The sequence below is a fragment of the Panthera pardus genome, unplaced genomic scaffold (genome assembly GCF_024362965.1).
Source record: "Panthera pardus isolate Hobbes unplaced genomic scaffold, ASM2436296v1 HiC_scaffold_8, whole genome shotgun sequence".
Lineage (NCBI taxonomy): Eukaryota > Metazoa > Chordata > Mammalia > Carnivora > Felidae > Panthera > Panthera pardus.
Window position 1 is genome coordinate 133,904,024 of NW_026527013.1, and position 144,179 is coordinate 134,048,202.

General features: G+C 37.0%; 1 protein-coding gene across 2 annotated transcripts; it reads left to right on the forward strand.

The window, feature by feature from the left end:
• The first annotated feature begins 18,606 nt into the window (after positions 1-18,606).
• Positions 18,607-64,802, forward strand: TES (testin LIM domain protein). 2 transcript variants are annotated; one of them, XM_053897152.1, is made up of 7 exons: positions 18,607-18,721; positions 43,241-43,326; positions 54,514-54,766; positions 55,654-55,989; positions 57,252-57,467; positions 57,886-58,044; positions 63,504-64,802. In XM_053897152.1, exons 1-7 carry the CDS (start codon positions 18,695-18,697, stop codon positions 63,690-63,692), a joined length of 1,266 nt encoding a protein of 421 aa, XP_053753127.1. In that variant the 5' UTR covers positions 18,607-18,694; the 3' UTR covers positions 63,693-64,802. The 2 variants fall into 2 exon arrangements, with proteins under 2 accessions (XP_053753127.1, XP_019273605.1); XM_019418060.2 differs by lacking the exon at positions 18,607-18,721 and adding an exon at positions 19,098-19,209.
• The last annotated feature ends 79,377 nt before the right edge of the window (positions 64,803-144,179 follow it).

Sequence of the window (144,179 nt, forward strand, 5' to 3'; positions counted from 1 at the left end):
ATGCTTATCTAGTGGACAACTGGTAATTGTCATCATGAAATAATAGTAATTAACATGGAAAGCAGGATTAAATGAAGCCCTAAGAGTTGTACACCAATGATTAACTTTGATTTGTGGGAGCTAACTACAAAATGAGATCTCATTTAATGTTACTTCCTTTAATTCCATAATATCTTCACCCCAATTTCCACTATGCAATTTGACACACAAGTTCTTCTCATAAACTGGCCTCTTCCTGTCTCTCTAGCCTCATTCCTCAAAATTCCCCATGTCTCTTCTCCACTGAATTCCCAGTAATCTGGTCATACTGAACTACTTACAGTTTCCCAAATAAGTTATGATCTTTCATCGTTAGTTGTTTTACATATTCTCTTGTCTCTACTTAGAAAGATCTGAGCTTTATCCTGAAAAAGAAATCAGAATATGTGTTTGCAAGGACTGCCATAACAAAGTACTACAGATTGGGTAGATTAAATAAACAACACCAGTTTATGGCTTCACTGTTCTAGAGGCTAGAAATCCAAGATCAAGGTATTGACAGGGTTGATGGATTGTAGAGGGCTGTCTTCTCCCTATATCTTCACATCATCTTCCCTGTGTATCCTTTGGTGTCCAAATTCCCATTTCTTACAAGAACACAAGTCATATTGGATTAGGGCTCACCCAAATGACCACATTTTAACTTAAGTATGTCTTTAAAAAAGATCTCTACAATACGGTCACATTCTGAAGAACTGGTAGGACTTCAACTTTTGAGTGTTAATGGGGACACAATTCAGCTCATAACACAGACAAATTCTTGGTGTGTATAATACCTAGCTAGATAGTAATTTCTTCTATAAATCCTTCATCTTGAATCGTTCCTGCTCAGGCTGGGTTAAGTCTCCCTGCTCAAAATTCCCAAAGCAGAATATACATTCCTCTGTCACAATAAAGGGTCTGTTTTCCTCACTCTGCTTACTCTAAGATGTGTCTATTTTCCTTATCCCAGCACCTATCCCTGTTCTTGGTACATGCTAAATGTGAAAGACTCTTTGTACCTCTATGCTTTATTGAAATATAAGTCCTCTGGCTTGGCTGTCTTGCGACACCAATTACTAACATAAGAAATATAGGATTAGCAAATTTTGGCAATAACTCTTTTCGCATGTTGAGTTTAAGTGCAATCTAAATGGAAATATCTAGTAGGGAATTGGAAATACGAACATAGGATCAACAGGGAACACCATGCTAAAGGTATGATTTGGTGAATGGATGTGGTCATTTAGGGAGAACATGTAAATGAAAATGTAGCATGGAAAAACCTTTAAGGAATGACAGAGTTATTAAAGACCAGGAGAAAGAAAAATTAAATGAAAATGTCAAGGAAGTAAAGGAGTCTCAGAGATGATAGCTTTAGTTTCTTTTATGTTTTTGTTAAATTTTTATTTTAATTTCTGTTAGTTAACATACAATGTTATATTAGTTTCAGGTATACAATATAATGATTCACCACTTCATTACATCACCCTGTGCTCATCACAAGTGCACTCCTTAACCCCATCACTCATTTTACCCATTTCCCCCCAAACCATCAGTTTGTTCTCTATAGTTAAGAGTCTGTTTCTTAGTCTCTCTTTTTCCCTTTGCTTGTTTTTTTTTTTTAATTCTACATATGAGTGAAATCATACGGTAGTTGTCTTTCTCTGATTGACTTATTTCACTTAGCATTATACTCTCTAGCTCCATCCATGTGATTGCAAATGGCAAGATTTCATTCTTTTTTATGACTGTTTCCTTTAAACTCTGTTTTACATACCAGAAAGACTGGAATTTTGTGGTGAGCTGCTTTTCCTTTATGCACCACCAGGGGTCTCCCATAACTTCTGCAATGTCTGTCAGGTAGTGCCCTCAACAAGTTCTTTTTTTTTTTTTTTTTTTTAATGTTTCTTTATTTTGAAAGAAAGAGGTTATGTGAGGGGGAGAGGGGCACAGAGAGAGGGAGGGAGATAATTCCAAGCAGGCTCCACATTGTCAGTGCAGAGTCCGACATGGGGCGCGATCTCAGGACCTGTGAGATTGTAACCTGAGCCAAAATCAAGAGTTGGACATCTAACTGACTGGGCCACCCAGGCGCCCCAACAAATGTAGTTGAGCTGCCATTTCAAGAGTTCTTGTAGCAGTGACATCCCTTGAGCCAAACGACCAGGTGCCTCATGACAGCGGAGGTTTGTTGGATGCCTGACACTCTTGATTGACCTGAAGTTCAGACCAGTCCTTCAAGTAACTCATGGTCTGTGGTTTACTGACCTCCATGTAGTCTCTTGTATTGGCAACATTGTCCCATGATACACAAATGACACATATTCCCTTTTTCAAGAATTGGGACTGGGTATCTGCCTAGGACACTAGAGCCCAGTATATAGATTGTATAAGGTTTAGTAAGCCCCTCCAGAAGACTGAAAAGAACTGAATATTCTTTTTAAACATTCCATCATGTTAGTGACTCTAAAAATGATCTTTCTTCTAAAAAAAGATGAAAAGAAAAATAAGTCTGTCTCCTAAAATGAGAAAAGATAAAACTAAATGAAGCTGAAAAAAATGTTTATTTCTTAAACTTTTGCCTTTTTCTAATTATTTCTGCAGACATGCCTTCTGTAATGACTTCATTATCTCTAATAGGCTACACTGCAATTAAGTTAAGCATATATATAATTTTATATTTGATTTAAAAATTTTTAATAACATTATTGAAAATGTTCAATAATATAGAAAAGTAGAGATAGCACAATATCACCCAGAGACCCCCCCTAGATAATTAACATTTTGCCATATTTGTTTATTTAATGTATGTTTTTCCTGAGCCATTATAAAATAAATAATAAACATTATTTGCTTCAACCCACCTACTTTAGCTTGCATTTCCAGAAAATAAGAGCATTTCCCACCTGTTGACAGCTTGTCAACACATCCAACAAAGTTAGAAAACTTCCTAATGCCATCTGTTTCCCAGAGATCTAAGCAATGAGCATGTGTTGTTCTTGGTTGTCATGTCTCCCTGAATCCAAAGCAATTCCCACTCCCTCTTCCTTTTTCCTCTATGATGTAGATGTTGTCAAAGAGACGACTTCAATGGAATGAAATTACAAAATGATAAGAGAAGGAAATTTGGGAAATTCATAAATATGTAGAAATTAAACAACACCCTCCTAAGTAATCAACGAATATACCTAGCTGGGCAGCTGGAATGTGCAGTGTTCATGCTGTAGATGATATTTAGTGACGAGCCTCAAGACTAAAGCAGATGTCAGACAGGGCCTACAAAAGTGTTGCTGTGTTCAACTCTCAAATACCTTGGATCTCCTTTATAAACAAACAGACACACATTTGATGGCTTCTTGGATAAGCTCCCAATCCCACTACAATCAAACTTTACTAATCTATTAGTCTATTACTCATTATAGCCCAATCCAACTGCCCAGCCAGGTTGATCCCTCAAAGCCTTGTAACACAAAATGTGCCTTCTCACTCTCTATGCCTTGGCTATGGTATTTTCCTCATTTTGAATGCCTGCTCTCATCTCTCCCTGCCTATCCAGACTCAATATCACATCACGTAGACCCCACATTCTGTAAGCTATAAAACAATACATAAATGTGAACTTCATTTACTGGAATTCACACCCTTCCAGAATCACTTTAAGCCCTGCTCCTTCCAGGAAGGCTTACTGAATTCCTATAGCCTTTATTGATATCTGTTTTCTTTTTCTTTTCTGTATTTCTGCCTACCTGCCTCCATCCCTCCCTCCCTTCCTTCTAAAGTTGTGTCTTCCTTGCTCTATACTTCCATTCCCCACTCCCAATACCTGGTAATCACTGGTCTGAATTTTGTATTATTCATTTCCTACTTTATTTCACAGTATTTACCATCCATGTATATAACCTAAAATAATAAACTATTATATTTTGTCTTTTTCTAAACCTCACATAAAAGCAACCACACTGTATTTATTCTTCTGTACCTTGTTCCTTCTATTATCATGGGTCTGTTAGTTGATGTGAGTAGGTATTATGTACATGGTTCCAAAATCAAAACAATACAATGATATGATACAACATACTGAAAAGTCTCACTTCTTCCCCTGTTGTAACCACCCTATGTCCCCCTCTACTTTTTCCCCCATGGGTAATCATTCATTAGTTTCTTTTGTATCTTTCCAATATAAGCAAACACAACTATATTATGTATTCTTATTCTCTTCCCCACTTTTCATTAAAAAAAAAACCTAACATCACATATAGATTTTTCCATGTCTATACACACAAAGTACCTTCTCATTCTTTTTGAAAATTGCATAACATTCCAAGGTGTGCATCTACCATAGTTTCTACAACCAGTCCTCTATTAGTGGACAATTGGCTTTCTCTCATCTTCTATTAATATAATGTTGCAGAAAATAGCATATGTCATTTTTCTGTGTGCGTGTGTTTCTGCAGGATAAATTCTTATGAGTGGGACTTCTGGGTTAAAGGGGAAATATGACTGTAATTTTGATGGTGTTACCAAATTGCCCTTCAGAAAGGATACACTATTTGATATTCATGATGATATAAGTACCTGTTTCCCCCTGCCTCATTAAACTTAGATTTTTGCTAATCTAATAGATGGAAAATGCATCTCGTTGTACTATCATTATAAGTGAGGTTGTGTATGTTTTTGTGTTTAAGGTCATTTGCCTTTTCTGTGAGCTAGTTTTTCATGTCCTTTGAATTTTTCCACTCAGATTATTGATATTAAAAAAACAATTCCTAGCATATTAATTATTCTAATTACATGAGTAGGAATTTTTCTCTATTTGTAATTTGTCTTTTGACTTTGAGTCTGGTAATTTGGCCACAAAGAAGTTTTTCTTTTCAATATGATTAGTTTTATATGTTTTAAAATCACTCTGGATTTTCAAAATTAGAAAGTACTTTCCTAATCTAATTTTATAAAGAAATTTTTCTAAGTTTTCTTCCAGTACCTAAATGATTTCATTTAAATCTTTGAGTTCATATCAGTGTATAGTATGACTGGACCTAACTTTATCTTTTTTTAAATGCAGCTACCTAATTGTTCCAACCCAACGTTATATAAAAGATCCATCAATGTTGATACATATACCTACAGTTCATTCCTCTTAAAGGTTGCATTTTACTGAGTGAATATAAACAACTTCTTTATCTTCTCTAATGAAAATGAGCATTTTGGTTATTTCCAGTGTTTTTGCAATTATGAAGAGAGCTATTGTAAACATGTTTATACACATCTTATTTTTAAAGTCTCTAGCACTTACTGCCTATCAGTTTTAACTTGGATTACTTGAATAAATAAGTGGCTATTTAACTATTTTCCACTACTTACTCTTTTCACAGTAGGACTCGATAGAAAATAATGTTACATCTTTGGGTTATATACAATATTGAGTAGGAGGGAAATCAGCTCTTAGATGAAATAAATTGAGTTGAGCTAAATTGAATGGAGTTAGTAGTCGGCTGCCGGCAGTGAAATGTAACATGAAATAAACAGTTTATTTCCCATTACTTTACCAAATGCAGAAGCAACAGCATAAAATTAACCGTATACATATTTTGGATATGTATAGGTCTTTACTTTTTAAGGTTACAGAGAAATTAAATCTTAAAAAGTGGTACAGTCAATTAATTCATTGCCTTTGATACTCTTAGAATTTTTCATATGCATATGAATACTGATACAACTTGTGTGACCTATTGAAAACAGATAAAATATGATAGAAATTCTATTGCACAATTTACTTTTCGCATATCCAAAAAGAACATGTTGGCCTTATTCGGAGTATCTCTCACATCATTATTTTGACTAATCCATTTGTTTAAATGATAGGTGCCTGGAGTTACTACATCCTCTTATGGTAGAAGCAAGTGCCTTTCAGACAAATTCCAGACTAGGTTTTAATCCAAGGATTAAAAGGCTGTGTTTTAAGTGAACAAAATCTACATCTCTTTCAGAGTTATAATTGATTTTCCTCTTCACCCAGCTCTTATACTAAGCACTACACTAAAATAGTCACCAAAAGGCTGGTACCATCCCTTTTTAGGACTGATTCAACTTATGAAAAATAAATTAGTACCTTTTGTCCACACTGAGACTTACCAGAGACTCATATTTACATTACAGTTAAGAGGAAATCTTCAAGGTGCAACATTTCTATTAGCTGTAACATACCAAGCTCTCAGGAAATGGTATACCTGAGAAAAAGCAGTTTAAAAAATGAGATCTTGTTTAAATTTTTTAAGGTAAATTTAATTAAATGATAAGATAATGGATAGAAGAATGTTTTACTATAAAGTAAAATTACAGTTTTACTATTAAGTAGTAATTAAAGTAAGGCGTTATGTTATAATTAATGTGAAATTAAAATGTCTATGAACTTTGGGGCACCTGGGGGGCTCAGTGGGTTAAGCGTCCTACTCTTGATTTCTGCTCAGGTCATGATCTCATGTCTGTGAGGTCAAGCCCCGTGTTGTACTCTGCCTTGACAGAGCAAGAACAGAGCTGCCTTGACAGAGCTCTTTCTCTGTCTTCTCTCAAAATAAATAAATAAACTTTTAAAAAATGTCTATGAATTTGGAGTCTGTAGGAATGGTACATAGCACTGTGTCTCGCATTCAAGTCAGTTTCTTTTTCTTTTTTTAAAAATGCTTATTTATCTATTTTGAGAGAAAGAGTGAGCATGAATGAGGGAGGGAAAGAGAAAGAGGGAGAGAGAGAATCCCAAGTAGGCTCCATGTAGTCAGCACAGAACCCAACGTGGGGTTTGATCTCAGAAACAGCGAGATCATGACCTGAGTGGAAATTAAAAGTCAAGCACTTAACCAACTGAGCCACCCAGGTGTCCCAGTTTCTCTTTATCTTTACTACAACACTGCACCAGCTACTTACTAGAAAAAAAACATTAATTACATTGTTTAGAAAACAAATTGCTACAATAGCTAAAAGAATTTAAGAGAGTGATATTTGCTTAATTTTTTCCTGGTGCTTATCTTAGTTGTTTCTGGCTGCTGTGACCAAAATACCATACACTGGGTGGCTTAAACAACAATTTATTTCTCACAGTTCTGGATAATGGGAAGCCTAAGATCAAGGCACTGGCAGATTAGGTGTCTGGTGAGAGCCTGCTTTCTGTTTCGTAGTTAATAGTTTTTCCTCTGTGTCCTCACATGGTGGAAGCAGCAAAGGAGCTCTTTGGGCTCTCTTTTTTAAGGACATTAATCCCATTCATGAGAGCTCCGCCCTCATGACCTAATCACCTCCCAAAGGCCCACCCTCTAATACCATCACACTGAGATTAGGTATCCACATATGAATTTTAGGGGGACACAAACATTCAATCTGTGGCAGTGCTCATGATTCTTTGTTCACAGAATGTTTCTATAGCTGTTTTGATTAATGAGCAAAACCAAAAAAGTCCTAATTGCTTATTCCTAAAAGGTATCATTCTACCCAGGGAGCAGGCTGCAATGACAATCATTCCAAAAATATCACTCAGCACTCCCTGCATTTGCCCACAAGGAAATATTTGTTTTAAAAATGATGTGAAATTCTCCATCCCAAGACACACAAAGATTCCTAGCCAATTACCTCAATAAACTGCAATGCTATAAAGTCTCATACTTTTATTTTACAATGCTATTTTTTACATCACATTTTCCTTGTTTGCCTAGGAAAGTAGTTAGAGCATACTTACCATTATTGTTAACATTTCACAGTGACTTGTGGGAAAAACAGACTGTATCTTTCCTTTCTACTATTTACGTCATTTCTAAATTCATCCAGCAATTCAAAAAGGATTATTCAGTGATCTAGATTTAGGTTTAAAATAAATCTTACTATATTTCTTGCATTATTATGGAGTTTTCTCAATGAAAATAACAACAAAATTTTGTTCCTAGACTATGAAGATGAGTGTTTTTGTGTCAGTATTCAGTTTATATTATAAAGAACAGAAATAATGATACCTATGACTCCTCATTTTAATAAAAAGAGAAAACTCGATTGATCACAGATCACTCCAGGGTTTCCCAAACTTGAATTTGTAAAGAAGAACCTGCTTTTATTTGGTTATGAAAGATGTGACCTGGAACTGTCTGTAGCCATGTCCTCCATGACATGGAGAAAGTGGTCCGAGAGAATGAATCTGAAGTCTTGAGAAAGAAAGAGAGAGAAGAGAAAGAGAGAGTGGAGAGAATGTGGAAGGGAAGAGACAGAGAGAAACAGGGAGAGAGGAGAGAAAGAGAGAGAGAGAGAGAGAGAGAGGAGAATTCTAATAAAGTCAATAAACCCAATTGGCTTAAACTAGTCAGATTGTGTTTCTGTCATATGCAACCAGAAAATGACAAGACACTGGGAAGCTACTATCCAAAAGTGTGGTATTGCAAAGGAAAACCTTAAAATGTGATTCTGCTGGACAAGGGATGCTATGATGAGATAGCAATCCTTTGAAAATGATATTAAGAGACTTAGTTAGGGGCGTCTGGGTGGCTCAGTCTGCTAAGCATTCAACTCTTGATTTCAGCTCATGTCATGATCCCTGGCTTTGTGCTCTGCCCTGACAGTGAGGAGACTGCTTGGGATTCTCTCTCCCTCTCTCTCTGCCCTTTCCCTGCTTTCTCTCTCTCTCTCTCTCTCTCTCTCTCTCTCTCTCTCTCTCTCTCTCTCTCAAACTTTAAATAAACTTTTAAAAAAGAGAGATTTGGTTAAATTCTTCTTTCCAGTTTTCTGTTAGGACACAGGCCATGTACACCAAAGCTGTTACTTAGGAGGATTACATAGCAAATGTCAGGGTATTGGAGGGTGTTGGTGACTTCTTACAGCCTCCAATAAGTTACAAGACAGAAACAAGCTAAGATTCAAGCTGGCTCATCTAACAGGAAAAGGTCCACTGGGATCAAGCAACAGTTTTGTTAAGAGAAGCCCTTTCCACCAGTGGCCAGAAATCTAATGTACTTGAAGGTCAAAAAATCATGTTTTGCGGTTAATGAAGACCGAACATTTTGTCTTTTACTAAATAGTTTGTTGGCTTGGAGTGGTGCTTTTAGAGGAGTCAGAGAAAAGGGGGAGGTTTAATCTCCCATGATTCACCAAATGATCTGCTGTGTACTCCCTGCCTAACTGTCTCTTCAAAGTGCTCATTTCTTTTTCTTTTTTTAATGTTTTTAAGTTTATGTATTTATTTTGAGAGAGAGGGAGAGAGAGAGGGAGAAAGAGAGGGAACAAATGGGGGAGGGGCAGAGAGAAGGAGAGACAGAATCCCAAGTAGGTTCCACACCATCAGTGCAGAGCCCAATGCAGGCCTCGAAGCCACAAACCGTGAGATCATGACCTGAGCCAAGATCAAGTGTTGGATGTTTAACCAACTACGCCACCCAGGTGCCCCCAAAAATGTTCATTTCAAAATACAGTAACGTGGAATCAGCCCAGCGACAGGGTGAAGATTTTACTATCTCTGGCTATTCTAAGACAGTGGCCCAGAAAGGGCAATTAAATTGAGGATAGAGCAGGTAAAGATTCAAACTGGTTGCTAAGGATTAAAATCTGTGCCTATAGGCTAGAGATACAAAAATTTTACATGACAAATATAGCAGATTGTATTTTCCAAAGATGGCCACAAAAATATCTTCCATGCTACATTCTTACTGTGTGATATTGACATTCTTCCTATTGCATAGTGAGGTCTATGTCCCCTTGAACCTGAGTGGACCTTTGTGACTACCTTAACCAACAGAATTTAACCATAGTTATGCCATGAGACTTATGAGGCTAGTCCAGAAAATGCTATTCACTTCCACCCTGTTCTCTTGGGATATTTATTCTTGGAACCCAGATTCCATATGTGAAGCCTTTCAAACTAACCTATGCTGAAAGAATACATGGAGAAGCCATTTGTAGATGCTCCTGCTGATAGTCCTTGTCAATGGGCATCACCAACCAGACAGATGAAGGTAACTTCAGATGATTGTAGCTCCCAACCATTGAGTCACCCCGAGGTTTTCAGGTCTTCCAGCAGAAGCTCCAGACATAATGGAACAGAAGATTTATGAACCATAATCTTAAGATCCTTAGGGGGCCTTCTTCTGTAAAAGGTTATATATGAATCACTCTGTCAGGTCTTAACAAAGGTTCCTACACACCATTGTGGATTTGATCTTTTTTCTAGAAGTCTTCTCTTAATTCTCAATTTAAAAATCATTTGCCATATGGAAATTCTGGATACAAGAAACAGTTTTACTTTTTAACCTAGGAAGTACCAGTCCTTTTTAAAGCAACAATGTCTCTTTAGTTCATCTCCCCTCTCATATTTTACTGTAGGCAGTAAAAAGAAGCCAGGTGGCACTTTCAGTATTCTGCAGTCACCAAGTTCTAGGTATTTTCTATTTTATGCATTACTTCAGACAACAGTTTTGGCAAATTGTCTATTTCTACTTAACAATTTCTCCCTCTTCCCCAGCTTCTAGTAAGATTTGCAAACTTTTCTTTAAGCCCTTGCTGATGGCCTTCTTAAAGTCCTTTAATTTCTACTGTCTCCTGGAAGCCCATTAGATTTTCAAGTAGTATCCTCAAGTCCCTTTGAATTTCTTCTCACTTCTGCCCAAAGCCAACGCCACATAGTTTGGGTTTTTATTGTTTGTTGTTGTTATTGATTTTTTAGCAGCACCCTACTCAAAAGCAGATGTAGTATTTGTTGTTTAATAACACACCACCCCGCAGCTATTGGCATAAAACTGTCATTTTAGTAGGTTTAGAAATTGTGTGGGCCAGGAATTTGGAAAGATAATAATGGGAGACTCTTGTTCCATGATACCTGGGGCTTTAGCTGGAAGCATTGAAGGTTGGGAGTTACAAAATGGCTTGGGGTCAAAACCCTCTGGAAATGCTTCAGTGTGTTTGGTTGATGATAGCTTTGAGCAGAACTATTATTAAAAATATCTACGTATGTGCTGTCCATGTGTTTTTTCTTCAGGGCCAGTTTGAACTTCCTCACAGCATGATAACTGAATTCTAAGATGGCAAAGAACAAAGTGGAAATGCATGACATCTCTCTGAACTAGCCTTGTGCTGAGTAGAGGGATAATCCAGCAGACCTGAGTTGTTCAAACCCTGCACATTCCAAAAATAAGACTGACTCTAACTGGATGCTAGGAGAGAATCCCTAAACCCTTGGTTTCCAAGTTATAAAAGCCTGGGCTCAAAGGGACAGTGTGAGTACAAAATGCAAAAAGGGCTTTGGACTTCCAACTTTTGCATGTAGGGAGTAGGTTGTGAAAATGACACAGAAGCAAACATGAATTAGTTTTAATGGAAAAGGAAGAATGATTCAGCGAGCAGGACCAAGATCTCAGAAGTTGGAGCCAAGATCTGCGAAGAATAACAAGTAGAAATGAGTCCTAATCAAGAAAGTAACAACACATGACTAGCTGACTTTCAGAATTGCTATGGAACAGGGTCTGTTTATGTGCTTTCTGTTTTAACCATTTTTTAAAAGAATTGTCTATAGCAGATATTCTAGGACTGCCCAACTATATATTGCGTATGTGTGAGAGACAGATAACTTGTTTCGTTAGTCCAGAGTCTTTCAGAACAAGAATAGTATTCAAAGAGCTATAATCATTTAACCACACCTGCGGAGCATCATCCACACCTGGACTTAGTTTAGACTAAACCAGATACTAGACTTCGAACTGAGGAGTCTTGAAGATCTTAGATGGTGAAATAATTATATTTGGCATGTGGAAGGGATGTGAATTTTTGTGACAATAGGGCAGGTGGTAGAAGATTATATTTTCCAAAGATTGCAACAAGATTTCCCATCCCACGTACTCTTCTTAAATTGTGATTTTGACACTCCTCTTATCAAGGTGGGGTCTATGTCTCCTGCTATTAAACTAAAGGCAGATCTTTGCAACTATCTCAAACAATAGAACATGATGGAAATGATACTGTATGACTTTCCAAGCCAGATCATTAAAAAGCTGTAAATTCCACTTCACTCTCCTAGAACACTTGCTTTTGTTGTTGGTGGTGCTTTTGTTGCTGTTGATTTATTTTTAATTTCTTAATTTGAGTATGGTTGACACGTAGCATTACATTCATTTCAGATATACAACAAAGTGGTTCAACTTTTTCATATACTATGCTGTGCTAACCACAAGTGTAGGTACCATCTGTCATCATACACCACTATTGCAATAGCACTGACTACATTCCCTATGCTGTACATTTATCTCCATGACTTATTCACTCCATAACTGGAAGCCTGTATCTCCTACTCAATTCACCCATTTTACCCACCCTCCATCCTCCTTCCCTCTGTATTTATTGTTCTGATTCTCCCTTTTGCTTCTTTATTCATTTATTTGTTTTTTAGATTCCACACATGAGTTTTTGAAACCCAGCCAATATATTGTAAAGAAATCCAAGCAGCTGAGAGAGGCCTAGCTAGAGAGGAACTGGGGCCTCCCACCAACAAATGTCTTTGAGGTCCCAGCTGACAGCCAGCACCAACATGCCAGTCGTGTGAAGCCATCTTGCAGTGCCCCAGTTCAGCCATCTCAGCTGACGTCATATGAAGCAGAGACAAAGGACCCTTGCCTTTCCTGCTCAAACTGTAGATTTGTAAACAAAATAAATGTTTTTTATTGTTTGACGCCAGTAAGTTTTGGGGTGGCTTGTTGTACAACAGTAAATAATAGATTTCTGGAATCACTGAAAGAAATGGTTCTCAACTGAGAATGATTTAGCTCCACATAAGACATTTGGCAATATCTGGAGACATTTTTGGTTGTCACAATTGGGGCAGGGTGGTACTAGCATCTAGTAGGTCAAGACCTGGAATAGTGTTAAACATTCTGCAATACACAGGACAGCCCCCTTCAACAAAGAATTATCTGGCCCCAAATGTCATTGGTATCATGATTGAGAAATACTGATTTAAAGTTCCCCTGAAATAAGTCTGACAAAAGGGCCCTATCACTCCTTCCCTTATGTTGTCCTAAATACTCCAATCCTCCACAAAGGTGCTCTTATGGTAGGACAGCTCTCCAGAAAGAATATCTTAAACAATGCCTTTTAAGAATTTCACCTTAGGGGACAATGGATAAGGAAGAGCCTCCCAGAAGCAATAATCCACTGTATCTGAAATGCAAGTAAACTTAAAGTTGCTAACAGTAAAATCATTGTATTCCCACTTCTGCAGGAATAGTGTTTGCTGTGGAACAATGGCCCCAGATAGGTTTTGTTTGTTTGTTTTCCAAGTAGGAGTTTTATTGTGGCCTGTTGCTTTTGTTCCCTACCTTAGTAGGTAAAATAGTGTGCCTCCAAAATTCATATCCACCTGAAACCTCAGAATGTGATCTTATTTGGAAATAAGATTTTTGCAACTGTAGTTAGTCAACATGAAGTCATATTTGATCAGGGTGGGCCCTAAATCCAATGACTTCACAAAAGAAAGAAGAGTGAGGTGCACACGCACACACACACACACACACACACACACACACACACACACGCGCGCGCGTGCACACACACACAGAAAATAGCCATGTGAAGATTCCTCCGGAAGGGTTCATGAGAACTACATTTCCTAGGTTCTATGTTAATAAGTTTGTGACCTTTAAACTTTAAAGTCACTTCATATAAAATCCTTGGCTCACACAATCTTTCTGGAATATCTTTAATATGTTACTGTTTCTTCTGATCTAGATTTCTATAGAAGAATTCTGATGATAATATAATTTTCTTCTCCTTGTAAGTCCTGTGCTTTTTAAATCTACATATCCCAAGGAATTTTTTCTCACTATTCTTCAAAGTCTAGTAATTTTACAAAAATATGTCTTAGTGTCAGTTATTTTGAGTTAATTCAGGGGTACAGTATGATCTGTCAGTATCCAGTTCCAAATATATATTTCTTAATTTAGGAAAGTTTTCTCAATTACAGTTTGTTACTGTCTCTAGAATATTTTCTTTTTTTCTTCATTTCCTTTTGATTTTTTAGAAATAAAAATTCTTCTTTTTTACCTATTTTTCTTAGGTATCATCAGTTTTGCCTTTGCATTCTTTTCTGCTTAGTCTTTATGTAACATTATTTTCTTCATTTCTAACTCCTTTCTGAGTTCTAATCACCTCTCTTCTGAGTTTTTCTAATTCTCCTTTGTGTGTCTCTTTCCCGACATGTGTTAACTTTTTAATGTCTTTTAGCCTGTTTTAAAATAATAGCTTACAGTTGTGTTCTGTTTCATGGACACATCTTTCTGATGTTCCCTCATTATTGGTAGGGAAGTTATTCTGCTTCATTTTCTCTTTTTTCTTATGATAACATTGTATTGAATTCGACCTTGATAATTTACTGTTGCTCGTTTTTTTGTGATATTAATTTTCCTAAACTTCTACAATGAGGCAGGGTTCAGAAAATTATGTCCCAATTCAGAGAGCTCCATCTTTCCTCATTTTTATGAAGTGTTAAAAAATACAGCAGTGCTTTTGGGATTTCTTGATTCTGTTCCCCTCTCTGGATGTTGGGCATTTAACATATGGTTAGTGTGACCAAGAAGCTGAATTTTAAATTTTAATTAATGTTAATTAAATTAATTAAACCACATGTGGTTACTGGCTACCATATTAGAGAGTGCTCCTCTAGCCTTTCACTTTCCTATATCTGTTCTGCCCTGTTCCACTCAATTTTGATTTCCCTCAATGCAGTGTCTTATCGTGAGTCTTTCTATAAGGGAATCTTGGAGGGTCAGTTTTGAAATCTTACAAGGGTGAGACTGCATCAGCCCCTCTAATCACTCTTACTGTGTCAGTTGCTGTTATAATAGGCCTGCCATGTTTTAAAATGAATAACTGGGGGAGAACATCTTGAATTCTTCTGTCTATAAGACACTACCCTCTTGCTTCCCTCCCTCCACCCCACAGAACTGTTTATACATACATGTCTTCTGGCTCTTAGTGGTTTGTCCTGACGGCTTTATTTTGCTGATACCTTATCACCTAGTTTTATTGTAAAGGTTGTCTGTAGGCTTTTGGTTTTGCTAACTAGTTGGGTTTTTTGTTTTGTTTTTTAATGTGGGTTTTCAGAGAGATTGAAAATTATGCTTCCACTGTTCCATCTTCCTAAAATGCTTTTAATAACGTATTTTTAAATAAGGTTTTTTCCATTAAGAAATATGTCATGCTCATCATGGAATTTTTTTTTAAGGAAGAAAGGAATCCCCATGGACTCACCAATCAAAGACAAACACTACTGACATTTTAGTGGATTTTCCTCATGTTCCTTTTCTGTTCAAGGTATTTTTGCATAGTTGTGAGTATAGTGTATATATAACCCTATTTTTTGGTTCTCATAATAATTGTTCATTATTACAAAAATTCTTAAGTATTATCATGTAGAACCTATAATAAATCTATCATATGGGTCATCCATTACTAACTTAGCCAATGCCCAATGTTTGGTCAATGTAAAAAAAATTCTACAGGGAATAGTTTGTTCTGAGAGATGTTGGTATATCCCTACAGAACAATGTGTAATCCTGTACAAGCTGCTAATGAGCAATAATAGGTATCTCAGGAGCACAGGAGTTCCTCTAACACATGTTAATAGACGATTAACATTTCTAAAGAGGACTTCTGGGACAACATTAATAAATGAGGAGATAGGTATAATCAACTGTATCTAGAAATTTTACCTCACTTATGTAGAAAACTTTCCTTTCCCTAGTGTTTCTAGAATGTTTACTGTGTGTGCTTATTTATAGGCATATATGTATATGTGTATATGTATGTGCATGTACCTGTGTATTTATGATCAGCCATCTGGATCTGTAGCCCACATCTTTCTTTGGACCACCAGACTCAATCCAACTGCCCTCAAAAAATCAACACATTCAAAACTAAATCCATTATCTTTCTCAATCTTCCTTCTCTTCTGTTTCTTACCTTATGGAGTGAGTTATATCTACCATACCATTCACCTAAAATACATTCCTAAGAGTCATTCTGGAATTCTTATCTTCCCTATTTTCAAACCAATCAATTCCAATATTTTCAACCTCCTTAGTATCATTGATTATTCCTTCCAATTCTCCATAACCATTGCTACTGCCTTATTTTGGCCCTCATCCTATTTCAAGTGGGATATAGCTAGCATTTCCCAAGTTTACCAATGATTTCCTTTTTGTTAAATCCAATGGGGATTCAACACTTCTCTACAATTTGACATTGTTGACTAATTCCTTCTTGAATTTCCCATCTTGGTTGCTGGAACTCTACTTGAAAATCTTCTTACACTCTAACTGGCTCTCATCTCCTTTCTATGATTCTCTTGCTCAGCTTTGCTCAATTGTATTCGTTGATACTGTCTTTTATTTTGCAATCTCCTATGCTGATCTTACTCTATCCATGGCTTTCAGATCATTTAACTGCGTAGGATGCTGAGTTCTAAATCACCATTTCAGTCCAGCTCTTATCTCCAAGATTTCTCTTTGGATACTTCACTTCAATATCCCAACCTCAAACCCAACATATTCAGAATGGAACTTATCTCCACCATCCCCAAAGGAAAGTACAACTAAACAAAATCCTGCCCTTCATCCTATATTTTATCTTTTCCTGAAACATCTACATAGGTGATCAAACCAGAAACATGTGTGCTGTCCTCTACTGATTTCTCTGTCATCAATTATGTCTAGTAAACAGTGCCAGTTCTAACTCCTTCTCTAGCTTAACACTTGAATTGCTAAATAAGGACTCACAATATAATCCTCCTAAATTAATGCCTATCCACTTCAATTTTATCTTCTATAATATTGGCACAGTAGATTCCAGATGGAAATCAACTTCCATCCTTGCTAATAATACAAACACAAAATGACCTTGGAGGGTTGGGAAGAAAGACAGAGAGAAGGCAGAATTCGATGGTTAGAAGAAAAAAAAAAAAAAAGTCTTCAGATCTTTCCTTAGTGTCATCTCCGAAATCTCACCAAATAGGACCCAAATGGGCTTATGTCATGACATTTGTTTGATGTCTTATTTAAACTGTTTTATTGGACATTTTCCATCTGGTAAGCTCCCAGAAAGAGACCAAATTGCCTTGTCATATAGCTAAGCTTCATGTTCAGGGAGCTTATACCAAGTAAACTTTGTAAAGGCCCAAATATTTTAGGATGGTTTGGGAAGCGGGATGGAAAAGTTTTACTTGAACTGAGTTAGAATGAAATATTCACAAATCATTTTGGTCATTCCATTTTAGTTTATTAATAGGGTAAGGAAAACATACACATTATACATCAATGCTCTGTTGAACAATGTTAACAAATAGCCAAGTAAGTAAAGGTTTCAGAGTGTTGGCTAAAATGAGTTTTGGGTGTTTTCCATACCAAATTTTCAGAGCAAAGGAAGAGACATCTGTACCCAGATACCTACATTTGGGGGAATTTTTCTTTTTAAAAATAGATGCTCGGTTAGGTCACCTTTTGTCTGCACATTATAATTTTTTGTCATTACCACAAACTGAAAAAGAAATGGGCTCTTGTCTTTTACTTAGCATACTGCGTTTATGCTGCCAAACATGCTGGAGGCATTGCTTAGACTCATGAGCACTAGCTCTGCCTCCAAGACACTAAGAACTTGGGCAGATCCTTAGGCCTCTGTGGTCCTCAGTTCCCAGAAAAATTAGAAAGTTATACTCAGTAATCCCTAGGCTCCTTTCCAGACCCACCAATCCGATGGTATTCATTGTGATCACTCTGGCATGAGGCCAAGAAATAGCTCTGCTGCTCTAGTGCTGCTTGCTATGCCTATGAAACTTCATCAAGGCCTGAGAACATGAGCAGCCTCACACTATTTCAGGTAGCAGGGACAAAGGGCAAACCTCTACTTCCAAAGGAATGGCACAACCTGTCTCTGAAGCGATTCACATCATCCCTGTTTTTGAACAATTGAATGCTAGGAAAACATACATACAATTCTGTTTATAGATCAGGGCTGTGAGATGAAGTTTGCCAGTGCTTGGGGTTATGGACAAAAGCATTTGAGACATGGTCACCTCTACAACTCAATAGCGAAATTAGGGTGCAACGCCCATCACAGAAATCCCTAAAAGTCTCCACTATCTCTTGTCTTTCTCTTTGCTCCCAAAAATAAACCAAGAAGCTAACACTGAGATAAGTACTCCCCAGGACACATATCTAAGCTCTCAGGCAAACACAGGTACAAGCTGCCAGAATGGAAAGGGGTCTTCCTCATCTTCAGCTAGGGGCTGGGTGGACCCCAATTCCTTTGCGAGAGAATCTGCAGAAGCTCAGTGCACCCACAGAGACCAGGTCTGAGTTTCCCGAACTCGGCCCCGCCCCTCACCTTGCCAGCGACCAGCTTGGCTGCGAAGGTGCGTGCGGCGCTCGGTGATTGGCGGCCGCCCGGCAGTGCCCGGCTGCCATTGGCTGCCTGGGCCTCTTTGTTCCCGGGTCCCGCAGCAGGAAGGCTGCGGAGGACTGGGCAGCGGAAGTTTGACGGAGCCGGTGGAGCGGCTCCGGTAACTGGAGTCCCTGCAGATCCTCCCCCAGTACCCGCAGAGGAGCCAGAGGCCAGGCGATCCTGGGAGTGAGATCGCGGACAGGAGGAGGACCTCCTTTGACACACAAACATGGATCTGGAGGCCAAAGTGAAGAAGGTAGGGGGGCGCGGACGGCGGGCAGCAGCCGCTTCACCTGCGCAGGGTGCCGCCCCCTGGCTGCGGGCAGCGGGTGGGGTGCACGGGCTGCCCCGCGCGAGCTGGCTCCGGGTCCCCTGTGGGCTGGCCCAGGTGCCGGTCTCTCCCGCAGGCAGCGGGGGTGCCTGGCAGCCCCACTAACTCCTGAAATCCGGGAGCGACAGAGAGTCCGGCGCGAGAGCTAGACCGGGCGCGGGACATTTCTTCCAGTCTAACCAAGTCCAACGGTTGAAGGTGTTTGAAACTTTCCTTTAGTCTGTTTCAGCTGCGCCTGTGCCTACCTAAAAAAAAAAAGGATGAGGGCAGGGCAAGTTCGGGCGAGATCATGACACTTCTTCCTGTCTCAGGAAGTTCAACTTTATTAAGCCTTTGTGGTTTAGGAGCACTGATGTGACTTTGACAGTTCAGACCTCCTTCCCTCCCATCTTGGCGGAGCGTGTCTCTCAAAAGTGAGTGCTGATTTCATGCGTTTCCTTCCTACTCGAGGCTAGTGATAACGTGACAAGTGATTTTTTTTTTCTTTTTTTGTTCATTATTGACTTCTAAAGCACTGCCTCCCTCTTAGTGCTTTATCTCTCAAAGAAAATGTTCTTCCATTTTGGCAGCTAGCCCCTAAGGAGAGATTGTCACTACTGGTTTAGAATAAGGAGACGTTTCCGCAAGGCTGTCCACCGCGCCCCTTCTGCCGCCCCTGGGACTTCATGATCCACAGCCCTACCTGAGCTGCTCCCTGGTATGGGAGCTTCACGTCTCCCGGGAGAAAAGGGTGGGCACCAAACTGTGACTCAGAAGGAATGCTGATGTCACATTCCAGTGTAACATTCTTTGTGAAAGGTCTGGTTCCAGAGAATTGGTCCTGTTTACTTTGCGGTAAATTTAAGCTAGCTGCCCTTTATCAAATAGGGAAGGAAGTTCTGCAGAGTGAGAGGAAGGGGGGAAAAAGAACTGAATTTGCTTCTCTTGCCCACTGTGGTTGTCAATATTGCATTATTTTATCTTCTAAAAACAAGTTCCTGACTTGAGCATTAATTCTGTTTCATTCCCAGAAATGGATTTTTGAAAATGTAGGCAAATGCAAAATATTAGGTTAGGAAGATGTTGCAAAATGAAAACTTGCAGTAGAAAAACAGTTCATCACTTAGGACTAGAACCAGTCCTCAAAAAGGAATATAAGGACAGGAAAACATAATGTAAATTATTAATGTGACTGCATTCTATTCTCTTCCTGTTTGGTGTCTTATTCTTCACTTTTAAATAACACTAATATTTTTTGTTAATCTTGCTTGCCACTAGAAAAGCATTTTGTTTGCTGCTTAGTTAGCGTTCTGTTGATGAACACTGCTTATTTTTTCAAGTGGGTAAGAACTACTCATGTCTAAAATTTGACGTGGGGTCTTGACTGTGCTTATAAACATTGGTACAAAACTACTTTTTTAAAATTTGGCATCCTTTTGGGAGGGAGGGCTGAATAGGTGAAGCACAGAGGATTCTTTTTAGGGTAATGAGACTATTCTGTACACCACCTCCATGGTTGATACATGTCATTATATATTTGTAAAAATGCATAGAATGAACAACACCAAGCGTGAACCCTAATATAAACTCTGAACTTTGGGGGATAATGATGTGTCAATGTAGGTTCATTGGTTTGTAACAAAGGTACCACTTTGGTGTGGGATATTGGTACAGCAGGAGGATTTGGGGGTGTAGGTATAGGGAGGTATATGGGAACTCCATACCTTGTGCTCTGGAAAAGGATATGTACTTAAAACGGAGAGGAGGAGTCAACATTTAAAAGTGATTTTGAAATTAATTGGGACAAAGAGGAAGTAATTCTGAGGGAGAAAGTCCAAAGTTAAGAATTAGTGTCCTTACAAGGAAAACATCCAGACATTATTTAGAAACAGTTTCCTTAGTTTCAAAATGTGGATTATGATAAAAAATGCCCTTTGATATGTGGTGTAACCTTTTCAACCAAGAACCTTATCCTTTTCTCTAATCCTACTCTTCTCCTTCCTCCACCCCAAAGCAAAAAAGATTCTATAAATTTAAAGCTCTTACAATGCCATGATGGTAACAAATCCTTGTTTCACTACCTTGTCATCACTGCTGATTCTCAGGGAAGAGTCCTCAACCCATAAATTGGAAACTATTAAAAGACCCCAAAATGTCCAATTTGACCACCAGCCCTACCCTCTCTGTGCCTTTGTAGGACCCTTGACAGACTTGATATCCTGTGGATTCGACAAAAGTTTCCCAGTACAGAGTTTGGCGATCCTAGCAATACAATTCATAGCTGTAGCCATAATCTCAAAAAGAGACTTGCATTGCCTTTAGAAATTGTTCTCTAACATTCTGGAAGGAAACATTACAAGATTATCTCTGATCTACTAGCAGAGCCTTCTCACCCTGTTTTGCCACCTGGTTTTCAAGTCTCCCTTCTTTTTGGCTTGGGTGTACAAAATAAAGTAATAGTTTGAACAGACTTTTAAAAAAGTCAGGTTGGAAGTTGAAACAAAGACACAACCACTTAAATAAAACTAAACTTGACATCTGTTTTAAGATACGTGGTATTTTTTTCTCTCTAAAACCCTTATACTGTTGATTTCATAAGGAATTTTCCCCAGGCATATGAAAAATGTTACCTTTTTTTCCCCATTAACATTTTGTATAAAAAGAATTAAAAAGGGTTGTCTTGATTCCACAAAAACTTAGGCAGATGATACTATTACAGGATTCTTGGTTTATAAAAGAAGAACTTGGTGTCCACATCATTTGCCCAGATTTGGATTAATTACCAGTCCCACCATCCCAAAGACAAAGGATTTTTATAATTAGATTTTGCTATATTTTGCTTTGTTTGAAGCAGGCGAGCTGTTGCTAGGATGTAGAGCTAGTTTGGTTGTACAGAGCTTTTGTTTTAATAATATTTTGGAGTAGAATTTGACTTCCTTATGTCTGTGCCCTGCTTCTAAGTTATTTGTCTAGCTAGATCTCTTCCTTATGTCTTATGTCTCTTCATTATAATTGACTTCGTGTAAGTAGAGCCCGTGTCTGCTTGGAAAAAACAATGGCCTTTGAGAAGCAGAAACAGAGTCTCATTTTGTGGTGAATGGTAAATCATGGCCCAGAGCCAGCTGTTTTCCTCTTTCTTTGCTATGTTACTCTCCCATGAGAATCACTTTTTTCCCTTTAAAAACATACCAGAGAGAAAGAGAACTCCAATAATTTCCCTTATGCTGCCTGGAATTGCTGCAGGGCTTTTAATTTTACATCTTAGTTTTCACCTCCTTTTCTAACCTTTGTCTTTTGATCCTTCCTAACACCACACCTGGTTTTCTTAGGACTCTCTTCTTTGTTTCTTTAATTTTATTTTAAAAAAAAGATGAGATGCACTTTAACAATTACAGGTCACTAAAAATCCCCTTTCTCAGCACCCAAACTTGTTTTAAAAGCTTCTGTCATTAGCCAAAGAAAAATAGTAAAACCACGCGATGGCAGTTAGCAAGACTACTGAACCACAAAGATTATTTCCATTAGGAATTAGAATGAGACTTTTCTCATAGGTGGCCCTTGATTGAAGTAGAAAAGGTAAGTAAACGGTGACCTGGATGTTCAAATCTACAGTTGGATTCTCGGCTTGAAGCCATCCTTGCTGTGAGAATCATTGGCAAAGCTGGGGGTAATGGGAGGGCAAGGTACTGCCAGGGCTTTGCCTTAGAGGCAGTTACTCTGTCCCTCAGAACGAGTATAGAAGAAAGTGAAGTGGTCCTCAGCTGGGCTTTTATCTCTTCTAACCCATGGTGTGATTCATTACATTAATTGGATATGAAAAGTCACTTTCTCTAACTTGCCCTGAATATTGGTTTGAATAGAACTGTAGTAGGCTTTCTATTGATTTTGTTCCTTTGTGCTATCCTATGAAGTAGAATTGGGGATTTATATCTCTGCTGGCTGTTACCAGTCCCATCACCTTACTCCTTGACTTCGCTTTCTCATCTACAATACTAAATATTACTCATCCTTCAAGACACTCCCCTTCTCCCCCCACCCCACATGCTATCCTCCAGAAAATCTTTCTTCTTGTTCTAGCTAGATGCAAAATCTTTCTTCTGAATTCCCAAAGCTTGTTCTCTGTAACTCTTAGTACCCTCATTCGTTTCTTCTCCCAGATTATGATTTTCTTCTTTCCTAAATTTCAAGCTTGGGCAATGAATTCTTATTCTATTTACGCTTGTATAGTTTTGTTTGTTGTTTAAAGCAATCTTGTGAAGTAGACCTTAGCCTCATTTTAAGGATAAAGAAACAGGTGTAGATAGGTTCTGGCAGTTTCAGATGAACCTAAGTATGATCTTGAACTATAGTCTTCAGAACCCATGCTCCTGCATCATGCCCTCTAGCCCTTGAGTCCTCTTATATACTTGCCTTGTTTGCTAAATATATGCTGAATGAATTACCCTTATATAAAAAGAGGAATAACCTAAAACGCATTTCAACATTTTTGTTTAAAGGAATTATTTGGAAGAAGTGGTTTCTATTCCAATAAAATTACCACCCTACTGGTTTTCTATATTTTATTTATACTTTGTGATATATGTTTGCCCTTTCGTGTAATTTGTCATAGACCTTCTTTGGACAAAGACAAAGCCCAAATAAAGTAAAAGTATTGTAAAAAGGGACTTCTTGGAGACTTTTACAAAGAAATTTTACAAGTGCCAATCATATTCTGGACTGTATCCTCTAGGATTCTTCCAACTTCTCCTAGTAGCTTAATATGGTCCTTGAACAACAGTAACCCTGCGTTTGGCTCTCTGCTTTGGGATTTCAGTGACATCTGGAACTGTATAGAAGCACTCATGGGATGGGCTGTAGAAGAGTCCGTTCTCCCTGCTGAATATCTGAGGTGATAGAAAGCCTTACTTATAGTATGGTAGGCTAAGCCTTTCTATCCCCCAGTAGCAAAGTGCTCAGAGGGCCACTGGCACAGCAGACCAGAGAGCTAAGAATGTTGTTGTTGTTGTTGTTGTCATTGTTTTAAATTTCCCATTCTTGATTCAAGAAGATCTTTTAAGAAGCAATGGGAAACACCAAAATGATCAGTGATTTCATGAGGCTCTCCCTGAGCTATAGGATTGATTATACCAGCATTGTGAGCATGGCATTGACTTCATGGACCATCAGAGAACAACAAGGGTTACTGTGAGGGCCCTACTTAGTAGAAAGAGAATGATAAATTGGCAAAAGAGGACTCCTTCCTATGTTCTTTTTTTCTGAGAATTATAAGTAGGAATACAGTTTGGCCCCATGCTAATTTGAATATAAATTTTTTTCAAACCATATTACCACAGTGTATTCAGAAAATAGAAAAGGTCAATAAGTCCCAGTAAATGTAAAGGCCTATAGGGTATAGAAAGAAATATAGTATATCAGCTTTCTCACTTCTGCTTATCAGTGTGATGTTGATAAAATCACTCTGAGCTGAGTTAGTAGATCTTGGTCCACTCTAGGTTTTGTGATGTTGGCCACTTTGGATCTCAGTTTCCATATCTATAAAAATTAATAGGGGAACTGTGATTCTTTTTAACTGTGATAAATATTAGCAGTAGCCTACCAAGTAGACAAAGTTCCATGGTGCCTAAAAATCACACAAGCCAAGAATATATAAATATGTGTGATTTTAATAAAATAGTACAGTGTATAATGTTTAGGTAGTTCTGTGAATTCCATGAGGAAACCTATACATTAAACATTTTTTTTTTAAATCTTAGCTATTTTTCAACTTGTTTTTACTTAAGTTGCCTTTTTAATATTTGTGAGATATTTGAATACATTAAGTTTGATTAATTTAAATGTGTAATAGGAAGCTTCAAATGCATAATAAACTGCTCCTTTACCATAGATCAAATAATTCTAGATGTGATATATCACTTTCCTTGGTATTTAATTACAGGTAAGTGAAAAATAATGGATTTTTTATTGTCTTTAAAAGTTCTCTCTCCTAAAATAAGATGATTTATTCCAAAATTATTAGTATTTTATGTGTCAAGCACTGCTCTAGACTCTGTGGGTGTAGCATGAACAGAAAAGATATGGTATCTTGTATCACAGAATTTACACTGCTAAAAGGAATTAGAGAGCAAAGTAAATGACAAAATAAACGATAAAAAGCACAACTGGGATTATACCCCTTAGTGAACTCCTTACAGGTCAGCAGTACACTAGATTTCTGACATAGAGAATGTGCAGTTTTAGTGGTAATTCTTAGTATCGGTTCCTGGTCTTGTAAACTTTGTAATTAGGAATTCTTCTTTATTTATCTTATTGGCAAATGGAAAATAAATGAGAAAGCAGCTCTTATGTGTTAGAATGTGAAAAAGCTCATGAATGGACAATGCTATAATTAGTTACAATTTTATGCCTATGAAGTTACACAAACTAAGTTCTTCCTGGTTACAAATGCCCTACAAGAGTCATTCCTGGGTTCTGTTTTCTGGTTGTGCCTTTGTTTGGTAACTACTGCCATGAAACTATGATTTTTTTAAAACTCTCTCGTTAGATCATTAATATATGGTAGGAAATTATTTTGCTCTTTACAGGGTGGTGACATTCAGAGAACATTATATAAATCGTGAATTATGAAATCAACTTTTTCAAGGAGACGAAAACAGAAAAAACTAACCAATTGAAAACAGGTTTCAAAACCTCATACATTTTCAAGATTTAAGGTGAACTGATAAGTTCACCTCTGCTCTTTGTATTAAAATTGTCCTTGAGCATTGTTATTAGGGGATTAAATGTAAAGGTTATGCTTTTCAGTTATCCAGCTCTAGTCTTTGACTTTCCTGTAAAAGAGCTGTAGTCATATTTAGAGTTATTTCACCTGTTTTTTCTTAAGTGCCCAATCTACTCAACTTCCTACTTAAATAATAGGGAATTGGGGAGATAAGAGTATGCATGATTATAATTTTCTAATGCAAGTTCATGCTGTGACCCAAAAATGACTTAATTGCTTTTCTCTTTCTTCCTTCTCATCAACCACTATAATCACTACTCATTGCCTCTGACAAAAATATTAGGAAAGAACAGAAGGTGATTGAAAAAAGAACCACAAGAAACCCATGCAGTATATTTGGGGAACATGCTATGGAAGGTTCTTTGTTCCTATCACACTGAGTACATAGGTATAAAAATTGGTTGGTTCCAGGTATTGTGACTTTCATTCTGGTCATATTTTAAAAAGGAGAAGAGCATAGTTTAAGATTTCCAATTTGTCTGGTCCTTAGGTATTCTGCAAGAATGCAGGACTGCTTGGGTTTGGGCCAGGCTTGAAGGGGGAGCTGTATGAAAAGCCAGGCAGCGAGGACCGCTGAGATCTCATCTGCCAAATGACAGCAAGACTACTGCTATACGAATATGTTAAATCTCTGAAATGCTGGATCGTCCTCAGATTACAAGTGATTCAGCTGTGCTTATTATTGTGACATTCTGACCACCATGCAAAACTGTAAAAGAGGTTTCAGGTTGTCGTTTGCATAGTTTCTTATCTAAACAGTGAGCCTTGCAAAAAAAGAGGCTGAAAGCTCAGCACACATGCCTTGGCGCTGACTCCATTAGTAAGTGTGTAGCTACAGTGAATTTGCCCTTCCCTTGATTGAAGATAAAGTGATATCATGTTTCATTGCAAAATGATCATGCATATGTTAGGTGGATTTTTGTTTCTCTGAGTGTAATATCTCAAAGTGTTGATAGAATGAGTCACAAAGTAAAGGTAAAGAATATTTCTTCCTTCATGGGGTAGTGGCCTACAATAAAAATAATTGGGAGTTAAACAAAACAAAGTTACCCTTTGTTTTTCATAGAGAATATTAAAAGGACAATTTAAATGTAAGATTACAAAAAGTAAATTCCATTTCTATCAATATCACCTGTTGAGTTTTATATTCCACAAAACACTGTGATAGCAGCTTTGGTAGATAAAACAAGGCAGGCAGGCAAACTAAACTGATCTGTAAGACAGATATGTAAGTTAACTACAACACTGGATAGAAGCAAAGAAGTGCTATAACACAGTGTTGCTCAAAATAGCTGTCACTGTAGAATCTGTCATGGGCCAATATTATTTAAATGTTTATTTATTTTGAGAGAGAGAGAGAGAGAGAATGCAAGTATGAGCTAGAGAGGGGCAGAGAGAGAGAGGGAGAGAATCCCAAGTAGGCTCTGCTGTCAGTGCTGAGCCCGACACAGGGATCCATCTCACAAACCCATGAAATCAAGAGTCGAACGCTTAACCAGCTGAGCCACCTATGCGCCCCATGGACCAATACTTTTAAGAAAACACCATAAAAATGAATTACTAAAAGAAAAAAAAAAGGCAAATACAAGGCCAATTAAGAAATTATTAAGGGGAGGGGCACCTGGGTGGCTCAGTTGGTTAAGCATCTGACTTTGGCTCAGGTCATGATCTCATGGTTTGTGGGTTCGAGCCTCATGTCGGGCTCTCTGCTGAAAGCTCCTAGCTTGGAGCCTACTTTGGATTCTGTGTCTCCCTCTCTTTCCGCCCCTCCCCTGCTTGCACTCTTTCTCTCTCAAAAATAAATAAGCATTTAAAAATTTTTTTTTACATTATTAGGGGCATCTGACATAAAATTTCTGTCAAATTGCTAATAATTCCTCATAGCTTACTTTCAGTTTCTTTATATGTCTCTTTACAGACTGATATCCAAGACTTTGCAGATTGCCACATTTTTGAGTAGCACTGCAATAATAGGAATACAGATGACTAGTAAGAAGTCTCAGAAGCAGAAGTAATTAACTTGAATTGGGTGGATTTGGGAGCATTTTATGGAGGAAACAACATCCAAACTAACTCCTATAGGATAAATAAGGTTCCATTAGGCAAAGAAGGCCCTGCAGGAAGAATAAATAGCATGAACCAAAGGAACACAGCTGTGAAAAGTCAGTAAGCCTTTGATAGTCATACCATTAACATTTTCAGTTTGACTCTTCTAAAATAAAGCCAAGGTACATGATCTACAGTGGTTTCTAATTCTACTAGGTTACAGGTTTGAATCGGGGAATTGTGTCACTGAGCTAGTACAGACGCCTACTGCTAAGGATCTATTTCTCTATCCTAACCCTGATTCTTATTTATTACACTATGTCATCTCTTGAAGTCCAGGAGGAAATTTCACACCGGAGTCTATTTTGTGTAGTCTGGATTTGGCTCCAAGTTGTGGGTTGGGACTACATTGACTCCACAGACCTTTCATCCTCCTTAGATCACTGAATATCTTAAGCAAAAGGCTGGAACAGTAGCGGGCATGCCCAACTGTAGGAACCCATTTTAAGCATCTGCTTGTGCCACAGCAGTCATATCTGACATCAAGAAGAGAAGTCCAGTCTAGTGACTATGAGGCTGTGGCAGGGGTGTGAATGTTTAATACCTGGAAATGAAGAATTGGGATTATTACTTCAGTCCGCCACACATACCACAGTGGCATTGTTGAATATTGCAGGCTGAAGTACACTTTTCTGAAGATACCTCAGGTATCAGCAGTCTACACAGTATCACAGTCTACTGATTTTTCAGAGGCTCTTCTGAAAAATTATAAAGGAAAATTAACCTTGAAGTATCCCTTATTTTATTTTTAGAGCATTTTTTTTAACGTTCATTTATTTTTGAGAGAGAGAGACAGAGCATGAGCAGAGGAGGGGCAGAGTGAGAGGGAGACACAGAACCTGAAGCAGGCTCCAGGCTCTGAGCTGTAACCACAGAATCCAATGTGGGGCACCAACTCACAAACTGTGAGATCATGACCTGAGCTGAAGTCAAACACTTAACCTACTGAGTTACCCAGGCACCCTGAGCATCCTTGTTTTTATCCTTGTCATTCTTCTGTTAGCTTTTAGACTCAGAGCTCTCCAAATTCACTCCAGCTAAGTTATACGGTCTCCATGTGAAGAAATATAGAACTAATTTTTTCTAGAAAATGGCAAGTTGCCAACGGTTTTTAAGGGGGGGGGGGCTACAAATCCTGACCTTTTAAATACTGTGACAAATTGAAAATAGATTTCACAAATGTTCAAATGTTGCTATGTGTTAGACTGTGCCAGGGGTGGCAGAATAGAAAATTAACTGAAGAGAAATTGGCAGAAATTAAAGAAAGGTGAGGGAGGTAAGACAGATTTTGATGGCTTAATATCCATATTGCTTTTAAGATGTCCCAGGGAAAAACAATAGAGATGTTGTTTGTTAGTACTTTTCTCCTGGATCAAGATGAAGTCAAGGCAGAGGATGGGATCATCCTGTGGGCCACTGTTGCTCACTGCACTGAACACAGGGACTTTAGAGGGAGCAGAAGAGACTTTGATGTCTCCAGACATAAGTTTGAATCCCTAGAAATTTGGACAAGTTTCTTAGTTTTCTTGGCTTCAGGAGAGCTTATCTATAAAACATGGATATTACTTCCTTTTTGGGTTATTGTATAACTAAATAAAGCATATCTTGTAAATACTTAGAATGGTGTTAGCAATTGCTTTATCAGTGTTAATTAAAAAAACATTTTTTTTTTTTAGTGTTTATTTGTTCTTGAGAGAGGGTGAGCGAGAGAGGGGCAGAGAGAGAGGGAGACACAGAAACCAAAGCAGACTCCAAGCTCTGAGCTGTTAGCACAGACCTGCATGTGGGGCTCAAAATGTTAAATCATGACCTGAGCCGAAGTTGGATGCTTAACCAACTGAGCCACCCAGTGCCCCAATCAGTGTTAATTATTAATGTTGTTAATGTTCCCTGATCAGTTTTTTGTTTGTTTGTTTGTTTTAGTTAAGTAGACTTTGGCATCAATGAGTAAATGTTGGGAGAACCGAAATGCAGTGGTTATCAGCTTTACAATCCTGGATTCAGTTCTTTGCCCTGGCACTTACAAGCTGTGTGCATTTGGCAAAGTTACTTAACATTCTAAACCTCGGGATCTTGATCAGAAAATGGGTTACAACTATCTGTCTCACAGGGGTGTAAGGATGATTGAAATGAACATTTTAAAGCACAAAGTATGGTGCCTGAACAATAAATAGATGTATCGTGATCATTATCAATAAATACAATCTAGAAGGAAGAAAATCCTGCATAGATCTTCAAACCATTTAATAAGCACCTGAATATATCATCAAGAATTTTATGACAGCACGCTCTCAGGATAAAATTGATACTTGGTGCTTTGTTGGACACAAAAAATATCTAAAGTTCAATAATTGGGATGTATTATATTATTGCATTTAGTTTGTTTCCTTTTTGTAATTTTTAAATTTTGATTTTAATTTTTATAATAAAAGTAAATTTTTTTAACTTTTTTTTTTTTTTTTTTTGACACAGAGAGAGACAGCATGAATGGGGGAGGGTCAGAGAGAGAGGGAGACACAGAATCCAAAACAGGCTCCAGGCTCTGAGCTGTCAGCACAGAGCCTGACGCGGGGCTGGAACTCATGGACCGTGAGATCATGACCTGAGCCGAAGTCGGACGCCTAACCAACTGAGCCACCCAGGCGCCCCTAAAAGTAAATTTTTTTTTTAAATTTATTCATGTTTATTTATTTTTGAGAGAGAGAATGACAGAATACGAGTGGGGGAGGGGCAGAGAGGGAGATACAGAATCTGAAGCAGGCTCCAGGCTCAGAGCTGTCAGCATAGAGCCTGATACGGCTCGAACCCACAAATGGTGAGATCATGACCTGAGCTGAAGTTGGGCACTTAACTGGCTGAGCCACCTAGGCACCCCAAAAGTAAAGATTTTTTAAGTAATCGTTCCTAGTACTTGTTTGAGCAGGCACCATGTGCTAGTCACTATAGGAAAGATTCAAAGCTATATCAATGAGGCTCTCAGGAGGGGGCATTTGATTTAACATGACTAGGTATTATGTTTTCCTAAACAGAATCTTCCTCAGAGATTTTGTGATAAATTGCAAAAATAGCCACAATACTTTGCAACGCTTCCCATTAAAAAGTGGAATCTATTTTCCTACCTTTGACTCTGGGCCGCCAAAAAAGTATGGTAGCAGTGATGTTGTGTGTGCTCCAAGCTTGGACGTCAACAGGCCTTGTCTCCTTCTACTTTCATGGAACCTTGCTGCTACTATGGAGCTAGCCTACCCCAGCCTGCTGGGGGATCAAAGACCACATGTAACAGATGAAATATCTCAGCTGAGGCTCCTCTAGGCCAGCTGTCCCTAGTTGACCTGAAAAGTGACGGCAGATGCGGTGAACCTCGCTGAGACTAGAAAAACCATCCAGCTAAACCCAGTCCAAAGTGCCAAACTGGAAAAGCCATGAGCAGAATATTATGATCATAAACTTCAGAACAAATGGTTATTTTAAGCCAGTATATTTAAGTACTGCTAGGCAGTCAATCATAATTTACACACCCTCTATTGTTAGAATGTAAGTCTTCTCAGCCTCCCACACTGAAAGCTACAGGAAGGGTCTTAGAAAAGGCTTTCTCACTCTGAGTTCTCTTCATAGCCCTCTGTATGTATGGAAAAAAAAAAAAAAGAATCAGGACACTGTAGCTTCCCTGACATCACTGGTCACTTCAGAATAGGCTGTTTCTAATATAGTCAGATCTACATTTTATTTCTTTACTAATTGTTCTGTTTATCAAGATAAAGGAAACTTAAATTCATCTGCAACTGACATTTGATCCTAATTGTAAAAAGGTGGTATGGTATATGCATGTTTTGAAAGTGGTCTTTTTCCCCTGAACCCTAGACAAATTTAAAATGATGTCTGTGTACCTTTTGTAGTGCAGAAATCTTTGGACTGTGGTCTAACTATAAAATAAAAAGCATGTGAATCCATACCATTTCTCTAATGGATCAAACATCAAAAACCAGTCAGGGGCGCCTGGGTGGGTCAGTCAGTTAAGCAACTGATTCTCAATTTCTGCTCAGGTCATAATCTCATGGTTTGTGGGATTGAGCCCCTCTGTGCTGACAGTGAGGAGCCTGCTTGGGATTCTCTCTCCCCGTCTCCACCACTCCCCTGCACATGCTCGCTCACTCTCACTCTCTCTTTCAAAATACATAAACATTTTTAAAAAAGAAAAGAAAAAAATGGGTCAAAAATTAGTTAAGGCTCTTATGTTTACACAGAACACCACATGAACATAATTCTCTTGTTTTTCCAGAGTAAGGGATGGTGTGAAAAGACTATAGACAATAAGTAAATATGCATGCAGCATCTGGAGTTAGGGTTTCCTACATCTCTCCCTGCCTTTCCCAGGTTCCGAGGCCCCCAGTCTGTGCTGTTAGACTTTGTTTTTGTTCTAAACGCCCCTGACGCCAATCCTGGGCAAAAGTAGAAAATGCGAATCCTGTCATTTTGTACTTTTTATCCTCCCCCACTCCTCGTTGCCATTCCTATGCCTTCTCTCCATTGGCCTTTACTTTCTGTGTTCCCTTGGATCCTCTGGCTTTCCTGGGCAGCCTCCTGGAATGGCGCTCTCAGCCAGTGCCACAAGCCTCCCCTTCTCTGCTCTGTGAGGACACACCTGCACTGCTCTCTCCCTGCCTGTGCTCTGATTAGATAAGCAGCTAGTGGCAATAAATAACACAAGTGCATAGTCATCTTCCCCACGCCCTCACTCATCTGTTATGACAGGTTACTCCTAAAGAAATGATACTCTAGCCTTTAGGCCTGGCAAAAATGATGCCAATATTCAAGTTTTAGGATATACAGAGTCTTAATAAAGGCCTCTCAATATACAGCTATGTGTGGGATACACTCTTTACAGTCAGCTGTTGAGGTAGTGACACTAGACCAAATTAGGATTGTTTGTTTGATCTAAATTCTTTCAAGGGACTACTACAGACGCCTTTTGGACTCAGATTTTTAAAATGCCTTTTATAGCTAATAATTGGGAAGCTTTGAGGGCTGTGTATAAAAGCACATGCCATTGCAGAGTCCTTCCAGGGAGCCGGAGCTCAGCCAATCCTGTTAAAAAACTATTTCAGCCTCAATCATAACCTATTAATTGTGACATTTTTATAGCCTGCATTGTCTTTCTCAAAGTAACGGATTGAGAGAAGGCCTTTTATGAGTAGAGTCTACAAAGGAGGTATTCTATTGGTGAATATTTCAAGCAACTTCCTTTAAGCAATAGAATAGAAATAATTTCTATTTCTCGAAACATGTTTATAAGGAACCAGCATAAACTGAACAGACAATGCATTTTTAAATCATTTGCTTACCTAAAATGAGTGTAGATTTTTTTAAAAACCTAAATTATTTTTTCCATAGTAAAACTGTGAGGATACATTGGGTTTCAATAGGTAAGCAGTACTAGAAAAATAGTTAGGAATTGCTAACTATAAATATTACCTAATTGGAATTAAGTAATTTGCATCCTGACATCACAAAGAAGGGCTATATATTTTTTTCTTTTACTTAATTCCATCACCAGATAGATTTATGTAATAGAACAAAGTTTATATAAATCTTTTTCCATTTTTAATGTGGAGGAGGACTATGGCATATTATAAAAATAGTGAATTTTTTGTCTTAAACATATTTTTGAAAATTTCTTGCTAATCAAACCTGATATTCTGTATTCTATTTTATGATTGTGTTCTAAAACACAAGAAATATGTGTGTATATATGTACTACGCAAGTGTGTACATGTGCTGAGATTGATGGAAAATAAGACTGAGAGACTAAAAATCATATTCTACTCTGTCTTCCGGAAGACTGTTCCCTGGGCCTGACTGAGTAAATAGCTAACAGACTGAGAGGAATAAGAATATTTATATGTAAGGAGCAAAGCTCTGTGTTACTATGCCCATTTGATTGAAGAGACATTTAAATATTTGAAATGGAAAAAAATAAAGACAAGAGCAGTAGATAAGCACACCCTATACCCCTTCACTTTGTAATATGTCTGTCTCATCACAGATCACTTAGTCTTTGGATTTAAAATCAAAACAGAAAAGAGGTTGTGGAAGGAAGCTTCTAAGATGGCCACCATTGATTCCCAACTCCTAGAATTCATACTTTTGTCTATTCCCCTCCCCTTGAGTGGGCCGGACCTGGTCAGTTGCTGCCAAAGAGTGTGACATGGCAGAAGTGATGGTATGTCCCTTCTGAGATTAAAGGCCACAGCTTCCATCTTGGGTGCTCTCACTCTCTCTGGGATCATTTGCCCTGGGAAAAACCAGCTGCCATGTCATGAGGCACCCCTGTGAGACAGCTTAAAAGTGTGTCTTGGCCCCAGTCAAGCTTTGCGATGCCTGCATCCCTGGCTGACCCTTGATTGCAATGTAGGAAGAGGCCCTGAGCCAGTCCACCTCATTAAGCCACTCCCAGCTGGCTGACTGTGAGATCATAAATGTTTATTTTCAGCCCCTAACTTTTGGGGGTAATTTGTAACCAATACAGAGATTTTCCATTATAAATGTAGAAATTTCATGATTTGAAAAACATGACAAGTATTACTTCAGTTTTTGCCTCATTATATCACCCCTGGGCATTATATGGAATCTTTTATATGATGTATAAATACATAACATAGCAAATAATTTTTAGTATTGATGATAAGTCTACATATTTTGAATAAAGATCTTTCAAGTTTGAGATTTAACTTTTTCATTTGTATTTCACTGTTTCTTTTTGTTTTTATTTTTCACTTTTATTTTTTCCAGGGGGTGATATAAAAATACTTTGGATTCATTGTTTCTTTTAAAACATTTTCTCTCTTGTTATACCATTGGAAGAATCCTATTTTGCATCAGGATCCTGGAGATTTTCCTTGACCCACACCCTATTCTTTTGAGGGTCCTCTTGCATGTGTGAATAATCACCTCAGGGCCTTTAGCGTTAGTGCAGCTGGTGTCCAGACATTCAGGTTCCTTGTCATCAGTCTCACATTTGTCTAAGAAGGAGGAGCTCCGGCTAGTGACGAATAGGCAGTCTTTGAGATCAAAACCTATTGTTCCAGAGGAGTTACAGATGAGGAATATTACTCATTTAAATTATTATTTGTCTTCAAACTCTCATTTTGGAGAAGAAAAAATGATGACTTTGTAGTTAAGAGCTCAGGATTTGGAGTTATAATTGCTAAGATTCAAATCTCACTTCTGCCACTTGCTAGCGGGGCAGTCTTAGACAAATTATTCAATCTGTCCAAGTCCCAGTTTCCTCGTGTGTGAAATTGGGAAGATTAACCTTTCCCATAGGTTGTCTTGTGAATTAAATGAAATGGTGTCTGTATTGTGCCTGGCAGTAGTAACATCTTAACAATTGGTGGTGGTGGAGGTATAAATACCACTGTCATTAAGTATAAAAAAATATATAATTAGAAATGTTTCAAGATATCATACCAGAACTAAAATTCATTATTGATTTATAGAAGAAAGCAGCAGGATCTACTTCTGATCTTGTCAAAAATTTACCATAATTACTGAAGTTGTACAGATGTCTTAGGCAATCTGCTGCATCTCAGACTGAAAATAGACAAATTGCTTTGGTGACAGTCCCTGTGTCACTTACTTGATACTGGTACTGCCTTAAGAAATGTAGGGACAGATTGAGTGGGAGTTATCTATTTAATTTATTAAAGTTCCAGGAAGACTGACACAGTACCTCCAGAATAGAATTTATTATAAACTATTTAGGCTGAAAGATCACTTGTTTCCTTTTCTCCTAATACAATAATCTGTGTGATGGTTTACTACTGTGTGCGAACAAAAAGATGTCACTCCATTTGGCTCACAGTGGATTTTATGATATAGATTCATGTAGGGCTCTGGCTTTGAAAGTTATGGCACTGAAAAACTGAAGGAATGTGGAAATGAATTGTGGAATCTACAGTGAAGAGTTTTATTCCCATTTGTAAGTGCTATTGACAGCTGAAGACTGTTAATTGATTATTCTATTCTTGAGCTATAATCCTTGGTGTCAAGTTAAAAATTATATTGATTTCTATTTTCAAAAAACTAATTTACTCTTTATCTAATCCAAGATCTTTCCATGTTCATGACCTACATTTAGGCATTAGTGGTTAAGAATGGGCCTTCTGCAATACAGCTGACCTGAGGCAGTTAACAATTCTCTGCTCCAGCTTTTCATCTGTATGAAAACGCACATAATAATTAATAGTACTTCAGACTTTCATAGGTTTGCTGTGAGGATAAAATGAGATGATCCGTGTAAAAATCTTAGAACCATGCCTGGCAAAAACCACCCCTACCACAGCTTTCTTCTTCTTCTTTTTTAAAAAAATTTTATTATTTTAATTTTTATTTTTTTGAAAAGCAATGGGAGTTCCTGGAGTAAAAGTATCATGTTAAAAGGTCATTAGATAATTAAGACCAGTATTAAATAAATAAATAAATAAATAAATAAATAAATAAATAAATAAAACTTTCTGGCATTTCTGTCAAGCTCAGCCTCTATGACAAGCATCAGGAGTTCAAATATGAGCAAGAAACTTGTAGTCTAATGGGGTAAACTGATGTGTAAATAGTCATAGCATAGTGGAAAGGGACTAAATAATAGACTGATAGGAATTTAGAACTTGGCTGAGAATAGTCCAACAAGGGGATCACGCAGTAACTGATGTTTGGATTAGGTCTATAGAAAGTAGGATTTTGCCAGATGGAGGGGAAAGGGAATGAGATCCAGCAAAGGGAAAAGCTTTTCTGGAAGCAGAGGTTTGCAAGGGAGGTGTGGGTTGAAAACCAACTTCTCTGCAATGCTAAGGCATGTCGAATTCATTGAACTCATTGAATTCATTGAACTCATCTAACAAGTGGAATGTGGTGATCATCTTTAGGTTTTATTAAAATAATTTTGAGAGTGGCAATAGGATGCTTTCAAATGGAGTGGTCAGCTAGGAAAGTGTGGTCCCAGGCTGACCTGATAGAAGTTTGAACATTGAGCAGTGGAGTGGAGGTGAGGAAACAAAGCATGTAGTTCTTAGAGGACAGACCAGCGAGACTTGGAGCATAGTAAACATGGCTAGACAGAGATAAGGAGGACTCTGGGCCCCAGTTTGTGTGACTAGGTGAGTGGTGATGTCTCTTTCTTCATTCTTCCTCTTATGTATTTCAAACTTTAGTGAGAGATGCACAGTTTTTGTTCTTATAAGCAAAGAAAAAGATAGAGCAATTTTATTAGAAATGGTTAATAGTAGCTCTTAATCATAATAAATTATCTCTTTGTATTCTCATCTAAGAAATTTGCCAAACTATAAAAGCTGAAGGATACCTCTATTTTTATATTTAAGTCTGGGTTTCTGTGTAACCTAGCCTTTTTCTGGGGGTGGAGGTGGGTATTGCCATTGTTGACAGAGCTTGGAAAGCAGCCAAAGAACAAAAAATGGAAAACATTTTAAGTTTTTGTGTCACAAATTAATCAAAATGAATTGATTCAGGTGGGGAGAACTTCACAGATCACAGATCAGTTTTCTAAAAGAGCTATGTGCTGAGAGAGATCATTTTTTGGAAATGTAGTTCCTTTGTTCAGAATATTCATTTATATAAACAAGATCTAAAATGCTCTTTAAGAATATAATATGAATATATGTATATATATCATATGTGATAAGTAGGTAAATAGGCATGTACATGTACAGAGAGAGAGAATTTATGTATATTTTATATAATCTACCTTGGTCTGCTTCATTCCAAAATGATTAAAGAAGTCTTAGTAACACTTGCTTGTTTAGTAACCACATATGATTCTTTGCTCCGGAGGGAAATTTGGTTATGAAAACAGCATGAGTCAGATGATCTCACCCTGAATGCTGCATAATATCTTCCAGATTCAAATTATCTCCAAATCAACTCAGACCATGTTTGAAATACCAGATGTTCCGTAACCTTCTTTCCTTTTTCTTTAAAGTATCTGACATGCAATAGCCTTTCCTGGGTCAGAAGGGTCACTTGAAATGTTGCCAACCTATCTGGTTACCTGAAATTATGAATACAGAGAAATTGATCTCATTTCTTATCCTAGAATACTAAGCAGGGGACAAGGGGTGTTTGGAGGCACAGATCATGGTAATGTAAGTTCTGGAGCCTATAGTTAAGGATATTTTAAAAATCTTACTTGTCTAGGACTAGCATTTCAGGATAAATACTATAGTCATTTTTATTTTTTCAGTTGACTTTGGTAGGTATTCCTAAAGCCTGACCATAGCTTTTCCAAATATAGTCAATCCAAAGGATCTGTTTTTTTGGACACTGAAGAAGAAAAATTAATCTGTCATATCCTTGTATTGACGCTGGCCAGAATGTGTTACTAAAATTATATGAAGTAAGTAGAGAGCTCTGGGACCTGTGTGCTTATGAAAAACATGTGTTTTTAGGCACCAAGTGTTGATTCTGCAGGGAATACCATATCACATTTGCTACTAAAATGATTACATGTAACAGAACTGTATCTCAGCTCTCAGAACTTAATTTTGTTTCCTATATAAACAACTCCTCCACACTGAATTCCAAAGGATTCTGACCAATAAGAGGCAATGATCTATTAGCTTTCTCAAATGACTACTGTCTATTTAGTGTTTAGATGTTGAGCAGATGACTATGCCGAATAACCAACTCAGGTAAAGTTAATCTGAAACATGATTTACAGTCATAATTTTAGAATTAAAAAGTTTGTTAGAGTTAATCTAACTCAATCCCTTCATTTCATTATCCACATGAGGAAATCCAGAGAAGAAAATGACTTCTGAAATCCCTAGGCCTAGTAGTAACACCTGGGGACCAGACCACAGTTTTCCAACTCCCTTGAGTGCTCTTTCTACATTTTCACAGTTCTCTGTTTAGCCAAGTCGTTCTTGATCATTTCCTTAATACCTGGGATGACTAATTCTCACAACATACTACCTATGAGCACACATATCTTGGTGTTTATATTAGTCCAGGGATCTGGACTTCACTTTCTCAACAGCCAGGTTGCCAGCACTTTCTGGGCCCTCACTCCCCTGCACACACTCTGGGTGTCATCAAGTAACACCTTGTCTGTTCTTACCCCTCACCAAGAATTCTCAAGCGCGGACACCTGGGCAGAGAACAACCTATAAGATCTGGATGCCTGAGAGTAACCACCAAGGCTCTTGAGGAAAGAAGGATGCTAACCAGAGGGTTCAGCCTGTGCTAAGAATAAAGGGGAGGGAAGAAGTCTAGGCAGAAGAGTCCTGGGTCCTGCACTTCAGGGAATCCTCAATACAGAAGTGAAGGAGGGAGAGAAATTGGCTGAGCCCTTAGGGTAAATAGAGTTCCATACTCTTGCACTGGAAGAGCCAGGGAATCTCAGCTTCTGTGACCTCTGACCAAAAAGGTCTGGAATAGGAGAGAAACTGCTCGAGGCAGCTCTGGCTCTGAAACTCATTTTACTATAGAGTGGAATTTGTACACTTGCCTTCACGTGATATGTTTGACTTGGGAAGGGAAGGATAACAGATGCCTAGATGCCTAAGTTGTGGCAGAAACAGAAACGGAAGAAATTTGCCTCATACCAGTAGAAATATGTCTGCTCTGGTACAATTTTATCATATAAATTGGATTTAACAGGATTAGAGAACACATTGCATTCTAGATGTGGAACTAGGCACACACTAGAGTGTGAACCACATTTCTTTGTTATTAGTGGCACTATGCTTTTTTCTCCTAACAGAGGTTTATAAAGAGGGTAAGAATGTGGAAGAAGTTCTCACCCAGTAAGTGGCATGGGTTAGAGATCTTCATTGCTGGGAATCAAGCAGGTTTTTTTATACCTATATATTTATAGCTATAAAAATAATTTCTTTTAATGAAATTCCTCTAGGAAAACAAGTTCATTCCCAGTGTGAAACTTACTAATCATGATAGCTGCGGACAATGGTTTTAAAAACTAGGTGTCTTTTTTATTGTGGGTTTATTTTTAAGTAGAACTGCTTTCATTGAATTGTGGCAGGAGAGTGTATCATACTGCCATGATCTCATTCCACTCTCCTTCATGCTCCTGTTCCCTCTCTATGATACTTTCAGAGTCCCCTCACAACTTGCGTCTGAGTGTTTGGGGAAGATGAAAGTGTGTGTGTGTGTGGAGAGGTGGGAGGGAAACTTTCTTCAGGTGGTCATAAACCGTGGTAGGAGGAACCTGTATGGAGACTTAGCTGGCCTTCCAGGCAAGCCAGAGTGGGTGGAAGAACACGGGAGCAGTGCTTTCTGAGTTCTCCCGGCAGGCTGCAGAGCCATTTTCTCAGATTACTTCTTCTTTCAGAGTCAGGTGTTCTAATCTCCCTGAGGGGTCCCCTCTGTGGCTTGGCCAGCAGAGCTTGAGGGGTGGGTGCTCTTGCTCCCCAACTCCCCACCCAGTGCCTTTCTCTAGTGCTTCTTCCTTACCAGTCTCATCCTTGGAAGATTATTTTTTCCTTGGGAAAAGGAAAAGATGAGGTGAAAACAAAACCCCACTCTGCCTGTGGCAAGTCTGGTCCTATCACCTTTTGAGTGCTCTGAGGTGTCCCTGCTCTAACAATTCCCGCTTCTGCCACAGACCTTCGCATAACTGTCCCCTCACCTTGAATGTGCTTCCTCCCCCTCCCCCTCCCCCTCCCCACTGAGTTAGGAGCCGCTCATCCTTTCAGCGCAGTTCAAGCAATATTTGTTCAAAACAGCCTTCCTAACCTTCCTGACAGATTCATATCTTCCCGATCTAGAGCGCTCAGGCACCTGCATTTGTAGCCCTTTCCCTTTAAACAGAGATGGGCCAGGAAATCTTTGGAAGCCGCAGGGAAGTTCCACCAAGGCACTGAGTGGAGGGCCTGCCACACATGGGGTGTGAGATCAGCGTGCTGTTGACTAGCTGCACAGCCAGGGCAGAACTGCTCTCTTGATTTTCCTTTCCCGGCCTCTTACACCAGGGGGGATGTCCAGGCCTGTCCAGCAGTAAGAGCATGTGGGCCACTTTAAAAGACATGTTCATGAAACATCACCAGTTCTAATAATCCTAATAGATAAACTGATAACTATTTTAAGAGGAATAAAAAGCAGGTAGGAAGGAAACAATTTGGCCCTTTCCAATGCTGACTTTATGGCAATGAACTACGCTGGGCCTTACTGTCATATCTCTGCTGACCAAGTAGGGTTCTGGTTATATTAGCTAAGCTTTCAAAATTCATTCAGAATTCGAGAACGAGATGGTATTTTTCCACTGTGCTTGCTGTATTTTATTAAGGCCAGTGTTGCTCAGACCAGGTGATTCAGATTTGAAGGCAGGTAAGAATTTGTTCATTATTAATTTAATTCCATATGTGTGTGCATATATCTGTCATGAGATAAATGTATTTCTTACTGTGAATGATGCACAGGAGAGTTTAGAAGCAGCTGATTTGAGCTAAGCTATGTGATTAAGTCTTAATAACGTCATCTTAATTTTCATGTGGGAGCAGAGTTTGGCAGGAGATGAATGGAACACCGTATGAAGGAAATCCATACACCAGGTGGATTCAGGATTCTTAACTCTCCTGTAATGGAAAACTTGAAAGAGCTTGAAAAAGAATACACTTTTTTAGATTTGCTGTTCATTTTAGTCTGGATATCGTAATGGAGAAAATTCTTTAATTACATTCCTTACAAAAGACCAGAAAATTCAAATAATCCGTTCCTCTCTCTCTTTTGCTTAACCCATTTTACTTCCATAGTATGAGCTGTGATCACTAGCGACAAGGAAACAATTTAATTCCTTAAAATAATAATAATAATAAAGTGCCATCTAGTATTAAAGTATATAATTCCAACATCTTTTGAAAATTGGTAATGGGGCATGGCAAAGGTGATGAAATTTAGTTAATACTGGACAGTTTGAGATGGTCTGACTTAAAAGTAATGTGGGTTCCCCTGAGCAGCTGGGTAGATCTTCGTTACGGTAAGAGGATGTGGTCATTTTCTTCAGAGAAAAAAAGGAAGGGCTTCATCTAAACTTCAGGGCATGGTCAGACTGAGCTTTCAAGGAACAAATTACAGTGTGGTTTAGATTACGTAGCAAAAACACAACTTGGCAAAGTTACAAAAGGGTGCCATGGTAGAAAATCTATTGTTTGTCCAGCTTGAACTCTTACCCCAGGCACTAGCTGCTAAGGAATTTGTCGGGAGTCACTGATGTGATAATTTAAAACAGAGTAGCCTGGTCGCTGGTGATTTGCCGATGGGATGATATAAAGTGGGCTGATCTTTAATATCAATAGTTGGGTAAAAGAGCTTACATTGCCTTCTTGGGTCCTTCCCTCATCTGCACTCTTTCCTCTTTTGTTTATTAAGTCATGTCTCAGTAAGTTCCCAAGGATTGTTGTTTATTGTGATTAAAAAATAGATTGTTATAATTAGGGCAGTAGTACACCCCCTCTATTCCCACCCCAGGCATAAAAGCACAGGCTTTGGTGTCAGAAAGACCTGGACTCAGATCACTTCTCTACCATTTATTTACATGTTGGTCTTAAGCAAGTTCTGTAACCTTCCTGAATTTCAGTTGTCATCTCTAAAATAGAGAATAATATTGCTTATGAGATTTTATAAGGTTTTGATAAGTGCTTACCTCTATTCCTTGCATTCAACATATGTTATTGCTATTATACTTATAAATAATAACATTTTGAATATACTAAATATAGAAATAATGAACAAAATTGACCATATGTTAATAAAATAAATGAATAATAAATAATAAATGAAATAAAATTATTTGAATCATAATTCCTAAAGTCTTTTTTATATTCCTTGTTTGCTAAAAAAAATATGTCATTTGGGGACAGGCTTGCTTCCCAAGCTCTGGCTCTTCAACTCCCTGTTCCTATTGCATACAGGGCATTTAGTGACCAAAGAAATAAATTCATGACTTTTTGCAACTTGCAGTATTTGTAGTCCTCTAAACAGTTGTATTCTGATGCTTTTCCTTTCATGAAAAAATCAGTAAGAATACAAGGTATGTTGGGTAGGTATTTGGAGTCCCCATATCCATACCTAAGTGTCCTCATTGACCAAACAATGTGATACTCATAAAAGATTTGTTTGAAACTTCTATCAACAGGACTGGTCATATGTGGAATTTAAGAATCAAAACAGATAAACGTAGGGGAAGAGAAGCAAAATTAAGATAAATACACAGAGGGAGACAAACCATAAGAGACTCTTAAATGCAGAGAACAAACTGAGGGTTGCTGGAGCAGTATTGGGTGGGGGAAATGGGCTAAATGGGTAATGGGCATTAAGGAGGACACTTGTTGGGGTGAGCACCGGGTGTTATATGTAAGTGATGAATCAGTAAATTCTATTCCTGAAGTCATTATTACGCTATGTGTTAGCTAACTTGGATTTAAATTTTAAGAAATCTTAAAAATTTTTAATTAAAAAAAAACAGGAGTGGTTAGTAGAATTAGAAGGACAGTTTATTGAATTTTTCAGATTTTTAAAAAATGTTATAACACACATTGTTTTCTACTTAACAGATGGGCTTAGGTCATGAGCAAGGATTTGGAGCTCCCTGTTTAAAATGCAAAGAAAAATGTGAAGGATTCGAACTACACTTCTGGAGGTAATGTTTTGAAAATGACAGCCACATTAGTAATTTCTGCTCTTTGGCACTGCTTCCTCAGACAGTGGAGATCTCTTATAAATTCTCTAGCATGGTTGTTAAGTTGTAGATCTGTCATATTCTTTTCTAAAAAATAAAGGCTAAAGCTATTCTGTTTTCCTACCATTAAGTGTGACTGAGCTAATTGGACCATTGTAACTATATTTGAAATTGTTTATTTGCTGTCCTTCAGATTTCCTATGAGTCTAGAATACTGAATTTATGTCTCTTTCCTGAGTGGCAGATAAGTTTATGGTAATCTTCTAGGACTGTTTATTAATTATAATTCTTTTCTTAAAAATTGATAACTTTGCACATTTTACCTATATATTTGCAATAAACAATAAATATGATTAAGCACTCATGTGCTGGTTGTCAGGACATAGACTGGTATCTAAGGACTCTTCGAAATTTTTAGCTTTAACACTTGAATTAAAAAAATAATTCATTGCCATCATTGGCTTGTATCAAGTTCAAATATATGGAGGACAAATGTTGGTGGATCAAAATGTGAATTTTGTGTAGATCTTATTTACATATTTTAAAGTAATAGTGTATGTTATATAAACCTAAAAATTGGTATTTTAAACCTGTTCTTATGAAGAATGTAAATTTTGTTAATCAATGGCTGTCAAGACTATAATGGTAGTTGATCTAAGTCTGTTCAAATTAGAATCAGCACATCATTGTTAGAAGAAAAACGTTAAAGTGATCAACTATACATTATTAGGATGTCAGATGCCTGGTTAGAATAAATCTTACTCGAGAACAATTTCTGTGCTGCATATTTCCATGGAAAACTCCCTAGAATAAAAAATTTCATCAGCTATTGGGATTGTGTACAATGTAAGTTATAGGAGAATATAAACAATTAAAATTTGAGATATTAGGTTCTTTTAAAAGCTACTTTATTTAGCAAGTTTTAGGAAACAACGGCAGTTGTTTCAAATAATGAAGGTAGTGGAAACCTCAGCCCGTGCAGAAATGATGGTACAGTTCTTTATTTGTAGGGAGCTCAAATTTTTCAGGGAGTTTTTTAATTACAAGACTTTCATGGCTCTTCCCTGTGCCACCTTTTTAAGGGACATAGAAGTTAGGCAACATGTCTGTTGTGGTTTTGAAACGTTAAGTCACTAGACACAAAATAGTTTTCATGGACTAGAATATTTCAGCTCCTGATGTGCACACCATTCAGTGGTGCTCACAGTGGGCTGTGGAGAGAGTTGCAGTGCCCTCTGCTGGGCATGGTTCTAACTGTACAATCTTTAAAAATCTTAAAAAATCTTTAAAAACCTTTTTAGTTTGACCATACAGTTGCCAAAAACTGCTAATGAGATTTTTAAAGCTCATTCCTAAGTGATAGCATCTTTTCTCTAAAGCAGAAGGTTGGTTTAGAGTAATTATTGTTTGTGCTATATTATTTTTTTATTACAGATCACTATAATCTGAGATTTTCAGATTTAAAAAAATGTCAGAGAAGAGCAGATTTCTGTGGCATGAAAATCACTTTTTAATTTTAATTTTTTTCATTTACTTACCTTGATAGACTCTGAGAATCTGTTAAGAGCCATAAAAGACTATGGTTTTGCCACAGCCTCCAACCTAGCTTGAGTTTATATGCTTCATCCAGGTGATATTACTTAGTAAATCCGTCTTCTTCCTGGCATGAATCTGGACACATCTCTCCCTCAGAATTCTTGGTAATTCTCTGAATTTTTCACCACAGCTGGAAGGCTGGAGGGCAGGTGCTTTTGACCTCCAGATAGCCATTTTCAGTATAGTCTTTGAAGTAAAAGTCTGGTTGTCTTGAGTGTAATGAAGATCCCAGGTCTGGTCCAAGGCCACAGACTGCTGTGACTGCAGTGGACATGGAGTCCCAGGATCCTGTCCACTTAGCTTCCTCCTCTATCTTCATGGTAACCCTTGACTTCTAGGACTCTAAGGGCTTCATGGGGCACATTGTGAAAATCAGAGCTAAATTATTCTCCACATTTTACCAGCCTGACTTCTATTCAGCCACAAGAATGGTCTTGAAAATGGATACTGTTGTGTACTTCCCAATAGCTTAAGAACCCTCACTGCTTTCTACTCCTGCTTGCTTGTCCAGTCTCCTCTCCCACTTCTCTTCCAAGTAGCCTCTGTTTTAACTGCTGAGATATATGCTGCTCCCTGGAATTTGTGTGTTTTTTGGTATGTTTCCGTCAGCTAGAAAAACCCTACATTTCACTATGATGAAACAAAAGTCCTTCCTATTCTTCAAGTCTCTGTCAAGCATTACCTCTGAGAACTCTTCCTTGATCCCTGTATTAGCTCAGGTTTCCATAGCAAAATACCATAGACTGGGTGGCTTAAACAACAGATATTTATTGTCTTCTAGTTCTGGAGACCAGAAGTTCAAGAAGTTCAGTATCGGCATGGTTGGGTTCTGGTAAGAAACCTCTTCCTGGTTTGCAGATGGCCAGCTTCTCTCTGTGTCCTCACATGTCCTTTTCTCTGTGCATGCATATGGAGAGAGAAAGATATCTTCTCTCTTCTTCTTGAAGGCCGCCAGTCCTATCAGATTAGGACCCGACTCTTATGACCTCATTTAACTTTATCTTCTAAAAGCTCTATCTACAAATACAGTCACATGGAGGGTTAGAGCTACAACATATGAATTTGGGGGGACACAATTCAGTCCTTACCACCCTCTTCCTACTTCTGCATACCCCCAAGTAAAGGGTCATTTTTGGCCTTGGCACCTTATATATTTGTAGGAGCCAGCAAATAAACAAGACCTTACTGTCTTCATCATTCAGATTTCCTGTTGGCATCTTCCATTGCTGGGGACAAGGTAGCCCACTGCTGCAGTCCTTAGGGGTCAGCCTCCTATAGCATGGCCCAGGGTACCATGCAGAAGGGTGCGGAATGAATGTAGAGAGTGAATGGAAGAGATTCAGTAGGCATGGCTGCCTGTCAAGGTGTGTCACAACAGTTATAAAAAACTAAAAATAAATTTTTAAACTTATGGAAGTTTAGAGTAAAACTTGGAACTCAGTTAGCCAAACCTCATTTTATAGATCAATGACCTAAAACCCAAGGAAGTTAAAATGACTTATTTGAGCCTATTAATTATTAATAAGAAATATAATTTATAAAAATTTCCTATGTGTCACATGCTAATAAGCACTTGTAATGATTTTCTATGCTGCACAACAAATTACTCCAAATTAGCAGGTTAAAACAACACCTGTTAATTGACTAAACATCCATTTATGCGTTAGGTCAGAAGTCAAGGCAGGCTTAACTGGATGCTCTGCTTAGGATTTCAAAAGGGTGAAATCAAGGTTTTGGCCAGATTGAGGTCTAATCTGGAAATTGGGAGAAGAATCTGCTTCCAGACTCATTTGTAATGTTGGTAGAATTCATTTCCTTCATTTCCTGTGGTTGTAGGCATGAAGTCCCTGTTTATTTGCTGGCTGTCAGTCAGGGGCTGTTCCCAGCTTCTAGAAGCCACTCACATTCCTTGGCACATGGCCATCTCTGTCTTCAAAGTCAATAACGTCCTTGGAATCCTTTCTGTGCCTTAAATCTCTCCGACTTCCTCTTCTGCTCCCAGCCAGAGAAAACTTACGTTTTTTAAGGGCTCATGTGATGAGATTTGGCACACCTAGATAATTTCTCTTTGCCATACCATAGTAACATAATCATGAGATTAACACCAGAGAATGCAGGTCATAGGGGCTGTCTTAAACTTCTGCTTATCATAGCACTTTACGTACTTGGTTGTTACTAATCTTCATACTATCCTTTGGGATAAGTGATAGTATTCCCATTTTATATATGAGAAATCAAACACTTAGGGAAGTTAAATGACTTACCAAAGGCAAGGCTTATAGGTGGCAGAGCTAGAATTTGGACTCAAAGCTTGCCAAAACCTTCCTCCTCACCATCTCTCTAGACAGCAGAACAGAAACTAGAACCCATGTTTACACGCTCATGACCAGTGAACTTTGGACTGCAGCAGGCTCTCTTCTCTACAGTGTGGTGCTTTTGTGACATATATGTCTTTTTTGGACAATGATGCTTTATCTGTGAGCACTCTCTTTCTTCACTCCATCAATAATTACAAAACTAGGGGAAAATAAAAGGTTGAGGATGCCTGATACTTACCAAATAAGAGCTATACTATCTTCTGGACACACTGTCAAGTAAAAGTAATATTTAGAGCTAACAAATATTTATGAAATGTTAAGATGCAAACCCAAGATTTCAAGTTTATAATCAATTATTTCATATGAAAGTATAGTAATATTATTTGGAATAATAGATCATTTATTACATAAGCAATAAAATTATTCTTTTGTCTTATCTTCCATAAATCCATCTAATAAAACAGTAGCATCTTAAAAGAAAAATGTTACTTGAATATAGCATACATCTGTTCAGAGAATTTCCGATTGGCTTAGGGCTGGCTGAAAACTAAAAATTCCACACCATAAATGGATTAATCCTTGTGTTGAATTCTGTAACAAGAGGCCCATGCTTAAGTCCATATAAGTATATCCCTCTTATAAACGGGCAGCTTCCAGCCCTTTTAAAATATGGTTTGTAGTAGTGCCATGACCATACCTGTAAATCATTGTGAGTGCTGGCAGCATGTCAGAGCACTCCAGTTGCTACTACTTGCCTTGTAAAAACAAAAAAATATATATATATTTTACAAATAGTGATACAAAAATAATTTCTCCTTGGGGTTGGGGATGGAGGATAGTTTCTTGCCTGCTTTCAGCGTGAAACTGTAAATCTATGTATTTTTCTGAGGCAGTACCTTTGGTACAGTTTGGCATTCCCTCTCCTGGATTTAGCTCAAGAAATCTGAAGTTGTAATGTAAAAATTTGAGTTTACAGTCCTGATTTGTCATTCATATTAACCTTTGCGTGTGTATGTCTTAACACGCTCAACTTTTTTTTTACAAAGAACTTTTTCATACAAATAATCCTCCTCCCCTTCTCACTCTCTCAGACTACATTTGCATCTTTTTAAAAAGTCATAAAAAATATCATTTTAAATAATCTTGATTCTGAATTCACCTCCCTTCTTTCTTCCCCCACATAACTTTTATTAACATCCTATGGAGAATTTGGGGACAAGTGCTTTAGGACAGTTTAGAAGATTTAGAGATTTGGCAACTGTGCTAAGTATGGTAACTGACTTACAACTCCCCCCAAAACTGCTATCAAATAAATGTAGTAAACAGGCTATCTGTCTGCATATATCATCAAAAATTACTGGTGGAGCATCTGAGGAAAGGTACTAAACAAACCATACATGTTTGTAAATACCCCAGCAACGTGAGTACTGTGCTCACCCATGCCATTGTTGTCTTGTTATAAGTTGGCATAAAACCAGTTTTTTAAAGTTCTTCATTTTCTTAAGGATGGAATCTGTGTTATTTCAGGTTGAAATTAATTATGTGATAAATATCCTACTCATTCTTATGCTTTTTCTTGGATACCAAGAAAATCCCCCAATTCCTCAACAGAATTTTCCTCTCAATTAACTTACAGGATGTCTTCCTAATGAGTTTAAAAGTTCCTAAAAGATATTTGTAAAAATAAAGTTTTCCAATTTAAATATGGGTGATTCAAATGTAAAACACTGTAGACTAAAAACCCCCAAAATTAATTATTAAAAAAAAAATTTAAACTAGTAAATAGCATAGATTTAAGTATTAAATAGCATACGTTTCTGTAATGGATAGTTCCTGGCACCTGGCCCAGATTTTATAGGTTTCTTTCTTGAATTGTGGTTTGTGGCTATCCCTTTTTGTTGTAAAAATGGAGCTCCAGGGTAAGGGGTCTGGAAGAGTTGTGGTCACTCCAGCTGTTGTCATGATGACAACTCTAACTGAAAAACCATCCCACCCCTGCTGAGTCACATTCCTGCCAAGTGCTCTTTACCACAGACCACCATGTTGCGGCAAGGATGCAGATGGGGTTTATAATGTACTTGTGATTTTAAAAGCTATCATGAATCAATCAGGTTTTCCCCACTTTGAAAGCTGAAAACTTCTTTTTCCTGCTGCTATTGGTATATTGCTTTAACCGATTTTACTTGCTTAATAAGGTATGTTGGGTTGGTGAGGGGTGGATGGGGAAAATATATAGAGTCTCAGAATGTAAATCTCCCAAAAATAGCTGATATAAGTAATAAGAAAAAGTATAGAGATGGCTCTTATATCATTGGTTAATATACCTTTTTATGTATAACATTTTCGTAGTAAATATAATTTATTTACTCATGTTACAGTTTGTCATAGCTTGTGAATTAAAAACCAGAAGGCTTTTTTTTTTCAGGTGCTTTTTTGTCTTTCAAATTCTAAAATCTAGTTCCCCTTATTTTCTGGTGTACATGTTGTTCTGGAGTAGAACTGGATAATAAACATTTCCAGAGGAAATCCATACCTTTCATCACATATCCTTGTAACATTATTACTTCCTCCGATAGTCAGTCACTTTACTAATTATTAGGATGCATGCTATAGTTCACAGCCATATAAGGATCTATTTATCTATATTAGGAACTAAATTCCCACCCTGCCATTTTCCCCTCAGTAAAGTATGATTTTAAACTTGATCCAAAAGTAATGTGATGGTTTTATAAATAATTATATCATTTTTGTTAACTGACGAACAAGAATGAAGAACATACTGTAATAGAACAATATACTCCTTTCCACTGGGTGGGAGTATGAGATAACCAGATATAAGAGTCTTTTATAGCTGAACTAGAATCTGCAGACTCTTCAGATGCTTACCAAAAAAAGATTTCTGACCAATTTGTGCACAAGGAAATTAGTTTGCCCCCCTAGCTTTCATATCTCTGACTCTGTCCCTCTCTGTCTCAATCTCTTTCTGGGACTGCACAGGTCAGATCTGATATTTTTGGTTTGGACACCTCACCTTAAGAAAACAGGACACAAAAATCTGTAATTATTTAATAATTTGTTATCTAGTAAAGAGATCAATCTAGTAAATATTAGTTGTTTTTCCTAGTTTTTTTGGTGTAGAGAAATCCAATTTTATTCATTTTAAATCCAGAATGCTTCTTAAACTCTTACTGATGTTAATACATTTGTTTGATCAATCATTGCATCTGTGATTAACAACGGTTTAACTTTTCCTTTCTGATGAATCCTTATAACTTCTATTTGATTTTTCTTACTTCTCTGATTAGTACCCACAGGACTGTGAATGAAATGATGGCAAGGTTGCTTCCTTGCTTCACATCCTAAAATGAATGCACTCATGATGTGTGCTGAGTTTGAGCTTTTTTCCAGAAACCCTTTCTAAAATCCTGTCTAGTTTCCTTCTATAGCTAAAATGAATAAACAAAATATAATCAGAAGGGATGTTGAAATGTACTGAATGTTTTTTTTCCTGCATCTTACAAGAAGCAAACATTTGCTTTATTAGTTTCTGCTATTATCTTTATTTTCCTTCCATGTACTTCAGGCTTATTTTTTCTAATTTTTTTTAACTTCCTGAGTTAATTAATTTTATTCTCTCTTCTTTCTAACTTGAGCATGTTAGCTGTCCCTTTTCTCCTAAGCACCCCTTTAGTTGTGTTCTGCATTTCAAGAAGTAATAGTTTTGTTTTCTTTTTTACCAAAAATGCTATTTCTTTTCATTTCTATTGTGATTGTTTCAATATTAAATTTTTTAGGAGTCTTTTAAAAGTATTTTCTTTTTTTTAAGTTTATTTATTTTGAGAGAGAGACAAAAAGAGAAAGAGAGAGAGATCAGGGGAGGGGCAGAGAGGGAGGGAGACAGAGAATCCCAAGCAGGCCCCATGCTGTCAGCACAGAGCCTAATGTGGGGGTCAAACCCACGAACCGTAAGATCGTGTCCTGAGCTGAAGTCAGATGCTTAACTGAGCCACCCAGGCACCCCAAAATTACTTTCTAGTTACTTTTTTGCTGTTGATGTCTAGCATAATTATATTCTGTTCAGATAATATGGTTGATGGTGATTCCTTGGGCATTTATTTTTTTATTTATTTTTTAAATGTTTATTTATTTTTGAGAGAGAAACAGAGCGTGAGTGGGGGAGGGGCAGAGAGAGAGGGAGACGCATAATCCGAAGCAGGCTTCAGGCTCTGAGCTGTCAGCACAGAGTCTGATATGGGGCTTGAACTCATGAACCATGACATCATGACCTGAGCTGACGTCAGAAACTCAACTGACTGAGCCATGCAGGCGCCCCCTCCTGGGCATTTGAGACTTTGTCTATGGTACAGTATGTGTTCAGTTTTCTGAAGTGTTTCAAATGTTCCCCAAAAGAGTGTGTTCCCCAGTCACTGGATAAGATATTTTTTATGTGTCTGCTTGATCAGGCTTATTGTGTTTCTCAAATCTTTATTTCTAATTTTTTAGCATTACTATAATAAGTTTGTCTATTTCTTAAAGTTTTGGTGTCTTGCTTATATAATTTGAATTTAGGTTATTAGACTATATTAATTTTAGAATCGTTACATCATAGAGGTGGTTTTAAACTTCTGTCACTATGTAGGCACACTCTTTACTACAGATTAAATGAAAGCATTAAAGTCCAAAGTGCATGATTTTAATATAGGTGCCTAACTTACTTTTTGTTGGTATTTGCCTGATGTATCTTTTTACATCTTTACACTTTCATCCTTTCTGTGTCCTTAAATTTTAAGTGTTTCTTCCGAGTTGTGTATAGTTTGATTTTGTTGTATTATCCAGCCTGAAATCCTTTGTCTTTTAACTGGAGAATTGAGTCTGTTTATTGTGACTTTTGGTATATTTGGATTATATCAACCATCTTAATTTGTGCTTTCTAAATGTCCTAATGTCCTAAGTTTCTTTTTTCCTCCTCTCTTACTGCCTTCTGTTTAATTAATTGAGTTTTATATTGTCATTCCATTTTCTCTATATGTTTGAAATTATATGTAGTATTTCCTTCTTTAGTTTTCTAGATAGTTTAAAACACATGCTTTAACAACATCTAATGTTAATCTACATCTTCAATATCTTCCCGAACAATGTAAGAATATTCGAATGGCTTTTAAAACTCTCACCTCCTCCCTCTGATTTATATATTCTTTTTGCCCTATATTTACTTCCAGCTTAGGTTTTTAACACCACAAAGTCTCTCTACTTCACTGTTTTCCTCTGTCACCTTCTCCAGCTTCTGCTTCTTTGCCAGACTCCTTCCTTCCTCCAGTCCTCTACCTTTTCCCTCTATTCTTGCCCAGGAGATGAAAGTGATCTATTCAACTTATATGCAAATGTGTCATACCCTGACTCCCAAATTTATATTTTCTACCAGGCTACAGTTTTTAACACTAGATCTCTATATCCTACAATCTACTTGATACCTTTATACTGTTTCATAGGCATTTCAAACTTTTCAGTAGTTGAATTTTGGAGGACTTTCATCAACCTTCCCCTAATACCTAAGATCTATTCTTCTTTTACATTTATTGTCTTAATAAGTTACATTTCTTCTACCAGCTTACTCATCTTGGAAACCTGGGTTCGTTTTTTGACAGACTGGGCCTTCCCTTTACCATCACTACATCCAAATGAACCACAAAGTTTAGTCAGTTTTACATTCAAGGAGATCTTAAATCTGTTACTTTTTTTTTTAATCTGCACTGTTAAATACTCTAGTCCAAGCTATAACACATCTTATGTAGACTACAACAATAACCATCCAAGATATAAATTCCACTTGTGAAGTAGTCCCTGTTACTTAGAACCATGCCATTGCAAACCGGATGCACCACTGACATGTTAATTGGTCTCCCTACTTCCAATTATGTCTACGCCTAATCCATTCTCCATATTATAAGTATTACAGTTTTTGAAAATGATAGATCTAATTGTGTTATCCATTACCTAAAAGCCTTCAGTGCCTCCTGCTTATTCTTATAGTGAAAGCCAAATTCTTTAATGTATCCTACAAGTCCCTGCGTGATCTCATGCCTGCCTACCTCTCCAACCTTGTCACTCCCCATTTATTTACCTCACTGCAATCATACCAGCCCTCTCAGACCATGGGACCTAAGGGCACAAGCTCTTTCCTAATTCAGGACCACCACAAATACTCTTTCTACTCAATATTTGGAGGCTTTTCTTCTTCTTTCTTTACCCCATCTCAAACACACACACACACACACACACACACACACACACACACACACATATTTCATGCTTGTTTTATACATCCTTCAGACCTCAACCTAAATATTTTACTTTCTTATGGAATATTGTTTTTATGGAGCCCTTTTCTCACCAGTTCCAAGTCAAAATTATACCCTATCAAAGTGCCTTGTACTTTTCTTTCCTATCACAAATGCAGTAATAGGGCATATCAATAAAGTACATTGTTTAGCACATGGACACTCATATATGTTGCATTAAAGAATGATTACCTGCTAGACCAGATTGGGGAGGGGGAGCGGTGTCTTTCATTTAGTGGTATCTTTCATTTCATTTCTTGAAAAGTCCAGAGACTTTCATTTATCTTTTTTTTTATACATAAGAAAGCACATAGTAAGTGGTCACTGAGTGTTTGAAGAAGTAAAAGAAAGGAAAGGAAAGAAAGAGAAAGGAAAAAGGAAACAGGAAATGAAAAAGGAGAGGAAAGGAAATAGAAAGGGGACAGGAAAGGAAATGAGGAAAGCTAAAGCTAAATCTAGGATAATAGTCCTTAATCAGAAAAGTTATATCAGCCTCCCTCTCACTTAAAAAAAAAACAAAAAAACAAAAAACTTGGGTAATGACTATGAAATAAATGTTACCATGCAATAAAATATGAAACCTCTTTCTATGATAATGTTTTGGTGATTTTATTTACTTATCTATTTAAGAAAATGAGGAATGTTCAGACATGCCCCCTTGAGCATACACTTAATCAAAACCTAACTTTTTAAGGTTTTATAAAGTGAAGGTACATTTTTATGTTTCCTTGCTTAAATTTATGGATAGGTACTTAGAATCCCCACCCAGTGGCTTGCCTTTCTGTACCATTATATGGAATGCATATAAAAGTATTTTATAAACTATAAATATTTGAGTATATTTACTTATTGATTAGGTATAATTAGTTATTGCTTACTTATCTCCAAACTTATAGAAAAATATGTCGTAACTGCAAGTGTGGCCAAGAAGAGCATGACGTCCTCTTGAGCAATGAAGAGGATCGAAAAGTGGGAAAACTTTTTGAAGACACCAAATATACCACCCTGATTGCCAAGCTAAAAACAGATGGAATTCCCATGTATAAACGCAATGTTATGATACTGACCAATCCAGTTGCTGCCAAGAAGAACGTCTCCATCAATACAGTTACCTATGAGTGGGCTCCTCCTGTCCAGAATCAGGCATTGGTAAATAATAAGGGGAAGGGCCATCTCTTTGTTAAATTCTGAGGCTACTTATTTAGGGCAATCCTTTAGTGAGCTAATCAACCCCAAGTCCATTATTTTTCTGCGGTTCTCATTACTTTAACTTCCAGCTGCTATTGGTTTTTTAAAACTAAGATTAGATACTTCATAGAATTTCTTGACTACTTAGATATGTTAATCTTTTTGAGAGAATGGTCTGACATTCTTAATAATTAGATGAAAACAGATGTTTTGTATAAATCTAGTAACTTCTAGCTTACTCTTGAGAAGATTTCTCTTAAGATAGCGAAGAATATGTAAAGAATAGAATTTTCTGTCATTTTTTTTAGAATGAAACAATGTTAAGCAGTATATTTTACTATGTAAGGCCAAAAAAGGGCAATTTTGTGTCAAACTCCCTTTACTGTTAATAACAACTAAATATGACATTTGGAAGTCTTTTAAGAAGATTAGTTAAAATCATTCAAGTGAACCTTGTGATAATATTTTTTATAATGGTGAAAACACTGTTGATCTATACAGGCCATTCTAAACATCTAAACGTGCCTTCTAAAAATTGATGTTCTCTTGCAAATATACATTTGTATATTTAGCTCAAGTAGACATTAGTAAGCAAAATCTTTTATAAGCTGAAAAAAAGCTTTCATATCATGGAGAAAAAAATGTGTTTATTTTTACTGAACTAAATCTATTTGCTGTACCTTTTTTGAATGTGTTTTCATCTCAACATATTTATACTACGAAGACTGTTACAAATGGATAAAACACTTTTCTTTCTTAAATAACTCGCTTCTGATGTGTATTATAAAATATTGCTTGTCTAATGGCCAGACCATCTCCCAGTTAACACTGGTCTCCTTGTGGCTCAGGCCAGGCAATACATGCAGATGCTGCCGAAGGAGAAGCAGCCCGTGGCAGGCTCAGAGGGGGCACAGTACCGAAAGAAGCAGCTGGCAAAGCAGCTCCCTGCACACGATCAAGACCCTTCAAAGTGCCATGAGTTGTCTCCCAAAGAGGTGAAGGAGATGGAACAGTTTGTGAAGAAATATAAGAGTGAGGCTCTGGGAGTAGGAGATGTCAAACTTCCCCGTGAGATGGACACGGAAGGCCCCAACAGAATGCTCCTCCCTGGAGGGGACAGAAGCACCACGGCAGCAGTGGGGGCCATGGAGGGCAAATCGGCCGAACACAAAAGAACTCAGTATGTAAGTAGAGACGTCACACCATTGGCTCAATTGGTGTATTTACTGGTTATTTCCCTTTCTTTGAACATTTTTTTGAGGAGCCATTCCTCTGTTTTCCAAAAGGGTAGGTGAAGGAAATAAATTAAAATTCAGTTTAGGTTTATTTTAGCAAATCATCATGTTGGAAACCTCTGTCTAAAGCGAGGTTTTCTGATTATCTGTTGCCAAGGATAATTGGGAGTTGTATGTGTACATGGTAGTTAGCATTGGTGTCATGCTGGAATATGACATACTAATATAGAATCTATTTCTAAACATAATTTTGGTGTTAATTGTTTATCTCTTCCCACAAACAAGAATAATACATGCTTTGGTTAACTCAGTCTTGCTTGTGAGAACATGCCTAAAATTCAAATTTAAATTTATGTGAGTATACAGTTGACCCTGAAAAATGGGTTTGAACTGTGCATGTCCACTTATCACAGATTTTTTTAATTAATACAATATACTACTATAAATGTATTTTCTCTTCCATAGGATTTTCTTAATAATTTCTTTTTTCTAGTTTAGTTTATTGTAAGAATACATTATATAATACATATAACATACAAAATATGTGTTAATGGGCCATTTATGTTATTGGTAAGGCTTCCAGTCAACAGTAGACTATTAGTAGTTAAGTTTTGAGGAAGTCAAAATTTATATGTGGAAAAGAAAGTTATTCATGGATTTTTTTACTGCATTGGGGAGTCAGCACCCCTAACCCCTGTGTTGTCCAAGGGTCAACTATATAGTCAATCATATTTTTAAAAAATCTCTTAGAGAAATTGAAGTCTTTTTTTTTATGCCTTGAAAGTAGAAGAGAATTATGATACAGATGAACAAAAAGTAAGAGCCAAACTTACTGTAATATATTTCCCATAGATCCAACCAATAAGGCTTAGCAAGAAAAGATAATAATAAGCTCTAAGGTAATCATTTTGAGAGAACCCCTTAAAAATTGTGGTGAAAATTACTGTTAGCCCTTTTCTGTAAGTGACTTTAATTCAGGAAACAGTGCTCTGTTACCAGCAGGGCACAAAAATTAGGTTTGAAGAGACTGGAGGAAGCCAAGGGAGCCCACTTCCTGGAAGTAAGAACACCTGGTTGTCTCCATGGACAAATTACTAATGTTAGTAGAAATCATCTCTCTTGTAAATTTTTTCTCCGAATTCCTGGTAAACTGATGATGAGAAATGCCCAGGTTACGATGACCAGATTGTTTTGGATGGCTTCCCTTTCAGTCCTGCTACTGCTGCAAACTGAGTATGAAGGAGGGTGACCCAGCCATCTACGCTGAAAGAGCCGGCTACGATAAACTGTGGCACCCGGCTTGTTTCGTCTGCAGTGCCTGCCAGGAACTCCTGGTCGACATGATTTATTTCTGGAAGAATGGGAAGCTATACTGTGGCAGACATTACTGTGACAGTGAGAAACCACGATGTGCTGGCTGTGATGAGGTATGTTCTCTGCGGCCACCGCAGGCAGGCTACTTCTTGTACCTCCATAGAGTCCCCTTACCATCTAACAAGGCCATCCTTAGCAGAAAGGTAACATGAATTAACCAAGCATCAGTTGCTTTATTTACATGCAGAGGAGATGAGTGGAAAAGAAAATCTTTTAACTTCAGTCATTCTGAGTGACCGTGTTAATTGTGTTGACTAATGAAAGACCGTCTAGAAACATAAAAGATTGATTTGTGCCAAACTAAATAATAAGCCGAGTGTAAGCTTTAGGTTATTTTTAGACTTTGAGCCCAGGAAAGTAGGTTGATATTATCTGTGGATCTAAAACCTTTATTGATCTAAAGAACCTGGCTTTGTCGTTTGTACCAAAAAGGAAAATATATGATTCATCTTATTTTTGCCCTCTTTTCAGTTAATATTCAGCAATGAGTACACCCAGGCAGAAAACCAAAATTGGCATTTGAAACACTTCTGCTGCTTTGACTGTGACAACATCCTAGCTGGGGAAATATACGTGATGGTCAATGACAAGCCCGTGTGTAAGCCCTGCTATGTGAAGAATCATGCTGTGGTAAGGAGCATTCTAGGCATATGGTCGCCTTGACCTGCTTTAGGACTTTACATTATGCCTTTATTTGACCCTCTCACAAATGAGAAACAGATGGTAATACCCTTAAGTAGGAGACATGTAATCCCTACCACAGGGTGTTAAATTTCAGGTAATTCAAAAACAATACATACATTCACTGTGAGCTACCTCAAGATTTCTATCTGTACAGTATATTCTGTAGGTTATAAGCACTACTTAGTAATCAAATCCCCACTAAAAAATAGTTCTTTAATGGGAATGAGATTGATTGATTCTCATCATATAGATCAGAGTCATTTACATTAATATTTTTAGGGGCTGTTCATATTCCTTAGCTGTATTTGAGTGTTTATGATTTCTGTTCATGTTCCTAAGGCCCCCCACTAAGGCTTCATTTTTTATTTTTAACCTAGAGATTGTACAATGCCTAGTTCTTAAACCCTCATTGCGAATTGATTTAGTATAACAAAATTTGACCTGTGTGTTTAGATTTATTTGCATCAGCCAAACATTCAAATATTTAATGATAAATACACTTAAAATATAAATATATTTATAAAATATAATATAAAAATACATAAAAAATAAATACATATTTTTTCTTAGCTCTACCCTGCTTACACAGAGCTGCTATTGCATGATGGCCAAGAGATAAGTAATTTAGATAAAGAGTATATAAAGAAAATTGACCATATATGGTAAACCCTTTAATCCAGCAGTATTAAAATGATAGGCATTTACTTCTTTATAAGCAGGAAAATATGCACTAGCTAAATACTCCCATGAGCTATCAAGTAAAGCATAAAAGAATAAAATGAAATATTTATATCATTCCAGGAGTGTGATACTACGGAAAATAAAGTAACTAGTTTCGATGCCAGTGCCAAAATTTTCAACCTTTATACATTCCCGAGTATAGTCCATCATTTTCTGTCAATTCTGCCTTATCAGTAAATCTCAGATCCTCACAGTTACAACTACTCAACATCAGACCTTTATTTTTTGTCATTCGGATTATTGTAGTGTCCTCAAATTTGGTCTCCCCACTTCGATTCTTCACCTTGTGCAAAGCCACCTTCTGTTATGATGGAAGATAATCTTTCTGAAATGCAAACGTAATCATCAAGCCTTTTCTTAACCGATCTAGCCCTTTCTTGCCTGCCCAGCCTCTTCTACTAGTTATCTAACTCCAATTTACTCCTTTTCTAGTTTATACACTGTTCTTGGTCTTCTATTCACACTAATTCCTTTGTCTGATCCGCCCTCCTTCCTATTCCCTATTTTACCTGACATGCTTGTATATTCCCCCAGAATTGATGTAGGCTTAACTTTTTTTAGAACACCTTTCTTGATTTTTTGCCCCAAGCTCCACCCCTTTTCTCTGGCCACAATGCCTCTCTTGTGTTCCCATGAGTCACATCTGTATGTAATTAATGCCACCCATCTGTCTCCTCCCCTAGACTATAAGTAGCTGGTGGATAGAGCTTGCCTTTTTATTTCCATGTCCTTAATGTCTGCCCTTAGGAAATGTTTGAGTGACTGATTTGTGTTCTAATATTTCTCATTATCTTTGGGATCAACAGGGACCCTCATTGTACTTGGGGAAAAGATAATGAATCACCATGTGGCCTGGTACATAATTTAGCTAAAAGCTGCTTCTCTGAATTTTGTTCCTACAGTTTCTCTAAAGGAAAAGAAAGGGTTACCATAATATGTATTTTATTGTAGGGGTGTGTGACCTTGGTCTCAAGAACTAGGATGCAGACCCCATGGGGGCAGAAATTTTGTTTGCTTTGTTTTGTACTTCCAAAACAGCATAGTAGATACTCAATAAATATTTACTGAATAAACCTTTAAATAGATGAAGCTGCTTTATTTAACTGTTAGAAGTTTCTCTTCATTATATTGTAACTAACCAATAGAGAGGAATAACCACAGATATTATTAAAAGAGAGAGAGTCTAAATTATTTAGCTTTACAATATTGTGTGATTTCTTTTAGAAAGTTTACTTTCTCAGTAAGATGCACTGGTGCCGTTTGTCTAAAAGTAAAATGAACATTTCTCTCCATTGCCTGAACAAGCCAGCACATGGCAAAAAGAGCTACCCATGCCACACACTAAATGGTGTACAATTTTGAAGATTATCTAGTCCAGAGCATCAGTCTGCTAAGATCTTTTAATCTTCAAACAAACAAACAAATTATGTATAGACCTGAAGGCAAGAACTGAACTCAAAACAGGGCATTTCTGAGATAAAAATTAACTTGGAAAGAGGGTAATGGGAAATACACCTAGTTTGTCACTGCATGGTCTCTGGAATTCTGGTCTCAAATGGCCACCCCCTGAATTCACATCTCTGAGATCTCACAGGAACCTCCCGCCAGAGAGCTCATTACAACCAGTGTCCTTAGCTTTTTCACATTGTGTATAAATAAACTAAAAGAAGTAGGAGAAATTTAAGGATATAAGAACTAATTGAAATATCAGAGGTTTAAGAACCCAGAAAAATCAAATGCCAAGCAGAAAGTGAAAAACACATTATCCCCTGATTGTTTCCATAATCCCCAGACCCTCAATGAGGCCTAGACAACTTTCAGATTTATGAAAAATTAGGAGCAGTAGACCTTAGCTGGGACTAAATGTCAGACTTTGGGATGAATGACAAATTATTAGCAAAACTAAATTATACGAAACCACTAACCCTACATTCCTATACCATTCAGTGTGTTCATTAGTTCATTTTTTTTAATCTAAACAATTCCGTCAATTTTATATATAATTGAATAGTAGTTATCTCTTTTTGAAAATCATAAATGAAAGGGGCGTCTGGGTGGCTCAGTTGGGTTCAGCGTCCAACTCTCGGTTTCAGCTCAGGTCATGATCTCACAGTTCATGGGATCGAGCCCCGCATCAAGTTCTGCTCTGATGATGCTAAGCCTTCTTGGGATTCTCTCTCTCCCTCTCTCTCTGTCCCTTCCCGACTCACGCTCTCTCTCTCTCTCTCTTTCAAAATAAATAAATATAAAAAAATTCTAAAATCAACATGAGTTTTAAAAGATTATAAAAAGATCCACAAATATTATTAGAGGAATGAAATAAAGGTATGTCTTGGTCTAAAAGCAAGGGATTAAAAAAAATTGAGTGTGACATGCTTCTGTTTTATACAAGCGTGTTTAAAATATTGAAAAATTAATATGAAACATAAAAACTACATAGAACTACATTCTAAATAGAAAGCTACAAGATAGGGATATTTGCAAAAGCAACTGCTTGCCTGGTATAGCTACAAATTAAGAGTGTATTTGTAATTAAAACACTCATTTTTGTTGTATTCAGGAAGAGTGTATTGACCATGGAAAGAGAATCTCTCCCTTGCTTCTCAGGAAACACTAGGTTGACATAACCTGTGAATTAAGCAGCTATAGTCTCTGTAATTAGAAGCCGTGTAGCTCTATAAAGTATGGAAAGTATATTGCATGTTTGAAGTGGATATTTGTAACAAGGCCTCACATCATACCCTAAACCAGTTTCCCTACTGAACAGTAGCCACATTTTAAGGTCTTCCTAAGTAAGGAGGGTCAGGTTAAATGACCTACTGTCAGCTCTCAGTGATTCCTGACAGACATTAAGAAACCAAAGGTGCGGAAGATTAGACATTTTTATGTAATGCAGGACAATTCGTTCCTTTCTTCACTTGTTATAAAAATACTTAAAACAAAACCTTTAGATGGTCACATTCATTCAGAACATGCATAAACAAGAAGGCCTATGGTCTGTCTAGTGTTTTGGAGGTCTTAATAGGGTAGTTTTGTTTTCTCCTATAATACTGAGGGTTGTTCATGTATTTTCTTCATATACATGCTCAGCTAAAGGAGAAAATTATGTATGTGTCTGGGTGTGAATGTGTATGTATGCCATATATTTATTTGTACATAACGTACACTGAATGGTACAAAGAATGTAAGTATTAATGTTTTACAATATTAGATTATACATAAATTATGACTTAGAACAGAAACCAGTTAACTACAAGTTATATTTTTAGTGCAAACTAATTATTCTCAAACACTGTCAGTATTTTTAATTGAGTCCTTAATTACCTTGAACATGATTTTCATTTCATACTGTCTAGAAATTAGTGGTGTTAATAATCTCATGTGTCAGAGGTAAAGCTAGTAAAATTACTACTTCAAAGCTTTAAAGAGTGACGAAAAATCTTTTTTTAAGACTATTTTTTAAGAGCAGTTTTAGTTTTAAAACATAAGTGAGAGGAAGACCCAGCAACTTCCTGTGTAACCCCTGTGCTCAAACATATATAACATCAGTCATTATCAACATCACTCACCTGAATGCTACATTTTTTACCAAGGATGAATCTACATTGACATATCATAATCACCCAAAGTCCGTAGTTTACCTCAGGGTTCATTCCTGGTGTTGTATATTCTGTGGGTTTGGACAAATGTGTAGAACAGGCGAATGACACACATCCATCATTATAATATCATCGAGAATGTTTTCACTGACCTAAAAGTCCTCTGTGCTCTACCTGTTCCTGTCTCCCACCTCCACCTCCCTATCCCACCCCTGGCAACCACAATCTTCTTATTTTCTCCATAGTTTTGCCTTTGCCAAATGTCATACAGGTGGAATCATACAGTATGTTGCTTTTTTAGATTGGCTTCTTTCACTCAGCAATATGCATTTATTCCTCCATGGTTTTTTTTCATGGTTTGATACCTCTTATCTTTTTAGCACTGGTTAATAGTCCATTGTCTGGATGTACCACAGTGTATTTATCCCTTCCCCTACCAAAGGAAATCTTGGTTGCTTCAAATTTTGGCAATTATGAACAAAGATCCTATAAACATCCATGTGCAGGTTTTTGTGGGTCTAAGTTTTCAACTCCTTTAGGTAAATACCAAGGAGCACAATTTTAGATTTTATGATAAAAGTAGGTTTAGTCTTCTAAGAAACTGTTAAATATCTCCCAGAGTAGCTATACATTTCGCATTTCCACCAGTAATGAATGAGAGTTCCTGTTGTTCCACATCTTCACCAGCATTTGGTATTATAAGAAAAATCGTAAGACTTCTTTTTATAATTACTAAGATGCAGTCTAGTAGAATACGCTGAAAGGAAACTGCTTTGAAACTTGCCATCAAGACTTTCTGCTTCAACATCATGGGATATCTTACAAGCATCAAATCACCTTTTGGCCTTCACCTGTTATTCCTCACAGTGCTCTACATTTAGACCCCAATTAAGTTGGCTAAAAAGGTTAACCAGAAGGTCACTCTCAGCTGTATATTCTTGAGGTGGCCATTCTCAGTTAAATTTACCATCTGAAAGAAATGTGTTGTTTGTTCCTACATGACAGTGTTACCATCACAGTTTGATCTCTCATCCTCTTCTCTTATTTGTGTAATTGACTTAACAGGTTTGTCAAGGATGCCACAATGCCATTGATCCTGAAGTGCAGCGGGTGACCTATAACAACTTCAGCTGGCATGCGTCCACAGAGTGCTTTTTGTGTTCCTGCTGCAGCAAGTGTCTCATTGGGCAGAAGTTCATGCCAGTAGAAGGGATGGTTTTCTGTTCAGTGGAGTGTAAGAAGATGATGTCTTAAGAGGAAAACACCAAGCAATATTGAGCCATAGCTATCCTAAGTGGTCTGCATTTCTGCTGTAAAACGCAATTTGGAAAAAATAAACGGGAAAAAAAGAAACTGTAAAGGAAACCAGGAGATTTTGTTCAGTATCTTTCTTTGCTGTTTTTCCTTATCAATATTTTTCATCTCAATTTTTAAAACCTGCTTAAGCATTTGATTTTTAAAACAGTAAAGAACTGTTATCTTTGCTTAGCTTTCCATATGTAAAATCTTGGAGGTGGAAGCTTGAGGTTTAATTAATCTTCATGTGCCTATCCCTCTTGTGCCAAACACAGTATATATGAACATTTAAAAATTAGTGTTGTTGAATGGAAAGATGCGCATTTTCTAGTTCTGTATTCTTTTCCCCCCTCCTGTGTAAAATGAAAGGAAATTAAACTTGCCCTAATGCCAAGGCTTTACATTTGTTGCCTTATCTTATTCACTGAACTTTGTAGTGATTCACAGTGAATTGTTTTGACAGAAAATAGAAATGCAGCATAGTATGGAGAGCTGTTATCATTTTAATGCCTTTGCTATTTTCTAAAATAGGCAGAGGTGGTTTTATTGCATTTCTTTTTCTTTTTCTTTTTCTTTCTTTCTTTTCTTTTTTTTTTTTCTTCTTTTTTTACTTGCCCTACCTCTCAGCATTCTCTTTGTCAGCTGGTGACCTCTATCTGTGGCCTTAAGCACATTATTGTCACATGTGACATCCACACATCTTACTTCTATAGATGATTTTTGGCTTAGACATAAAAGCCAAGCCATTCATTTATATTATGTTTTCAATCCAAAGAACATGTATACTTTTTGTACCCAAAAAACTATAACTTGTACTGATTGCACTTGCCTACCATTGTTTGGATAGATATGTTGCATGAACCCATTCTTTTCTAATGGATGCTGTCCTACAATGCTACTAAGCCTGTTCAAGGATATGTATTGAATGTCTTCTTTGTATACTTCCATGCCTAGATATTTGTTTATTTTTCCCTATATACTTCCATACAAGGCTATGCAATATAAAAATGAAACTGAATGAATGATATGTATATTCAAAATAAAGTCATTTTCACTTCAACAATTGTACCTTTAGTCTTAATAGCCTTTCTGAGAGCAAAAAAAAAAAAAAAAAAAGGAAAATACTTTTGCAATTAAGCACTTGTCACAGCAGGGGGCGTTGTCTCCATGGATAAAACCTCATACAAAAATAAAGGCTGTTTCTGACAAGACAGAAACTAGGCTTTTCATGATGGAGAAGGGAAAGTTTTAAATAAATCAAGGCATTTAAGTTGGTTTTCAATTCATGCAAGAGTTTTCTGTTTCAGAAAAGGAAAGTCATTTTCACTGAAGTTTCACTGAAGTTAAGTTATCTTCTTTGAAGATGAATCCCATAAATATTAGTGTTATACTTGAATTGTTTTTTGGTTTTCTAACAATTCTTTATGGCAACCTAATGTGAAAAAGGAAGCAAGTGTGGAATAGTGGGAGATTAATTCTTTCTGGTATTAGTGGATCATGAGATTTTTTTTTTCCAGTCTAAAGTATTTCTATCATAGTGGGAGTAGTGGTTTTCTCTGGCACATACTCAAAATAGTTCGCTTTGGATTTTTTTTTTTCCCATCTCATGATTGTCTGGCTGATGGCGCTTTTCTTAAATTCCATACCCCGTCCCACCACTCACACACTATCACTAACATACAGATATATACATTTATACATTATTCTGCACTATGCCTTCCCCAGTCATGAAAAAGTATCTTTTGGGGCTTGAACACATTTCACCTTATCTAAAGGAGTAATCTAATCCTACATACAATTTTAAATGCTTGTATCACAAATGTCCATCATTGTCTATAAATATCACTTTATGCTTGCTCTTTTTACCTTTATCTCAAATGAAAAAAATACATTTTCCATACCATTTTTTTTGTCGCAAAGTTGAATAAGTTAACTTTCCCAGGCATGGCTATATGGGAATAAATTGAAGCAACTCCCCTGCATATTAACATGGCTACACTTTACATGTCTGCCCATAGCCTAAAAGAAATTTCCATACAAGAAATTTGACCAAATCCATCATTCACTAATCATGTATGGTTAGTGCATGTATATTAGGCATTACCTAAAAGAATAAACTACTTTACCTGAGAAATACAGAGCCACTGGTTTTTACTCTTTACCCTGACTTAATTTTTAGTTTGGTCTTGTAATACAAGAGAATGAACTATAATGAAATGTAATACAACAGAATGAGTGCCATTTTTAATTGTTAATCAGTTTTGGTTTTGCTTTTTTTTTGGAAAAACAAAGTCTCTTCAATACCTTGTGGTATAAACACTTAACAAAAGACTAAGATTGTTACTAGATTTTCTAAGATTTATTTTTCTTCTAGTATTTCCTTTAGCATTTAAAGTGAGATCCCTCCCTCACCACCATCATTTTATATTTTGCATTTTCTTCAATTCTAAACAATGGTTTACTTGGTATAGGGACCAAAGTTAAATCCTCCCCTTGCAATAGAAAAAAGATAGGGAAGTAATAAATGTTTTTATCTGGATCCCTGCATTGTTTTTCTTAAAAAGTAGACATTGAAGAATAAGCTTTGGATCTACTAATTTCTCATGGGTCAATAAATGGAAATCTTTATCGTCCAAATTCCATTTACGTTCTAATAGAGATCTATCTTATCATTTTGTACTCAGTATAGCAGGCATTTAACAACTATGTCTACACAGTTAGCAGCAGACAGACACTCACCCTGGAAGGACTAGACTGGGAAAGAGAAGGTACCAGAATATGAACCATGATGAAGGCACCACAGAGAGTAAGAGAAATGTTTTTTTCCCATCTGCTGAAGCCACCATCTTAGATATTAAAAGGTAAAATGGTGACTTCTGATTCTCTTATTCCCTACTCAGCAGTGAGTACTTGAGAACAGAAGAGTTTCTTTCCTGACCCAGAAAGTTCAGAAGAAGATTACGATACATCAGTTGCTGAAGAAAACTGAGACAATACATTTATCATCCTTATTGGAAGAATATGACTCTTTAGAATGATTAATCATGAACTCATTCACAGAATCTGCGCATATCCTGTTCATCTCTAAGCAGAAATTTGCTTATAACACATGGATTCAGTGATAATTTTGAGAAATCAGTGGATTTCAGTTATTTGATCCCATTAAGAAATACAAGTTGCTCAAGAGACACACTAGCCTGTTGTAGAATATCTTTTTTTTTTTTTTATAAGGGCCTGTGAGGTTTGTCCTTTAACCAACTCTAGCTGATATTTCTGAAGTCTTCGAGCATAGATTTCCAAATCTGACTTTGAAATATTTCAGCCCAATTTTACCCGCAAGAGATTCACTATTGACTCATTCTCAAGGAATTTCCAACACACAGTATTTAAGCTCATCCAGCTTCACCATGGTTACCAAAGAGACACCATAACCCAAGATCGGTATTAAGCCTTTGTCTCAAGATGCCCTGGCATATCTGAACTTGTCTCTTGGGTATTCACTTAATTCCTCTGAAAACTTACGACTCCCTCAATGTCTCCATAAAATAGCATTTTACCACAGATTCTTACTCTGCCCTTTCCTGACCTCTCCTGATTTAAATGTTCAATGACAACTTTTTCATATATTTATCAGGATATTTAAATAGCTTTAGCTAATTACTTTGTCTTTTCATGGGGAAAAACATGACATTGTAGCTTCTATTTAATCGGATCATGTATTTTGAAACACTCAAAATAAGATATCATTAACCTTTTATACAAGTTTTGAATGGCATTTTATTCTGACATTTATGAAGGCTGCTATTGATTTTTCTTCAATGATACTTCCCCCCAGAATATCTTGACCTTCAGACAATAACAAAACAACTTGCACCCAGTTATCTTTCTTGGAGTTAGCCATTACTGAATGCAGAGATGTCAGAGTTTATGCCCCCATAAATACTGACTGACTGTGAAGGCATCATGATATAGTTCAAAGGAGGGCTGGGTTTAGGAGTCTAGAGAACTTCTGGCCATGTCCCATTGATTGTCCTTCTCCTCCTCATAGTTATAGCTGAGTAGGATAGAGGACAAATCATTGAATTCGAGGAGTCTAGGAAATAATAGGCCCACATATATCAATATGCTGAGGTTACCAAAAATAACAATAGGGAAAATGGTTGAGAGAAGAATGAGCCAGAGGCCACAGTTATCAAAAAATATTAGAGGTATCCTGGAATTTGATAGAAGATGACAACTGAGGGTAGAAATAGGTGGTAAAGTCCAAAGCCATCTACTACATATACTTTAAAGAGCTGTGATTTTTTTAGGGAAACAAAAGGAATTAGTGGCAATGCCAATGGAGAATGAGGAAGACATGGACACTGGAAGCACTGTGGAATGCCCATATGAGAGCAAAAATAATTGGCCTCTACCAGAGAATACTACGGAAGAAACAGAGACCTTAGGGATAATTGGCTATCTATTGGAATAAGGAGATGAAGCAGTTGAGGGTGCAGAGAGTCTGCAGTTCACAGAAGCTGCATGCGGAGGAAACAGAGGTAAAGTTAGAGAGTGTGGGAAGGGATAGGGCCAGATTAAAATTTAAAAGGCAGAATGGATATCAGATTTCCAAATGAGGCCAAAAAATCTAGATGTCTGGGGTAAACAGAGCTGAGAGGCATACCGAGGTTAGTTCCGGTAGTTTGCTAGTGAAGAATGAGTCATCAATTAGGAATGCATTTGGCTGTAAGTAGCTAAAAACACAGCTAAGAGTGGCTTAAAGACAAAACATAGGCTAGTCCAAATTTGGCTCAGAACAAGCTCTCTCTAATCTCTCTGCTCTGCCATCCCGTATGTGTTGCCTTCCACTCTCGTTTGTCCTTTCATTCAAGCACCTCTCCCTCACACAACAGTACCCAAAGTACAAAGCAGGGGAGGGGCAAAGGGTATTTTACTGTCTTAACAGGGAGTAAAGTCTTTCCCAGGAGCCCCCAGCAGACTTAGCTACCCTCCCATTTCATTGGCTAGAACAAGGTCACCTCAGAGAAAAAGGAAAGCCATCGTTATGGTTGACTTGTCAATTATAATTCATACCCTAAGGGCTGGGCATATGACCACCCAGAACAATATTAATTTGCTGATATAGGAAGAAGGGTAATGGCTATTGTGTTGGCAAGCAACTCAACATTGTGGCAAATTATTATTTAGGGTTCAGATTCTTTAGCTGTAGGGTATGGGGTTGCTGGGAAGCTGTTTAGTTCTGAGGCTTGGAGTTTCTGTTGGCTTGTGAGATGAGACAAGGGCATCATTTGGGGATATCTTTCTTAGGCAGGATGCCACTTAGATGGACAGAGGTGATGTGGAGTCACAAGAGACACTGTGCAGTCATTGCAGTTACTGGTTACTAGATCTTGCTTGACTTGTTCCCCTCTCCATCTCATTCTATCTTTCTGATCCATTTCAAGTCACAGGTCATTGTTACTTCCTCCATTAAAGTCTGTCTCTCAACCTATATCTTATTCCTTGGTCTCCCTACAATGCTGACTTATCTGACCATCTGAAACATGTGTTTGAATCTGTCTACGCCTGCCTCTCCAATACCATACCCAACACTATAGTTGATGACCTCACTGTTCCTCACCAGGGATATTCTAAGTTCCTATTAGGCCTTTCTGCCTATAGTCTCTCACCCTCTCAACCTCATGCTCACTGAGTGATTCTCAAACTTTAGTATGCAGCAAAATAACCTGAAGGACTTGTTCAATACAGACTACCAGACACCACTCCCCAGAGTTTCTGATTCAGTAGGTCTTGAGTGGGGTCTGATTTCTGCATTCCTAAAAAATTCCCAAGTGATGCTGATGCTGATATCTGGGTCCACAATTTGAGAAACACTGTCCTGATCTGTTCTCTATTACTCTGCCCCAGTGCAATACAAAGATGGAATTTCTATTCTCCTACTTAAAAATCTAACAGTGATCCAGCCTCTTTTTCCAACTGTTCATACATATTCATTGTTATCTAGTCATACCCAGATGCTTACAGCTTTTTGAAGTTAGCAACTTCTTTCATACATCCAAGACTGCAAAGGCAGCTACCTCTAAGAAGCTGATCCATGACACTTTCACATCCTACTAAGTTTGAGACCCATCCCCTGCTGCCAAGGTTTTGATCTATACTACTAGATTACTTATATCATTGCCCTAATTGAGTGTAGGAATATATTATTTATGTTGTTTCTCTGGAATCCAGTAGAACACTCAACACATGATATATGCCTCCAAAATGGTGAATAACAAAATGAATTAAGTGACATCTGAATAAGCCAGGAAAACCAGGTAAGAGTTTTACTAGTTGAAATGGAATTCATCTGATCAATTTTTTTATTAAAAAAAATTTTTTTTAAGCTTATTCATTTCGATAGAGACTGAGAGAGTGAGTGGGGAAGGGGCAGAGAGAGGGGGAGAGAGAGAACAGTCCCAAGGAGGTTCTGCACTGTCAGTCCAGAGCCCAATGCACAGTTTGAATTGACAAAATGCAAGATCATGATCTGAGCTGAAACCAAGAGTCAGACACTTAACTGACTGAGCTACCCAGGTGCTCCAGTCAAATTTTTGTTTTTAAATAGATCAGTAGAAGAAGTATATCTCAGTAAGTTAAAAAAAATTTTTACTTTAGTTTTCATTTATTTTTTATGTATATGCATGCTCATATGAGCTCAACTTTATTTATTTATTTTTTAAATATAATTTATTGTCAAGTTGGATAAAAAACAATGTATACATGTACACAGTGTGCTCTTGGTTTTGGGAGTCAATTCCCATGATTCATTGCTTACATACAACACTCAGGGCTCATCCCAACAAGTGCCCTCGTCAATGCCCATCACCCTTTTTCTCTTCCCCCTTCACCCCCCCCCCAACTCTTTTGCAGCAACATGGATGGAATTGGAGTCTATTATGCTAAGTGAAATAAGATAGTCAGAGAAAGACAGATATCATATGGTTTCATATGTAGAACTTGAGAAGACCATGGGGGAAGGGAAGTGGAAAAAATAGTTACTTTAGCTTTTAAAAAATAATGATACAAGGATCAAAACACATTACCTTCAGCAATACTTATTAAAATTCCCTCTTCTCTCCAAACTGTTTTCATCACACCTCTAGCTGTTCTCTTCATAAGGCCCCCAAACTTCAGTCTTACCCAACTTCTCTTCTCTTGCACTCTTCCATCTCCACTTGTCTCCATTGAATCATTCATTCATTCACTCACTACTCACACAGTCAATAAATATTTATTGAACATCTGTTATAGGCCTGGAATGCCTGCAGGCACTGGGAATAAAGTAGTGAACAAGACAAGGTCCCTGTTCTCATGGTGCTTTATGTTCTAGAGAGAATAGAAGTAAAGAATTCTAATACATAAAATTAAATGTGGCCAAATGGGGGAAAATAGATTCAAGATCAGAGAATATACAAATAGGTCAAAGCCATTAAAAATATTAGACAATAAGGGCATGCATAGTAGCTATAATGAAGTTATAATTGTTCTAAGATTCCAAGTATTGGCCTTTATCTTAACATCTGAGAACGGGGATCCTCTTTGATAGTCTCAGTGGATTGAGAGAAGGCTGTGGACTCTCCCACATGAATCATTTATACCCCACTGCCTAAGAAATTACTATTAGAGCTTAGTGCTGAAGGGCTTCAGAATGAGTTTGCCAATTTGGCATGTGGATTATTTTGAGCTGAAGTTAATCAAGGTCCAAAGACTTGGGAAAAGCTTTCCCTTTCCCTTATCTGCCTAAAAGAATTTAGACAGAGTGCCTGGTCCAGGGAAAGACCTATCACCAGAGATAACTACAAAGAATATGGGCTAGGTGTGGTTAAGCTAGGGGAAGCTCAGCCTGGTCTGGAGATCAAATTCCTCTCTGTGTCCCATTGTCTTTGTATGGTATGGCAAACATTTGTTTACCAAATACTTGTTTTTCCCATCTTCCTGTAAATTGTCTTCCTCCTCTTGGAAGTCTCAGACTCCCTACCCCCTTCTCCTTAGCTCTGGATGGTATATGAGCCTCAATTGCCTTGCTGCCTGTGGGGTCTCATATTCTTATGGGGCTCCCACACATTTGTAATTAAATATGTTTTTCTCCTGTTAATCTGTCTTAATTCAATTTATCAGCCAAAGAACACAATAAAGTAGAGGAAATTTTTTTCCTCCCTAACAGTGCTACCAGAGCGTTACTATCCAAAGACAGGTATGCGTTTCCTCATTTCTGAAATTGACAGTGACATAAATAACTATCTCTTCTATTTATTTTGACTTCCAGGAGATTTTGAGCAAAATATGACCCTACACAGAGACTTAAATACCTCTGTGATTTTTCCAGAGAACTTAATTATATGAGTTCTCCTTTTGACCTGCTTCAAATTCTTTGCAGGAAGTGTCTTTCTGATTAGCATATTTTTTTTTGGCTTTTCCAAATTTTTCCAAAGGATTATTCATTATAAGGGTACAGGCAGGAAGTTGTCAGCTTAAGGAAAGAATAGAAACGGGGATGGGCAACCACCAGTTCTCTTCCCCCATCTTGCTTTCATCCAAGTTCCTCCATGCATATCTGTTCCATTTTTCTTTTTCTGTGGACATGCTCTGGTCCTCAGTTCACATGATTAGTGAATGATGGATATCCTGACATTCCTGGGTTCACAGGTTACAAATCTCATCACACTGAGAAACTGGTGGGCCACCTCTAAGTTCTGAGTCCAAATCCCCCCCAAAAGATGATCTAACCCCAATTGTGTCACACTTGGCAAACAAGTTTATGCCAAAAACAGATAAACTCTCCCCAAATGAGGTTGGGGGGGGGGGCGGGGAGATAGAATGGAAATAAAGGGGGAGGGGGAGGGCCAGCAGATCTACAAGATGACTATTATAATTAAAGATAAGTATATCATTGAAAGGATTGTGTGATATTGGCTAGATGATAACTAAACTTATCTCCAGTGGGACTCTATTTCCCAGAATTTACTGCAAGAGCACTCTAGGTTTGGCTGTTAAAATTTAAGATTCCCTAGAAGATAGTGGAGCCAAGAGATAAAGGAGCCCTTTATCACACCGTTGCCCACTGGAACATGATGTGAGCAAGAAGTAAGCATTTATTGTTTTAAGCCACTGAATTTAGGGTTTTTGTCATGGGAGTTAATAGTCTTTCCTAACTAGTACAGATAAAGTAGATCACTTACTAATTCTACAAACATATCTTGACTACATCATGTATTACACTGGGATACTAGGAAACTGGAGGTGAATAAGGTAAGACTCCTGCTCTCAGTTCTTCATAGCCTCCTGGAGGAGACAAACAAGTAAACAGAACATTAAAGTAATGATATCCTGTTCCTGAAAGGAGACAACAGAAATGATCTTAAAGTGACTGAGATATTGAAATGTCTTCTCCAATAACAGGTTATTTTCCCATTTTCCTAGATTAGTGGATAGATAAATAAAAGCATTACAAAACCAGAGTCTAAAATACCTAGTCACAGTGGGATTGAAGGACAGGGAGGAGTCAAGGACAACCCCAAAACCCTATTCCTGCCAATAAGAAGAACGGCAGTGACATCAACAGAAATGGAAAATCTCCTTATGGAGGAGCTTCCTTAAACTTATGGAGGTTGAGAGAAAAATGAGTTTGCTTTGGAAAACGTTGAACTTGAGGCAGGTGTAGGAGTATACTTTGGAACCTGAAATCTGAATCTGAAGAAAACCTAGCTAGAGATGTAGATAAAGAAGTCAGTGAATAAAAGTTATGTTGGCATCTCAGATTAACTTACAAAAAAGGATACTAGTGTCCTTATGAAATGTGACTGTATGTTAATGATATTTTTGAAATTATTTTCATGTTACTCTCTATTTTTCCAGGGTAAAATTAAGGCACTATGTTCTCTTTACTGGTGAATTAAAAATCAGCAGTTTGGGAACTTCTACAATAGACATTGAAAGTTCTGAGCAACCACGTAAACTTTTTGTGTCTCAATTTCTCCTCCATAAAATGGGAATATCATTCCCTATGTGGCAGACTGCATTTTCAAAAATAGCCATAGTAATACTTATGGTTTCACATGCTCTTCCAGAACCTTGCCACTTACCACCTGAAATCTATCTTCCCTCCCCTTGAGCCTGAGGGGAACTTTGTGACTATCAAAATGAACAGAATGTGGCAGGCATGGCTTCATATGCTAGATCACAACAAGTATGACCTCTCTAGGCTATTTCAAGGGACGGGGCCCAGTCATCAGAGTGTGAGGAGTCCCAAAGTAGCCCATATGGAGATTCCATGTGGGAAGGTCCATATGGAAATGAACTGAGGCCCAGCTCAATGCCAGCATCAACTTCCAGACACGAGTGAATGATTCTTCAAACTATTCCATTCCCAGCCTCAAGTCTTCTAGCTAAAGCCCTGATGTCAGCAGACAAGCTGAACCCACTGTGGCCTGTCCATATTCCCAACCATAGATTCCATGAACATAATGAATGGGTGTTTCAACAAATTTGGGGGTAATTTGTTATACAGCCATAGTATCTGTAAGACTTATGTAACAGATTCAGTTGATACATAAAGAAGAATTCTTGTAAAATACATAAATTTACTCCATATACTACAAAATGTTATTTATACAAATACACTACTTAAGGTATTAACTCATCCTTTTGTCTGCCTTTCCTCTCCCTTTGCTTAAAGATTTATACAAATGTGCAGTCTTGATAAACATAAGTCCATAAACTGTATCTGTAGAGTTTATAAACATAAGGACATTCATAATAATCCAGATTCAGAAAACCTGGTGAGTACTGTTTTCAGGACAGTACATTCTGGAGGTTAGGATCACTGTCCTGGAGCAAATGGAAGGCCTATATTCCTAGTGGGAATCTTCAGTTCTTGAATTCCTATGCTGAACAAATGGAATCCTCAGCACTCCAGTTGCCAAGATGAGAAACACCTTTAGTGCTATTAAAGATTCAGTGGGAAAGTATTTAGAACACAGGTCCTTGTTTATTCTCCAAGTTCTATGAAATAAAAGTCATTTATTTAAGGAAGATTGAGGGGGGACCAATTAGTCACCCACAAGCTCCCAAGTACTATGGGTGTGAAACTGTGTACATTATAGGCCTTGCCTTCAAGAAGTTGACATCTTATATATTAAAAGGGAGATAGGTGTTTAATCCATTGTGATAAGTAGAATAGTAGAGACAAAATCTGGAGATTAGCCTGGAAGTTTGTCAATACTTACAGTTTATCAAAGAGTATGTAATACTATTCATAATCAGTGATTTACCCAATTTCTTACCATTTTTTCTCGCATTTAAAAATGAGTTGATTCCTTTGAATTGCAATTTTTAAAACTGTTTTAACATTTATTTATTTTTGAGAGACAGAATGAGGCAGAGTACAAGTCGGGGAAGGACACAGAGAGAAGGAGACACAGAATCTGAAGCAGGCTCCAGGCTCTGAGCTGTCAGCACAGAGCCTGACATGGGGCTTGAACCCACAAACCATATCATGGCCTGAGCTGACTGGACAATTAACCTACTGAGCTACCCAGGCACCTCTTGAATTGCAATTTATACAATTTATGCAATTTATATAATTTATACAGTTACCTTCAATGTAATTAAGCATATATAAGAGTGAATTATAAGGGATTATGTGAGAGATGAGAGTTTTGGCAGTCCTGCTTAACAAAGGCATATAGTACCCCCACCCCAACACACACACATTTTCTCTTTCTTTCTTTGTTGAAAAAGAAGTTCTGCTAATGGACTTAAAATGGGGCCTGGGAAGAAAAGCTGGAAGACCATAAAGGACCACAGCAACTGAAAGTACTTTCATTCTGAATTGATTTTCCATTATTTTCTACTAAATGGCACTACACTCGTATTTTACAGTATCAGGAAATACCCTATACAGTTTTGCAAAATCTAGGAGGTAACTGTAAGGCACTATTGTGAAATCATCATCACCATTTAATATTTATTAAGGATTCCCCTCTGCCCTATGGTGACATAAGACAGAGTAGGAACACAGGCTAAGCCCGGCTGTAAGGGGTTGCATCCCAGAGGGAGGGGTCAGTCTCCTCATTAAAGGCTGAGGATAATTCATGCTTCTCTACTTGTAAAAGGAGCATAGGATTTCTATTACTAATGTCTAGCCAAAAGATCTATCTTAGCCTTTTTCAGAGTACTTAATCTGCATTTTACCAAAGGAAAATTTAATAGCTTTAGAATGATCTTTTCTAGGTATGAGTGATGGGGCAAGCATTATTACATGAGAGCTTGCTATTACATTGTTTTAAACAAAGTTCATTCTTAGTCACTCTCTCTTTTTAAACTGACATTATCAGGGGCACCTGGGGACCCGGTTAAGTGTCTGACTCTTGATTTTACCTCAGGTCATGATCTCACGGTTCATGGTTTCGAGCCCCAGAATGGGCTCCATGTTGATGGTGGGAATCCTTGCTTGGGATTCTCTCTCTCCCTTTCTCTCTGCCCCTCCCCTGCTCTCTCTCTGAAAATAAAATAAATAAACTAAAAAAAATCAAAATTGCCTTATCACTCTTCTGAATGGCAGACCTAGTCGCTGTTCTAAATGCTTCATACATATACACTCACTCCCTTGGAGGTAGGTTTTATTATATCATTTTACAGATAAGGAAACATAATCTCACACAATGAGATTGTGTGATTTGACCAAGGCCACAAAGCTCGGAAGCAGAAGAACTGGAATTCGAGCTTTGTTAATCCAGTCTCAAAGTCTGAATTCTTACTCAACTTGCCATATTGTCATACTGAGTACATGTCTCTTCCCTTTCATATAAACTATACCAAGACCACATAAAAATAGTTTTCTTTTGCTTGTTTGCACTTCCATATGGGTTTATTCCATGCACATTTGCATCCTTCAGAAGCTTTCGCCCAGTTTCTGGAGAAAGCTCCTTCTTATAGAGTTGCTCCACATTGCATTGATTCTGGGTCATACAACCAGCAGCAGAACCATGTTCAAGACAAAACACTTTCTGTTTCTGAACCAAATCCCCCATATTTTGAGCTGAAAACAAGAATTGCCCTGCTGAGGTGCCAAGGGAAACATACTTATATTATGAAGTGTTTCTAACAAATGTTTTGGAGATTTTAAAGGGGCAGCTTTCTAAATATCTAAGGCATGTACAAATACAGACACACAGGCTAGCTTTGCAGCCCAGTCTTTGTTTCTGGGTTGTAGAATCTTCCTGAAAACCGGCACAGCTGTTGCAAGGCCCATTTATCAATTGTCCAATGATACCAACAAATGTTTTCTAGGGTTAGAGTAATCAAAATAGTATTCCAAGTCTTTGGTTTTGAAATGTGTATTGCTAATATAATTTTGGCATTCTTTAACAGATTTCAAAGTGGAATCAAAGGTTTATGTTTATAAAGTTTATAATCATTTCCAAAGTTCAAGACGTTTTGGCAGTGCTTGGGAAATTCAAAAGGAGTAATAAAAAGGTTACCATGAGGAATTCAAAGCTGCCTTGTATGGTAATGCCGATTCAAACCAGCACATACTTTAGCATTACAAGTTTAAGGATGGATCAGTATGTAGCTGCAGAGATAGCTAAGTATAACACAGTGGCTTGCCGTTACACAAGGAATAGGGACTTTGGAAAATTTACAGTTAACGTCTCAGCTCTGAGAACACATTAGAGAAATGAGAGAGGGAAAAGAAAAGAAAAGAAAGGTGGAGAGACAGAGAGAGAGAGAAATTGTGCACTTTTTGGCTTCATTTACCAAGTATTTATTAGCCTCCTTGACTGTTTTTCAGCATCAACAGGTCTGCCTTCCCTTGCAATTGTAAACTGGGCACTTTTGCCAGCCTGGAATGCACACTGTGTTCTTGCCCAGCCCGAGCTCACTCTGAATTCGTGCCTTCTCAAATCCTGTTATCCCAAGCTCTTGGTTTGTTGGCAGCCAGTAAAAGGGGTTTCCGTATGAATCATAGTGTGTGGGGAGGCTGAGTAGTGCACCCTACACTTGTGCCATAATCTGCATGGAATGTATTTGAAATAGAAGACAGAAATCTAGAGTTTAGTTCAGCATCCTTCTCAAGCACATTCTCAAAAAATTGGAGTGCAATACGGAAAAATCACAATGTCTCTTCTGCTATGGAAAAATTTATTCCCATTAGTTAGTCTCCAAAAGGACAGGACCCAAGTTGCACGTGTTTGGGTTCCAAGGTCCAAGGTCTCTGATTAGGAAAGAGTCTGGTTTTTGACCCTTTTAAATGACTCGGTTTTCCTGTTCAGGTAATAAAAGTAGTCCATCTTTTGGTGAGCTGAAGTGAAGTGTGGTTGAGATTCACAGTTGCCATGGACAAAGACTTCCATCAACTCTGTTGAGCAAATATATCCTTTAAGACAAGAAGAAGGCTAAAGAATATTACAAGATAGGTGTGTTTTAAAAGTCAGAATAGACATGAGAACACTGTATCCCACCATGTGTCTTTATTTGTTTACACTAGGTTGAGGAAAATAGGTTTATGTATCAGCAACATGTACTATCTGGGAAATTTAGACCAGCTATCAAATTCTAAATTTCACTTCACTTCAAAGAAACTAGATATGCTAGCCAAATCCTTTTTCTTCTTAATCCCATAAAATACCACATATTTCAAATGAAAAAAAAAAAAGAAAAGAAGGCTTGTGAAGGTATTCTGAATGTTTAGAAAAACTAGAATATTTGTGGCTATAAGCTTAGTATTTTCCCTAAAAGTTAAGTGTATCAAACTCACATATTCTCCCAAATCATGTTTCAGAAATGTAGAATACATCTATGCCACAAAGTTTTCTCTGGTTACATGGTAATAAAATGATCATATCTTCTTACTTCATGAATCTTATAAATGGAAATAAGTCTGATACCTGGTAATTTTGGTTAATATTAAAAGAAACAACACAGCTATTTTGCTCACATACCTTGTAACATATATTTCCAAATGTAGGTGAGTGATATGAGAAAAAGAAAATTAATAGTAAATGAACTATTTTAGATACATATAATTGTGGCTTGATACAAAAGTTCTCTCACTATCAATAATCTTATATGGTCACCAAGTAGAGCTGATGTCAGAAAATTCTCCAGATAATCGTCTCATGAATATGTAGAAAACATCAAGCTCGTGTTCATTCATTTATTCAACAGTCGCTCAGAGTTGACAAAAGACTGTGATGTTTACAAGGTATACAAGGAGCCAATGAGCTCAAGAAGCTCACCAGATGGGTAGAGAGGTGGACGTGCAAACAAGCAATGATTATGTAATGTGTTAAGCCCTCAGTAGAGGGGTGTGTGAAGGGAATAGAGGTGAGAGCAAAGCAGATTTCAGGGAGGAAGGCAACACTGGAACTGGGCCATTAATAGGAGTGTAAGTGACCCAGGAGGCAAAGGGGAGGAAGTCTGTCATATTGTGATTTATAACAAGAAATACATATTTGGTATTCATCCAGTTCATGCCACAGAACTCCTAAAACCCTTGGGATTTCCTAAGCTATGAGAGAGATAAACATGTCCTCAGTTATTCATAAGAAACCCTTTTCAATCACACCTGAGTTTGCCAGAGGAACCAACCATGTGATTGGAAGGTTGGAACTTTCAGCCCTCTGGGAGGGGAGAGGAGCTAGAATTTGAGATCAGTCATGAACGGCCATTGATTTAGTCAATCACACCTAGGTAGTGAGGCCTCCATAAAAAAACCCAAAAAGGATGGGCTTTGGGGAGTTTCTGTGTTGATAAAGATGGTGAGTTTTGTTGGGATATGTTTCTTTAAAATGCCAATATCAGATCCAGGGGGATATGCCTGGTAAGATGTGCCTGAAGTTCTGAAAACAAAGGACATTAAAGTCTGAAATTTTGAAAAAACCTTTTCATAAGATTGTCTCCACCTGCTGGTGTTTTTAATTAAATGGCAGCTTCTCTCTTCAAACAACTTTGCTTGACCCAGAGCAAACTCAATTTTAGCTTGGACTCAATCTTTAATCTCTAAATATAACATATGAAATTTTATCATCTTTTTGATGAGCTAGACTCTCCACAAAAAGATACTGACATAAACCACTTACTTAACAATTAAGTTTGGGGCGCCTGGGTGGCTCAGTTGGTTAAGCGTCCAACTTCAGCTCAGGTCATGATCTCACACTCTGTGAGTTCGAGCCCCGTGTCGGGCTCTGTGCTGACCACTCAGAGCCTGGAGCCTGCTTCAGATTCTGTGTCTCCCTCTCTCTCTGCCCCTCCCCTGCTCATGTTCTGTCTCAAAAATAAATAAAAACATTAAAAAAAATTTTTTTTTTAAAAACAATTAAGTTTAGAAGAAAACTTCAGGTATATTAAGTAATTGATTCTCAATTTTATGTTAAGGATTAATAGTCACAACCTGGCTTCCTAGACATTAATAGAAATTAAGAGTTTTTGTATGTATTCTCAAAAATTGATTGAAAATTGTAACATATTACCTGAGATTTTAAGATCCCTCAAGAACACCCAGCAGACATATGTTTTAATCTTCCTAAAACTCACAGTCTACAGAGCTTATGTCCCAGGGGCATCCTGTATACCAGTTTGGTTAAATTAAACAACATCACATTGAAAACAACATTTGCTTTAGTAAAGACTTCCCTTTAACCTAAAACTCTAATTTTATTAGAAAATGGAGAACACCAATGCTAAAATAGATTACACTAGCTAGGGTAAGAAAATGTCAGGTTTTCCAAATCTCAGGGTATGAACAGGCTCAAAATATTTTGCTGAAATAAATATTATTTCAATCTTGTGTACATAAGGCAGTTTCAACTTTTCCAATACTAAATGCAAGATATTCTTGTATGACTTTTGCCTCTTGTAAAATGCCAGAGATACCCTCCCATCATGCTGTGACACCAACTCACACTAATATGTAACTACCTTATGCACAATGTCTTTTTATTTCTTGGAACAGTTATTTGAATAACAGCAGAGGAACCCTTCCATTCTCTTTACTGGATTTAAAAGCTAATCAAATCATATCAAACAGACTGTCTAACCAGAGTGCCTGGGTTTGACTCTCACTGTCCTTTATCAACTCTGACCTTGGACAAGGAGTTAAATCTCTTTGTACCTTGTTTTTCTATCTCTAAAATGGAACAGTGACAGTACTTAGAGCAGTGGTCACAGTATGTGCTATATCAGTTTGTCAGAGTAAAATGAATCCCACTTGCTTAGATGAATGGAGATTCCAGCTTCCTCCAGGGGCCCATCCTTAGTATGACTAAGAAGCTACAAGTGGGTTTACTTATATCCAAAGGGTCAGTCCTAGTACTTTTCAACTGAAATTCAGACAGTATTCCATGAGACAAGAGGACTCCACCAGGATTGTTCATACAATGACAATTTTAGAAATGAATGCCCTGTGTGCTGTTGTGACCACCATCATTTCTGTCACCCCAGGAAGGCATTGTTCATGCTCTGCTTGTGTTTGTTTAATATTCCCATGCTCTGGCCTAGAAGAAGGGAACCTGTTGGAATGGCTGGGTGGCTCAGTTGGTCGAGTGTTAGATTCTTGATTTTGGCTCAGGTCATGATCCCAGGGTTGTAGGATCAAGCCCCATATCGAGCCCTACATCAGGCTCTGCCCTGAGCATGGAGCATGCGTAAGATCCTTTCTCTCCCTCTCTCTATGTCCCTCCCCTGCTCACACACATGCTCTCTCTCTCTCAAAAAGAAGAAGAAGAAGAAGAAGAAGAAGAAGAAGAAGAAGAAGAAGGGAACCTGTTTTCCTTTTTTATCACTCTTCCCCAACAACTGTGAAATCTATAAGCCTATCATTGTAGCTCTGGAAGCCCAAAAGCTAATCAATCACTAATTTTAAATTGTCAAGCAGTCTACTTTGGTATTTTTTTTTTTGAAACGTTTATTTTTGAGAGAGAGAGAGAGAGAGAGAGACATAGTGCGAGCAGGGGAGGGGCAGAGAGAGAGGGAGATACAGAATGTGAAGCAGGCTCCAGGCTCTGGGCTGTCAGCACAGAGCCGAACGCAAGGCTCGAACTCCCAAACCGTGAGATCATGACCTGAGCTGAAGTCGGACGCTTAACTGACTGAGCCATCCAGGAACCCCTACTTTTGTATTTTCTTTATAAAATTCTTCAATAAATTGGGAGGATAAGCCACCTTGGGAAAATATCTTTATCCCAGTGCAAAGTTCAAACAAGTGGGCACAAGGCTATTAGGAGAGGCAGGAGGACTATTACCTGAGGAGCCGCACATGGTGGGTTGGGGGAGGGGGTTGCAGGGACAGAGGACTGGTAAAGGAACTGCAAGGAGCAGATTGTGATGTGAAGAGGGCTGAAGAAAATTTCTCAAAACTTTTGTTACCCCTCAAAAAGTAATGTGTCAGAGAGTTAGTAAAAATGAAGTTCAAATAGACAAACACATGAATTCTAGATACTTCTAATCCCAGTATAGAAGGGCTTCCACCACCATCTACCACCTCTTCAGGCTCTTTTGTATTATGCTCAAGGAATGCTTTAATAAAAATAAAAATTGGGAATATTTTCTGAGGGGTGATTTTCCTGGTACTGACCCATCCTAAGCTTATATTTTTCCTACCGAAACTATGGATATTTTTTAAAGAAAGTAGTTTTCTTTCCAACACAGATTATCGGTAATCTTAGTGAGAGGTAACTGCATAACTAGCAGAGGGTGAGTTGAATGCTAACAACCTATGTGACCACCCCCAGGACAGTGCATCACGGGGGCTCACTGGCTGTGCTACACTATCCTGTCAGCCTCAGCCCCGGGGAAGCTAGCAAGGCCAGGGGTGGTATTCCTTGACTTGTGGCCTTGTGGAGCATTACTCCAATTTCTGCCTCTGTGGTCACACCACTTCTTCATCTTCCATCCGTCAAGTCTCTCCTGTGTGTTTCTTCTAAAGGCATTTGTCATTGGGTTTAGTGACCATCCAAATAATCCAGGATGATACCTTCATCTCAAGATCCTTAACTTAATTACATCTGCAAAGACTCTTCTCCAAATAAGGTAACATTGACAGCTTCTAGGAATTAAGGGATGCGCATATCTTTTGGGGAACCACCACTCATCTTACTACACAGCCTGTGAGGCTGCTGAAGTAGTTGGGGTTGGAGGTGCCAAATAGCTTAAGGTAAACCTGGTAGAGAGGAGGAAGAGGAGGGGAGGCAGATGGGATGTTGGGAAGGGAATAGCTCAGGGCAGTGAGCCCACATTTCTATCTTCCCATATATTGAATGTTTCTTTCTGTTTTCAGTTGATGTGCTGGCTACATGGTAGCTTCTCTGATGTGTAGGTAGATCTATCCCCAAATAGAGCTTTGCTGTTATCTCAAAATGCTTAATATGAAAAAAACTCTGTTGGGTTAAAAATCTATCCTTAATTATCAGTGAGAAATAAAGGAAGAGATTGTTAAATTTTTCAAATACAATTTTAACATTGTAAATTTTAATGGTTGTCTTTCTTTCTTTCTTTTTTTTTTTAAGTAGACTCCATGCCCAGCGTGGAGCCCAACTTGGGGTTTGAACTCACGACCTTGAGATCAAGACCTGAGCTGAGACAAAGAGTTGGACATTTAACCGAATGAGCCACCCAGGCACCCCAACATTTTAATGCATTTAATACTTTTAACACTTGCACAAAAAAAGTGTCTCATCAATAGTAATTATCAAGAGTCTGTATCATTAATAAGGCTTGAACAGGAAATCTATAGCCACTTCAGGTATAAAAATGTGACACAAAACAATTAGGTTCATCACCAAAGCAAACTTAAGTTTCTCATTTTAAACTGCAATTATTTGTCATCTATATGTAAAAACAATACTCAATTTCTTCATTAACATGCTATATTTTTTACCATAATTATATAAATAAAAATTATATAATAAATTTTTTCAACACATGTCATATAAATGTCTCTAAATCACCTTCAGTTTAGCCCAGTGTGAAAAAGTTGGGAATAACTCATATATGAGATAATCATGAAAAAGGTGTGTGTTATATAAAATATTAGATAGATAGATAGATCATATATATAATATATACACATATGAACAGTAGCAGAGAAATTCAGGAAAGAATGAACAAAGAAAACAAGAAGAGAACTGGATTTGCCTCAGAGCCAGCAAAGCCCTCATGGAAATTTAATGACTATAAGCCTCAAAAGGAAGCAGTCAGAAGTGATCAGAAGAAGTCAGGAAACTGATCAAGAGAAGCAGGACATCAATTACCTATGAAAATACTTTCCAACTCTCTATCCAATAGGGATTAATGGTCAAAAATAAACCCAAAGCTAATAGTGTGCTATATTCACACAGTGGAATACATTATGAGGGAACAACCTAATAGCATAACGTAATAACATAAATTTAATATAATGCTGAATGAAAAAAGCATGGCACAGAGGAATACATACTGTGCAACTGCATTTATATAAAGTACAGATTCACTTGTGGTGTTGGAAGGCAGGATAGTGGTGACTCTTAGGAGACTCTAGACTAGAAGGGGGTTCTGAGTTGGCAGAAATGTTTTATTTCTTGATCTGAGGGTGATTACCCCGGTATGGTCAGTTTGTGAAAATTCACTGAACTGTACACTAACAGTATGTACACTTTTCTACATGCATATTTTCTTCAATCACATTTAAACAGAGTAGAGTAAATGCCTCTCTGCTTTTTTTATTTCTAATGCTCCCTTCTAATTTTGTTGGAAATGTTAATCATTGGATAGGACACCACTGTTCTCAACTAAAATAAAAACAATAAACCTTGTATGTTAGGGTTTATATGTTCTTCAGCAAACAATGTACATTTAAAAGTTAGGTGTTATAGCAGAATTGTAAATGTGATTGGAAATACAGGGAAGTATAGCATGCTTTTTGATGGAAAATGAAGTGTTGTCTCCTGCACTGAGTTTGAGGTAGATGGGAACATAGTTTTTCTGGACTCCAAAACTATTGAATTTTCAACTCCCCCAAGGGTGGCAGGGGTTATGGCTATCCCTTCTATCCCCAGTCCCACTTAGAGATCAGGTGAGGCCACATGACCAGTTATAATTGATAGATCCGGAGTGGGAAATGGCACGTGTCACTCTGAGGCCAACCTGACTTCTACCTCTCTTCCTAAAACATGTTAGGAAACAAGATTTCACCCTGAGAACAGAGCGGGAGTAAATTTAAGGAAATCATTGTATGTCATTCACATAAAAACATAACTAGAAAGCTTGGCATAAACAAAAGAATCATTGTTACATAATTATATGATTTGAAAAAATTGCTTTCCAGTATATTTTGCTACTTTTTTTTTAACTCCACTTAAGTAGCACACAGCTTTTTTAAAAAAAAATTAATGTTTTATTTGTTTTTGAGAGAGAGCGCAAGTAGGGGAGAGACAGAGAAGGAGGGGGACAGAAGATCTGAAGCAGGCTCTGTGTTGAGAGCACCAAACCCAATGTGGAGCTCAAACTCATGCCGAGAGATCATGACCAGAGCTGAAGTCGGATGCTCAACCAATTGAGCCACCTAGGCACCCCAGTAGTACACAGTTTTGATTTTACTAATGTCCTTTAGGTTTTTTTTTAATGATGCTAAATAATATAAAATAATATTCATCTGAAATCTATGTCTTTTTCTGTCTCTGTTTCTGTATCTGTCACTCTCACACATACACAAACACACATACCAACATATTCATTGTTTTTCTACATTCATTGTTAATACCACAAAAAGTCTTATGTCACCATGAGGAAATTTGAGCAAATATCAAAATAAAATTTACATCTAAATATTATTTATGGATTATAAGTGATTGCAACACAGCATCAGTACAATTCAACAATTAAAATTTCCCTTTTGTCCGAATGGTTAAAGAAGAAAATGTGTCAGTGGAGAGAAGGAAGAAGGAAAGGGGAGAAAGTAGAGGAAATAAAGTAAAGGAAGGTTTCAGGGAAGGCTAGTGTGTTAGAAACGCAGAATGGTTAGGAGAAAAAGGATATTTTTTAAGAAAGTCATGTGACAGAAAGGAGTCTATTCTGGAAGCACTGGCTTCACAGCTTAGTGCCTATTCTTCAGTATACTTATTTGTTCATTTATTCAACTTATTTAGCTAGCTCACAAAATTGCACCTCTCTTTTCAGGCTGGTGGATAAAGAGCAAGCAGAAAGATAACTAGGAAACAGTCCAAGATTTCATATTGCTGGTTATAGCAGTGCCCCTTGTAACAATAAAAAAAAAAAAAAGTATGTAGGCCAGTGGTTTTTTCTTCAGAAGAAAGCAGCTTTCACATTCCAGAAACTCTTGGGGAGGTCATTGAAAAGAACAAGGTGTGAACATAGAAATATGCCCCCAGAGAATCAGTCTTTCCCTGAGATTCGATATTCCCTGTATTCTGGAACATTAGGTATGCTTTGAAATAGCTGAGATGATACTGATCTTCCTGGAAAAGAGTGAGGGTAAAACCCCCATAAGATCATTGACCTTGGGAACTTGGGTAAGAGTAGGTTAAGCCAATCAGTTCATGGCCATATTTTTATTCAATGTAGTTGGCTCCTCAGCGGGTGAGAGACTTAGGACTCCACAGCCGAGGAATCAACATATGAAGAAACCAATTTAAGAAGGAAAACAACGGGGCGCCTGGGTGGCTCAGTCGGTTAAGCGTCCGACTTCGGCTCAGGTCATGATCTCGCGGTCTGTGAGTTCTAGCCCCGCATCAGGCTCTGTGCTGACCGCTCAGAGCCTGGAGCCTGTTTCAGATTCTGTGTCTCCCTCTCTCTGTGCCCCTCCCCTGCTCATGCTCTGTCTCTCTCTGTCTCAAAAATAAATAAATGTTAAAAAAAAATTAAAAAAAAAAAAAAAAAAAAAAAAGAAGGAAAACAACAACAACAAAATTGATACCAGGGGCAAATATAAGATTTGGTTGTGTGCAAACAGAATGCCAGTGGTTGGCATGGCACATGGTGGTAAAGTTGACCGGACTCAGAGATCACAGTACTGGAATCCAGTTTGCACTCAGTGCAAGTCACTTTTTGTGAAGTCTGATCCTCACTTTCCTTATCTTTAAAATAAGCAGATTTTTATGAGATGACTTAGGAGACTTTCTCTTGCCTAGGACTCTATTAGGACACCCACAGAGCTGTGCTCCGAGGTATGGCTGGTGGTGACAGCCTTGAAGTCAAGCAGAGGAGCAGAGTGGCCTCCTTGGCCTCCTTGGCCTCATACATCAATCTCTGTTGAGATCTATAAAGTCAAGAATCTGTAGTAATGGAAGCATAAACTGTGACTTTTATTTCTTTATAAGAGTAGTCCAGGTTGTGCTGTTTGAGGGAGGTGAATAAAAAAGGAAAACAAAAATGTAGAGAAAAGAGGAATAATAGCACAAATAACATACTTAAGAAAAATTGCAGATAAAATTATCTGAGAACCATTGTTCCAAATGACCATGTTGTATTTTCCAGATTGTTGTTATTTTAGCTTGTTTTCATTTTTAGTTTACTTATAATCTGTGTGTCTTAGAAATTTAGGAGCTAAGAGTCATCCAAATGAAAATCAAGATATAGCACCTCCTCTCTTATAGTAGTGAATCTCCATCCCCTCCTTTGAATCTGGATAGATTTGGGGGAAAAAAACTGTTTCACAAATAATGTTGAAAAGTACTCAATATTAGTACAATCAGTTTTTAGTCCACTACATTGGCAAATACATTACTACAATACAAAACAACAAACTTTCTAGTTACTTTATAGAAATTTAGACCTTAAAGATATCTGTAGGAACCAACTAGCCCATAATCTCCTTGAATCACATACAAGCTGACTGATCTTCCAAGATAACAGAGCTCATCAATAGCTGTGCTAGGACAGAAACCAAGTATACTAATTTCATTCATGCTATAATTACAGCTGCCTGCTGTCTAGTTTTGAAGCAGGTTACTATGTGGGCTTTCTTTTTGAGAAACAAATTATACTGCTTCAAAGAAATAACTTTCAACTTCATTAAAAGCTGCTTATCAATAAATAAGGTCTGATGATCTAATGTGTAACATAATTACTATAGTTGATAAAAATGTATTATATAATTGCAATCTGCTAAAAGAGAACTTAAATGGTCTCAGCATTAAAAAAAATAGGTATGTGAGGCAATAGATACATTAATTAACTATATGGAAGGAATCCTTTCACAATGTACACATATATCAAATCTCCACGATGTACACTTTAAATATGTTATGATTTTTGGGGTGCTGGGGTGGCTCAGTAGGTTAAGCATCCGACTTCGGCTCAGGTCATGATCTTGCAGTTCGTGGGTTAGAGCCCAGAGCCTGGGGTCTGCTTCAGATTCTGTGTCTCCCTCTCTGCCCCTCCCCACTCACGTCTCTCTTCTTCAAAAATAAATAAACATTTAAAAAATTAAATATCTTATGATTTTATCAATTATACCTCAGTAAAGCTGAAAAAAAAAAAAAGTTGAGATCAAATAGCTTCTCCAGAAAACTCATGGAGACTATATTTCCTGCATTCCCCCATGTTTGAAATTTTACTTGTGACTTTTATAAAATAATAAAATTTTTGGCAAGGTATATTTCTGGTTAAAATCTCTGACCTCACAACTCTCTAGTCATTATTTCTCTGTTTCCTGGCACTGGATGTTACTATAGAAGACAGAAGCTGTCTTCATCTCTGCTCTTGTCAGTGTCTTCCTTTGTTTTCTAGATGTTTGAAGAATTATTTTCTTCTTTCTAAAAGTTTAATTATTTCAATAATGTATGTCTGCATCGGTATGTATTGATTGTTCTTTATAACTTATTATGATCTGCATACTTTATTCTTCCTTCCTTTCAGAGGAAATTTCCTCCACATTTTTGAATAAAATTCTATTCCTTTTGTTGGAATTTCTACTTTAGGGGCATCTAGATTCCTAATATTGAATTTTATTTGCTCATTCTATTATCATTTTTATAATGTTTTTTAATCCCTGTGCACATTGTGGTTATCTAAGGTTTTTCCCGTGTATAAGAATTTATATTTCCAGCCATATATATTTTGTATTTTGTTCTTTACACTTTATTGTACAGTAGAGTTCTGATTAACAATTTGCATACTTAGTAATCTCCCTCTTAATGTCATCCTGTTGTTATATTTCATATTCATTTTTGAATTCATGATTTTACAAGGTTTTTGTTTGTTTGTGTGTTTTAATAAACTCAAAACACACACATTAGGTTTTATTCTATGGCATTTTCTTCCAGACTGAATTCATCATTTTGTCTTTTGTATGACATGTTCCATATTTATACATAGCTCTATGTAGCTATTGATTGATGGATCACATTTCTAGATCTTGTTCCCTCTTAACATGACAATAGATATTGTATGGTAAAATCTATTTGATAGCCACCCTCCCCACATCTTGGTATGATACTTTAAGTCTAATTTTGAGATCTGAAATTCTCTATATTCTGTATACTGAGACTATAGAGGGGGAAAAGACAGTGCTCAGACACATTTTATTTCCTTCTAAAATACTTTTTCAGGTACTTTTATTTTTCATTTTTATTTTTGAGAGACAGACAGCATGCACACAAGTTGGGGAAGGGAAAAGGGGGAGAGAGAGAGAGAGAGAGAGAGAGAGAGAGAGAGAGAGAGAGACTGAATCGTAACCAGGCTCCACACTCAGCATGGAGCTTAGAATGGAGCCCAATGTGGGGCTCGATCTAATGACCATAAGATCATGACCAGAGCCAAAATTAAGAGGTGGACACTTAACCAACTGAGCCACCCAAGCACCCCATCCTCCTGAAATACTTTTAAAAGAACTATAGAAAGGCCCACTGTATCCAGCCAGGGCTGCATAAGCAAATTTCTCCCGCTCTATCCACCCTAGCATGGATCCTTAGAAACAATCACGTTCTTAGGGCCTTTCTTGCCTTTGCTGAGATCATATAATGAGATCTTATGTATTCAAAATATTTCCTATATTTTTCATTGATCTTCCAAGGATGCCCTGTCAGACCATTTCTCTTTCTGTGGAAGATGTTGGTGAGAGTGTCATTACATTGTGGATTCATGATATTAACAGAGTATTGCTTCTGCAGAATGGGAGTAGGGCTAGAACTCTGTGCTACACCAGAAGTCACTCATTCAACACATTTTTGTGTGTGTGCAAATCTGTCCCAAGCCCATTTTTGGTTTATAGCAGTGAACAAAATAGACAAAGTACCTACCCCATGAAAATCTTCCTTTTAGTGGAAATGAGACAATGAATAAATAACAAAACATACATCAGTCAGGTTATCACCTATATGTATCATCATAAGTTTGATAATGAAAAATGAAGGTAAGTATAATAGAGAGTGACAGGGCTTAGTATTTTGGATAAGGTAGTCTAAAAAGACCTTTGATAAGGTGATATTCAAGCTACGGACCTGAAGAAAGTCAAGAAATGAGCCATGCTATCCAAGGGAGAACTCTCCAGGCCAAGGAAATATAAATGCAAAGTCCCAGCACTGGTAAAGTGATTGGCATGTTTGAAGCTGAACGAGGAGGCCAAGACTGGTAGGTGATGAGGTCAGAAAGCTGGTGGGAGCCAGGATCTAGAGAGGCCAGGAGGATATTTTAAGGATTTGGGCTTTTACTTTGAGGCATATGGAAAGCTACTGAAGGGTTTTGCATAGAGGAGTGACATGTTATTTTGAAAGAAGCTTTCTCTCTGTCTCTGTCTCCTTCTCAGATTACCATTTTTCAAACTTGTAGAGAGAAGTTGTACCATTTTCTTCTTAAGCTGCTGCTGAATTTTAACTCCTTCCCTCTCCCCCCCACCCCATTAGATGTTAGGAGGAGAGGTTGTGAACCCACCTCATTCATCCATCTCTACCTCTGCAGTCCACATCAAGGAAGTTCATTCCCATTGTGCTCTGGCTGGTGGCTTGGAGGAAGGGTCTCATTCACACTCACTTTCCATATCACACAGGAAAGCTGTACCCTGAGGCTCTTCTGGGAATGGCACAGTGAGCATATTTACCCCGCTCTACCCTCAAATGAGCCTCCTGTGTGATTAGTCAGTGTGTGCCTGTGCAGTAGTACTTTATAGTTCCGTTTTTATAAATATATGACTCATAACAGTATTGTTCTTTGTTTAGGCTTCATCTTTCTCAGAGTTTGAAGTGTTTGTAAAAAAAAAAAAAGTTGTAGGTTTATTTTTCAAGACTTCTGCCTTAAATCAAGAATTTTTTTTTAAATGTTTATTTAGTTTTGAGAAAGAGACAGAGACAGAGACAAAGCATGAGCAGGGGAGGGGCAGAGAGAGGGAAACACAGAATCTGAAGCAGTCTCCAGAATCTGAACTGTCAGCACAGAACCCAATGCTGGGCTCAAACTCGTGAACTGCAAGATCATGCCCTGAGCCAAAGTTGGATGCTTAACCCACTGAGCCAACCAGGCACCCCTTAAATCAAGAATTTTTAAAGTCATAATTCTTCCCCCAAGTTTTTTATGAAAAAAGGATGCTAATTTACAGGGGGAAAAATGTAACAGTTGCATGAAAAAGAGTCTATCAACCTTGAGTCTACACATATTTTAAATAAAACTGGCTATGGTAAAAACAACCTGAATTTTTATTTTTATCTTTAATGTTTATTTATTTTTGAGAGAGAGAGAAAGAGAGAGTATGCAAGCAGGGGAGGGGCAAAGAGAAACAGAGACACAGAATCTGAAGCAGGTTCCAGGCTCTAAGCTGACACACAGACACAGGGCTTGAACCCATGAACCCAACCCATGAGATCATGACCTGAGGGGAAGTAGGATGCTTAACCCACTGAGCCATCTGGGTGTCCCAACAACCTGAATTTTTAAAGGACAAACATTGAAAAAACCCTAAACCACTAAGTTTACATGTAAGATATGTTGAGTATCATGTCAATAAGCTTCTAATGTCATATCCTGTATATTGTTCTTGTGGTTACTTTTGTCAGAGAATTTTTATCAAATATGTTCTATATTTTGGTGGAGAAATCCTGGCAACTACACAAAGGTTGTGCTAATTTTCACTTCCACAAACTATGTCTGAGAACTCTTCAAAATCTATAAATCACATTCTCTGATTTGGTTGAAGTTAGAGGAATATTGTTAAATAACGTTTGAATAACACTTTTTCTGAACACAGTTATTTCAGTATTTTCACAATGTGTCTAAATTTAAAAGAAAGTGTCACTATTATTGAAAACCTTTTTGTGATGAGTAAACAAAGTCCTCTAAATTAAAATGAATCTTACTATGAAAGACCTCCACTTGACATACTTTCTCCTCGACCAAGAAAACCCCATCTAGGATCTCTGTGTAAGATTATAAAACAATAAAAAAAAAGCATTAAAAAATACATGCAAAACAAAAATAGAAAAACAAAAGATAGTCAATATTTCTGTTTCTATCTTGTCTCTCCATTTTAAATACCCCCCAAAAGATATCATAACCACAGGAAATCAATCAATTATCTTATAACTCAATATTTCTTGAAGTTTCTACCAAGAAGTATTGCAAACATTTCCCTGAGAAGTTTTATGTCATGTGTCCAAGGGCCCACACATTTCCCTCTCCAATTGTAAACTCCCAATCCTATGTAAGCTTAAGTATAAAGTAAGCCAAGCATAATGAAGTCAGGAACCTACTGTACTAACTAGAGATACACAAGCATGTGCCAGGCTTTCCAAGTCATAAACAGGAAATGTCTAATAAAATAAGCTCAAAGTATAAACATTTCCCCCTCAGCTTCTCCTAACTTTCAGTTCAGTCTTCTTGTGTGAACCAATATTATCATATAAATAGGCTAATGAATGCTTGATTGTGTCATTCCCTAAAATGCCTAACTATCAAAGCTTATGCATATTTAGAAAACAAAGCAAATCTTTGTGAGAGGTAATCACTACTAATTATTAATTAGTTAATGTGTAATTTATTTTGATATTTCTTGTTTAATAATACAAGTATTTATAATTTCAGTTTGTCTTTAGTTACAATTTTAACACTATCTCACAGATCTTTATATGTAGTGATTTCATTAATACTATTTTCTGAATAATTATAAATTTTTATTTCCTTTCATGGCTCAACAGTTATTGAGAAAAATAGTTTTAGGTGTATGACTGGTTAACCTTTTTAACATTCCTGTATAATGACTTTCTAGTTTTATTGCATTGTTGTCAGAGATTATGACCTGTACAATGTCTTAACAACTTCCACAGTTTGAAAGGTGAATATTTATTCTCTGTCTGGAGGGTACAGTTTGATTTAGTCTTTTAAACTAACATAATCCTCTTATTCAGATCCCATATATTATTATGTAATACCACTTAAAGTCTCTGTTTCAATTGAAGTCCTAAAGGCTAAGGATAATAGATTAGGTGCTGAGAGTTCTAGCATCCCAAGTCAAGCGACTGGATGACCCAGATGATAATTCCAAAAGACTGTAAAACCAATTCTCCCAACATTAGCAGGGCATTAGCAGTGGTTACTGCAAGTTAATACAGATTAAACTTGAGGTTCCCATACTTGCATGGGTGCCTCCCCAGACAATGAAAAATGTCCACTAAAAGGGTATTTAATATTAATCGTTGCACCAGAAAACTGGAAACACCCTGAAATCTTACAGCTCGTATATAAAAGAAACTTAAGAGTGGGTTTCCCATATTTTACAAGAATTCTACAAATGTACATGGTAGTTCCAGTAAAGAGGTGTAAAGGTAGAAGGAGCTTCTAAACTAGTAATAAAAAAAAATTTGATTAACCATGACAAAACAAAAACTGAAATACCTTTCTAATATACCTATTGAAAATAGCATTTCTAAATCATTGGCATATGAAGAGGAGGTCAAAGAATACCCAGCCAAAAATCATAAGGAAAAAGGTATTTTAGAGGTGTGTGAGGCAGCTAATAAAAATGTTGTTATTTTTTTAATTTTGTGAAGTTCAGGGTGCTTGTAAGCTTTTTAAAATCTGTAATTAGTTCTGATTTCCTTTCACCTTCTTAGTAAACAATCATGTTCTTTCCTAATTTCATATTTGTTCTTTTGTATTCTTTTTCTTAACACCCCCAGAAAACTAAATCAGTTTTAGTTCCCACTAAAGGTAAATCATACACCTGTGATTATACACCTTTAGTAAGTAAAGAATGAAGTTCTTAAGAGTTTAAAGAGAAGATTCATTTGTATCCCCTCAGTTCAAGCCAAATAACCTCAAGGGCAATGATGCCTGAGAAGAGCTAAGTAGTTGCCCAGGAGGGAGCATACCTGGACAGTTTTAAAAGAGCTCCTACTCAAGACAGTAGCCTGAAGATACAAAAGGACCCCAACATGGAGAGGCTGTGTGGGGTTGGACTGCCCCTGCTGCGCCCACTCCTTACCCCTCATCCTCTACCCCATGACTGAGGAAAAGGAGAAATTTTTGCCTCAATGAAATTTGGAGTTCTGATCATTGCACTGGACTAGGCATTTTAGCTGAGTGACCCATCAGAGACCATTCAACAGTAAGGAAAAACTTAATTGAGCTTGAGCTCGAAGAAGCTATGGGAAAAGAATAAAGCTGCTTTATGTTACACCCTAATAAACACAACTTATTCAAGAAATACTATATCCATTTACCTTTAACCTTCTTAATCTACCAAGGACTTAGAAGTTTGTGTAAAATTCTGCCTGCTTTTTTTCTTTAGAGCTTCTTTTCTACTTTTAAGACATTTTTAAAAATGTATTTCAAGTCTATGTTACATAATATGTGAAAGTTTTATTAGCTTTAACCTCAAACATGTCAATATAAATAGCATCCACTGCTTGCTTGCTTTTCTTTTTCTTTTTTTTCTTTAGCATTTACCTAAATAAATTTAGCTTTTTTTAAAGTTTATTTATTTATTTTGAGAGAGAGAGAGAGAGAGAGAGAGAGAGAGAGAGAGAAAGGGAACAAGTGGGGGAGGGGCAGATAGAGAGGGAGAGAGAGAATCCTGAGCAGTCTCCGTCACTGTCAGTAGTGGGCTTGAGGCTGGGCTCAGGGCTTGAACTCAAGAACCATGACATCATGACCTGAGCCCAGATGAATAGTCACACACTCAATCCACTGAGCTACCCAGGTGCCCCATAAGTTTAGTTTTGAGAGAAGAGGATATAGCCTGTATAACTTCTACTTTTTGGAATTTACAACATTTTCTTTGTTACCTTAAAAATGATCATAGGCATTTTTATAAATGTTTCATGGTGTTGAAAGAAATCTATCCTCTCTGCTTTAAAAAGGCAAGTTTTTCTACATATCTACATTTCTATCTATAGCCAAATATAAAAGGATTTTTCCCCAATCCCCAATCTTTTCCATCAGAAAAGAGAAGGTACCTTCCTTACATTTGAATCCCATAGAAAGTTCTAAAAGGAGTGGAAGAAGCAGTGTGAAATTCCTCACATTGGAAGGAGCACATCTGATTTTTCCCAGGTCTAATGAGCCCATCTATGTACACAAAAAAATGGAGATGGCAGAGTTGTTGAAAGTGGTGACCCTAAGTGCCTTCCTCAGATCCCTTACAACATCTTGGAACTTTTCTAAGCCCAGATTGTACTGAGAATGTGGTCAGCTATGCAGTTGAGGATTTCGGGGGAAGGTCAGACATTATTTAAGATACAGTAGAGAACCAGATGTGGGAGTACAAAAAATAGCACTCCCAAGGTGGCAGGATTTATGCAAATTAAAAATGCTTATAACTTTTGGGCCATCAGTTCCACTTATAAATATCTATTCTAGAAAAATATTTTTGTACATGTACATCAAAAAATTTGGTATTGTGCTCTTCCAAATTTGTTAAGAGGGTAGATTTCATGTAAATAATTCTTATAGCAAAAACCCCACAAGGACACATGGAAACTCTGAGAGCTGCTGTATATATCTGTTAACTTAATTGTGGCACTGGTTATCACAGGTGTTTGTCCAGAATGTTCAGATTCATTGAATTATATACATGAAATATGTTCAGTTCTTTGCATATCAATTATGTCTCAATAAAGGTGCTTTTAAGAAAAGATCTGGGTCCAGTTCTCTTTTTTGAGACTTGTGGTACATAAAAATTGAATAAATGTCAAAACAGGTTACAAAAAAGGCATGAACAGGACATTTCATGAAACATTATTTTAAGAGCAAAAAATAGGCAATTATCCAAATGTTAGTCAATTGAGGATTAACTAAATTATGATACATCCATACCATGAACTACTATGTACTAATTATAAGTAAAATTTATATGCTTCATGAAAGATCCACAAGAAACTGTAAAATTTTAAATGAAGTTGCAAAAACAATATATAAAGTCTCATCCCATTTGTGAAAGTGTGTGTGATTTTGCATAAAGGGCTTTGGAAGGATAGGCAACAAACCTTTAACAATATACTTTGGGAAAGCAAGTGGGGCTTGAGAGGGGCTGCTGAAGAGATGTTGAAGATATACTTCCAAACTGATTAAACTTTACAATAAAAATATTCTTATGTATTAATTATATAAAAGATTATAATAAAAATATGGAAATCTTACCTTCTACAACTTGGAAGTTTGGATTTTTGTAACCTACAGAGCCAGAAAGTTAAATTGAATGCAGTATGGATTATAAAGCTTTAAAAGTTTGCATTTCCACTTTATTATATAATACTAAAAACTTTATTCTCTTTCATTGCCACTAAAATTTTATAGTGAAGTATCTTTACCATTAACAAAATTGCCAGATTATAGATGGTACAGGTAAATGCAGAAGTCATCAGGTCAGTATTTTAAATCAGCAAGCACTTACTAAATATAGGCTATACTTTCCATAATATATTAGACACAAATTTCACCAAGCATCTTGGAATTTTATACTTTTGTTTGTTTGTTTTAAGTACACTCCATGCCCAATGTGGAGCCCAATGCAGGGCTTGAACACACAACCCTGAGATCAAGACCTGAGCTGAGATCAAAGGTTAGTCAGACACTTAACCGACTAAGCCACCCAGACACCCTGCATCTTGGAATTTTAAAATAAAAACTACAGTGACATTACATGTTAACTACCATAGAAAGTCCAATAAATTAAACCACAAAGCTTCTGGTCCCCTAATATGTGTACTTCAATATTATGGTAATTGACTACTTGAATAATGGCAGTTAACTGTTGTAGTATTTGCCAGTCTTTAAATTAATAGTAAAATCATAAAATGTGGGGAATAAGCTTAGAAATTCCCTGACCTTGCACCCATGGGTTAACAAGGCATATAGGAATAGGAAGCAGCAGGATGAAAGCATCCAAGATTAGGTAATCGAGATTAGGTATTCAGGGCAGAAGCATCCCCCCCCCCAATTTAGTACAATAGCAGAAAGCTGCTTTCACAGGAGGGAAGGGCCAAAATAGGTAAACAGGTAAACAGGGCTATAGCCTGCAGCAGGGAGAAGTGCCCAGAGTGGAGCTCATTAGCAAAAGAAAGGTGTCTTGTTGACCCTGAGGTAGCATGCTATATCTGTCTTATCCTCTGGGCCAGCTAAGATAAACAGATGTGGTGCCTCTTGCATGCCATAAATAACCATCTGCCTGGTGCCAGGAGTTTTGTATTGATCCAAACTCCTAACACAGACTATCTTTGAAACCCCCTTTCCCTCACACACATGAGTTAATGTTCACGGTTTCATTGTCTCTTTGTGCACATCCATCATGCTTGTAAGCCTTCTGATCCTAATAAAAACAGGGCAAGGACACTTACCCAGAGCTCTTGTCTCCTCTCAGACATTAGCCTCTCTTGCATTTTAAACCCTGCATCTGCTCTTTTGCTGGACAAGAGAGAACTCCAGACCCAGAGTCTACTACAAAAAAAAAATTAATAAAAATACCACACTGAATAAATAATGCTGTCACTATTTTAAATATGAGGGCAAAAAGCTTTAAATGCTTTCATCATGGCACTTAGGTGGGCTTAATAAAGTAGGAGACCATCTGTGAGAATAAGCCAAAAGAACATAAAGCTGTGGTTGGTAAGGAAGGTATTGGAATGGCAAAGAAAACATCACAAGGTCATTTCAATGTAGAATAAAACTCAAAGAAGGAATACTTGGAGACAAAAGAAAATGATGCTTATCTTATGCTGGGATTAGGGCAAGAACCATAAAGAACGAAAATATACCATCATTTTGACCAAGTAAGAAATCACCAAGTTACAAAACTCATCTCAGATTTTGGGTGGAAATGAGAATCCTTGGAAACTATTGACCCAAATCAAATTTAAGCTAAAATTTTATCTTTTTTAAGTCTTATAGACCAAATCAGAAACACTCCCATGTGTTTTATCATGCCATCTCATCTTATTTGTTATTTTTAAGATGTGTCCAGTGCTTTTTCTTTATTTCAGTTCATTGCTAAAACTATCATTTTAAGCCTTCTATGAATCAAGGAATTTGTCAAGAGAAAGGAATAGATCTGTTTCCACACCACCAGACTGTGGGTAACTCAAGAAGAGGGACAATGTTATTTAACTCTGCATCCTTAGCAACCAGTACAGAGACCAGCTTCTTCCAGTTGCTCAATAAATATTTGCTGAATGATTCAGACCTGGAGCAGACCACCCTGGGGAAGCCAGGTGTCATGTTAACAGAAACAGACCAGATCAAGGGCAGAGGTGACTGGACAATCAGAGCAGGCAGTGAGAAAGAATTTCAGAAGTATAAAATTCAGCTGCAAACATGACCTTAGTATTTCTAAACCCATAATAGCAGGGCCTTAACTGGGACTAGATAGATTGTTATGCTTGGGTGTATTCTTAAGCAACTAATAGAATAAAATTGTTTACCTCAATACTACCAGAATAGGTCGAAACTCAAAGGGCTCCATGGTGCTTTAAATCTTTCTAGAAAAGTCTGGAAGCAGGACTGAGAATGGAACAGTTCACTCTTTTCATTTAGACAACTGCCTCACACCTTCACCTACTTTTGTTCCCACCACTAAGCATCTAGGAGGTCTTTTTCTGATGGGGGATATAATGAGACTGCCTGGGCCAGTTAGAGATAAATGATGTTTTCCACCAAGTTTGTTGAATCCAGTAAAATACACCATTTTATAGGAAGAAAATTATATTGCAATTTATATTATAAAGCATTTATATGGTTGCTCCAACCCATAGCAACCATAAGGTAAATATCCCACTTTGATCTATGGAAGAGTCAAAATGAATGGTAAAGATAGACTTTCTTCTCAAAATCTTTATTAGCTGACTGATCTCATTGAAAACACATGAAAAGAAAGAGGGTAAGAGAAGAAAGGGAAACCATGGCCAAGTCACTCTGCCTCAGTCTCCACATATTTTACTTTAACTTAAATTTATCTAGTGGTCCCCTTAACATTATTTCAGGAACCACCATTTCTCTCCATCTCTGCTGACAAGAAAAAATTGTCCCTCACAAAGATATAGGAAGTGAGTCCACATTTTTTAAGTCTGTTATTCACAGTATTTAACCATAAAATTTAATTGAAATTTTTAAAAAATCTCTGACTTTCTGAGTGTCCTTTTGGAGATTTTGATTAATGGCTTACTATGAAGGGCACAGGTTGGAATAACCTGTGATCTTTCATTACATGGAGTCAAGTGATATTTCAATTTATTAGAGTGCCAAATTTCATTCTGACAATAAATTTAATTTCTTAGGCACCTCACACTCTTACTTTTAAAAGCCTCTGCCTTCTCTAAATTACATATTTGACTTCTCCATTACTCTTATCTCTTCTATCTCAGAGTTTGGATCTAACACAACTATTGCAGCTGGACCATGGCCTGCCCCTGCCTGGCAAGAACCTGTGGAATTTTGAATTCACGCTTTAGGAAAATTTCATTTTCTCCTCCTATTAATTGTGACATCAGATTCAAAATATTTCCCAGCTCCAGGGTGGGATGTTTTCTTTTTCCCTACATTCCCTTTCCTTATCCCACTATTGTAGAATTAAAACTACAAATTAAAACTAAGTCCCTCTGTATATGCTGGTTTAACATATTTTAACACATATCCTATCAAACTAACATTGACATGGAATATCTGCCAACATACTTGAGTCATTTTTAAAATAATAATGTAAACAATCTTTACTGAACCTCTACTTTCCATAAAGCAATAAGTATTATAGGGGATACATATAAAGCTGAATTTGTGGCCATATGAATTTTCTCATAATCTGGTTCAACATAAGAAATGGATAAAATCTAGCTTCCTTTTCACCTAGTTCCCTACCCATCTTTTGGTTTATAAAGATCCCAGGTTGAAACCACTCCATTCCATTTCATGAGAAAATAAAAGACTCATATCTCTCTTCTTTTGGCCTCTAAGTGATGGTTTTAATTCAACTAATTACTTCAATGGATGCATCTGAATTAATCATATGCCTCAATCCTAGATGCGAAAAAGACTGGGAAATACAGTTATGGCTTCCCAAAATATTGAAAGGGTATGCAAAAACATATAGGTCAACCACAGATAGGAAGCGTATCCATTAATTATCCTTTGCTGCCCAATGGCAACATTTACGCTTCTTCATTTAAACTTCAACAACACTATTTTCTCACCCAACATTATGTCACTATTTATCATATGAATACAACACTCTCAGCCTTTGAGATAACCCAAGCCTAATTAGTTACTTCTTTTGATTTCAAGTCAGGATCCCTCAGAAATATTCATTCCCCCTCTAGCTCCACCAATGACCTACCTTAATATATTGTAAGCCATAAACTAAATGCTAAGGTCACCTGCTACCAACTCTTCTCCATATAAAAAAAGTAGGAAAATGCAAGTGATGGAGGGGGGGAATAGAGAGGAAATCGTTAAGAGATCTGTATTAGAAACCTATTTCAATGCAGGTGTAATTTTTTTTTTCTGGATTTCTATTTGTACTTCTTTTTTCCTGTTTAGTAAAATTTACTTTGAAATTATCAGCTTGTCTTAGTTTTTCTAAATGGAAGCAACTGAAAGGGCTTTTGTATGCTGGAGCCAGGGGGTTAAAAGTTGAGAAATAAGAGTGCCACCAGCTATCAACGTACCAGACTCCCAAGAGGGAGAGACACCTGAGGAGAAAGTGAGAGACTGCTTGTATGCCTGCAACACTTCTCTGCTCAAATCTTAGAAGGAACTGCTTTGTTTCAATTATGGAGGCCAACACATATAAAAGGAGATGGATTTCGTTAATGTTTGTCCGAAAGAATTCAGGTATGTACGAAAGGTACATTCAAAAGTCACCGTGGCATAATTTGCAGAAAGAAAAGCAAGACGAAAAGTCACCGTTGAGCAATTTGCAGAAAGAAAAGCAAGACAAAGTTTTGGTTGGGTCAGCATTATGTTCAGATTTGATTGAACATGCTGATTTACCGACGTTTAAAAACTTTGCTGAAATGAAACACACGTAAGGGAATGGACATATATAATAAAAGAACGGCTCTATGAATTTTTTGCGAAATGAACACACATGAAACTAGCTGCCTCCTAGTCTAGGCCCTTCAGAAGTCATTCCCTAGATTTTTGCCATCACAGATTCATAAAGTATTTCTAATTATCTGGTATATAAACTTTCCCCTCCCTATTTTATTGGAAAGCAGCCCCTTGAAACATGCTCATATCTGACTCCAGTTATATTGACATCAGTGGGAGGTGATACAGGCAGGCATGAGGAGAAGTGGATTCCTTTAAGCAAGGTTGTTAACAAGTTTCCAAGCAAGTCGGGGAAAAGCTCATGACAGAGGGAAGAAAAGGCTAGTTCTGCTTACCAAGGAGATTCTGTAGAACTGAAAAGTTTTTGTACTCTCCTGATCTGACTCTTCTCATTTAGCCCTATTCTAATTTATATGTTTCCATCTTGCTTAAGAAATGCCCTAACTTTTACAAGAGAATAAGCCCACAAGTTGCTGACTTGGTAATGTGGTGAACCTCAGAATAAAATTTTGTTTATTATTTTCAACTACAACTGTTCCATTACTGTAAAAGATAATTTGGTATCATCCAGGAAATTATCTACTCTTGAATGCATCAAGACAAGAATTTTGGATATTGAACACATTGCTTAATGTCTGTAAGTTCTCCAGTGCACTTAGAAACAACCAGCCTTGCGTTTCTCACACCTATCCTACTATCCTAGATCAGCAGATATTTATTTCCTAAAGGCTGTCACTCCAGGTAATTACAGGTGAAGAATTAATTAATTGTTTTGACACTACTTGCTACAGATGGGAGAATCCCATTATCTGGTAACATTTATCTTCTCAAGGCCTTCAAACATAAGTAGGCCATATACTCTCAGATTTCCATTTCCTTAAGGATTCTGGATGCCTGCAACTTTTTCTGATACCATTTAAAATTTTAGCCAGGGTACTGAGTTGTGAATAGTAGAAGCAACTTTCATTTTTCATTTTATTTTATTATTGTTTTTTATCTTAGAGAGAGAGAGAGTGCGAGCATGAGCAGGGGAGAGGGGCAGAGGGAGAAAAAGAGAAAATTTTAGGCAGGCTCTATGCTGAGCATGGAGCTTGATGGGGGGGCTCCATCCCATGACTATGGAATCATGACCTGAGCCAAAAATCAAAAGTGGGATGTTCAATCGACTGAGCCACCCAGGCACCCTGGGCTGCTTTCAATAGTAAAGAAACATGTAAAATAATATTGGGTCCTCACATGATTTGTGAGGGACAGAGCCTCAATGGCTTCTGAGAAGCCATCCAGCCTGAAACAATGTCTAATCATGACACTCTTGCTACATCTTGACTGCAACACTGCAGCTTTCACACACAAAAAACCCGCAACTTTCCATGATGATGTTTGGGCCTAAATAACAGAACTTCATCACTGCTGTACATAAACTATCAGATACCAGCACGGCCATCCTCATCAAGAGAACACTGCCTTGAATGCTTAATGGCTCATGTTCCAAGTCAAAGTCTCATGCAGCTGTGTGGGTGGAAACCTTGTCATAAACACGTATCTTAGCTACAGGGAAGGCTGGAAAAATGCCTTTCTGTCTCTGACACTTTGTATTTTAGTGAGAATTACACCAAATATAAAAAGGGTGTTTAATTAACAATGGTTAGGTTGTGTTTTGATCGCCTACTATTCACCTTGTTGGGTGGGATATCTGTCCCATAGTTACAGGGATGGCTGAACACAGCTACCTGACACTGCAAAGATGAGATCAACAGCAGTTTACTAATCACATATACTCACTGCGTGAGAGAGGGGAACACCACATGGCACACAAAACTAGATGGAGGTTGCACTCAGGAACAGAATGAAAAAGCAGGGACACTGGAAGGCAGGCTTTGTAGTATCAAGAGGGCAGAGTGACTCCTAGTTCTGGCAGAAGGATGTGATTGGCTTATTTGAATAACCCCTGACTAGTGGGCTAGCAAAGAAGCGAAGCCCACTACTTAGGGATAAGCAGGAACTGTGCCTGGTGATAAGGAGAACTGTTAATCCATGATAAGGTTGGCTAGGGGACCTTATCTGTGAAAGCAGAATGGGGAGGGGAACTTGCATTTAGGCCAGCCACTCAAGATCCTCCTCATTTTACCAGATGTCAAGATAGCACATAACATTAACCCTTAATTTCAAGCCTTAACCACAGATGGTCACATATATGACAAATGCCTACCTCAATACATTTATTTTAAACATTGAAAGAAAATCTGAAGCAAAATTTTCATATTGAATATATAATTTGATGAGCTATTTTTGGTTTTACATTATATTATGAACATTTTCAAATGTCAAAAATAATATTTAAAATATTGTTTTAAACACATGCCTAATCATTTTTAAGGCATTGTCTGTGTCATCCTTTAGGAAAGGCTATGTTATGCAAGAATTTTTCTAACACAAATTACTTCTTATCCTTTATGGCTTTTTCCCTAGTGTTAGAATATAGCTTGTTTCTAACTTTTCACAGTTTTGAGTCATGTCATGATGGACCTACTGATAGTTCTTCTTCAGCTAGGTCTTTGCTATTAAAAAATTTTTCCAGCCAAATTGAGATATAACTAATAGATAACATTGTGGAAGTTTAAGGTATACAATATGTTGATATTCATAAACTTATATGTTGCAAAATTATTACCACCATAGAGTTAGCTAACACCTCCATCACATGACATAATTACCATTTCTTTTTTGTAATGAGAGCATTTAAGAGCTATTCTCTTAGCAACTTTCAAATACGGATGGACCCCAACTTATGATGGGTCAGCCTATGATTTTTCCACTTTACAATGGCACAAAAACAAAACACATTCAGTAGAAACTATACTTCAAATTTTGAATTTAGATCTTTTCTTGGGCTAGTGACATGTGGTACAACACTTTCTGGTGATGCTGGGCAGCTGCAGTGAGACACAGCTTCAAGTCAGTCATGTGGCTACAAAGGTAAACAACAGATATACTTACAACCATTCTGCACTCATGTGACCATTCTGTTTTTCACTTTTGGTACAGTATTTAATAAATCACACATGATATGCAACACTTTAGTATACAATAGGCTTGGTGTGGTTTTTTTAATAGTTTTTTTTAGTTCTTCTGAGAGAGAGCTAGAGAGCAAGTGAGGGAGGAGCAAAGAGAGAGGGAGACAGAATCCCAATCAGGCTCTGTGCTGCCAGCGCAGTCCTGACGCAGGACTTGAACTCATGAACAGTGAAATCATGACCTGAGCTGATATCAAGAGTCAGATGCTTAACCAGCTGAGCCACCCAGGTGCCCCTACAATAGGCTTGGTGCTAGTTGATTCTGCCAAATTATAGGTTAATGTAAGTAAGCTAGGCTAAGCTGTGATGTTTGGTAGGATAGGTGTCTTAAATACATTTCTGACTTACATTTTCAATTTATGATGAGCTTTTTGGTTATTCTTAAATAAATCCATTGTAAGTTGAGGAAGATCTGCATATAATACAGTTTATCAACTATAATCACCATGCTGTACATTATATCCCCAGAATATATTCATCTTTTAACTGGAAGTTTGTACCCTTTGACCAACATCTCTCCATTTCCCCCATTCCCGAGCCCAGGATAACCACCAGTCTACTTTCTGTTTTTATGAGGTAGGCTTTGTTAGAGTCCACATATAAGTGATATCATGCAATATTTGTCATTCTCTGTCTGACTTAGTTCATTTAAGATTTAACATTTAACTTAGTTCATTCAACATCAAGTTTCATTGATATTGTTGCAAATGGCAAGATTTTTTTTTCTCTTGGCTGAATAATATTCCATTGTATGCATATACCACATCTTCTTTATCCATTCATCTATTTACAGCAATTTAGGTTGTTTTCATCTCTTGGCTATTGTGAATAATGCTACAGTGAACACAGGAGAGTAGACCTTCGTGAGATCCTGTTTTCCTTTCCTTTGGATACAAACCCAGAAGGGGGATTATTAGATCATCTTGTAGTTTTATTTTTAATTTTTGAGGAACTTCCATACTGTTTTCCATAGTGGATGTATCAATTTATATTTGGGGCCAGCTCTTTAAAAACGTAGTTAATGTGTCTAAAAATGAAATATTTTAAGATTCTTAATATATTAAATTCATCAATATTGCAACCCTTTGGAAATATATTTTATAAAAGTAAGAATGATTAATTCTTACAACTGGCTAAAACTACTAAGACTTTATTCACTAGTATAATAATGTTTTGAAGACCACTATTTCCAAATAAATATGGTTGTTCTATTTTTAAATGGGTGTCCTTTTTTCAGGTGTTAGATGTACTACTTTTGAAGCTTCATAAAATTTTTCACTGTTTTTATGCTTTGTGACTCAGTATTTTTCAGAACATAATTATTAAAGGGCTTGAAGAGAAAAGACTATTTAAAAAGGTTAAAGAAATAGGTTTATTTTACTAAGAGGAGAAAGAGCCAGTGCGAATGTTTACATGTACGAGAGGCTATTTTATAGCGAAAGAAGGCAGCTGTTTTCTTTTTCCACTGATGTAAAAAATTAAGTGATAGACTTTCATTTTAAAGTGTGTGTTTGACTTAGAGAAAAGGTTGACTGGAGAGTCTTACCAAAGGAGATTAGAGAATCTCTTTTTAAAGTTATTTTGAAAGAATAACAATGATATAGTTTGACTTGGGCAGAGTTTTGCTTAGCATGCCATTTCTGAAATAAAACTACAGATATCAGCATCATTTATGGTAGAGAATGGGGTAAGCTTACTCTCTGAATTCATTCAACAAACTATATGGGGCTTCACATTTTACCAGGCACTAAGGGATTCAATTTCCAGTTCATAGTCTGCATGCAAACAGACAGGCAGATAGATGTGCAGACAGAATATTGGAATGCAATGTGGTAAAAGTTTTGCTAGAGAATGAGAAGGACCGGTCAGTAATCAGAACTACCTTTTACTGGGTTTTTTCAGTGACCCAGGCTCTGTGTTCATTTATTTTGAGAGAGACAGAGACAGCACTAGTGGGGGAGGTGCACAGAGACAGGAAGACAGAGAGAGAACCCCAAGCAGGTTCTGCACCTCAGCACACAGCCTGATGTGGGGCTCAAACTCATGAAACTGTGAGATCATGACCTGAGTGAAAACTGAGAGTAGGATGCTTAGCTGACTGAGCCACCCAGGCGCCCCAGTATAGCCTAAGTTCTTAAACACTGGGCCAGTTACTCTAAGTCTGAGAGGAGGCAGTGTAAGGCTGATGGGTAAGTGAGAATGGAAAGGGCTGAGGAAAGCTTTTTGGAGGAGATGTCATTACACTGAATACTGAATGAGTAGGAGTTGGCTATCTCCAAAGGGGTGGGAGGTGGAGGTGAGGAAGGAGTGGGAGATGGAGGTGAAGAAGGGGTGGGAGGTGCAGGGGTGAGAAGTGGAAGATGGGCAGTCCTCAAGCTATGACTGGAATGGAAAGTGGAAGAAGGGGAGGAAGAGGAAAAGAAATGCTTGTCAGACAGAGCAGCTATAGAAGGACTGGATCTCACTTTTATTTAAAGACTTTGTCATTCTAAAGTCCTCACTGAGTTCTTTTATAATGAAAGCAGGGTTTTCAATGAAGAGTGCTCAATTTTTGATGAGAAGAGGTAAGGAGTTTCATTTTCTTTCTTTGTCCAATAAAAAATATTACTTCAGTAGAGATCTGTATTTTTGTCACTCTAGCTATCTCTGATCAAGCATTTTCAGCTCCCATTATTTGTCCCTTCTTTCCTTCCAGTCTCTAGCTTTCTTATAACTAAACTTTTAGTTCTTCCTCCTTTTCTCTGAAAGGAAGCTCTCTCCTTCCCACATAGAACATTCCCCACTCTGTCCCAGTGGGCAGCTTTTTACACAAAGTCTCATGGCATCTCATATGCTCTATTGTGACTGACCCTTATTTAAATCCTGAAATCAGTTATCCTTAGTCTGGAATATGATTTTACTGCATAGCCATACAGTGTCTATGGCCATGCCTCCCACTCAAATATTTGTAGTTACTCTCTTTAGGGAAGAGAAGAGCAAAGTTAATAATTCTCCTCTCCTTTCAGGCTTTTTTGACATTCCAGGTATTCACTGGTCAACTAGCACTCAAGTGAGTGAACCAACCTTCTACGTTGGTTTTCTTTTATACATCTGACATGTATCTGATGTCATACATCACTATAAGTAAATAAACATGAAGGGATTTGGTTTGTGCTATTTTTCTAGTTTTGCTTTGTCTCAAGAAGATAAATTCTATTTAATTTCTCTGATGGATACTTAGATATACCCTTTGCATATCACATAATTGTGTTTCATAGTCAATTTTTGAAACTTTATCCAGATCCAAAAATAACTCTTCCCTTTCTTACTTCAACTCAGAACCAGTTGAGAGATAGAGGGAGAATCAGACCAGCAGCCTCAAAGAGAGTGGATTTAACAACTTGGCTTTAGATCTGCAGTCATAAATATCCTCCAACATTTAGCCCCTGAAGAGAATGGACTCAGTGAGTGCAAGGCAGAGCTGGAGAATTCCAGGCCTTCCCCAGGCCATCCCCACAGGGCCAGAGTCTGCCCTGAATTGCTCACCCCTCTAGACAGGAGTGAGTCAGGGTGACCAGAACTGGTATTTACATGCTCAAGGACATGTACGTGTTCTCCACATGGAAAATAGAAAGCCAAGAGAAAAGGGGTTTCCTCCATGATAGGATATGGAAAGAAACCTGATTTATACTTGTCTCCTTTGATAATATTAACTTCTGTTCCCCTCATATTGGCCTTTTGTGTTTTATTTTACATAGAGAATCATCTTTTAAGTAACCACATAGGTTAATACTCTTGAATGTAATCATTTAAAACTTCTCCTGCCTCACATTTCTCAAAGTGAGGCCCTTTCACTGTCCCCTAAAGATATATCATTGTTCTATTATAACTGTTATCCAGGAAAAATAATTGGTATTTTTACAGTGTGGCCTTTAATAATGTTCATATTTTAATATTTACAAAGTGCATTTTCCTGAGTTGATTTTATCAGTGACTTTACTTCCAAAATAATTTCCTTTTAGGAAGGTATCAGAACGGCACACATAACTGTCCCCAAATCTTATCTGGAATAAAATCACTTGGGAACATGAGTCAGAATAGGTGTGTAGCCAGCATAGCTCTGCTACTGAAATAAATTTCCCTGGGCAAGAAAAAGAACATTGAAGATTGTTTAAAGATTTCAAGACATGGGGCATAGATTTCAAGAATGTCAAACATAGGGAGGAGTCCACTAGGATACTTTGCTTCATTGTAATTTGTATCTCTATCTGGCTTTCTAATGACCTCTTGCATATCCCTACCAAGGGAAAAAAATAAGAGAGAGGCACTCTCTTGTAACTGCTCTAATAGGCATCCTTAAAATGGGATGCTTGGACTTCCTCCAACTGGTATCTTTAAAACACCCATTGTTTAAGAGGCAAATAGGATGAGTTAATCCATTATGAGAAGTGAATCCTTTGCTTCCGCCAGATTCAGCTTCACTGTCATCAGATCTGTCATTTCATTCAAAGTTCTTGGCCTCACTGGCTATCACGCCTGTCTCTCATCTTTGAAATGGCTTCAACATCCCCTCTGTGTGGTCCAGTTGCCTCACCTAAATTTGCATTAGGCTGATTCATTCCTTCCCCAGCAGGGTTATTTGATGTGCTTTTCCCCTAATGGCATCCATCATGTAAAGCTGCCTGTTACCAGCTCTTATCACAGTAGGATTCAGAACGCTCATTTTGGAAAGACTGCAGGTCTTAATAGATAGTAGAAAATTCAATAAGAGGCACACAGAGAGAGTTTAAGAATTGTTTTTATAAGACTTGAAGTCCATTTTGCTTATATTAAAATGTTTTTCTGCAGAGGGTGAAAAATCCTGCCGGCAATCAGAGGACTGTGTGACATTCACGTCTGCCCAGCGTAAGTGGCCAAGCAGAGTACTCTCTGGTCTTTGCATTGTTCTGCTAACTTTACTATGCCAAAAACACTCAGTTGCTCCCTTTCACCAGCGTTAAGGTCACAAGACAGACAGTTCTTTCTTGATTACTCAAACAAATACACGTCTGATTCAGAGTGGGGAAAAGAGAGTTGCCAACAGTCAATGCTTAGGAAGGGCAAGGCTGCTTTTGCTTTTTAAGCCAACCTGATGAATCACCACATCCATGACTAATTGTGGTGTTAAAATGTGCCCAGTAATATAGCCTGTTTTTTAGAAAGAAAAATATTAATGGAGACACAAAGAAAAATGGAAGAAAACTACTCTTCTGAATGAATAAGTAGATGGCCCAATAATCACAATTGGCTTGATAAACATCTGTATGCAGTCTTTCAGTCAAATCCTAGAAAATATGGAACTGGCATTGCTCTTAACCTGGCTTTCCTTATAGGAGTTCACTTCACAGGCTCAAAAAAAAAAACTTTTCCAGATGTTTTCTAAATTTCATAAGGTTAAGCATGGACAGTGACTTCAAAAAATTATGATGCTGAAGATTTAGGTTCTATGGCTGACCTTTACATATATATATATATGTGTGTGTGTGTGTGTGTGTGTGTGTGTGTGTATACACACACAAATACATGTAATATAAATATACATATATACATAATTATACATATATATAAATGTATGCACACACATATACACATAAATGAATTATATATGTCTAAAATATGTATATATATATATATATATACATATATATATATGTAAATCCCGTGTTTTCTTTGTAGAGATATCAACAATGTGGTAATTTAAAAAAAACACATAGTTCTTGTCCTAAATTTTATAGTCTGTTGGGGAAGAAAATTCATAAACAGAAAACTCTAATAGACTGTGAAAAGATCAATAATAGTTATGCACAGGTTATTATGGAGATGAAGGAGGATATGTTAAGTGAGGAGAGTATATCAGGGAAAACTTAGGAAAGCTGATCTTGAAGGACATGCAACAGTTAATCTCGTAAAAATGAAGGCAGGCAAGGAGCAATGGATGGATGGCATTCCAAGTAGAGGAGACAATCTAAGTTAAAAAAAAAGCAACTAGGAAAGAAACAGCATGAAATGTTTAGGGAACAAAAATATTTTGACTCAAGTAGAGCAGGGAGAGGCAAACTAAAGCCTATGGTCAAGTCCAGCCTGCCACCTGTTTTTATATGGCCCATGATCTAAGAGTGCTTTTTTCCTTTTAAAATTGTTTTTAAAAATCTAAACAAGAATATTATTTCATATATTTTGCATTAAAATGACATGAGATTCAAATTTCAGTGTACATAAATAAAGTTTTACTGAAACACATAATCATCCATTTAGGTATTGTCTATAGTTGCTTTCCTGCTACAATGCAGAGTTGAATAGTTGTGACAGAGACTGAATGTGCTACTCTCCTTGGTTTTCAGTGCTATTTGGTGTACTACAAATTACAGTGAAGCATTGTTTTGAGTGCCATGCATATCACCATATAGTGGCATGCAATTTTTTTATTACCAGTGCATACCTGTCATCTTAAAATGAGAAAAGTGGACTTCAAATACAAGATCATAGTTTTAAGGCACAGTGGATTACTTTGTTATTGAGTTATATGGCAAAACATTGTGTTCATAATTCAATGACTCTATAGCTATGCTAATATGATGCAATATATGTTGATATTCCCAGATTAAGAATTTGTCACGATATTCCAACTCATAGGAAAGTAACAGAAAAATTAGAAAACTTAAAATGGAAGATCTTATCACAATAGCAGAACTCCTACACAAAAATGTAAAAATCAAGAATGAAGTTGCAACCAAATTAAGCTTCTGAGCAGCTCATTTGTTAGCCAGATAAGGCAAGTCATTTACCAATGGTGAGTTAATCAAATAATATTTGATTGCAACAGCTGAAGAAATGTGTCCACAGCAAATGAACTTGCTTAAAAATATTAGCCTTTCCACAATAACAGTTGCTTGCAAAGTTAAGGGTGTTAGAAACAATATCAATAGTGAATTGAAAAACAAGGCAAAAAATTTCAAGTTGTTTTCTTTGACTTTTGATGATTTGAGAGTTAATACTGAGTTTGAAGTGAATAAAGAATTAGCTTTTATGAACAGTTTGCATAGGAACAACTACAGATGAGTATGTTCAATACAACCTGAAGTGGAATCTGCTAAGATGTGTTACAGCTGACAGTAGTAAAATATATATATGAAGCAGAAAAAGGTTTATTTGGACACATTAATAAAACATAAAACTGTAAAGTGTTTATTCATTGTAATATTCATCAGCAAGTACCTTGCAGAAAATAGGTGAATCTATCATGTGTCATTGATTTAGTATAATCAGTGAGCTGCATTCACTTTCATAGACCACGAATTTTGCCAGAAGTAGAAGCTGAATAACCTGACTTGTCCTATCATACAGAAGTTCATGGCTTAACAATGGTAACATTAACATTTGGCCTCAGGGTCAAAATTGAAGTATTTTTTATGAAAAAAAAAAAAAAAAAGAACCACTCCAAGCCACTATTATTGAACATTAAATGGTTTTGAAAATAAGCTTTGCTGCAGATTTGAATATATTTCCTACTTAATTTAATCTTAAGTTATAAGGCAAATATGTGAAACTCAATGACCCCTAATATTATTTGAATCACAAGAAATGTCAAGCTTTTTTTATATATTTCTATGCTGTAAAAAGTTAAAACAAGAAGTGAGATATCCAGTCCAATACAAATTTACAACAGATATGTGTTCTGACCTCAAATATAGTTCCAGGTGTGTTTTTCAGACCTAAATGCAAATGAGAATGAAATTTCCATATTTCAAAATTCATTTAACTGTGCAATTGAGGAGCTTCTACCCAACCTTCGATTAGAAGTGATTCATATCCAGTATAGTGACATGTTAAAAAAACAACTGTGGAAAAGAATTTAGTAGAATTCTATAAATGCTTTCCAAACAATAATGATGCTTCAATCAAATTTTATGCTCATAGATAGATATCAGCATTTGGCAGTACCTATCCAAAGACACTTGCAAAGTGAAATAGAGGAAGTGTTATTACAGATCACAGGTAGATATACCTTTGTGATAAATTTTGATGGATAGAGAATACTAACTTTGAACCCCAATTAAACAAAATGTTATTCATAGCAAGGAAATGCCATTATCCTTACTAGTAGACCAATATGTCAAAAAACAACTGTACTCAATTGTTATCATATTTGTAGTTTTGTATTTGTAGTTTTGCCAATAAAAGAATTGTGGAAATTGGTTTTCTCCCTTGTTACATCGTACACAATATCCTCAATTTTGCCTCTTGGCCCACAAAGCCTAAAATATTTACTTTTTTTTTTTTTTCAGAAAAAAATTTGCTGAGCCTTAGGTAAGTACAAAACAATAACTGATGCATGGCAAAAGTTTACATGGAGTGACATATAAATAATCAATGCGAAGTTCAAATGCATATCTGCCTGAATCCAGAGCTCATGTTTTTATATGGTTAAGCCTCATTGTTTTTTTTTTTTATATGAAATTTATTGTCAAATTGGTTTCCATACAACACCCAGTGCTGATCCCAACAGGTGCCCTCCTCAATACCCATCACCCACCCACTCCTCCCTCCCACCCCCCATCAACCCTCAGATTGTTCTCAGTTTTTAAGAGCCTTTTATGGTTTGGCTCTCTCCCTTTCTAACTTCTTTTTTTTTTTTTTTTTCCTTCCCTTACCCCATGGTCTTCTGTTAACTTTCTCAGGATCCACATAAGAGTGAAAACATATGATATCTGTCTTTCTCTGTATGACTTATTTCACTTAGCATCACACTCTCCAGTTCCATCCACGTTGCTACAAAAGGCCATATTTCATTCTTTCTCATTGCCACGTAGTATTCCATTGTGTATATAAACCACAATTTCTTTATCCATTCATCATTTAGGCTCTTTCCATAATTTGGCTATTGTTGAAAGTGCTGCTATAAACATTGGGGTACAAGTGTCCCTATGCATCAGCACTCCTGTATCCCTTGGGTAAATTCCTAGCAGTGCTATTGCTGGGTCATAGGGTAGGTCTATTTTTAATTTTTTGAGGAAACTCCACACTGTTTTCCAGAGCGGCTGCACCAGTTTGCATTCCCAAGCCTCGTTGTTTTTACAAAAGAATATATAGGCAATCATAACAAATAAAAACAAAATTCATCTCATTCATACTCAATACCACTTAGTGATACTAAAATTTTCAGTCTATCTCCTGTCAGAATGACTAAAATCAAAACGACAAGAAATAAGTGTTAGCAAGGTTGTGGGAAAAGGGAACCCTCCTGTACTGTTAGTGGGAATACAAATTGGGACAGCCACTGTGAAAAACAATATTGAGGTTACTGAAAAAATTAAAAAGAGAAATACCATATGATTCAATCATTCCAATCTTTTTCTTTTCTCTGCATATTCATACACTAACCCACTCCTAAATTTTCACCAATTTCCATCTTAATGTATGTCATCTTTTTATTTTATTTAATTAATTTATTTTTTTAGCGTTTATTTATTTTTGAGATAGAGAGAGACAGAGCACGAATGGGGGAGGGTCAGAGAGAGAGGGAGACACAGAATCCGAAACAGGCTCCAGGCTCTGAGCTGTCAGCACAGAGTGCGACTCGGGGCTCGAACTCACGGACCGTGAGATCATGACCTGAGCTGAAGTCAGATGTTTAACCGGCTGAGCCACCCGGGTACCCCTATGTCATCTTTTTATATCATAGTTTTTAACATTATGTCTTAAACATTTTATGTCATTAAATATTATTTGACAGCATTATATATGATTGTTGCATAATATTTTGTCATGTGATAATTCATAGGTAATTAACCAGTGTCTTAATGTTAATCATTTAATATATTTTCATCTTTTCCTATTATAAATACTATTTTGATTACTTTCTTAGTACATAAACATTTTTGCATATTTAAAGTTATGTCACTGATATAAAATCCTAGAAGAATAATTAGAGAATCAAACTATATGAATATTTAAAAGTTCTTTCCACTAATCACCAAATAACTCTTCAGAAAATTTGTGTCTGCTTAAAATTCTACTACCAGTATTTAACCACATTCTTGTTAACAATATGTACTATTTTAATAAAAGCCTTGCTTAAGAGGTAAATAAAAATCATATATTACTATTTTGATTTTTATTTCTTATATTCTTTATTATGTTAAGTAATTTTTTAACCATGTATTTTTCTTTCTAAATTGACAATACCATCCACCCATTAGGTTATTTATTTTTAAGGTTTCAGTTTTTGATATCTTTGTTTAAATTTTTTTCAGGGAAAGTTTTTAAATTTTTCTTTTATTTTTATTTATGTATTTTTTCTGTTTTATTTATTTATTTTTAATTTTTATTTAATTTATTTTTTAATTTAAATCTAAGTTAGCAGATAGTGTAACAGTGATTTCAGGAGTAGATTCCTTAATGCCCCTTACCCATGTAGCCCATCCCCCCCCCACAACCCCTCCAGTAACCCTCTGTTTGTTCTCCATATTTGAGTCTCTTATGTTTTTGTCCCCCTTCCTGTTTTTATATTACTTTTGCTTCCCTTCCCTTATGTTCATCTGTTTTGTATCTTAAAGTATCTCACATGAGTGAAGTCATATGATATCTGTCTTTCTCTGACTGACTAATTTCACTTAGTATAATACCCTCTAGTTCCATCCATGTAGTTGCAAATAGCAAGATTTCATTCTTTTTGATTGTTGAGTAATAATCCATTGTATATATATATATGCCACATCTTCTTTATCCATTCATCCATCAATAGACATTTGGGCTCTGTCCATACTTTGGCTATTGTTGATAGTGCTGCTATAAACATGGGGGTGCATGTGCCCCTTCAAAACAGCACACCTGTATCCCTTGGATAAATACCTAGTAGTACAATTGCTGGGTTGTAGAGTAGTTCTATTTTTAATTTTTTGAGGAACCTCCATACCGTTTTCCAGAGTGGCTGCACCAGTTTGCATTCCCACCAGCAGTGCAAAAGAGATCCCCTTTCTCCGCATCCTCACCAAGATCTGTTGTTGCCTGAGTTGCTAATGTTGGCCATTCTGACAGGTGTGAGGTGGATCTCATTGTGGTTTTGACTTGTGTTTCCCTGATGATGAGTGATGTGGAGCATCTTTCCATGTGTCGTTTGGCCATCTGGATGTCTTCTTTGGAGAAGTGTCTATTCATGTCTTTTTGACCTTTAAAAATTTCAAATTTCATATTGTTAAACTTATTGGTCTTTTCCTTCATGTATCTTCCTTTGCTTTGGTGTTATACAAACGTTTCTTTCCCCCAAGACAAATATTTATTCCTAATTTCTACTAGCTTCAATATTTTTATTTCATTCCTTAATTTATTTAAAGTTTCTTTCGATGAGAACTATTAAATGCTTGTCATTATTTTTCCAAATAGTTAACCAAATTTTTTATTACCATTTATTAAATAATATTGTCTTTATTTTATTATTTGAATTGGTAGCTTTGCTATATACTAAATTCTTTTACCTATTATGAGTTTTTTTGTGGATTATTGATTCTACAGCTTTACTCTGCCCATTTCTCCATAAGTAATTCATTGAATACTTGAATTTTAGCATATGCAGCAATCCAGAAAAAACCAGGAAACATAAAGCCACTACACATTAACAAAATAAAAGTAATTTAACATATGAATTAGCTTGCACAAGTGTAGAAGTTACTGGAGGAGGGAAGATCTGGAGACTGCAACCCAAGGATCAGAGATTCAGTTACCAATGACTTCTGCCCAAAGACCTAGAGCATAGTGGAGAAGCTAGAGCTTAGAGAGAAGTCTGAGAAGCCACATTTGGCTGTCACAACTATGAAATGGGAGCTCACGATGAGTTCTATAAAGCTGCCATATCAGGTCACCATGACCTCAAAGAGAAGCTCGTGGGAAGATCTGCAAAGTCACTACAGCTGGCCACCACACTACCTTAGAATAATGGACTCTTCATCTTGCTTTCCAAATCTTACAGGAGTACCTCACATGAGATCAGCACATCAGAAAAGGGGATTCTGAGAAATGAAATTCCTTAGAATTGGTAATAATACAAAGTTGACAGAAAACAATCCAGCCATGTAAACACTATTGCTGATACAGCTTCCATTTAGTCTCTTTTACCTACATTAACTTCTGACTAAAAATAAGAGCATCATGCTTCCACCTAACCAAAGATATTCCCACCCTCTCATTGAGAGATAAGACATAAAAACTTCAATTTATTGAATTCAATTTATTCTTCAATTTATTTATCCGTTTCTGGGTGATGCTTCTTCTTTGTAGTAATATACTTGTTAAATCTGTAATTTAAATACCAAGATACAGAGTTTATTATTATCCCTTATATAGAGAAGAATATGAAAGGGGAGATGAAAAACAATATACAGAAAATAAGCATAACTGCTTTGGTTTAAATTCTGTAACTGGTCATATGATTATAGATGAACTTATAGCTTCCTTCTTTCACCTCCCATTTCATTCTCCCTTTGCCCTTAGGAAACACCTCTGCTGTTTGTGTAAGAAAAGTTATGAGCCCAGGATTGTGTATTTAAAAAAAAGAAAATCTATGTACTGTCAGGTAAATTATAGATCCAAACCTGGAAAACTTCTAAGACCTATCTACTACAGTTCTTGTACTAAATTTCATTGGTTTCTTTTAACTTCTTACATTCAGGTAAAATTAACCTGTATTCAATAAATATTTCAGAAGCTTTATTTAAAAAAATTTTTTTTCATTTTATGGGGCTCCTGGGTGGCTCGGTTGGTTAAGCATTTGACTCTTGGTTTCAGCTCAGGTAATGATCTCACAGTTTGTGGGTTGAAGCCCACACTGGGTGGGCTCCACACTGACAGTGTGGAGCCTGCTTGGGATTACTCTCTCTGCCCCACCCCCACTCAAATATATACGGATATATATATATATATATATATATATATATATATATATATATATACATATCCATATATCTGTGTGTGTGTGCATTTGTGCTAGCTCTCTCTCAAATAAATAAACTTTAAAAAATCCTTCTTCATTTTATTTATTTTTGAGAGAAGGAGAAAGAAAGTGAGAGCATGAGAGGGGAGGGGCACAGGGAGAGAGAACCTTAAGCTGCCTTCATACTCAGTGTGAAGCCCAACACAGGGCTCGATCCCATGACCCTGGGATCATGACCTGAGCTGAAAACAAGAGTTGTATGCTCAACCAATTGAGCCACCCAGGTGCTCCCAAAAGCTTTAGCTTTTACTTCTAGAAAGTTATCCTAATGAAATAATCCTATGCATATAAAATTATGATTATCCATATATATATATATATGGATATCCATATATATATATATATATACATGCATATATACAGAGCAGGAATTTTTTTTGTTAAATAGGAAAATGTCTTCAGTGCCCATTAGAGAGAGATTGTTATATACATCATGATATATCTATACAACAGACCATTATGGATCCATAGAAAATTATATTATAACAAATTATTTAATGGTACAAATGAGTAACTTACATTTTATTAGTAAAAGTAAGCTAGAGACTGCACTCAAAGCAAACTTATATTTTTATTATCAAAATATAGATAAATGTTCTATGAGTCCTATATGGGAACTAATGTAGTCATGTCTCTTTTACTTTTTCAATTTAATAACCTGAACCTCAATCACTGTAATCAGAAAGAAGTTCAGTATTACACTTTTGAAAAACCACATCCTCTCTCCCTCCTACATTTTGGACTTCCATTTCCTCCTCACCACAAAATGTTTCCAAGAACTCTAGAAGATTATTTATTTCTGAAAGAACTTGCTTCCTAATGCCAGTATGACAGATCACTAGAAAGCACGATGACTCCACTACTGCCTTAGACATTTTTTATGATGTAAAATGTTGCTATTGAAGAATACTTCAGCAAAAGTTTTGGCACTGTCTGCTTTCCCATGGTGCCAGCTAATGCCTGTGCACAGAGCATGAAAAGACCTCCAAGTACATTCTATTGCAAATGATATAAACACCCTAACTGAAAAGCAAAAATTGACAGATTGGATAAAAAACAATGCGAATATATATTCTGTTTCTAAGAAACTCACTTTAACTGCAAAGACACAAAAAGTTAAGAGTAAAAGGATGAAAAAGATATACCATATGTGATTCAAACTATATGACAACGTGGAAAAGGCAAACCATGGAGACAATACAAAGATCAGTGGCTGCCAGAGATTGGAGGGGAAAAGGAATGAATAGTGAAACACAAAGGATTTGGAAGGCCATGAACATGCTCTGTATGATACAATGACAGATACATGTCATTATATATTTGTACAAATTCATAGAATGTACAACACCAAGAGTGGGCTATAATGTAAACTATGGACTTTGGGTGATTATAATGTGCCAGTGTAGGTTCATTGTAACAAATGAACCGCTCTGGTGGGTAATGTTGATAATGGGAGAAACTATGCATTTGAGGGGGTGGCTGGTAAGAAGGGAGGTGGATAATCTGTGTACCTTCTCCTCAATTTCCCTGTGAAACTAAAACTGCTCTAAGAAACAAAATCTTAACAACAACAAAAAAGTTATGCCGTACTAACACTAATCAAAAGAAGACTGAAGTAATTATATTAGTAATAGTCCAATAACTTTCAAAGTAAAGAATATTAACATAAATAAATAAAGAGGGTCATCTTATAATTGCAAAAGGTGAATTCATCAAAAAAACAAAAAATCTGAAATGTTTATGCACCTAATAACAGCTTCAAAGTATGTGAAGCAAAAATGGATAGAATTGAAAGCAGTAATAAACAAATTCATAACTACAGACAAAGATTTCAAAACAAATCTCTCAATAATTAAAAGAATAAGTCATATAAAATCAGTAAGGATATAAAAAACATGAATAACATTATTAACCAATGTGACTTATGTGACAAAAGACAAATAAAACCCAAACAAGCAAAAGAACAGAAAAGATAAAGAATAGAGCAGAAATTGATAAAATTGAAAATAAAAAAACAATAGAAAAAATCACTAAAGCCAAAGGCTAGATTTCTGAAAAGATGTATAAAGTTCTAGACTGATCTAGAAAAAAAGAAAAGAAAAGAAAGACAGATTGGGAGAAGACACGAGTTACCAAGTTACTAATACTAGGAATATGTGAAAGAGCATAACATTTCCTACACATAATAAAATGATAATAATAAAATATAATAAACAATTTTATGCCAATAGTTTCAAAGACTTACATGAAATAAACAAATTTCTTAAAAGACACACTCGAATCTTACTCAGGAAGAAATATAACTGGAATAGCCTCACATCTATTAATTAAATTTACAGTTTAACAAAACTTCCCACAAAGAAAACTCTTGGTCCCAAAGTCTTTACCATGAAATTGTACCAAACATTTAAGAAAGAAATAATACCAATTCTACACAAACTCTCCTAGAAAATTTAAGACAAGGGAATACTTCCCCAATCACCTGTGAGGCCTGCATTACCCTAATCCAAAACCCAGAAGTACAATAAAACTTAACTACACACCAATATCCCACATGAACAAAGCTGCAAAATCTTAAAATTTTAGAAAATCAAACTCAATGCTATATAAAAAGGATAATACATCATGAGTACACTGGGGCTTATCAAGGGACTGCAAGGCAGGTTAAACATTTGAAAATCAGTCAACATAATTCATCATATTAAAAAATCCAAAAAATCTTATGATCCTCTCAGTAGGTACAGAAAAGTAAGTTGACAACAAAATTCAATATCCATTCATGATAGAAAGAACATCTTTCAGCAATCTAGGAATAGAAGAGAACATTCTTGGGGCGCCTGGATGGCTCAGGCTGTTAAGCATCCAACTGCGGCTCAGGTCATGGTCTCTAGGTTGGTGGATTCCAGCCCCAAAAGGGGCTCTGTTGAGAGCTCAGAGACTGGAGCCTGCTTCGGATTCTGTGTTTCCCTCTCTCTCTCCCCTCCCCTGCTTTCAATCTCTCTCCCTCTCTCTCTCTCTCTCTCTCTCTCTCTCAAAAAATGAATAAACATCAAAAAAACAAAAAATAAAAATAAGAGAACTTCCTTAACTTAGTAAGGACATCTATTTAAGAAAAAAACAGCTGGGGCGCCTGGGTGGCGCAGTCGGTTGAGCGTCCGACTTCAGCCAGGTCACGATCTCGCGGTCCGTGAGTTCGAGCCCCGCGTCAGGCTCTGGGCTGATGGCTCGGAGCCTGGAGCCTGTTTCCGATTCTGTGTCTCCCTCTCTCTCTGCCCCTCCCCCGTTCATGCTCTGCCTCTCTCTGTCCCAAAAATAAAGAAAAAACGTTGAAAAAAAAAAAATTAAAAAAAAAAAAAAAAGAAAAAAACAGCTAACATCACCTAATGGTGAAAGAGTAGCTCTTCCCCCCTAAGATCAGGAACAAAGCAAGGATATTTACCCTCATCGATTCTATTCAACACCATACTGAAGGTTCTAAATTGGTTGCATAGAAAATCCCAAAGAATCTACAAAAAAGCTACTAGATTTGTAGTAAGCCCAAGTGCACAACATCCTGACCTTATGGCTTCCAAGCCCTTGGGGTTGATACATCAAGAACCACAGGTATGGAGCGTGCGCTCTCCTCTTCCACCTCTGCCCCAGACTCAATTTAATGTATTTGCATTGCGGTTACAGTCACTCCATGGAGAATTGCTGCCATGATGACTCTGGTACAAACCTTGTAGGGTCAAAAACTGAACCCCACAACCTGTGAGAGGAGTCTCCCAAATGATTGGAAGCAGCTTTCTTAGAGACCCCTCCATTGTAGGTCACAGTTTCTCCCAGCCCAGAGAGACCCCATAATATCCAATCACAAAACAACCTAGGGCTGTTCCACCCTGTGGAACCTGCCGCTCTCTCACCTTGAGAGTGTATTTTCACTTTAATAAACTGCTTTGTGTTTGCTACTTTCCTTCTGACTGTCTTTATTCTGAGCTCAGAGCCTCACGGAAATCTTTTTGTAGGGAATCCAAGGACTGAGACCTCCATTCAGACTCTCTCACGGGTAACAAAACCACTTAATAATCCTGAAAAAAAATACATATTCTTTTTTTTTTTTTTTAATTTTTTTTTTCAACGTTTTTTATTTATTTTTGGGACAGAGAGAGACAGAGCATGAACGGGGGAGGGGCAGAGAGAGAGGGAGACACACAGAATTGGAAACAGGCTCCAGGCTCCGAGCCATCAGCCCAGAGCCTGACGCGGGGCTCGAACTCACAGACCGCGAGATCGTGACCTGGCTGAAGTCGGACGCTTAACCGACTGTGCCACCCAGGCGCCCCAAAAAATACATATTCTTAAGAATCATTAATGAATTGGTAAAATTAAAAGGCAGTCTCAGGGGTGCCTGGGTGGCTCAGTTGGTTAAGCGTCATACTTCAGCTCAGGTCATGATCTCGTGGTTCTTGGGTTGGAGCCCTGTGTCGGGCTCTGTGTTGACAGCTCAGAGCCTGGAGCCTGCTTCGGATTCTGTTTCTCTCTCTCTCTCTGCCGCTCCCCCACTCAAACTCTGTCTCTCTCAAAAATAAACATTAAAAAATAATTTAAAAAGAAAGCATGAAAAGACATTTAAATGGTCACTAGATGGGGTGCCTGGGTGGCTCAGTCGGTCAGGCAATGAACTTTGGCTCAGGTCACGATCTCAGGGCTCCTGTGTTCAGCTTGCATTGGGCTCTGTGCTGACAGTTGAGATCCTGGAGCTCACCTTGGATTCTGTGTCTCTGTTTCTGCCCTTCCACCACTCTCTCTCTCTCGCAAGAATAAATAAACAGGGGCGCCTGAGTGGCTCAGTCGATTAAGAGTTCAACTTCGGCTCAGGTCATTATCTCCCTGTTTGCGAGTTGAAGCCCCATATCAGGCTCTGTGCTTACAGCCTGGAGCCTGCTTCAAATTCTGTGTCTCCCTCTTTCTCTGCCCCTCCCCACTCACACTCTGTCACTCTCTCTCTCAAAAATAAATAAACATTAATTTAAAAAAATTTTTAAAAAGAATAAAAATTTTTAAAAAATTTAAATGGTCACTAGATAATGTTAATAGATTCAATAACTCAAAAAGTTATAACAGTTTTAAACCTGTATGCACCTACCACCAAAGCCCCAAAATATGGCAATCAACAATTGAGAAAAAAACAGGAAGAATAAAATCACAGTAATAACGGGGGAGTTTAATATATTGCTCTTACAGCTTAAGGAAGAGCTGATGAAATAAAATTAATGTGATATTGATGATCTGAAAAACAGAATTAATAAAAGCAATCAATGGACATATATAGAACACTACTCACCAACTGTGAACTTAAAAAGTTTTGAAGCATACACAAAACATATTGTATTAACTGACCATATTCTAGTTCAAAAGTAATCTCGAAAAAGTCAAAGAACTGAGGCATGTAGGTCATGTTCTTTGTCTATGATGAAATTTTGTAAAAAATCAAAACAAAAAAGATAACTAGAAAAAATAAGTTTGAAAGAAAATTGCTTCTAAATAACCCATGAATCAAAGATGAAATCATGATAAATATTGTAAAATATTTAGAAATGAATAATGAAAGTGCTACACATCAAAATTTATTTGACAAGACTAACTTAAGCTTAAGTCTCAACTTCTATGATATCAGAAAATAATAAAAGCTCAGAATAAATGCTAAGCAACCATCTCAAAAGAAATAAACTATCCATAATTTGGCTATTGTTGATAGCACTGCTATAAACTTTGGGGTACATGTGCCCTTATGAATTAGCACTCCTGTATCTTTTGGATAAATTGTTAGTAGTGCTATTACTGGGTTGTAGGGTAATTCTATTTTTAATTTTTTGAGGAATTTCCACACTGTTTTCCAGAGGGCACTTGTTGGGATGAGCACCGGGTGTTGTATGTAAGTGATGAATCGTGGGAATCTACTCCCAAGGCCGAGTACAATGTATACACTGTATGTTAGCTAATTTGACAATAAAGTATATATATAAAAAGAAATAAACTAAAAGAAAATATAGAGAGCAGCATAAATTATTTTTTAAAATAAGAGAAAAATATATACAAGAGAGAATCAAAAGAGCCAATTAATGGCTCTTTGTGAAGGTTAATAAAATTGATAAACCTCTGATAAAACTGATAAGAGTAGCGAAGGCACAACTAGTCAATATTATGAATAAAAATAAGGTATAGCTGCATTGTTGCAGATATGAAAAAGGTAAGAAGATATTAAAAACAACTTTATTCCAATAAATTTGAAATTTAAATAAAGTTGACAAATTCCTAACACAATGTATCTAAAAACTAACTGAAAAAGAAATAGAAAAACCCAATTAAAGATATTACATCATTTTTGCAAAATTCTTCCCAAAATGAAAACACAAGATAAAGGTTGCTTCACCACTAAATTCTAACCAAACATTAAGGGGCAAATATTTGCAATTTTACATAAATTCTTCCAAAGAATATAAAACAAGAAATACTGTTTCTATGATGCCAGTATAACATTGATGTCAAAATCTGAGGTTAGCATGGGAAAGACAATGACAGGTCTACTCACTTTGAACCTACATGCAAAAATCCCAAACCAAATATTAGCCAACTAAGTCCTGCAAAGTGTTAAGAAAAATATTACATCATGACCAAGTTGGTATAGCCCAGAAATGCAAAGATGATTTACAATAGAAAATTAGTTCATGTATGTCACTCAATTACAAAACCATGTAACTGTCTCAGTAAATAAAGGAAAATCATTTCACAAAATTCATCATGGGTTCATTATTAAACAGAACAAAACAAAAACCTCTTAATAATTTTGGGGTAGAAGAGAATGTTCTCATGCAGATTAAAAGATCTACAAAGCTTTTCCTTAGAGACCAGGAACAAATACTATTTTTATTTAACATTGTATTAAAGGGCCCAGCCAAAGCAGTTAGGTAATAGAAGAAATAAAAAATGAGATGAAGAAATAAAACCATCAGTATATGACGATATTATGATTATGTCCATGTAAAACCCAAAAGAACTTACAGATAAATCATCAGAATTAATAAGAGCTTTAAACAAAGATTACCAGATGTAAAATCAATATAAAAAATTAATTCCATTTTTATCCAGCAAGAAACATTTAGAAATTAAATTTAAAAGATATCACAAAGATTACTTTAAAAATAAAGTCCCAAGGGATAAATCCAACAAAAAATGCATATAAAACTTTCTTGATAGAAATTAAAGAGGACATATACAATAAAAAGATGCCCTATATACTACACCAATAGATTGGAAGATACATTCACACAGAGCCCAGAGCAGTGCCTGTTCCTACCAGCCAGATTGGAAAAATTCATCATTCACAGACCATTAGATGAAGTGCTCAGGAAAATCTAGCCTCAATAGTGGGAAATAATTAGCCCTCACTGATCACTGTCTACCAAACCAAATCATAAAAGTAAGTCCTGAGGGGCTCCTGGGTGGCTCAGTTGGTTAAGTGTCCAACTCTTGGTTTCAGCTCAGGTCATTATCTCACAGTTTGTGAGTTCAAGCCCCACCTCTGGCTCTGCACTGACAGCATTGAGCCTGCTTGGGAATCTGTCTCCCTCTCTCTCTGCCCATCTTCCGCACACAATTTTTCTCTCTCTCTCTCTCAAAAATAAATAACATTTTTTAAAAAGTAAGACCCCAAACTGTCTTATGATCTCATCTTTTATCTATACATGAAATTCATCTCCAGATCCTTCTTTATCTTTTTCCCAAAGAACAATGATATAGACTTCCTGTTATTCAGCTACCGATTACTTGCATGTGGCCTTTCTCATGATGAAATAATGAACAATAGGGGCCTATAACCAAGGTAATCAGGGATGATGAGTATGTCTTTCAATCTGAGTAATTACTATATGCTTCATTTGATTAAAATCATTGAGTTATTAGTATACCTTATTCTTGCAAGAATATAAAGTTTTTGCAATTTCTTCTCCTGTATCTCATCTGTTGTTTCACAATGACTCAATAACCTAATACATGTCCACCTAAAATCACTGGATTAGTACATTTTGTTTCTACTAACTCAACTTGGAGAATTTGCTTTTTCTATTGTGCTCGTTGAAGGATTCCCCTCCCTGTGGAGATGTTGGCAGATAGGACTGACAATATCATAAGAAATTTGGCTTTTCAGATGAGGTGGAGAGCCTTTAAAAAGTTTTAGCAGAGGGGTATCATACTCTTATTTTCATTTTATATAAATCATCCCAGCAACTGTCTAAATGTAAAATGGAGAAGGGCAAGGCAAACTCAGGAAGGACAAATACGCTACTTTCATAATCCAGGTGAGAGATGATGGTGGCATAGACTCAGGTGGTATGGGAGAGGTGGTTAAGTAGTTAACTCTGGACATATTTACAAGGGAGGGCCAAAGGAGTTACTCATGAATTAGATCTGAAGCATGAGAGAAAAGTGAAATACAAGGATAACTCCAAAGCTGTTTTATTTTTGTTTTTGTTTTGTTTTGTTTTGTCAAAAGGATCAGAAGAAAAGACACCATTTTCCTGAGATGGAGAAAATCATAGGAAGAGGAAGTCTGAAGTAAACCAAGAGTCCTATGATGGACAAGATAAGTTTGAGATACTTATGTTTCAACTGAGTGGAGACGTGAAGTAAGCAGGTGAATTACAAACCCGTAATTCATAGGACTGGAGATCTAAATTTGGCGTTATCTCTATACAGAGATTTTAAAAAGCAGGGAGTTGGATGAAGATACCTGGGGAACAAGGGCAGAGAGATAAGAGTACAGAAAGCCAGAACCTGCTGCATTTCAGTGTTTAGAGGTCAGGAAGATGAGACAGAGTAGAAGCCAAGTAATAAACTGAGTGAAAGATGAAGAATGAAGAGTGGCACTCGTTTCAGCAATGTGGGGTTATTAGCTCTGATAAAAGAGTGGAGTTGTTAGGACAATCTCTAAAGAGGAGTTTAGCCATAAAAGAAAAACAGAGAAATGAGGTGAATGTTGGAGTGCATAGAATTTTAAAAAGTTGTATGTTTAGGACAGGAGATGATAGTGCATATTGTATAATAATGGAAATGGCCCAAAGATTTAAAAAAAAACCTGATGATTCTTATTTTTTCTATCTTGGTTGGTATGCTGTTTCAGAACTTGATGCAATTTTATGAATTTAATGATATCTTTGGATTGTTTGAGGGCTTTTAAAAAATATCAAAGACACTCTCCCCCAGTTTATTTTGTATATATACTTTATCTCAATAAATTGTTAACATATCTAAATAAGTGTTTCTATCCACCATGAGTCATAGGCATGCATTATTAAAATATTTACTGTTATACCAGCTCTATTTTTGAAATTTTAAAAATTAATCTTAATTAACATCCACATTTAGATTCTCAAATTGTTTAGATTGGCTATCTACACATCCTTCATTCATCACATAATGGCCCCAGAATAACCTGTACTTGGTCACAAATTGACATCCAGTCTATAATTCTTACTTACACAAGATTTACATTTTATCAAGTAAAAACAGAGTCAGTTTTGGGAAAATATGCTGTAGTTACCAATATCCAGGCATGGTTTGAATTAATAATAGGGAAAACTGGCTAACAGTTATAGAAAGTACTCCACCTGCAGGGTGCTATGCAGCCAACTTTACGTTCACTGTTTCTTGTATTCCGCACAGCAATTTGTATCTGGTGGTTGCCACCATGATCCTGTTCTACAGACCAGGAAGTTAAATCATTAAAGTATGTAAGTAATTTGCTGAAGGACACAACTGCTGAGCTGTGGTGCTGGAGTTTGAGGTCACACTTTCAACAGTCATAGTACACGACCTCTCAGACTAGTATATGGATAGGCATAGCCTCTCAGGCAGTACATGTATGCATGCCTCCACTTATGAAAAGGGAAGTTACATACATTAGGAATCATAGGTCAAGTAATTAATTTCTATTTCACCACTTGAAATTATGAATGAAGAGATTGAATATTTCAAGGTAGCAAGTTGCCTCCTATTGAAAGAACTGGGCAAAAATTCAATATTGAGGAAGAGTAATATATTATTTCTCAAAAGCCTGAATTTTGAGTTAGAACATATATTCTCTGTGTATTTGGAAGGAGGAAGCCAGAAACTCGAAACTCTAAAAGCAACTTTGAGGCAGACAAGATTCCTTTGGGACTTCATATCAAGCTATTTTCAGTTAGGAGTACAAATATTTTGTTCAAAATACTAAGAGACGCAGTTAAAACATCTCCTAATAGGGTTATAAAAGGCTGTTGAAAAGAACAGAAATGAATTTTCCCTTATGCCTATGATATTATTTTACATGAAAAAATCACTATTTACTGCTATTGATTTTGTTCTCCCTTTTCTTTTGTGCTGTTTAAAACTGACTGTTAACCTTTTGTAATTCCTTACATCCCATGTAGCATGTAATTCAGTGCTAAACATAAATATTTATTGCTTGATTGCCCTTTTTACCTAATGAAAAGAATTCCCACACTTGAAGACAGAAATAATATGGCACTCTAACCACTTACGAGTATTCTGTACTTTGTAATCATTTGCTATCAAGTCTAAAGTTGGGGACAGACTGTAATAGTTTGCCACCTGAAGGGAGCACAAGACTGAACACATTAACTCCAAAGCAAACGGTAAAGTTCCCCACTCTCCACTCTCCGTGGCTGCCCTTCTCCTTTGAGGTGGCCCTCCTCACACGTTCAGGGGTGTCTAGTGTAGTGTCTGCTATCATAATTTGCTTAGTAAACAGGCTCTGAAATCAGTCATTTTTACCTTAGTGAAAATTAAAACTGCTGTATATTCTCTCCTTAAAGTATTTTTCTTTTAAGCCTTTTTTATAACAGACATCAAAAGTATTATCCCCTTGATACAGGAGTACTGATGCATAGGGGCACCTGTACCCCAATGTTTATAGCGGCACTCTCAACAATAGCCAAATTATGGAAAGAGCCTAAATGTCCATCAACTGATGAATGGATAAAGAAATTGTGGTTTATATACACAATGGAATACTATGTGGCAATGAGAAAAAATGAAATATGGCCTTTTGTAGCAACATGGATGGAACTGGAGAGTGTGATGCTAAGTGAAATAAGCCATACAGAGAAAGACAGATACCATATGGTTTCACTCTTATGTGGATCCTGAGAAACATAACAGAAACCCATGGGGGAGGGGAAGGAAAAAAAAAAAAAAAAAAAAAAAAAGAGGTTAGAGTGGGAGAGAGCCAAAGCATTAGAGACTGTTAAAAACTGAGAACAAACTGAGGGTTGATGGGGGGTGGGAGGGAGGGCAGGGTGGGTGATGGGTATTGAGGAGGGCACCTTTTGGGATGAGCACTGGGTGTTGTATGGAAACCAATTTGACAGTAAATTTCATATATTAAAAAAAAAAAAAAAAATAAAAAAAAAAAATAAAAAAAAAAATAAAGATATTTAAAAAAAAAAAAAAAAAAAAAAAAAGTATTATCCCCTTTCTCCTTTAAAAACATTTGAGCATCAGAGATTATAAAGACATACTGGTGAAGATAGAAAACTAGCCTTGAGAAGCTTTTTATGCATCCCAAATAACACAAATCTATTCATAGCTAGTCCCAAAATAAAATACAATCAGTTGCATGAAATAACAAATTAATCTGAGGCGCTTGAATAATAGAATCATAGGACTGGACAGTACCTAAGAATTTATTATATTCTTCCTTCCATCCAAGGCAGCAATCTTTTCTATAAGAGCACTAACAGATGGTCAACAACTTATACCACTATTTTGGTTTTTCTTACTAAAACAGCTAGTTTTCAGAAATTTTTGGCAACTGCAGAAATGCATCTGCTCAGAAACCCAAAAATAAACATGTTTCCCAAAGGAATGAAGTATGTTCTATAAAACCCTGGCCCGTGCATGGAACGTGGTAAGCATGAATTTCATTGCAGTGCTACTGTGATGGCGGTAAGGTCTTTTGTGCCAGAATAAGCAATGTTGAATGTAGTTGATGATAGCTCAAAATAAGGACAGAGAGCTGTGAACTGAGAGATGAATGCTCCAAACCTGGATCCATCCTGGCATCAAATTTCAGACAGTTAAGAAATAATGTTTCATAAAGCAATTTCATTTCATAATTTTAAGTCATCGTATTCATTATACATGAAATCTGCCATTATACTTAAAGAGACATAAAATCCAATGAATTAAATCTGGGCCAAATATACCTTTTAACTGACAGAGCCAATGGGGGTGGGAAGACCACTACCTGAGTTCTAGGCACATGGGCATACTAAGTACTTCCAGGCAGGGATGAGGTACTGAACTCAGCAAAAAAAAAAATTGGACAAAAGGGAGTTTTTGAGCAGAACTAATCTGTCCATGTGCATTTCTGCATTGTATGATACACCTGCAATGCTTTTTAAAATGTAACAATGTTATAAACTTTTATTTTTATACAGTCATTGAGTTTCAAATTTACTCAATAGATATAACTGCACGTATATCAGAAATTTGACATATCATCTTTCAGTCCTTTATTTTTTTTAATGTTTTATTTATTTTTGAGAGAGAGAGAGAGAGACAGAGTGTGAGTGGGGGAGGGGCAGAGAGAGAGGAAGACACAGAACCTGAAACAGCCTCTAGGCTCTGAGCTGTCAGCCTGGCAGGGTTTGAACTTATGAACCACGAGATCATAACATGAGCCAAAGTTGGGTGCTTAACCAACTGAGCCACCCAGGTGCCCCAATCTTTCAGTCCTTTAGATAGAGAGTGATAACCTTGGTAATCTATACATTGCTTAATACTCCTTGGTCTCTCTGCTTTTGAAAGTTCTCCATGACTTATTTAATGGAGAAAGGATTACATTAATACTCAATGATATGTGACCAAACATTTAAAACAATTTCTACTCTAATCTGGAAGGAAATTTGAAATCTAATATTATACAAATTATATAAATATATAATTATATAAATGCTATATTTATAAAAATATGTGGGTGTTTATTATAGGCAGAGATTTGTTTCAAAAAATGAGGCAATTATACTGTGCCACACCCAATCTCAATAAGAACAACTTAGATTTCATGTCTTAAGACTACTTTCATTATTTTATGAATTTTACCATTTTGGGGAGATTTCCTCATGATCCTGATCCTAACTCAAAATACTCTTTTCTCTTTACTCTTCTTTACTATGACCCTAACTCACTCTCCCCAACACCACTAGCAGAAAAAAATAAATAAATAAAATAAAAAGGAAGCTTTAGAAAGGTTTTTGTATTTCAAATAGTGCTTACACAACTTTTGGATAATTCAAGTACAAACTAATCAGAAACACATGGGACCAAATTCCCTCTGAAATTTACAATCAGGGCAAAAGGCCTTGGCAAATGGTTTAACAACAGCAAAAAAAAAAAAAAAAAAAAAAATATATATATATATATATATATATATATATATATATATATATATGACTACTCAGCCTTACAAGTCTTTAAATTTCTTCCCAGTTCATTTATACTTAGAAGCATGCGCTAGAGGCCAAACTTAGGAAAACTGACTGGTTATCTGATCTACTACACTACCACCTCACTCAGTACATACCACCTGAATTTATCATCTCAACCAAGAGATGTTAAAAGGAGAGCCTGAGGTGGGATGTGTGGGCTATCTACTTCTAGCCCATGTCTGTTCTATATCTCTGATGGTCTCTGAAAACTCTTGTAGTGGGAAGATAATTTATTACACTCCCTCTTATAAACTGAAGCAAGAAAATTATCAGGCCTTTATTCTTATGGTACTCTCAGTTTTCTGCCAGAAATGTTCTGATCTATGTACTCATCATTTACTAGACATCAGGCATACAGGGGTGGAAAAAACAGACACCTTTCTTCTGTCTCCAGAGTTTGCACTCAAGCGAACATTTCATGAATCTGGTATCTGTAGAAGGTGTTTTGGAAAGTGCAGCTTGGGGAATGTTTCAACATTGCACAGGATAAAGACACAGTGAAGGGCTAAGGAAGGAAAAGATTTTCAGTGGTCTAGGTAGGAAGGAATGAGGATATAAACCAAAGGCTTAGAAAGGGAAATGGAAAAGTGGAATCACACATGATACAGTGTAGATATGAAATCAGCAGGATTTGGTAGCTGCTTGACTTTGGAAATCAAAGGTGAATTTCACTGGAAAATTAGTTGTGCTGAGAAAAAGCAAATATAAGAAACTTGGAAAAGAAATTGAGATTAGGTTTGTATATTAGATTTATATGCTGTGTAACAAATTCCTGCTTAAACTTAGAAGCTTAAAACAATATACGTTTCTGTAGATCAGCAATTTGGGCATGGCTTAGCTGGATCCTCTGCTCAGGAGATCGCAAGGCTACAGTGAAGGTGCTAATTGGGCTGCATTCTCATCTGGAGGCCTGGCTGGGGAAGATGTACTTTTCCAAGCCTTTTCAGGTTTCTGGTAAAAATTAATATCTTTGTGGCTGTATAATTGAGTTTCCACCTTCTTACTGATTGTTGGCTAGAGGCCACCTACATGTCTCAAAGGTAGTTCCCGGACATGTGGCCTTCTGCATAAAGAATCCAAAACATGGTCTTTTGTTTCTTCAAGGTCAGTGTTAGCATCTATGCTAAGATAATCTTGTATAACATAATCACAGCAGTGACACCCCATCATCTTTGCCATACAGTATAACCTAATCAAGGGAGTGAAATCCCATCACTTTTGCCCTATCTTATTGGTTAAAAGCAAGTAACAGGTTCTTCTGACATTCAAAAAGAGAGGATTATGGGATAGCACTAATGAGGCTATCGGCCACAGTCTGTGTTGTATTTGATGTATTAGAGGATTCATTCTGGTGAAAAAATCATCAGCAGTTATAAACTGGACAGTCTACATCTAGAAAGTTCTGTCCTTAGTGAACCTTAATAGCAATTTAAATTAAACAACTATATCATCAAACTTCTTTATCTAGCTTGTGCTAGATAAGTCTATAAAATCAAGAGGCACAAACCTTACTGTGACAATAAAAAAACAAAATAATATTTGTCAAGTGGCGATGAAAATAAAACATAGAAATATATGTTTAATGGCACCACTCAGATGGGACTAGAAAGCATGGAGATGGTTGTTTAGCCCTTAAAGCCAAGGATAAAATATTTTAATTTTCTTATCTGAAAAGAGTCACAGCACATAAATTGGCAGCCTCTCAGCCAAATATCTCTTGGAAAAAGAAGCAATACCTCCCACTACACTTTCGCTTCTGAGCCAATTTCCATCTAACACACAGAAGTTAATTCTAGTCAGCTCTCAACAAAATATTGACCTTTGAATATCCTTTGAAAAATTGAAGAGAGAATTGGAAACAGAGACAATATGCTAAAAATTGGTGCTGCATTACCAGCTACTCCCTTTGTTTCTTTTTTCCCCTATCCCTAAGTGACTGAATAAAATGGACATAGATCAACTATACCTTGGATTTATGTGACCAAATCTGTTAACAAATCAATAACATTGCTTATGCATAAAGTTACACCCTTACTTACTCTCCCTGTTTTTATTTCTGGTGGCTTTGGCCAACAGCCACTCCATTTCCTGAAGTCAAAAAATAGAACAAAAGATCATCATATTCCACAAAGAAAAAAATAAATCCATCATGGGATCAAGCCCCGCATTGGGTCCGCACTGAACATGAAGCCTACTTTAAGATTCTGTCTTTCCCACTTTGCCTATACCTCCCACTCCCCTTCATCCATTTTTACCATTTTCCTACCCCCCTTCTCTAGCAACCATCAGTGTGTTCTCTGTGTTTATAGGTCTGATTCTACTTTTGTTTGTTTATTCATTTGTTTTGTTTCCACATATATGTGGAATTATATGTTATTTGTCTCTCTCAGTCTGACTTATTTCACTTAGCATAATACCCTCTAGGTCCATTTGAGTTGTTGCAAATGGCAAGATCCCATCCTTTTTATGGCTGTGTAATATTCCTGTGTGTGTGTGTGTGTGTGTGTGTGTGTGTGTGTGTGTTATACCACATCTTCTTTAACCATCTTGGCTATTGTAAATAATGCTGAAATAAGCATAGGGGTACATATATCTTTTCAAATTAGTGTTTTTGCTTTATTTTGATAAATACCAAATAGTGGAATTATTGGATCATATATTATTTCCATTTTTAATTTTTTGAGGAACCTCCATACTGCTTTCCACAGTGGCTGTACCAGTGCATGCAGGTTCCTTTTTCTCCACATCCTTGCCAACACTTATTATTTCTTGTCTTTTTTATTTTAGCGTGTTCTGACAGTTAATCTCACTCTAGACTTTGAAAATAATAGAGTCATTTGATTCTATTACAGCAGCTATCGGTTGTCTATTTTTCTCAAAGACATTGATATCTATGGAAGATATAAGCCTTGTTATTTTCACTGGTATTGGATGAATGTGGATGCAATGCAAGTTATATAACTCTTGATTACACATGTCTTATTATGCTAATTAAAAATTGGTAATATAAATGATTTCCAAATCCAAATACATTTCTCTGTATCATTGAGAAGAAAACAATCAGTGAAAGCTTTAAGTTAAAATACATTTAAATTGTTTATGGCTAGGTACTTAGGAAAGAAACACTTTACATTGTTTTAAAGGTAATTGTCAAGGAAAGTAATATTTCAGTAACAATTTGGCTAAGCACCCCGAATTCAAAGTAATTCCAAGATTAAATACAACCAGTAAGCATATCTTTAAAAGTTTTCTAGATTGTTTCTCTTGGTTGAGAGTTTATGATTGGGGGTGGGTGGATATGGTAGGAAGGAAGAGGGACTGCCTCACAATAAACTGATAACAGGTTGTTAAATTCACTCTTATCGATGGTCTTTGCACTTGTTTAGAAATAAAAGAGATAACATGTCTGTGAGTCACTGCATTTTGTCCTTTCTAGCTTGGCAGGTCACCTTGTTCTAGTGGATAGAAACTAAGTCAATGTGAGAAGAGTCAGAATTTGGACAAAGATCATCAGACATGCACACTGATGCCAGGTGAACCAGAAAAAAAAAGAATGTCCTGCAACTGTAATTGCTAAAGAAACTTTATGTTGAATTTAAGTCAAGTGTTCTGCATTGTGAAGGCAGAACTTCAAATCTCCAATTAAAAAAACAAAAACAGAATTATTCTCTGAAACTCCTGATTAGATTTATGGTATTCTGATAAAGTTTTAACTTTAAAAGAATCAGACAGCATTATGAAAAAGGGCCCCTCGCACTTTCCCACTTATGGTTAAATCACCTCTGGCCATACATGTGTATATTAAATTTAAATAGTATGAAAAGATCAGTTACGTGTCCTATTCTACACCCTCCCTACACACATTTCCTAATTCCCCACCCTCATTCCCATTTTTACGGATACTGATCTTAGGAGGAAAAAAACCTAATAAATGTTGTAGTTGGAGGTAGATTAATCATACTCTTTTTTAAAAACACCATTACAACCAATTTTTAATTTTAAGCTAGAAGATGCTTCATAGGACGTGGGCAAGTACTCAGATTGGCACTGAAAATTAAATGAAATTATAGGTTTTTAAGGAGCTCTTTTTACTTGTCTTCCCCTAACTTATTTCTCTTCACTTTTATAGTGTCCGTCAATAGCCTTTCTGCAGGACACATTTTTAACTACTATATTGTTCAATTTGAAAAAGAGTTCAGGGTGAGGAAGATTATAGCTAAGGCATTCACAAGGGTTTCCTGTTTTTTTGGTGGCTCCTTTTTCCTCCTTCATAATGAGTTTTTCACATTAAAAAAAAAAGCTGCCTGTGTCTTTTAATATTATTCAATCTTCCCCACCCATTAAGAAATGCTGTGAGGTAGGGGAAGATAGACAGTTCCAGTGCTGGCTCTTTCCTTGCTCAATGAAATAAAACACTTTCTTTACCTCACTCAACTTTATTGATAAAATCCTCTGAATTGTCACAGCACTGTGGTATGGCTCAAATAAAATGTATGGTTTATAGCTAACAAATCAATATGTAATAAAGATCTTGAAGTGTTAGTAGTGAATTATATCTAAGATAGATTAAATATCTTAGATATCCAAAGGGGGGAAAAAAGAGCTCCATACCCTAGGGGAAATACCATCCATTTAATTTGTCCACAAAATTATAATATAAAATAGCACTCCATGCCTCAACTTCATCAGAGTCAAAAAAAAAAAAAAAAAAAAAAGGAAGGAAGGAAGGAAAAAAAAGCGTTTTCCTTCTCTTCTTTTTCCTCCCACTCCCCATCCCCCTCTTTTCCCTTCTTACAAAATAATATATTGTTAAAGATAAACTGAGGTATATCAAACATTTTTGAAGTTTATTTGTGCAAAAATAGATTCCAATCCAGCAGCACCAAACTGGAAGTAGTTAGAAACACTTCCCCAACAGGAGTCAGGGAAACGATTTATGTAGAGAAAGTGCAGAAGCAAAGAAAGGAAATCATTGATTGGTTATAGCTTAAAGCCTAGTTAGCCGTTTGTAATTGGTTTTGATTTTGTTACCTTGAGGTGTTTACAGGCTTAGATTTTGACACGTGATTAGAGCCACATCAGTCTATTTGCTTTCTTGTTTAATTAATATAACACACATATATAGCACAAATTCAAATGGTATCCAAAGGAAGGTTACATTTCCTATCCTACTACCTGTCACTTATCTCATTTTCCAGAGTTTCTGTTTTTAGTTCTGGTGGTTTCCTCTTCATTCTTCACTCTGAAAAGTTCTTTGCTTTTTGTTTGTTTTCTTGAAGTTTTTTTTTTTTAAGTTTCAATTTTATTTTTATAAGTTTTAATTTTAATTTCAGTTCGCTAACATCCAGTGTTATATTATTTTGACGTGTACAAAATGGTGATTCAACAATTCCCTGCATCACCTGGTGCTCATCACAAGTGCCTTCCTTAATCCCTATCACTTGTTTCACTCATCCTCCACCCATCTCTCCTCTGATAACCATCAGTTTATTCTCTATAGTTTAGAGTCTGTTTCTTGATTTGCCTCTCTTTCTCCTTCTTTTTTGTCCTTTGCTCATTTGTTTTGTTTCTTTAACTCCACATATGAGTGAAATCACAGTATTGTCTTTCTCTGAATTACTTATTTTACTTAGCATAATACTCTCTAGCTCCATGTCATTGCAAATGGTAAGATTTCATTATTTTTTATGGCTGAATAATATTCCAGTGTGTGTGTGTGTGTGTGTGTGTGTGTGTGTGTGTGTACACCATATCTTCTTTATCCATTCATCAATTGATGACACTTGGGCTGCTTCCCAAGCAACATATGATATGTTTAATAAATTTTAGGTCTTATCTTTAAACTCCCAACACGAGGTATTCAGCACACACACTGCTCCCCACCTCTTCTTTCTCCTGAGTTTTGTTTCATGCATGCATGTACACACATGCGGGTGCACTCGTTCATGCATGTGTGCACCCACACGCATGCGCGCGCGCACACACACACACACACACACACACATCTTCTAGATTTTCTATTGGTTACTCTAACCATGGTTAAATAATACACTAAAATTCTATTTCTTATTTCAACTTTAAGTCCTTCATGTTGTGTGAACACTAACCCCAATTCTCCCTCTACCTCCCTCTTCTGTAGCTTCCCTACTTTTCCTCAGCAAGGTTTTTAACATTCATGGCTGCTATGCTGTTGCCTCCTTTGAGAATGGTGCCCATAGACTTGGACAGTGCACAGCCCGTGTAGATTAATGTAGGGGTCCCAGTTATATTTATATATCATTACTATATGTGCATAATTAATCTTGAAAGCCTTGTGTATAGGTGATCCACTGAAGTTGGAAAACAATAAATAGCATTTACAATGTCATGATTTTAGCAATATTACTCACTATAGAAGTGGATAGTATGCTTTTTTTTCTCCATATCCTTTTCAAGTCTTTAAATTTCTGAAATCTTACTAGGAAAAGTCCAGATAGGGCTTTTTCTCATTCATCCCATTTAGCATTCTGTGGGCTTTTTACAATTGCAGACTTGTATCTTTTTTAATTTGATAATTTCTTCTATTACATCTTTGATCACTTTCATTCTTCTATTTTCTCTGTTAACTCTAGAACTTCTAATAGGTGCTCACTGTCCTGAATTGAGTCTCCATATTTAACTTTTATATATTTTTTATGTATATTCTGAGATATTTAATTGACTTTACTTTATCTTCTATTTCTTCTCACTTTTTTTTTTTTTTTTGAGGCAAAGAGAGAGAGAGAGCAAAAGTGCAGGAGGGGCAGAAAGAGAATCTTAAGCAGGCTCCATGCCCACCAAGAAGCCTGACATCAGGCTCGATTTCATGACCCATGACCAGGAGATCATGACCTGAGCCCAAATCAAAAGCCAGATGCTCAACCGACTGAGCCACCCAGGTGCCTTGATTTATTTTCACTTTTTAAATATGGGCAACTATTTTTCAATTTTCAAGAACTCTTGCTTGTTCTCTAAGTACTCATTTTTTTTTTTTAATTTTTTTTTCAACGTTTTTTTATTTATTTTTAGGACAGAGAGAGACAGAGCATGAACGGGGGAGGGGCAGAGAGAGAAGGAGACACAGAATCGGAAAGAGGCTCCAGGCTCCGAGCTGTCAGCCCAGAGCCTGACGCGGGGCTCGAACTCACGGACCGCGAGATCATGACCTGACTGAAGTCGGACGCTTAACCGACTGTGCCACCCAGGCGCCCCTGTAAGTACTCATTTTTTAGAGCATCCTAAGCTTATCTTATGGTTGCAACATCTAATTAGATCTTTCTGAAGATACTAATAATAGTTTTAATTTTTTTGTTTCCTGTTTCTTTGAAGTCATTTATTCTGTTTATTCATTTTTATTATCTTTTTTGTATTATTGATTTTCCTTAACGAGTGTTGGTCCTTGGTTAGCCATTCATAGTGGCCAAGAAAAAACTAACTTAATTAACATATGTAGCTGCTATGGGTTTCTTCTGAAGTTCTGTTTCTCTATGCTTAGTGTAGCAGTCTTCACTTTAGAAAGGAAAGGAGGAGAATACAACGCAAGTTGGGGGTTTTCTATCATCCCACATTTGTTCCAAAGTGCCAAAACCCATATTAGAAGCTGTAGCACTTAGGATGACTGTTCAATTTCTTTGGAGATCACTTCTCTGATTTAGAGAAGTTGAAGGGGGTTGGTTAAAAGCTTTCATTCATTCTATATTTGGTAAGATTTGCAACTCAATTAGCTGTTCCATGGAGAGTCCTTCAATTAATTATTCTTTCCCCAATTCTGCCTGGCTTAACTGCTGCTGAGGGGTGGGAAAACTCTACACAGACCTTTCAGAAAGAAGGGCAACAGCCCTGAGGCCAACTTCTCTGCTGCAAAATGTGGGTGGCTACTAGAGGTACTCATCTATCAGAAAGTATTTAGCTTCTTCTGCCTTCCAGATAAGTATTCTTCCATCCTGAGTGATTTTCTCTTCAAGTTAATGGAATGGGAAAATGGCAGAGGAGAAAGGTAAATGTACTTTCTCAAATATTCCATTTAAAACTGAATTTTATTCCACTCTCTTTTTTTTGGTAGAATTAAAAGAAATACCGTCCTCCCATCCCAGAGTGGCATAAAAAGATGACTGATGTATCATCCAAACCAGAACACTTTGAGACCGACAATGGGTTCTATTAATAATGATGGCTGGCTAACAGGCATGCTCCAGAACTGATCTTGATGAAACAGATGCATGCTCACTGTATACAGGTAAGCCTAACTAGGTGCAGGGTCAGTTACAAAAAGACTTTAGTCCAGAGGAGAGAAAAGAATGTTAGACAGGAGACGTATGCCATTCTGTGAGGAGACATAAAATACTCATCTGAGTATCTTGGGCCTAAGGCAACCAGGATATTTTACAGGTAATGAAGTTACGATCAAGTAGCACAGCGTAGAGAACGGTATTCATTCTACTATCTCACTGTACAGGATAAACTTTTCTAGGATATTATGCTTCAAGAGCAATAATAGCATGTTAATTCAAAGGGCTGGGGTTATGGTTAAGACAGTGATTCTCAACTGAGGTTAATTTGCCTTTCCTTCTACCTCTCTATCTCCCCTCCTCCGCCACACACACACACACACACACACACACACACACACACACACAAAGTGTACCTTTGTTAATGTTGAAAGACATTCTTGGTTAACAATACTAGCAGATGCTGCTGGCATCTGTGGGTAGAGTCCAAAGATGTTGCTAAACATCCTAGAATGCAAAAGATAGCCCCCACAATACACAGAGGTTTTTAGTACAAAATGTCAACAGCTATGAGTTGAGAAATCCTGAATTAGAGTTAGAAAATGCCCTGAACAGAACTTGCAGAAGCAAGCATACAGTGAGCATGTCACTTGGGAGTAACTAGTAACTAACCATAGTACTTGTTAGCTTTCTTTTCTCTGACATGGCTACTTTCTGACATTTTGACACGTTGGTTAAGCCTCAAATTGCAAGCTAATGACAACTTTCTGGAATGACTGACCAGTGAAGAGATTTTTCCCAGACTTTAAAATGGGAACTCAACACAATAAAGAGTGATATTCATTTATATTGTGATCCCTTCTGCTCCAGGCATCTGCAACACAAAGGTCACACATACAAACATTCATTCCATAATAACTGAGTCATTTCTAAGAGTATATTTGCAACTTTAAGTCAAGATCTTTGTTTCTACAGGATTAAAATTTCTGAGTAAACTTATATATTAACTTAAAATTCAGTCACAAAATCTGGAGTAGAAATATCTGTTACAAAAGTAGAGTGATATGATTTATGAGAATTTAAGAAAGGTTGTTTTTTTAAATAGCTGAATATCAGAATAAAGTTTTATCCATTCTAGTAAAGTTAGTTACCAAGTTATTAATAATTATTACAACATTTTAACAGAGAACAAACTAAGGGTTGCTGGAGGGGTTTTCGGTGGGCAGATGGGCTAAATGGGCAAGGGGCATTAAGGAAGATGCTTGTTGGGATGAGCACTGGCTGTTATATATGTAAGTGATGAATCACTAAATTCTATTCCTGAAATCATTATTACACTATATGTATGTTAACTTGGATGTAAATTTAAAATTAATTAATTAAAAAATAGAGCAGCTAATGTGTAAAGGAAAAAAAATAATTACAACATTTTATATTCAGGTGTCTTGATTTTCTCTCAGCATTTTAATCTTCTATGCAAAAGTTGTAAATGTTTGAGAATGTTTTTGTTTTCATTCTTTGGCTTTTGTGGCAACTAGTTATTCTATACCAATTAAGTATTAAAAAAGAATTGAAAAATAGTTATCAAGGAATGAATGATAATGATTCCTTTGCCATTTTTGATCATTTGGAAAATGATTAGTGTCTCAGTCTATTTGGGCTGGTATACCAAAATACCATATACTGGGTGGCTTATAAAAAACAGAATGTATTTGTCACAGTTCTAGAGGCTGAGAATTCAAGATCAGAGTGCCAGCATAGTCAAGTAAGGGGCCTCTTCAGGGTGGCAGAGTCCTTATTGTATACCCCTACATGGTGAAAGAGGCAAGAGATTTCTCTGGAGCTTCCTTTATAAGGCACTAACCCTACTATGCAGGCTCCCTTCTCATGACTTAGGCACCTCCCAAATGCCCCACCCCCAATAACATCATCTTTGGTGGGGTTATGATTCCAACATATGAATTTTGGGAGGACACATATACTCAACCCATAGCCATTATTAGGTTTGCAACTACCAACACGGGAGATGAGAAAAGGTAAAGAGTATGTGTATAATGGTAGGGAAAAAGGTAAGAATAGCAGTTGAGAGAAGTAAGATGGTAACTAGGAAGTGAGATGGGCAGTTCTGAGAGGTACTCACTTTCATGGTCTGTTTGTGACTTCTCCACAAGGCTTAATAGCAAAAACCATAGGAGAAACAAACATATCTTTTGTTATTAATTCTTCAGGCAATGAAAACCTTTGCATTCCTAAGCTCTGTTTATTTTAACAAATTTTGATGGCAATCTTCCTGTGTTTCAAATAAAAAACAGATGTCATAGTTTAATCTTCCTTGATAACACTGGTCCATAATTTTATCTATCTTTTCTTGCACTGTGCTATAATGCAGAGTACAATTCCACACCTACTTTCCATTTTTAAGCCTTTCCTTTGCTGTCAAGTTGTCAGTTCTCAAATCTGTCTGCTGCTGCCAGAATGCCCGCCTGTAGCTTGCTTCCAATCTTTTCTGGGCTTGGAAAATAGATAACTGAGCTGGCTAAGAATTATACATAAAATGCATGAGCTTTAAGGCCAAAAAATTTAGAACCAGAGCCCAGCCTCTGAGCTTCTCAACAGCCATTCTGGGGTGCAGCAGCCTTTTCTCTCTTACACTCATGCTCAAGGCTATGGTGAAGTTGTGCAAATGATGAGGCCTTAATAAATGACTGAGAAGACATAGTCCTCCTCAGATTCATTGTTCCATTTCTCTAGACAGCTACAACTTGGCTGTTGAATGGGCATGCTTAATCATTGCTACCATTCATTCTCCCAAGGGAAGACTTGCAAGTGGCTCAGCTTCTCCCCAGACAGTCCTGTGACCAATCACCATTTTTCTTTAAAAAAATTTTTTTAATGTTTATTTATTTTTGAGACAGAGAGAGAGACAGAGCATGAACAGAGAGAGGGAGACACAGAATCTGAAGCAGGCACCAGGCTCTGAGCTGTCAGCACAGAGCCCGACGTGGGGCTCAAACTCACAGACTGTGAGATCATGACCTGAGCTGAAGTCGGATGCTTAACTGACTGAGCCACCCAGGCGCCCCCAATCACCATTTTTCTGCCTACCTTCCCCTCCTGCTTACCACAGTCACTTACTCTCAGCATGGAAACTCTCTAGGGCTCAACAAGAATAGTTAACAGTTCAGTGGCAGCCTTCTCTACCACATGTGTACATGAAGAAAATTTAAAAAAATCACTAAAGGTAACATGGAAACTTAGGAACCAAAATAACATTTTAGTTTTTGTTTTAATTAGTTTTCATTGATGGAAGAGCAAAAAAGCTGAAAAAGGGAAGTTCTGTGAGTAGGTAAAATTATGCTGGCCGCCGTGACTTACTAGACAAGTGTCTTTGCTATGGAAATAACTGTTAAAAATACATAGTTTATGATAGAATTTATCTTTCTTTAATGTTTATTTTATGTTATTTTTGAGAGAGAGAGCACAAGCAAGGGAGTGGCAGAGAGAGAGAGACAGAGAATCCAAAGCAGGTTCCAGGCTCTGAGCTGTAAGCCCAGAGCCCAACATGGGGCTTAAACTCAGCAACTGTGAGATCATGACTTGAGCCAAAATCAGATTATGACTTGAGCACCTAGGTGGCTCAGTCAGTTGAGCGCCCGACTCCTGACTGCCACTCAGGTCATGATCCCAGAGTCATGGGATTAAGCCCCCGCATTGGGCTCTGCACTGAACATACAGCCTGCTTTAGGATATTTTCTCTCTCTCTCTCTCTCTCTCTCTCTCCCTCCCCCACAGCCCCTCTCCCCCATTAATGCTCTCTCTCTAAAACAAACAAACAAAAATTTTCAAACTTAAAATTAAAATTTAAAAAAACAACAAAAAACTCATCCAGGGTAAAATATTTTTTAAAAATTTCTCTCAATTTATCCTCCCTTCTCTGTCACACTGGAATTGACTTTTAGTCAGCCCCTCATCATTTCTACATTGGACTACTTCAGTTGCCTTCTAATACATATCCTTGCCTTCTGCCTCACTATCTGGTCTGTGTTCCACACACCACAAGTATGATCTGGGTAACAGGAATATCTGATCATTAAAACTATTTAACGTGTCCACACTTCTTTTGGATAATTCTAAATCCTTAATAAAAATGTGTCAGTATTCCTGATTCAATTTCTTCCAACCTCACTGGAGTACTTCTTGTCCTCCATCCCCCACCCAAGACGCCTTGCATGCCAGTAACACAGAACTCTGCTACGTCCCTAATGTTCCCTCCTCTCTTGCCTTTAGGCCCATTGTTTGTCTCCTCTTTTCTCCATCCTACATCCTGAAACAGGCTCTCTTCCACATACCCAAAGAGAATCAAACTTACCTCCTCCAGGATACCTTTCCCAACACTATGCCTTTTTGTTCCAGAGTGCCCCACTCCATCCAGAATGGCTGAGGTGTCTAACTACTTTTTCCCACAACACCATGGATACAATCTTATCAGAGAGAGTGGTTGTCATATTTACTTCTTCACTCCCTTCCCACAGGAAAAAAGTTTTCTGAAGGTCAGGATCATGTTTTAATATTTGTATCTTTAGCCCATCATAAAGTAGATAATTGTAAAATGTTTGCTGAAAAAAAAGAAGAAAGGGTGAGAAGGAAGAAAGGAAGGAAGGAGGGAGGGAGGAAAATAATGAGGCTTTCCTCTTCAAAATTAAGCTGGACAACAAGAAATTCTGGAAAACAATTGGGTACAATCTCCACCTAAATACCCAAGTTAGAGCTTGCATTTTAAAATACTGTTCAGGGGGTATATTGAAAGTTTTTCTTTGGAACTGTGCTCCCTGGGAGTTACCTGATGACAAGAATTCATATCTTGAGGCAACAAAATCAAAATTCCTTAAGAGAAAAAGCATGTTGTTCTCACAAAAGTTTGTGGAGCCCATAATTCTGCTATTTGTTTCTGCTTCATAAGTGTACCTGACAGTCTCATGGGTTACCAAAAGTATACTTCTGATCAGTGGTGGTCAAATTTTCTTTGGATTTAGATTTCAACACAGAACTAGCAAAATGTTTGTAGTGCTGAGCTGTGCCATCTGTATACATTACAA

Coding starts and splice junctions, on each gene's coding strand:
- TES (XM_053897152.1), top strand. CDS start 18,695: ATGGATCTGGAGGCCAAAGTGAAGAAG. Junction 18,722..43,240: donor TGGAGGCCAAAGTGAAGAAG/GTAGGGGGGCGC, acceptor TCTACTTAACAG/ATGGGCTTAGGTCATGAGCA. Junction 54,767..55,653: donor CTGTCCAGAATCAGGCATTG/GTAAATAATAAG, acceptor CTTGTGGCTCAG/GCCAGGCAATACATGCAGAT.